The following is a 121896-nucleotide window of genomic DNA, read 5'->3' as shown; positions in this document are numbered from 1 at the left end:
GTCTCACTCTGTCATCCAGACTGGAATGCAGTGGCCTGATCTCGGCTCACTGCAACCTCCACCTCCCGGTTTCAAGCGAATCTCCTGCCTCAGCCTCCTAAGTAGCTGGGACCTACAGGCACACACCACCACGCCCAGCTAATTTTTGCATTTTTAGTACAGACGGGGTTTCACCGTGCTGGGCAGGCTGGTCTTGAACTCCTGACCTCAGGTGATCTGCCCACCTCAGCCTTCCAAATTGTTAGGATTACAGGCATGAGTCACTGCGCCCGGCCTCCTCCCCATTTTATAACAAGGGAAATGGAGGCCCAGAATGGTTAAGTAAACCCACCCAGGGCCAGCTGAGAATTAGCAACAGAGAACTTGGAGTAGAATTTGTTCCCTGGCCCTTTGCTGTTTCTATTATAGAGCCACCCAGTCTTAGATTTTCTGTTACCTTATAATTAATGACTCAAATGCAGTTTCTGAGTGAGAAACACAAGTCCCAAACACTCTTTAAAGAGGCATAAAGATGTATCTTGTTGTTTTCTTTTGTTTGAGACAAGGCCTGGCTCTATTGCCCAGGCTGGAGTGTGGTGACATGATCTTGGCTCACTGCAACATCTGTCTCCTGGGCTCAAGCCATCATCCCACCTCAGCCTCCTGAGTAGCTGGAACTACAGGAGCGTGCCCCCACACCTGGGTAATTTTTCTATTTTTTGTAGAGATGGGGTTTTGCCATGTTGCCCAGGCTGGTCTCGAACTCCTGAGCTCAAGTGATCCACCCATCTTGGCCTCCCAAAGTGCTGGGATTACAGGCATGAGCCACTGTGCCCAGCCTCTTGTTGACTGTAGGACCACAATTCGGCGGCTAACTTAGAGCAATGTTTGGCACATAGGAAGCACTCATTAAATATTGACATTATTGTAGTTATTTTAATAGCCCAGCATTGCACTTTTAGGTCTTTCAGCTTTCAGTGATGATCAGTTGATAATTGATGATCTGGTGGAGTGGTTCTTAATGGTAGAGTTGGGGGCAATTTTACACTCCCTTACACCCCACTAATCTTCCCCCCAACCCAATGGTAAAGCTATTGCACAGTACTTGGCAATGCCTAGAGACAATTTTGGTTGTCACAGCCTGGGGGGAAGGTGCTACTGGCATCTAGTGGGTAGAGGCTAAGGATGCTGCTTAATTTTTTTTTTTTTTTTTGAGACAAGAGTTTCACTCTAGTTGCCCAGGCACAGAACAGCTTCACAGAAGCTGTTAATGCACAGAACAGCTTCCTACAAAAAAGCATTACCTGGCCCAAAATGTCATTAGCTACCAGGCTGAGAAACCTGCCCTCCTAGGCCGGGCGCTGTGGCTCACGCCTGTAATCTCAGCATATTGGGAGGCCGAGGTGGGCAGATCCTGAGGTCAGGAGTTCGAGACCACCTGGACCAACACGGAGAAACCCAGTCTCTACTAAAAATACAAAATTAGCCGGGCATGGTGGCACATGCTTGTAATCCCAGCTACTCGGGAGGCTGAGGCAGGAGAACTGCTTGAACCCAGAGGCAGAGATTGTGGTGAGCCGAGATCACACCATTGCACTCCAGCCTGGGCAACTAGAGCGAAACTCTTGTCTCAAAAAAAAAAAAAAAAAAAAAAAAAAAAAAACAGGGAAAGAAAAGAAAGGAAACCTGCCCTCCTATCATAGGATAATCCCATTAATCCCATTTCCTCCTGTCTAAAGAGACGCCTACTTAGTCATCCTGGGTGACTGCATCAGGGAGGTAGGTTTTGGAGTCTGAAAGGCTGGGTTCTGTCACTTTGTTACAGTGCCTCTGGTGCAAAGAAGGCATTCAAAAAACCCTGTACAATTGAAAAATTGAATTTAATTACTTTGTGTAACTTTGAATAATTCACAGAAGTCTGAACTTCTTTATCCTGTCCTGTAAAATGGAGGTAAAAAGCCCTTGGCCGAGAGCTCTTTTGAGGAAAAACTGAAATAACATTGGTAAACTGTCGCCCAGTACTTGGCACACAGCAGCCCCTCGACAAACATTAGCTTTCTTTCCCTTTCTTGTCAGTTTCTTCCTCTCCAAACCCGCGTGTTGCTTTTCTTTTTAATTATTTTCCTGTAGCCCTCCTTTGCGGTCACAAACTCGCTTTCTAACCCAGGTTCAGCCCTTTTATTGGCTGAGTGACCTTGTGCAAGTCACTTTTCCCCTGTAGGCCTCGGTTTATCCTCCGTAAAATCAGAAAGTTGGCCTCAGATCTCCAAGCACGCTTTTCACGACGAAGTGGGACTGTTAAGTTTACAGAGCTGCTTTCCTCCCCCGGGACTGATGGTACGGTCCCCGGGCGGCTCCCCACCCATCTGTCGCAGACCTTGGTACAGGCCCAGGGGGCCCTCGGCGGCCTCTCCGGGCTGCCCTTGCCCCCTGCCGAGTTCCGGGCCCGTGTCTGCGCAAGCTGATTGGCTGGAGCGGTGCCCGGGCTGCGCGGCTATAGGTGAGCCCAGGAGGGGACGGGCGGGGCGGGCCGGAGGCCCGCCCCCTCCCCCCTGGGTCGGACGCTGAGCGGAGCCGCGGGCGGGAGGGCGGACGGACCGACTGACGGTAGGGACGGGAGGCGAGCAAGATGGCGCAGACGCAGGGCACTCGGAGGAAAGTCTGTTACTACTACGACGGTGAGCACCGTCCTCGCGGCGGGGGCGGGGCCAGGCCGGGCCGGACCGGGAACCTGGAGGCTGAGGCTGGAGCGCCGATGGGAGGCTGCGGGAGGCTGAGGCGCTGGGGAGAGGCTCGGAGAGGAGGCTGCGAGGGGGAAGTCGAGGCTGAGGGAGGAGGCTGCGAGGAAGGGAGATCGAGGCTGAGACCAAGAGGGGATCGCGTGGGGGAAGCGTGAGGTAATCTTGGTGGGAAGATTCTGAGGAAGTCTGATGTGGAGAGTTTGAGTGGGACTCCTAGAGGGGAGGGTGCGTCGGAGCGGGGAGGCTGAATCTGATGGAGACGGCTGCAAGGATACATTTTCTTGCCGAGAACCCAAAGCTCTTCCCTGCCCCGTCCCTTCCTCATCTTTTCTGGGGGAAGAGTCCTGCACGACTGGTCGCCCGCCTCCCCTCCCCCAGCCTCTGAGCGGGGCCTGCGGTTGCTACTGCGACGTGGGGCGCCAGGGGTTGCAAGGAGAAAGATGCAACCTGTTAAAACAGACTTCTCACTTAATCTCTCAAGCAGGTTACTGTGTTCGAGGAAGTGTTGAGGGGCTGGGGCCGTGGGGTTGATGGGGTCACCCTTCCCAGTGACCGAAGTTCTCTCCGTGTCAGAGCCCAGAGTGTTAGGGGAGCACAGAGAAGAGGCACCGAACTCCACCTGAGGAGTCAGCGAAGAAGGGGACGTCTTAGGACCTGAAGAACAGGAGTTCTTAGCCAGGCACAGGGAAGGCAAAGATAACAGCAAGTTTCAGAGGCAAGAGAGAGGACAGGACCTTTGAAAAACAGGCATTTGGCCGGGCGCGGTGGCTCACACCTGTAATCCCAGCACTTTGGGAGGCCGCGGCTGGTGGATCACCTGAGGTCAGGAGTTCGAGACCAGCCTGGCCAACATGGTGAAACCCCGTCTCTACTAAAAATACAAAATTAGCCGTGCATGGTGGCGTGCGCCTGTAATCCCAGCTACTCTGGAGCCTAAGGCAGGAGAATCCCTTAGAGCCCGGGAGGCAGAGGTTGCAGTGAGCTGAGATCGTGCCACTGCACTCCAGCTTGGACAACAGAGCAAGGCTCTGTCTTAAAAAAAAAAAAAAAAAAAAAGATGTAAATAGGGACCGGACCATGAAGGGCTGGGCATGCTGTCCCAAGGAAGTTGGACTTTATTGAGGGCACTTGTGAGTGATTCAAGTTTTATGCAGGTTAGTGACATCATCAGGTTTCTACCTTAGAAATTAAAGTCATGGGGGCCAGGTGCAGTGGCTCACACCTCTCTAATCCCAGTACTTTGGGAGGCTGAGGCAGGCAGATCACTCGGGGCCAGGAGTTCAGGACCAGCCTGGCCAATACGGTGAAACCCCATCTCTACTAAAAATACAAAATTTAGGCTGGGCACGGTGGCTCACGCCTGTAATCCCAGCACTTTGGGAGGCTAAGGCGGGCGGATCATGAGGTCAGGAGTTCAAGACCAGCCTGACCAACATGGTGAAACCCCGTCTCTACTAAAAATACAAAAATTACCCGGGCGTGGTGGGCGCACCTGTAATCCCAGCTACTCAGGAGGCTGAGGCAGGAGAGTCGCTTGAACCCAGGAGGCAGAGGTTGCAGTGAGCCAAGATTGTGCCGCTGCACTCCAGCCTGGGCAACAGGGTGAGACTCCATCTCAAAAAAAAAAAAAAAAAAAAAATTAGCGAGGTGTGGTGGCACGTGCCTGTAGTCCCAGCTACTCAGGAGGCTGAGGTGCGAGAATTGTTTGAACCTGGGAGGCAGAGGTTGCAGTGGGCTGAGATCTCACCACTGCATTCCGTCCTGGGCAACAGAGCGAGACTTCGTCTCAAAAAAAAACAAACAAAAAAATTCAGATTGTAGGGATAAGGAAGAAGGCATGGATCCCAAGTTCCTGGTGTGGGCAGTATTTTTTATTTTTTGAGACGATGTCTAGCTCTGTCACCCAGGCTGGAGTGCAGTGGCTTGATCTCGGCTCACTACAACTGCAACCTCCACCTCCCAGATTCAAGGGATTCTCCTGCCTCAGCCTCCTGAGTAGCTGGGATTACACGTGTGCGCCACCATGTCTGGCTAATTTTTGTATTTTTATTAGAGATGGGGTTTCACGATGTTGGCCAGGCTGGTCTCAAACTGACCTCCAGTGCTCCGTCTGCCTCAGCCTCCCAAAGTGCTGGGATTATAGGCATGAGCCACACTTCCTGGCCTCTGATGTGGGCAATTTGATGGTGAGTGTTTGGAGGTTTGGAGAATGCCATGTCAGTTGATAACTTTTTTTTTTTTTTTTTTTTTTTGAGATGGAGTCTTGCTCTGTCACCCAGGCTGGAGTGCAGTGGCGCAATCTCGGCTCACTGCTGCAAGCTCCACCTCCCGGGTCCACGCCATTCTCCTGCCTCAGCCTCTCCAGTAGCTGGGACTACAGGCGCCCGCCACCACACTGGGCTAATTTTTTGTATTTTTAGTAGAGACAGGGTTTCACCGTGTTAGCCAGGATGGTCTGGATCTCCTGACCTCATGATCCGCCCGCCTCGGCCTCCCAAAGTGCTGGGATTACAGGTGTGAGCCACCGCACCCGGCCCCAACTTTTTTTTTTTTTTTAACTTCTAGAGATGGGGTCTCAATATGTTGCCCAGGCTTGTCTTGAACTCCTGGGCCTGGCCTCAAGCAATCCTGCCACCTTGGCCTCCCAAAGTGCTGGGATTACAGGCCTAAGCCACTGTTTTTTTGTTGTTGTTGTTTGTTTGTTTAGAAATAACTACTGGTAACTGTTAAGATGTTTAGGGGACATCCAAGTAGAGGCATCCAGTAGGCAGTTTAGAAGATAGAAATTTTTTGGTAGTCATCAGTATCTTAGTCTGCTATAACAGAACACTGTTTATAAAGAACAGAAATTGCTGAATGTGGTGGCTCACGCCTATAATCCCAGTACTTTGGTAGGCTGGGGCGGATGGTTCTCTTGAGCCCAGGAGTTTGAGACCAGCCTGGGCAACTTAGGGAGACTCTGTCTCTACAAAAAGCAAAAAAATTAGCTGGGCATGATGGCATGTGCCTGTAGAGAGGCTGAAGTGGGAGGATCACTTGATCCTGGGAGGTCGACTCTGCAGTGAGCCGTGATCGCACCACTGCACTCCAGCCTGGGGGACAGAGTGAGACCTTGTGTCAAAAAAACAAAACAAAACAAAACAAAAACATGTATTTCTCATAGTTCTGGAGGCTGAGAAGTCCAAGGCTAGAAAGTCCAAGATCAGGGTTCCAGCATTTGGTGTCTGGTGAGGGTCTGGTCTCTACTTCCAATATGGTGCTTTGAATTCAGTGTCTTCATATGACGGAAGGTGGAAAGGCAAAAAAGGATAAACTCTGTTTTTTTATATGGCCATTAATGTATTAGTGAGGATGGTAGAGCCCTTGAGACCTAAACACCTCCCAAAAGGCTCCACTTCCAAACACTGTTGGCATTGGAGAATATGTTTCCAACACATGAATTTTGGGGGACACATTCAGACCATAGCAATCAGCATATGGATAGTTATTTTATTTGTTTGTTTGTTTGTTGTAGAGATGTTGTCTTGCCATGTTGTCCAGGCTGGCCTTGAAGTCCTGGGCTCAGCCTCCCAAAGTGTTGGGATTATAGGCATGAGCCACCATTCCTGGCTGCTAGCAATTTTAATTGTAGTAAATTTAGTCATAAAGGATGCAGTCACCCAAGAAGTTATATAGAATTCCAGGGTGGAATTCTAAGGAAGTGGATTGAGGAAAAGTTTAGTGCCCCTCATGCTGTGTACTCCCCCGTGATAGTATTTGTCACTGTGTAGAGGAATTGCCCATTTACTTGGTCATATTTCTTGTAGACAGGAGGCTCTTTAGGGAAAGGGGCCGTGCCTTGTCTACCTCTGTATCCCCAGCACCAAAAACAATGCCTAGCTCATGGTAGGTTCTCAATAAATATTTGTTGATTAAATGTATAATGATATAGAGTGAGGGGCCGGAGAGGTAGGTGAACCAGAAAGTACTGGGTTGCAGAAGCTAAAGAAGGGAGGGATTGGGCAAGTGTTGGCAGCAACTGGGGCAGAAGCTAGATTGTGGTAGATTGCAGTACATGGATGGCTAGCTGAAGAGGAGACATCAGGTTGAACCCTTTTTTTGGAGACAGGGCCTCACTCTGTCACTCAGGCTGGAGTGCAGTGGCACGATCCTGGCTCACTACCACCTCTGCCTCCCAGGCTCAAGCAGTCCTCCCACCTCACCCTTCCAAGTAGCTGGAACCACAGGTGTGCACCCTTTTTGTATTTTTTGTTTAGAAGACAAACGGTTGTCTTTTGTTTAGAGACAGGATTTCGCCATGTTGCCCAGGCTGGTCTCAAACTCCTGAGCTCAAGTGATCTTCCCGCCTCGGCCTCCCAAAGTGCTGGGTTTACAGGCGTGAGCCATCATGCCCAGCTGGTTGAACCTTTTTAAAGGGAAGCTTGTGTGAGGTAGGGAGAGAGATTGTTGATAAGAGAGATGGAGATGTAGTGGCTAAAAGTTGAGCATATTGAAATAATTCTTATGGAAAACAGCCAGAAGAGAGGGAGAGGCTGAAGATACAGGAAAGGGACTAGTAGTGATGGAGCTTCCTGAGGAGACCAGGGGAGATGGAAACCGGAGCCCAGCTAGAGACACTACCTTCAACAAATTCCTTTGTGATGCGAGGGTAAATGTCAAGGAAAAGTTCAAATGGAGGTAAGTTTGAAGAGGAGAAGATAAGGAGAAAGTTGAGGGAGTTCTCAAGATCAGGAAAGAGAATATTCCTTTTCCTGAGGGTGGGGTAGGGCAGTTGATAGAGCAGGAATCTTGAAGACAGGAGATTTAAATAGCTTTTGCAAAAGTGGGGGGCTAGGGAAAGAAATTTGGAAGGATTGCTGGCAGTGATGAGAATTATTTTGAGGCTGGAACCTGTGATTTTTGTAGTCATATCATTTTGCACAGTTTTATGATAACATTTTATGATAACATTGTCAGTTTAAAAGAAGAAAAAAATGGGCTGGGCATGGTGGTTCACGCCTGTAATCCCAGTAGTTTGGGAGGCCAAGGCGGAAGGATCACTTGAGACCAGGCGTTCAAGACCAGCCTGGGCAACAAAATGAGACCTCCCCCAGCTCTACAAAACAACACAAAAAAATAAGCTGGGTGTGGTGGCACTTGCCTGTAATCGCAGCTACTTGGGAGGTTGAGGTGGGAGACTGAGGCAGGTGGATGGTTTGAGCCCAGGTGGAGCCTGCAGTGACCCATAATGGCACCACTGCACTCAGCCTGAGTGACAAAGCAAGACCCTGCCTCAAAAAAAAGAAAAAGAAAAAGTACAAAGACCTCAGTCTTTAGATAAGGGAATAGACTTCTTTTTTTGCGGGGGGGACGGAGTCTTGCTCTGTCGCCCACGCTGGAGTGCAGTGGCGCGATCTCGGCTCACTGCAAGCTCTGCCTCCAGGGTTCATGCCATTCTCCTGCCTCAGCCTCCCGAGGAGCTGGGACTGGAGGCGCATGACACTACGCCTGGCTAATTTTTTTTTTTTTTTTTTTTTTTGAGATGGAGTCTTGCTCTTTCACCCAGGCTGGAGTGCAGTGGCGCGATCTCGGCTCACTGCAACCTCCACCTCCCAGGTTCACGCCATTCTCCTGCCTCAGCCTCCCGAGTAACGGGTACTACAGGCGCCTACTACCACGCCTGGCCCATTTTTTGTATTTTTAGTAGAGACGGGGTTTCACCGTGTTAGCCAGGATGGTCTCCATCTCCTGACCTTGTGATTCGCCTGCCTCGGCCTCCCAAAGTGGTGGGATTACAGGCGTGAGCCACCGCGCCCGGCCTTTTTTTTTTTTTTGAGACCAAGTTTTGCTCTTGTTGCCCAGGCTGGAGCGCAGTGGCGCAATCTCAACTCACTGCAACCTCCGCCTCCCAGGTTCAAGCGATTCTCCTGCCTCAGCCTTCCTGAGTAGCTGGGATCACAGGCATGTGCTACCATGCCTGGCTAATTTTTGTATTTTTAGTAGAGACGGGGTTTCTCCATGTTGGTCAGGCTGGTCTTGAACTCTCGACCTCAGATGATCGCCTGCCTTGGCCTCCCAAAGTGTTGGGATTACAGGCGTGAGCCACTGCGCCCGGCCATTTTTTGTGTTTTTAGTAGAGACGGGTTTCACCGTGTTAGCCAGGATGTTCTTGATCTCCTTACCTCATGATCCACCCGCCTCGGCCTCCCAAAGTGCTGGGATTACAGGCGTGAGCCACTAGGCCCAGCCGGGAATAGACTTCTTACTTGAGAAACTGAGTTTTGCAGTGAGGTCATTACTTTGGGATTCAGATTTGGCTCTGCCATTGAGAAGCTTTGTAATATCAGGCAAGTCACCTTACATTTCAGATTTCTTTCCTATAAAATCAAAATGATAGGAGTTCCTATTATGAGAACAATGATGGGAAAGCTCTTTAAGAGTTTAAAGTATGGCTGGCGCCATGGCTCACGTCTGTAATCCCAGCACTTTGAGAGGCCGAGGTGGGCGGATCACTTGAGGTCAGGAGTTCAAGACAAGCCTGGCCAACATGGTGAAACCCTGACTCTACTAAAAATACAAAACTTAGCCAGGCGTGGTGGCACATGTCTGTAATCCCAGCTACTCAGGAGGCTGAGGCAGGAGAATTGTTTGAACCCGGGAGGCAGAGGTTGCAGTGAGCCTGAGATCGCACCACTGCACTCCAGCCTGGGTGACAGAGTGAGACTCTGTCTCCAAAAATAAAAATTAAAATTAAGTAGTACCTAAATAAAAAGGACCATTTCTTTTAAAGTCTCTCAGCAACCTGATTAAGATATAGAGATATATCTTTATTTTAATTATAGTAAATTTAATCATAAAGGATGCAGTCACCCAAGAAGTTATATAGAAGAGGATCCAGGGTGGAATTCTAAGGAAGTGGACAGTGCCCCTCATGCTGTGTGCTCCCCTGTCATAGCATTTGTCAATGTGTATAGGAATACACACAGCATGGGTTGGCAAACTAATTAAAAACTGTTAAGAAAAGGGTGGTTGGCCTGCACTGTTGGAGGCTCACATCTGTAATCCCAGCACTTTAGAAGGCTGATCAGGAGTTTGAAACCAGCCTGGGCAACAAAGCAAGATGCCATCTCTACAAACAAACAAACAAAAACATCAAACAAAAAAAAACATAAAAAGAAAAGGATGCTGTCTCAGAGCTCCACCCTCACTACCCTCACCTCAGATACTCCCTTAACCTTCTGGATAAGATATCTTAGTCCCCCAGGTCTGAGCCTTGGCTGGATCCAGGCTTGATAGGCAAGGGAGTTGCTAGGGATCAAGGCTCATGCCTTTTTTTCACTGGGTGCCTAGAGCTCTGCCTCATCCTAATAAATCTCTAAGGAGAGATCTTTGGGTGTGTAGTTCACTTGATTTTGCAACATTGTTCAAGGAACTTTCAATCAGGTAGACTTATAGAGCCCTCTAGATTAAGTGCAAACTGAAGTAGGTACCTGAGAAGCCCAATGTAGGGCCTGGCGCGGTGGCTCACACCTGTAATCCCAGCACTTTGGGAGGCCGAGGTGGACGGATCACGAGGTCAGGAGATCAAGACCATCCTGGCTAACACGGTGAAACCCCGTCTTTACTAAAAGTACAAAAAAAATTAGCCGGGCTTGATGGCAGGCATCTGTAGTCCCAGCTGCTTGGGAGGCTGAGGCAGGAGAATGGCGTGAACCCTGGAGGCAGAGCTTGCAGTGAGCCGAGATCGCACCACCGCACTCCAGCCAGGGCGACAGAGCGAGACTCTGTCTCAAAAAAAAGAAAAAGGGAAAATCCAATGTAGCTTTTAGCATATTGGATTTGGAGTCCGAAGAGTGGACTCCAGATCAGTCATTAGCTGTGTGATCTTGAGCAGGCACTTAACTTCTCTGAGTCTCAATTCAATTCAATGAATCTTTATTGAGCCTCTGTGATATACAAGGCATATTAATCCTTGCCTTCAAGGGGTACCCAGTCTTGTGGATATAGTCATGTAAATAATTCAGATATAAAACAATCCTAGCACTTTGGGAGGCTGAGGTGGGCATATCACTTGAGGTGAGGAGTTCCAGACCAACCGGGCCAACATAGTGAAACCCCACCTCTACTAAATATGAAAATTAGCTGGGTTTGGTGGCACGCACCTGTAATCCCAGCAATTTAGGAGGCTGAGGCAGGAGAACTGCTTGAACCTGGGAGGCAGAGGTTGCAGTGAGCCACCGAGATAGCACCATTGCACTCCAGCCTGGGCGACAGAGTGAGACTCCGTCTCAAGAAATAAAAAAAAAAAGAAAAGAAAACTAATGAAGTGCTGTATACAAATTGCATGTAGAGGAAAAGACCATTTATTTTGATCAAGAAAGGGTTTGGAGCTTGAGGTGGGCTTTGCAGTATGAGCATCATCAGAGAAAGGAGGACATTTCAGGTCAAAGGAATAGTCTGCACAGAGGATACTGTGGTGTGAAGGTGAATGTCATGTTCAGGATACTGATCATAATCAGGTGTGTCTGGAGCGCAGGTTGGCAAACTTTTTCTATATAGGGCCAGATAGTAAATATTTTAGGCTTTATTTTGCCATATGCTTGGGTGTCTGTGGCAACTAAACTGCTCAGCTCTGCCACTGTAGTGTGAAAACAGCCATAGAGGAACTGTAAACGGATGGGCATGGCTGTGTTCCAATAAAATTTTATTTACCAAAACAGGCAACTAGTTGTATTTGTCCCAAGGGCCATAGTTTGCCTACTCCAGTCTAGAGCAAAGAGAGAGAGAGAGTGAGTGTGTGTGTGTTGTGGGAAAGGGTGGTAGCAGGAGATGAACCTGGAAAGGCAAGTTAAGAAAGCCCTTGGATGAAGCTGGAAAGGCAGATTAAGAAAGTCCTTGGCCGGGCGCGGTGGCTCATGCCTGTAATCCCAGCACTTTGGGAGGCCGAGGCGGGCGGATCACAAGGTCAGGAGATCAAGACCATCCTGGCTAACACAGTGAAACCCCGTCTGTACTAAAAATACAAAAAATTAGCTGGGCATGGTGGCAGGCGCCTGTAGTCCCAGCTACTTGGGAGGCTGAGGCAGGAGAATGGCGTGAACCCTGGAGGCGGAGCTTGCAGTGAGCTGAGATCGCGCCACTGCACTCCAGCCTGGGCAACACAGCGAGACTCTGTCTCAAAAAAATAAATAAATAAAGTAAAAGAAAGTCCTTGAATGCTGGCCAGGCGCGGTGGCTCACACCTGTAATCCCAGCACTTTGGGAGGCCGAGGTGAGTGGATCAACTGAGGTTAGGAGTTTGAGACCAGCCTGACCAACAAGGTGAAACCCCTTCTCTACTAAAAATACAAAAATTAGCCAGGCATGGTTGCACATGCCTGTGATCCCAGCTACTTGAGAGGCTGAGGCAGGAGAATTGTTTGAACCCAGGAGGCGAAGGTTGCAGTGAGCTGAGATTGCACCACTGCACTCCAGCTTGGGCAACAGATCGAGACTTGTCTCAAAAAAAAGAAAGTCCTTGAATGCCAGTCTTCTGAAGTTATTATTATTAAATGTTGAGACCCAGGCTGGTCTTGAACTCCTGGGCTCAAGTGATTTTCCTGCCTCAGCCTCCAGAGTAACTGGAATTACAGGCTCATGCCACCATGCCTATCTCTATTAAAGTTATTCTTTACTCTTTATCCTGTAGGGGATGGGTAGCCATAAGGATTTTTTGAGCGAAGGAGTGATGTTATCAGAATTGTGGATTAGGAAAATAACTCTGGTGACAGTGTGGCAGGTAGTGTGAATTGAAGGTAGAGGGACCAATTAGAAGGCTAGTGTTATAGATTAAGCATGTGATAAGTTTTAGTTTTCTTATCTGTAAGGTGAGAATAATAATACCCCCTGTCCTACCCATGTTACTGTGAGGATCCAGTAAGAAAACGAAGTGAATGTGCTTTGACACCATAAGTGTTACAATATGTAGGAGGTGAATTGTGGCTTCTAATAATTCTGAGTAGCGATGGTTATTTTTCTGTTGTGGGAGGGAATTCCTTGGAGGTATAGTGAGGTGAATCATTTCACTGGCTGTTGTTCCCCAGTAGCTTTGGAATGAACCCCTCTTGCTATGTAGTGCCTGTGGGTTCCAGGAGAAAGTGAGCTAGACTGAACCTTAAATGTTCACCTCACCAGAGTCCCTGCTTTTTTTTTTTTTTTTTTCTTTTGGAGTTACCCTTCAAAAGGTGGGAGAGAATCTTGGAAACTAGAAATGAGCCAGAAAGAGTTTGACTGGGAGTTCGCTGTAAAAATTCCTGGGTTCTCCTGGTAGTGTATGCCTAACTGTGTTAGTGAAGCTGTTGCTCTCTCTTCTTCAGGGGATGTTGGAAATTACTATTATGGACAAGGCCACCCAATGAAGCCTCACCGAATCCGCATGACTCATAATTTGCTGCTCAACTATGGTCTCTACCGAAAAATGGAAATCTATGTGAGTTACCAGAAGTGCTACCGCTCCCTAACCTCATCTGCTCTGGTTCCCCATATGCCATTCATTATCTCATTTTCTCCACCACTCATTCACTCATTCATCAAATGCATGTTGACTGCTGTTACAAGGCAGGTACTGTAAATGATAAAGATTTTTGGCTGGGCATGGTGGCTCACGCCTGTAATCACAGCACTTCAGGAGGTGAAGGCAAGAGGATCACTTGAGCCTAGGAGTTCTAGGCCAGTCTGGGCAACATAGGGAGACCCTGTCTCTACAACAGAATTTAAAAATTAGCTGGCCATGGTGGCATGTGCCTGTGGTCCCAGATACTTGGGAGGCTAAGGTGGGAAGACTGCTAGAGCCTGGGAGGTCGAGGCTGTAGTGAGCTATGATTGTGCCACTGCATTCCAGCTTGGGGGGCAGAGCAAGACTCTGTCTTAAAAAAACAAAGCCAGGTGCGGTGGCTCATGCCTGTCATCCTAGCACTTTGGGAGGCTGAGATGGGCAGATTGCTTGAGCCCAGGAGTTCGAGACCATCCTGGTCAACATGGCAGGACCTCATCTCTACAAAAAATTAGCCAGGCATGGTGGCACATGCCTGTAGTCCCGGCTACTTAGGAGGCTAAGGTGGGAAGACTGCTAGAGCCTGGGAGGTCGAGGCTGTAGTGAGCTATGATTGTGCCACTGCATTCCAGCTTGGGGGGCAGAGCAAGACTCTGTCTTAAAAAAACAAAGCCAGGTGCGGTGGCTCATGCCTGTCATCCTAGCACTTTGGGAGGCTGAGATGGGCAGATTGCTTGAGCCCAGGAGTTCGAGACCATCCTGGTCAACATGGCAGGACCTCATCTCTACAAAAAATTAGCCAGGCATGGTGGCACATGCCTGTAGTCCCGGCTACTTAGGAGCCTAAGGTAGGAGGATCATTTTGAGTCTGGGAAGCAGAGGTTACAGTGAGCCGTGATTGCACCACTGTGCTCCAGCCTGAGCAACAGAGTGAGACCCTGTCTCAAAAAAACAAAACAAAACAAAAAAACCAAAAATTTAATGCCTAAATAAGAGTGATTGGGACCATGTTGAAGCAGATGCCAAATCTCTAGTTATTAGAGAGTATAGACGGTCTAACCTGTAGATTCAGCTACAGGTGATTTGTCACTGATCTTTGAGTTTTTAAAGAGAAGCTGGAAATCCAGATTATTATGTAAAATCTCCTAGGTTTAAAATGTTATCCCAAGAAACCTTGTCTGTACAAAAAATACGAAAAAAATTAGCTGGTATCCTGGCCTGCACCTGTAGTCCCAGCTATCTGGAAGGCTGAGGTAGGAGGATCACTTGAGCCTGGGAGGTCAAGGCTGCGGTGAGCCGTGATTGCACCACTGCACTCCAGCCTAGATGACAGAATGAGATTTTGTCTCAAAAAAAAAGTTAACCCAGAGTTTTTGCTTTTTATTTTAAGCATGTATACAAACCAAACACATTACTACATCTGTAGACCAAATAGGTCCAATGGTTCCCAGTTTTAACCTCTCTGGAGACAGTGAGGAGGAACAAGTGAAGGGTTTTAAATGAAAGAGAGATAGGAACAGGCATGCATTTTAGAAGCAGGGAGGCTAGGTAAGTGGCTGTTACAAGAGTCCAAATGAGAAAATAAAGAGGGGCTGGAGGTGATGTTGCCTTACTACATAAGAATCTGTGGTTAAAGTCTGTTTCTACAGCTTGAGTAACCTACCAACAGTGGTATTTTTGTCACCATTCCAGAGACTGAAAGGAGATGAGTGTTCTTTCCTAGATGGCCTTGTCATGTCTCTGGAGCCAGTGGAGGCAACTGGGGAAGCAAGGAAGGAAAGTAGAGGAGTAGACAGACCTTGGGACTACGGAGCTTTTTTAGGTGTGAAGGCAGCTGGGAATGAAAAACAGAAAAGGCAGAAGATATTTTTAGGTACTCTAGGGAGCAGACTATCTCTGCTCCCTAGAGCTCTGCTCCCTGCAGGCTGGAGTGCAGTGGTGTGATCATAGCTCACTACAGCCTTGAACTCCTGGGCTCAAGTTATCTTCCCACATCAACCTCCCAAGTAGCTAGGACTACAGGCAGGCACCACCATGCCTGGCTTTATTTTATTTTTTTCTTTTTTTTGAGACAGGGTCTCACTCTGTCACCCAGACTAGAGTGCAGTGGTGCAATCTTGGCTCACTGCAACCTCTGCTTTCTGGGCTCAAGTGATTCTCCAGCCTCAGCCTGCCAAGTAGCTGGGATTAAAGGTGTAAGCCACCATGCCTGGCTAATTTTTTGGTAGAAATGGGGTTTCACCATTTTGCCCAGGCTGGTCTTAAATTCCTGAGCTCAAAGCAATCCGCCTGCCACGGCCTCCCAAAGTGCTGGGATTACAGGCATGAGCCACCATACCCAGCCTCTCTTGGCTAATTCAGAAAAATTTTTTTGTAGAAACAGGGTCTTGCTGTTTTGTCCAGGCTGGTGTCAAACCCCTGGCCTCAAGAGATCTTCTTACTTTGGTCTCCCAAAGTGCTGAGATTATAAGCATCAGCCACCATGCCTGTATTCTTCTTAAAAAATTATAAAAATGATTTTTATTTTTTACCTGCAGTTCCAAGCACAGTATGTTTTAGTTTTACATGTTTGATTGTTATATAGATGGAGCCATACAGTATTTATTATGTGACTGACTTTTTTTGCTAAACATGTTCTTGAGACTCACCCATGTTGATACATGTAGCTGTATTTATTTTTACTGTATTTCATTGAAATAAATGTATTCTACTCTGTTATCTCTTTGATGAGCATTTGATTTGCTTCTGGGGTTTGACTATTGCAAATACTGCTGCTATGAACTTTCTTGAACATGTCTCATGATGCATATATGCTAAAGTTTCACTAAAGGATATACTAGGATTAGAATTGGGTCAGGACATATGCACATATTCACCTGTGTTAGATAAAGCCAAAATGGTTTCCAATTGCCAGCTGTGTAGGAGAATTGCAGTTGCTCTGAGTCCTTGCCAACACTTGATTTTGTCAGATTTCAATTTTGTTGCTAATTTAGGTAGACATGAAATGGTATCTTACTATTATTTTAATTTATATTCCCCTACTGAAATTCCTATTCAACCTTTTTGCCCATTTTCCCATTTGGTTGTCTTTTTTATTTTTTTTTATTTTTTTATCCTGAGACAATGTCTCACTCTGGCACTCAGGCTGCAGTGCACTGGTGCGATCTCGGCTCACTGCAACCTCTGCCTCCCAGGCTCAAGCCATCTTTCCACCTCAGCCTCCTGAGTAGCTGGGACCACAGGTGCATGTCACCACACTCGGCTAATTTTTATATTTTTGGAGAGATGGGGTTTTGCTGTGTTAACCAGGCTGGTCTGAAACTCCTAGGCTCAAGTGATCTGTCCACCTTGGCCTCCCTAAGTGCTGAGATTACAGGCATGAGCCACAGTGCCTGACCCATTTCTTTTATATATTAAATGTCCATTTTTATTCATTCATTGCATATATACTCATCAAGCACCTACTTTGTGCCAGGCAATATGTGTGTGTCTGGTTTTGGGCTCTCTGTTCGGTTGACTTGGTCTGTTTATTGACCCATATGCCAATACCACAGTGGCTTAATTACGGTAGCTTTATATTATAGTAAGTCTTGTTATCTGGTAGCACAGTCCTCCCACTTTGTTCTTCTGAAAAAGTGATTTGGCTATTTGCCCTTTCACTTTTTTTTCTTTTTCTTTTCTTTTTTTTTTTTTAGACAGAGTTTTGCTCTTGTTGCCCAGGCTGGAGTGCAATGGCGCGATCTTGGCTCACCGCAATCTCCGCCTCCCTAGTAGCTGGGATTGCAGGCATGCGCCACCACGGCCAGCTAATTTTGTATTTTTAGTAGAGATGGGGTTTCTCCACATTGGTCAGGCTGGTCTCGAACTCCCAACCTCAGGTGATCCGCCTGCCTTGGCCTCGCAAAGTCCTGGGATTACATGTGTGAGCCATGGCGCCTGGCCTCTTTTTCTCTCTTTTAGAGACAGGGTTTTACTCTGTTGCCTGGGCTAGAGTGCAGTGGCACAGTCAAAGCTCATTGCAGCCTCAAGCTCCTGGACTCAAGTAATCCTCCCTCCTCAGCCTCCTGAGTAGCACTTCTTTTTAATTTAATTACGATTTTGATATACATTTCACTAATTCACCAAGGTCTATGTAGATCTGATTCTGTTGTTTGTTGTTGTTTCTGTAGGATCCTGGACTGTGTTTCCTGTGTATTTTGTGATTTTTGACTGTGGGATAATGCAGTAGCCCACTCTTATCTGAGGGGGGATACTTTCTAGTATGCCCAGTAGATTCCTGAAACCATGGATAGTACTGTATCCTATATATGTTATATTTTTTCTAATACATACATACCTCTGATAAAGCTTAATTTATAAATTAGGTACAGTAAGAAATTAACAAAAATAAACTAGGACAATTATAGCAATAAGCCGTTTACAGTTTCATGCATAGAAGATTCATTCCTGGCCGGGCGTGGTGGCTCATGTCTGTAATCCCAGCACTTTGGGAGGCCAAAGCCGGTGGATCATCTGAGGTCAGGAGTTCGAGACCACCTTGATTAACATGGTGATACACCATCTCTACTAAAAATACAAAATTAGCCGGACGTGGTGGCACATACCTGTAATCCCAGCTACTCAGGAGGCTGAGACAGGAGAATCATTTGAACCTGGGAGGCAGAGGTTGCAGTGAGCTGAGATCTCACCATTGCACTCTAGCCTGGGCAACAAGAGTGAAACTCCTTCCCAAAAATAAAAAAAAAGAAGATTCATTCCTACTGTAGATCTTAGCTCTTAGCGACTTCAGCACAGGATTTTTTTCTTTCCTTATATTGAGAACTTCAACCTTTTCATGTAAAGGAAGCACAGCACAGCTTCTCTTTGGCATATCAAAATTGCCAGCATCACTACTCGTGGACTTTGGGGCCATTATTAAGTAAAACAAGGGCTTCTTGAATACAAACAGTGTGATACCTTGATAATTGATCTGATTACTGAGAGGGCTACTAAGTGACTCACAGGTGGGTAGTATACAGTGTGGATATGCCAGATAAAGGGATGATTCACACCCAGGGGACAGAGCTGGATGTTACAAAATTTCATAACAAATGGTTCACAATTTGAAACTTATGAATTGCTTGTTTCTGGCATTTTTCATGTAATATTTTTGGACAGTGATTGTGTGTAACTGGAACTGTAGAAACCAAAACTGAGGATAAGAGGGCACTGCTGTATTCTTTGGAACTTTGAGTCCTGGGATGAAGATGGATTGTTAGAAGGTGATTTGCTTTTACTTTGTAAAAGAGGTGGCATTTGAGATGAGCCCTTTCCTTCAGAGATTTGGGATAAGGGATGAATTTCAAATAATAGGAAGAACATGAGCACGGACACTGTTGAAAAGCTCTATACATCTCTAGATCTTAAGGAAGAGTTGTTTGGAGTATAATATTTGTGAAAGAGAGCAGGGGCAATTAAATTGGGAAAGGAACCTTGTGAAGTTTCTTGATTGCTATATCAAAGAGCTTAGAGTCCTTACTTCGGGCCGGGCACAGTGGCTCACGCCTGTAATCCCAGCACTTTGGGAGGCCAAGGTGGGCGGATCACCTGAGGTCGGGAGTTTGAGACCAGCCTGACCAACATGGAGAAACCCCATCTCTACTAAGAATACAAAATTAGCTGGGCATGGTGGCACATGCCTGTAATCCCAGCTACTAGGGAGGCTGAGGCAGAAGAATAGCTTGAACCTGGGAGGCAGAGGTTGCAGTGAGCCGAGATCGTGCCATTGCACTCCAGCCTGGGCAACAAGAGTGAAACTCCGTCTCAAAAAAAAAGAATATTTACTTCGTCAACAGGGTGTCATTGAATGAGAGCAGTACTTTAACGTTTTAAGATTTTTGTGATACCAATATGGAAGATGGAAGATGATAAGGCTGGATAGAAATAGGACCAATTAGGAGGCCAAAAATACTCCAAGTGAGATTTAATTTGTGTATGGGTTTTGTTTTGTTTTATTTTTTTAATTTTTATTTATTTATTTTCTGAGACGGAGTCTTGATCTGTCACCCAGGCTGGAGTGCAGTGGCGCAATCTCGGCCCACTGCAAGCTCCGCCTCTTGGGTTCATGCCATTCTCCTGCCTCAGCCTCCCGAGTAGCTGGGACTACAGGCACCTGCCACCACGCCTGGCTAATTTTTTGTATTTTTAGTAGAGACGGGGTTTCCCCGTGTTAGTCAGGATGGTCTCGATCTCCTGACCTCGTGATCTGCCTGCCTCAGCCTCCCAAAGTGCTGGGATTACAGGCGTGAGCCACGGCGCCTGGCCCGTTTTATTTTTTTAGATAGGGTGTTGCTCTGTCATCCAGGCTGGAGTGCAGTGATGTGATCACAGCTCACTGCAGCCTCACCCTCCTGGGCTCAAGTGATCCTCCCACCTCAGCTTCCTGAGTAGCTGGAACTACACTGTGTGCTACTATACCTGGCTAATTTTTGTATTTTTTATAGAGATGGGGTTTCACCTTGTTGCCCAAGCTGGTCTCAAAGTGCTGGGCCCAAACAGTCTGCCCCCCTTGGCCTCCCAAAGTGTTAGGATTATAGGCATGAGCCACCACGCCCAGCCAAGAGTTCATTTGTTAGGTCAACAGTTATTCATTGAGCAGGTGCTATATGTCAGGCACCATGCTTGTTGCTTCAAATAAAGGTAGAACCTGCTCCTGGCCTCCCAGAGTAGACCAAGCAAACATGCAATTTATATGCAGTTTGGTGAGTGTAATGATAAGGGAAGTACAGGCTTCTCAGGGTAGCATTTCAGAGAGTTACTCAACTGAGATTCTGAGAGGTCAAGGACAGCTTTTTGGGGGAATTGGCTTTTCTTCTCTTTCTCTCTCTCTCTCTTTTTTAAGAGACAGCCTTGGCCGGGTGCGGTGGCTCACGCCTGCAATCCCAGCACTTTGGGAGGCCGAGGCAGGTGGATCACCTGAGATCAGGAGTTCAAGACAAACCTGGCCAACATGGTGAAACCCTCTCTCTACTAAAAATACAAAAATTAGCCGGGCATGGTGGTGGATGCCTGTAATCCCAACTACTCGGGAGGCTGAGGCAGGAAAATCGCTTGAACCTGGGTGGCGGAGATTGCAGTGAGCTGAGGTCGTGCCACTGTACTCCAGCCTGGGCAACAGAACGAGTCTCAAAAAAAAAAAAAAGCCTTGCTCTGTTGCCCAGGATGGAATGCAGTGGCTATTCCTAGGTGAGATTATAATGCACTATAGCCTCAAACTCCTGTCTGTGCTCAAGTGATTCTCCTGCCTCAGCCTCCCAAGTAGTTGAGACTACAAGTGTGTGCCTGGGTTGACTTTTCATTTGCAACCTAAAGGTTGAGTAGAGGGTGTGAAGAGAACAGTGTTGTAGGTCATAGCATGTATAAAGGCCTAAATGTGAGAGAGATGGCCCTTGGGGAAGTGCAAGCAAAATGGTGCTTGGCAGATTGGCACAGTGAATGAGATCAATTCAGTCTCTCAAACATGTTTTATTTAACTTAAAGTATTTTAAGGGCTTTAGGTTAGTGGCCAACCTTTAAAAAATGAAATTGTCCAGAAAGGATCTGGCAGTTGGGCCCAAATTCCCTCATGGCAGCCATCAGCTAGAGCTATGTAAATAAAGATTGTCCTCTGCTCACCAGTGTTTTGTTTACGTTTGTTTTAAGCTAGCTAAACTGACTGGCGCTTATGAGTGATTTGAGTTTGGTGTTCCCTGGCATACAGCACAAAATATTTAGGTGAGTGTAAGGGGGTGAGCAGGGATCAGATTATTCTGGTTTTCCAAGCCAGGTTAAAGAGTTTGAACTTGATATTTTGAGTAATGATGCCTTTGAAGTGTTTTTAGAGGGCAGTGACATGATTCAGTTTGCATTTTAAGACTGATAACTCTATAACAGGCACAGTGACACACGCTTGTAATCCCAGCTACTAGCAAGGCTGAGGCAAGAAGATCACTTGAGCCCAGGAGTTCGAGACCAGCCTGGGCAACACAGGGAGATTCTGTCTCTAAATAAAAAAGAAAAAGACAGGCCGGGCGCAGTGGCTCACGCTTGTAGTCCCAGCACTGTGGGAGGCTGAGGCGGATGGATCACCTGAGGTCAGCAGTTTGAGACCAGCCTGGCCAACATGGTGAAACCCCGTCTCTACTAAAAATACAAAAATTAGCCGGGAGTGGTGGTGGGCGCCTGTAATCCCAGCTACTCGGGAGGCTGGGGCAAGAGAATTGCTTGAACCTGGGAGGCGGAGGTTGCAGTGAGCCAAGATTGTGCCATTGCACTGCAGCTGGGTGACAAGAGTGAAACTCGGTGAAAAAAAGAAAAAAAAATAGAGAGACAGAGAGAGAGAGAAAGAAACAGGGACAGGGAGGGAGAGAGAGAAAGACAAAGAAGGAAGGAAGGAAGAAAGGAAGGAAAGAAGAGAGAAAAGAAAAAAAAAAGAAAGACAGAAAACTCTGCCTGTAGTATTCAGCATAAATTAACAATGGTTAAGAAGGAGGCTAGGATACCAGTTAGGAGATTATTGCCAGAATCCAAGTCAAAAAAAGTGGTAGCCCAGGATGGAAGTGGACAGATTTGACAGATAATACATTGGTGGTAGTTTCAAGAGAAGTTGAATGTAGCGGATGAAAAAAGAAGAATCAAAGATGATTCTTGCCTGGTGTGGTGGCTCATGCCTGTAACCCTGGCGCTTTGGGAAGCCAAGGCCAGCAGATCACCTGAGGTCAGGAGTTTGAGACTAGCCTGGCCAACATGGTGAAACCCTATCTCTACTAAAAATACAAAAATTAGCCGGGCGTGGTCGCGGGTGCCTGTAATCCCAGCTACTCAGGAGTCTGAGATGGGAGAATCGCTGAACTTGGGCAGCAGAAGTTGCAATGAGCCGAGATCGTGCCATTACACTCCAGCCTGGGCGACAGAGTGAGACTCTGTCTCGAAAAAAAAACAAAGATGATACCCTGGCTTCGATCTTGAACAACTAGGTGGTTGGTGCTGAGAATAGGAAACCCGGGAAAGAAGGACATAGGAAAAATAGGGAAGTAGATGCAATCAAGATTATGGAGGCATAATGAGAGAGATTGGCAATGGATTGAAACAGGAAGGCAAAAAAGGACAGAACTTAGGTTTTCAGCCTGAGTGGATGTTGGTATCATTAACAAAAATAATGAAAGAGAACTTCTGGAAGTTAAGTGGAATTTGAGTGCTTCTAGGCTCTCAACAACAAATTGTTGAGTCCAGTTGAATTTGAAGTGCCTTTAGGATTTGTGGGTGGAGCAGACTGAGAAGCTATTTGAACTGTGAATCTGGAGCTCAGAACTAAGATCAAAATGGACTTTGTGCAGTCATCTGTGTAGAAGGGATAGCCAGACCAAAGTTTTGATGACATTAGGAAGAGAGTAAAGGGCTTAGTATAGTAAAAAAAAAACTTGGTATTTGGAGCTAAGTCTTTTTTCTTTCACTGTGGGTGTTTTGGTTTGCCTTTTTAGAGACAGGGTCTCACTATGTTTGCCCAGGCTGGCCTTGAACTCCTGGGCTCAAGTGATCCTTACATCTTAGATTCCTGAGCAGCTGGGACTACGGTGCATGCCACTGCATCTGGCTCCTGGGCTCAAGTGATCCTTACATCTTAGATTCCTGAGCAGCTGGGACTACGGTGCATGCCACTGCATCTGGCTTCACTATGGCTGTTTTTGATAAAACAGTATCTGTCGTTCAGTCTTATTATGCCTCATTAAATTAAGTGAGGATTAAATGAGAGTCAAAGTACCCAGAGCCAGATCTCTGGATTCCTTCCAGTTTACCAGCTGTGTAACCCCAGGCAAATTACTTAACCTCTCTCTTCTATAGTTTCCTCCCTGTGAAATAAGGATAATAATAGTATGAAATTTTTTTTTTATTTTTTCTTTGTGATGGAGTTTCACTCTGTTGCCCAGGCTGGAGTGCAGTGGCATGATCTAAGCTTACTGCAACCTCTGCCTCCTGGATTCAAGCGATTCTCTGCCTCAGCCTCCCGAGTAGCTGGGTTTACAGGCGCTCGCCACCACACTCAGCTAATTTTTTATATTTTTAGTAGAGATGGGGTTTTACCATGTTAGCCAGACTGGTCTCGAACTCCTGACCTCAAGTGATCTGCCCCGCTCAGCCTCTCAAAGTGCTGGGATTACAGGCATGAGCCACTGTGCCTGGCTATGAACTTTTTTTTGTTTATTTGCTTGTTTTTTGAGACAGAGTCTCGCTCTGTTGCCCAGGCTGGAGTGCAGTGGCACGATCTGGGCTCACTGCAATCTCTGCCTCCTAAGTTCAAGTGATTCTCATGCTGCAGCCTCCTGAGTAGCTGGGATTACAGGAGCCTGCCACCACGCCCAGCTAATTTTTGTATTTTTTGCAGAGATGGGATTTCGCCATGTTGGCCAGACTGGTTTGAAACTCCTGGCCTCAAGCAATCCTCCCACCTCGGCCTCCCAAAATGCTGGGATTATAGGCGTGAGCCACCGCACCTGGCCATGAACTTTAAAAGGTGTTTTTTTGTTTTGTTTTGTTTTTCAGAGATGGGGGTCTTAGGAATCTGAACATATTCTGGCCTGGAGAGATTGCCCAATAACTTATTTTATTTTATTTATTTATTTATTTATTTGAGATGGAGTCTGCTTTGTTGCCCAGGCTGGAACGCAGTGGCATGATCTCAGCTCACTGCAGCCTCTGCCTCCGAGTTCAAGCAATTCTCTTGCCTCAGCCTCCTGAGTAGCTGGGATTCCAGGCACCTGCCATGACGCCCGGCTAATTTTTGTATTTTTATTGGAGATGGGGTTTCGCTATGTTGGCCAGGGTGGTCTTGAACTCCTGGCCTCAGGTGAGCCACCCGCCTCGGCCTCCCAAAGTGCTGAGATTACAGGTGTGAGCCACTGCGCCTGGCCCTGATAATTATTTTAAAAAAGAGAAAAAGACAGGGTCTCACTATGTTGTCCAGGCTAGCCTTGAAGTCCTAGGCTCAAGCGATCCTCCAGGGCTTAGATCTTTAAAAGGTTGTTGTAAGAATCATATGAGATAGCGTTTAAAGTGCCTGAAAGAGTGACTGTCACAGAGGAAACAATAAATGTTGGCTGTGTATTGAAAATGCTTTATAAACTGCAGAAAATACGGCAGGTTCTCGAATAACATCACTTCACTCAGCATCATTTAGTTATAACGTTGAGGAGAAAAATAACTGATTCCTGGCATGGCCACTATCTGTATGGTGTTTGCATATTCTCCCCATGTCTGTGTAGGTTTTCTCCGGGTACTCCATTTTTCTCCCACATCCCAAAGATGTGCATGTGAGGTGAGTTGGCATGTTTCCATGGTCCTAGTCTGAGCAAGTATGGATATGGGTGTGAGTGCACCCTGTGATGGAATGGCGTCCTGTCCAAGGTTGGTTCCTTGTGCTGAGCTGCGAGACAGGCTCTGGCCACCCTTGGAAATGAATGATTGAATTCAAATTATTGTCAAATAAAAATTCATAAAGTAGACAATAATCATACAGATGCACAACAATAAAAGATGTGATACAGAAACACTCAGCGAGCCTGCCATATTTGTTATTGTTCGTTTTTGAACTGCATGATGGTAGAAGGTTCTCCTTGCAATTTTAACTTTGCATACATTTATTATTTGATTTAACCCACCATCACAACAACCGCCATCACTCACTGATTCACCAAAAATTGGGTAAATAATAATGTATATATTTTTTGAGACGGGGTCTTGCTGTGTTGCCCAGACTGTAGTGCAGTGGCAAGATCACAGCTCACTGCAGCCTGGACTTCCCTGGGCTCAGGTGATCCTCCCACCTTAGCCTCTTGAGTAGTTGGGACTATAGGCAAGTGCCACCACAGCCAGCTAATTTTTTATATTTTTGTAGAGACAGGGTTTCACCATGTTGCCCAGGCTGGTCTCAAACTCCTGGGTTCAAGTGATCCACCTGCCTCAGCCTCCCAAAGTACTGGGATTTTAGGCATGAGCCACTGCACCCAGCCAAATAATGATCTTCCTTATTTTTATAAATATTTCTTAAATATAGGGATATTTCGCCGGGCAAGGTGGCTCATGCCTGTAATCCCAGCACTTTGGGAGGCCGAGGCGGGTGGATCACGAGATCAGGAGATTGAGACCATCCTGGCTAACATGGTGAAACCCCGTCTCTACTAAATGTACAAAAAATTAGCCAGGTGTGATGGCGGGTGCCTGTAGTCCCAGCTACTTGGGAGGCTGAGGCAGGAGAATGGTGTGAACCTGGGAGACAGAGCTTGCAGTGAGCCGAGATCGCGCCGCTGCACTCCAGCCTGGATGACAGAGCGAGACTCCGTCTCAAAAAAAAAAAAAAAAGGGATATTTCACATTTATTTCAGCATTTGATGTTTGAAGTGTTTTGGGTCTTTATTTAGAATTTTAGTGATGTTTTTGTGACAGAAATATGCTGTAGGAGCTTAAGTTCTTGTTTATATCAATTAGCCTATGGTAAAATTGGTTTCTTTATACATTGTTTTGCCTACAGTCACAATTTCCAAGAACCTGTGGATGGCATTAAGTGAGGACTTTTGTTGTATTGGTAATTAGAGAGGCAGAGGGTCATGTTTGAAGAAGACCTACCTTTAAGGGATGGGAGGAAAAGGAAAGAATTTTAAAAAGGGAAGGAGGAGTCAGAATGTTGGGATAACCAGGAAATTAGCTGGTCAAGGAAGTGTTAGTGGGGAGGATGTGATCAAAATTGTTGATGTGATGACTTATAAAGGATTTCCCATCTGTTTCAGTTTTCATTAGATACCCTTTTTTCGTGAACTCTTGGAGCCATTTTGTCCATAATTTTATAATACATATATATACATATATATTTTTTTAATTTATTTTTTTGAGAGGAAGTTTCACTCTTGTTGCCCAGGATGGAGTGCAGTGGCACAATCTCAGCTCACTGCAACCTCCACCTCCCAGGTTCAAGCGATTCTCCTGTCTCAGCCTCCCGAGTAGTTGGGATTACAGGTGCATGCCACCACGTCCAGCTAATTTTTGTATTTTTAGTAGAGACCAGGTTTCATCATATTGGTCAGGATGGTCTTGAACTTCTAACCTCAGGTGATCCACCTGCCTCGCCTCCCAAAGTGCTGGGATTACAGATGTGAGCCACTGCACTCAGCCAGTTTTATATAATAATAAGTAATAATTTTGTAGGCCGGGCGCAGTGGCTCACGCCTGTAATCCAGCACTTTGGGAGGCCGAGGAGGGCGGATCACCTGAGGTCAGGAGTTCGAGACCATCCTGACCAATATGGTAAAACCTCATCTCTACTAAAAATACAAAAATCAGCCAGCGTAGTGCTGGGCGCCTGTAATCCCAACTACTCGGGAGGCTGAGGCAGGAGAATCACTTGAACCCGGGAGGCAAAGGTTGCAGTGAGCCGAGATCGTGCCATTGCACTCCAGCCTGGGTGACAGAGTGAGACTCCGCCTCAAAACAAACAAACAAAAAAACGAAAAAAAAGGTCGGGCGCGGTGGCTCATGCCTGTAATCTCAGCACTTTGGGAGGCCGAGGCGGGCGGATCACGAGGTCAGGAGATCAAGACCATCCTAGCTAACACGGTGAAACCCTGTCTCTACTAAAAATACAAAAAAAATTAGCCGGGCGTGGTGGTGGGCGTCTGTAGTCCCAGCTACTTGGAAGGCTGAGGCAGGAGAATGGCGTGAACCCGGCAGGCGGAGCTTGCAGTGAGCCGAGATTGCGCCACTGCACTCTAGCCTGGGAGATAGAGCGAGACTCCGTCTCAAAAAAAAAAAAAAAAAAAAAGTAATAATTTTGTAAAGCACCTTACAGTTTACAAAGAGATTTAACAACCTCTTCCAATTCTCTCAACTTCCCCGTGTGGTCCATGTTGTCCCTGTTTAGTAAATGAGGAAATGGAGGTTCAAGAGACAGTAACTTGCCTAAGCAACAGAGCTTGAGCTGCTGTAGGTCTTCTGATACTCTGTCTCCTTTGATAATCTTGTTTGCCTAGTTAGATTGTAAATTTCTTGAAGCCTGAATCTAACCAGTTATTTCTTTTTATTCTTTATAGCACCTAGCTCCATGCTGCGCAGGAAATACAAATATTCAAACTAGATTGAGTGGACTGGCCGTGGTCAAAAATAACTTGCCCTTTCTCCCTTCTGCCCTCTAGCGCCCTCACAAAGCCAATGCTGAGGAGATGACCAAGTACCACAGCGATGACTACATTAAATTCTTGCGCTCCATCCGTCCAGATAACATGTCGGAGTACAGCAAGCAGATGCAGAGATGTAAGTCCATTCTGTTCCCTCACACTCTGAAGCCCCCAGTTGCATCTCCCTTTCCACTGTAGAGGCCCCTTCTGCTGTCCTTGCATCTCCCATTCAGTGGACACCTGATTTCCCCTACCTCCTAAAGGTGCCAGAGTGCTTTTTCCCCTCAAGTCGGATTTTTCATGTTTCCTGATTTGTAAACGATAGAGGTAGTACTTTTTCTGGTTATGTTCACAACACTGTCCCAAGAGTACTGTAATTATTGTAGTGGAAAAAGCACTGACCTGGGACGGGGAGACAATAGATACAGTAAAATTTAACTCTAACTCTCAGCTGAGTGGGCAAGTCACTTCCCCTCAGATTCTTCTTTTGTAAAGTGGGCTGGGCCACATGATCTCTGATTTCTGCCCAACTGTAACTGTTTTGACTTAGTGGGTATTAATTGAGAATTTAGAGGCCACTCAGGACAGATTCTAGATGGTGTAATCTTTGAGATGAGGTGATGCTGCCCCTGATCCCTTGGACTTGAACTTCAGAGCAGGTCCCATCTTGGAAGCCACGCTTAGTTTGTAGGAATCATGGGAACTATTTTAGCTGTGGGGGGGGAAAAAAAGTATTCAAATTTGGGACAAAACTATCATACCTGACTTCCCCCTTGTGTTATTTTAGAAATTATCTCTTAGCACCTAAGACTTCATATAGTGTAACAGCACTGTCCAGAAGAAGTTTTGATTAACTTATGACAGCTTATATGGAAGTGTCAGAAAATATGCGGCACTTGTTTGTTGCTGCTGACCACAAGGTAGTCTTACTCCCAAGGAAGAAAGTTATTTATAACTATTATTACAACTAATAATAACTGTACAGTGGTATTGATGGCAGAACCACAGAGACCTTCCTTGAAGCATTAAGCTTCTTTGCTACCGACAACTCCAGGAGCTGCCAGCTGCTGTGAGTGAGGTGTTTGCTCTCTGAATTGCAGGGTCTTATTTCCCTCCAAGATGAGGCAAATTCATGCCTTTCCTGTAGATGGCTTTAGAGGTTTCCATAACCCATTTAGGCCAAGGATCAGGCTCTACTCTCAGCAGAGTGGGCTCTCACTAGAGGAGCAACTTGCTATTAAAGTAAGAAAATAAGCTTTCATGTCTTAGTTTGAATCCTTGGTTTCCTAGCCCCTCTGGTGTTATTTCCCGCCCCTGCCACTTTTTTTTGAGACAGAGTTTCGCTCTTGTTGCCCAGGCTGGAGTGCAATGGGGCGATCTCTACTCACCACAACCTCCGTCTCTGGGCTTCAAGCGATTATCCTGCCTCAGCCTCCTGAGTAGCTGGGATTACAGGGATGTGCCACCACGCCCGGCTAATTTTGTATTTTTAGGTTTCTCCATGTTAGTCAGGCTGGTCTCAAACTCCCGACCTCAGGTGATCCGCCAGCCTCGGCTTCCCCAAGTGCTGGGATTATAGGCCTGAGCCACTGTGCCCAACCTGTTTTCCCTCTTTAAGAGGAAGACAGGACAGGCACAGCGGTTCAAGCCTGTAATCCTAGCACTTTGGGAGCCTAAGGTGGGAGGATTGCTTGAGCCCAGCCAGGAGTTTGAGACCAGCCTGGGCAACATAGTGAGACCCTCATCTCTACAAAAAAATTTAAAAATTAGCTGGGCATGGTGGTGCACACCTGTGGTCCCAGCTACTCAGGAGGTTGAGGAGGGAGGATCTTTTGAGCCTGGAAGGTCGAGGCTGCAGTGAGCCATGATTGTACTACTGCACTCCAGCCTGGGCAACAGAGCGAGACCAAAAAAAAAAAAAAAGACATTAGTGCCTATTTCATAGTCAAGGATGGGGGAATAAGTGAAGATAATATATTTAAATATATATAATATATCTACCCTCAATGAATTGCTTTTGCTATTTTTGCTATTGCATAATCACTTTTGCTATTATGACTTACTATTTTTATTATTTACAAACTTATCAAGGCAGACAAAATACTATGCCCTGAGGAGTGTGCAGGTTCTGCTCTGGTGCGCCAATTTTTCCGAATCCAGCATTCTAAAGTTGTACATTAAAAAATTCAGTCTGGCTGGGTGTGGTGGCTTACGCCTGTAATCCCAGCAGTTTGGGAGGCCGAGGCAAGCAGATCACCTGGGGTCGGGAGTTTGAGACCAGCCTGGCCAACATAGTGAAACCCCGTCTCTACTAAAAATACAAAAATTAGCTTGGTTTGGTGGTACATGCCTGTAATCCCAGCTACTCAGGAGGCTGAGGCAGGAGAATTGCTTGAACCCAGGAGGCAGAGGTTGCAGTGAGCCGAGATCGCGCCACTGCACTCCAGCCTGGGTGACAGAGCGAGACTCCGTCTCAAAAAAAAAAAATTCAGTCTGGGCGCCTATAGTCCCACCTACTTAGGAGGCTGAAGCAGGAAGATTTCTTGAGCCCAGGAATTCAAGGCCAGTCTGGGTAATATAGTGAGACCTGGTCTCTAAAAAAAATTTTTCTAATTAAAATAATTAGGTCTTGGATTTTTCTGTCATCAGAAATGGGGGCAGGAAGAATAAGCCTCTCTAAGAACTTCAGAGTACCTCACTGAGTTGATTCGTAGGGTTATGGAGGGTCAGAGTAGACAGAGACTTTAGATGTCACTTAACACAGTGCTTTATAACCTGGGGTATCTACCAAGACAGTAATGAGCCCTTTTTAAAAAAAGAATTATTTTTATTTTTATTGTTTTTAGAGATGGGGTCTTGCTTTGTCATCCAGGGTACAGTACAGTGGCAAGATCATAGCTCACTGCAGCCTCAAATTCCTTAATCCTTAACTTGCCCTTTTAGAATATGTACCAATATCTAACCTAGGCGCTGGACATGGTAGCATGCACCTGTAATGCCAGTGCTTTGAAGGGCAAGGCAGGAGGGATAGCTTGAGGCCAGGAGTTCAAGACCAGCCTGGGCAGCATAGTGAGACCCCATCTCTTATTTTATCTTAAAAAAATAAAAATAAAAAATTAGTTGTGTATGGTGGCACATGCCTGTGATTCTGGCTACTCAGGAGCCTGAGGCAGGAGGATCCCTTGAGCCCAGTTCAGGGCTGCATTGAGGTATGGTCTCATTTCGCCACCACACTCCAGCCTGGGCAACATAGCAAGAACTCGTCTCAATAAAAAAAAACACACATGGCCAGGCGTGGTGGCTCATGCCTGTAATCCCAGCACTTTGGGAGGCCGAGGTGGGCGGATCACGAGGTCAGTACATCGAGACACCATCCTGGCTAACACGGTGAAACCCCGTCTCCACTAAAAATTTACAAAAAATTAGCCGGACGTGGTGGCAGGCGCTTGTGGTCCCAGCTACTCGGGAGGCTGAGGCACCAGAATGGTGTGAACCCGACAGGCGGAGCTTGCAGTGAGCCGAGATCACGCCACTGTACTCCAGCTTGGGCGACAGAGCGAGACTCCTTCTCAAAAAGAAAAAAAAAAAAAACCACACACACACAAAAACATCCCACACACCTCATCTAGGAAGTTATGCTTATGATAAGATTGAGTAAATCAGGTTTCCTTGCCTGTGGCTGAAATGTAATAAACCCTTTCTGGTCACTTTGAGAGCCTTGACCAGAAGTTCTGACCTAATATTTAGCAAGTGAAAATGGGAACACAAATAAATGCATTTAGGGGGCTTTTGGTGAAAACATGATAAAAGGGATTGGTAAAAAATCGGGAGACATTCTCATCCATTTTACAGACATGTAAACTTTCCCAGTCACACAGCAAGGTGATGGTAGAATGCAGAATGGAACTCTAGTCCCCCAATTCTGTAGTTTTAAAAAATATAGTGTATATAAAATATTTTAGATACACAGGCCAGGCAGGGTAGCTCATGCCTGTAATCCCAGCACTTTGGGAGGCTGAGGCAGGTGGATCACTTGAGGCCAGGAGTTTGAGACCAGCCTGGCCAGCGTGGTGAAACCCTGTCTCCACCAAAAGTACAAAAATTAGCCATGTGTGGTGGCATATGCCTGTAATCCCAGCTACTCGGGAGGCTGAGGCATGAGAATTGTTTGAACCTGGAGGGCAGAGGTTGCAGTGAGCCAAGATCGTGCCACTGCACTCCAGCCTGGGCAACAGAGCAAGACTCCATCTCAAAAAAAAAAAAAAAAAAAAAAACAAAAAGAAAAAAACATATTTTAGACACACACAAAAAGCATCAAAAAATAATATAATGCACTTTGGGAGGCCGAGGCAGGCAGATCACGAGGTCAGGTGATCAAGACCATCCTGGCTAACACAGTGAAACCCCATCTCTACTAAAAATACAAAAAATTAGCCGGGTGTGGTGGTGGGTGCCTGTAGTCCCAGCTACTTGGGAGGCTGAGGCAGGAGAATGGTGTGAACCCAGGAGGCGGAGCTTGCAGTGAGCTGAGATTGCGCCACTGCACTCCAGGCTGGGCAACAGAGCAAGACTCTGTCTCAAAAAAAAAATAATAATATAATGAACATCCATGTGTGCCCAATACCCAGCCTGAGAAAGAAAACATTATCAATACAGTTGACGCCCCCTTGGGCATCTTTCCTTGATCACATACCCTTTCTCTCCCACTCCCCCAGCCCCCCACCCCATTACCAGCACTGCCAAGGTATAAGCACTATCCTGAGGTTAGTGTTTAATCTTCCCATCTCTTTGCAATGAGCATTTGACTGCCTTCTCTGCCTACGTCTGCTTCCACCTCTCACCCAGTATTGCTTCCCTTTAGTCTAAAGCTAGTGTGAGAATGAGAAAAGCATTTATAGCAGAAAGAGAGAAAACCCATGGAAAAGTCTTCCCTAGCCTCACAGATTAGCTGACATGAGTATCTGCTCTTCCGTTTGCCCCCTTTCCATCTCTAATCACATAGCTTATTGACTAGGAATAAAAGGGCTGGTCATTTGAGCTACATGTTGGTTTGGTGCCTGAAGAAAAATATTTTTTTTTTTCTCACGTCCAAAATACCCATTCCTTCCCATGGAGGCTCCATATCCCAAATAAGAGTATAAACAAAGCTTTGGAAACGCAGGCAGGCCGAACCCTGTGCAGGAGGAAGTGGCCAGAGAGGGAAATCAGTTGCCAATGGATAAACAGCCGGGGCCAGGGACCAAAGTTCTTATTTACACAGCCTCCCAGTGTTTACCCAGGAAGTGAGGAAGAGACCCACCCGCTGCACACTCCCTCATGCAGCCATGCTTCTTCCTCAGAGCACCGGATCTTGGCACCCTCCAAGTTTAGTGCAGAACCAGAGCTGGTAACTCTTGTGGTTATTGTAGATCTTGAGCTTCAACTGTGTCTTGAGATTTTACCAGCACAATCCAAACTGAGCTCTTCTGCTGTCACCCCAGGGCTGCTCCTTCCTCTACTTTTGGAAATCTTGTTGATAACAGTGGGTACAATAGAAGGCTGGGCAAGAGAATAAGTATGCAGCCCCACACCTTCTGCCTCTGACTTCCTGTAGCTCATTGATGTCTCAGCAGTTACTTTTTTTTTTTTTTTTTTTTTCCTGAGATGGAGTCTCGCCCTGTCACCCAGGCTGGAATGCAGGGGTGCAATCTCGGCTCACTGCAACCTCCACGTTTTGGGTTCAAGTGATTCTCCTGCCTCAGCCTCCCGAGTAGTTGGGATTACAGGCACATGCCTGGCTAATTTTTGTATTTTTAGTAGAGACGGGGTTTCTCCATGTTGGCCAGGCTAGTCTCGAACTCGTGACCTCAAGTGATCCACCTGCCTTAGGCCTCCCAAAGTGCTGGGATTACAGGTGTGAGCCACCGCGCCTGGCCAGTAGTTACCTTTTCTGTAAGAGGAGATTTGGAGCTATAAGGTTCCTCTAGGTCTGTGAGTCTACAGCCTCCAGGTGTGCTTTCCTTCCTGTTTTCATTTCATTTGCCTTATTGTTTGCATATGTTTCCACATTATGTACTACTTGGTACTTTTACCCCATTAGGCCCGAAATAACTTTACTCCACTTGTCACTGTGAATGTAGCAGTAAGACACTGGACTACGGGAGTCAAGACACCGGGACCCTGATTCTGATTCTGCTACTGCCTGGTTTTATAACCTTGGGCAAATCACTTAACTTCTCGGTATCTGTTTGTTCCTCCGCACAGTGGGGTTGATACCTGTCTTGTCCAGCTCATAGAGTTGTTGTGAGGATCAAATGAGGTTGTATATGTGAAAGGACTTGGAAAAGGGCCAGGATATATTTTCACATGCTTTTAAGACAGACAGACTGGCTGGGCACGGTGGCTTATGCCTGTAATCCCAGCACTTTGGGAGGCCGAGGCGGGCGGATCACAGGGTCAGGAGTTCGAGACCAGCCTGGCCAACATGGTGAAACCCCGTCTCTGCTAAGAATGCGGAAATCAGCCAGGTGTGGTGGCGGGTACCTGTAATCCCAGCTACTCGGGAGGCTGAGGCAGGAGAATGGCTTGAAACTGGAGGGCGGCGGAGATTACAGTGAGCCAAGATCACTTCACTATACTCCAGCCTGGGCAACAAGAGCAAAACTCCGTCTCAAAAAAAAAACAGACAAACCAAAGCTTGAGGCTTGCATACTGCTTCTGCCATTTACTAACAGCTCACCTCTCTGAACCTGTTTCCCTACTTATTTATTTATTTTTTTGAGACAGGGTCTCACTCTTATCTCGCCCAGGCTGGAGTGCAGTTGCGCGATCTCAGCTCACTGCAACCTCTGCCTCCCGGGTTCAAGTGGTTCTTGTGCCTCAGCCTCCCAAGTAGCCGGGATTACAGGTAGCTGCCACCACACCTGGCTCATTTTTATGTTTTTGGTAGAGATGGGGTTTCTCCATGTTGCTCAGGCTGGTCTTGAACTCCTGGCCTCAAGTGATCCTCCTGCCTTAGCCTCCCGAAGTGCTGGGATTACAGGTGTGAGCCACTGTGCCAGGCCCTGTTTCCCTACTTATAAGATGGGACCAAATCTTACCTCAGAAGCTTGTGTGAAGATGAATGATCTCGGGTATTTAACGCATGTAGCGCAGTGTCTGGCGTGTTGTAAGTGCACAGTGAACGATAGTTCTCTGGGTCTCTGTTCTTGCCCCTTGTTTGTCAGCTGGCGTGAGGGCCAGAGGATAAGTTTTTCTCCCTCAAGAAATGAACCAACATTTTCCAAGTTGCTAACTGCTTCTCCATATTAGATTTTTGTTAATTTTCTGACCAGTGGGTGAGGTGGGATATTAGTTTTGCTTGTTATAGATAATGGGCTAAGACCAGGTGTGATGGCACATGCCTATTGGGAGGCCAAGGCAAGAAGACTGCATGAGGCCTAGGGAACATAGTGAGGCTCTGTCTCTAAAAAAAAAAAAAAGAAAAAAAATTAGCTGGGTATAGTGGCATGCACCTGTAGTCCAAAGTACTTGGGAGACTGAGGTGGAAGGATTGCTTGAGCCCAGGAGGTGAGGGTCAAAGCTGCTGCACATGAGCCATGTTTGTGCCACTGCACTCCAGCGTGGGCAACAGAGCAAGCCCCTGGCTCTAAAAAATAAAAAAATAATAATGGGCTAAAGCTCAAAGATGTTAAACGACTTGATGCAGTCATACAGCCAGGAAGTAGTAGAGCCTGGACTAGAACCCACACCTCCTGAATTTAAATTCTGTGTTTTTTTCCATCAGCTCATAAATATGTAAACTAAAGGAAATTGTGGAAACTAACATTTTGCTTATTTCTTTCAAGTCAACGTTGGTGAGGACTGTCCAGTATTCGATGGCCTGTTTGAGTTCTGTCAGTTGTCTACTGGTGGTTCTGTGGGTAAGGAATATTCATCTTCTCCCCAGGGGTAGACTGGGTTGTTCTAGTGAGGTCTGCCTTTTAGGCTGCTATCCTAGTTGGCTGATCTGAAACCATGTAGAATGGTCCTGTGGTTTTTACTTAAGTCTCTAAAATGGCTGGTGTAGTGTCTCACATCTGTAATCCCAGCACTCTGAGAGGCTGAGGAGGAGGATTGCTTGAGGTCAGGAGTTCAAGACCAGCCCAGGCAACATAGACCCTCCTGTCTATAAAAAAATAAAATAAGTAAAAACAATTAGCCGGGCATGGTGACTCGTGCCTGTAGTCCCAGCTACTCAGGAGGCTGAGGCTTAAACCCAGTAGGTTGAGGCTGCAGTGAGTCGTGGTCACACCACTACACTCTAGCCTGGGCAACAAAGCAAGACCCTGCCTCCAAAAAAACTAAAGTTTAAAAAGCCTCTAAAATGTCCTTCTGGTTCAGTCCCAGCCCAGGTTCAATCTCTGACATGGTACTGACAGGTGTCCTTGACTGTCCTTTCCTACTAAGAGATCTTATGTACAGGCGTTCCCCGCAGACCTCCTGGGGTTGTTAAGATGCTGTACGTAAAAGCAATTTGTGAACTGCAAAGTGCTATAAAAATGGAAGTGTCATCATCTGTGAATCTGTCCTATGAAAAAGTATGGTAATTACCTTTAGAGGTCAGAAATACTCCTCATGTATCTCCCACTTCCATTTGCAACTTTTGGGTTATCTCCAGGATTACTCTAAACGCTTTCTTAACAAATATTTATTTTCCTGTGATCCCCCACCAATATAATCATTGTGTCCATCCCCGCTGCCCCACCAATATAATCACAGAAAACAAAGAAGTGCACAGAAAAAAACACAATCACCCACAGTCACAGGGTTGGTGGATAACCTCTGTTACCATGTTGGTGTTTGTATGGCCATTCTTTTGTGTGTGTATTTATATCTGTATCACACATATACAACATCTATATTTTACAAAAGTGGGTTATATACATATCACATATATATGGTTTTATGCCTGCATTTCCTACTTAACGAAATTGTCTGTAGTTTTCTACAGCTTGCTTTCTTGTGGCTCTATGATTATTCCATGTTGTGGATTTATTTGAGTTGATATAATCTGTCCCTCTTCTTGACAATTTGGATCAATCTATGCTTTTATTGCTGTTAAAATCAACACTGCAGCCGGACACGGTGGCGCACGCCTGTAATCTCAGCACTTTGGGAGGCTGAAGAGGGTGGATCACTTGAGGTCAGGAGTTTGAGACCAGCCTGACCAACATGGTGAAACCCCATCTATACTAAAAAATACAAAAATTAGCCGGGCGTGGTGGTGTGTGCCTGTAATCCCAGCTACTTGGGAGGCTGAGGCAGGAGAATTGCTTGAACCTGGGAGGCAGAGGTTGCAGTGAGCCGAGATCGCGCCACTGCACTTCAGCCTGGGTGACAGAGTGAGACTCCATCTCAAAAAACAACAACAATAAATTAACACTGCCACAAATGCACTTGCACACATGGGTGTGTATTTATCTTTTACTTCTTCTGGGACCTATTCGTGCTAGTGCTTTTTGACCTAGTGTATCAGCACTATCTTTGGTGATTTTTCTTTTTCTTTTTTTTTGAAATAGAGTCTCCCTCCATCACCCAGGCTGGAGTGCAGTGGCGTGATCTTGGCTCACTGCAACCTCCGCCTCCTGGGTTCAAGCGATTCTCCTGCCTCAGCCTCCCCAGGTAGCTGGGACTACAAGTGTATGTCACCACGCCCAGCTAAATTTTTTAGTATTTTTAGTAGAGATGAGGTTTAACCATGTTGGCCAGGCTGGTATCGAACTCTTGACCTCAGGTGATCTGCCCGCCTTGGCCTCCCAAAGTTCTGGGATTACAGGCGTGAGCCACCACGCATGGCCTATCTTTGGTATTTTTTCAAAGTTCCTTGACCATGAGCCATAGTAAGAAATAAATTTACACATGCAATCCAGGATACATATAACATGCATGCATGCACACACTCACTCACTCTGAAGCCAGAGTTTTACAAAAGAGCAGTTACCCTTACTGTTACTCTGATATTTTTTTCTATGCTATTTCATTAAAAAAATATATATGTATACACACACACACACACACACACACACACACTAATCATGATGCACTAAATCAATTTTAAGGCCTGCTAATGGGTTACTACCCTCAGTTTGGAAAATCGTTTTTTAAGAGTAGACAGTATCATGTATTCCCTGCTGGAGTAGGGTGGGAGGGAGGGGACTGGTCTATGAATTGTACAATACAGCTGTTGAATAGGCAGGTCTTAACCTCTCACTAGGTTCCCTGGGCTTCTTGGAGGAAGGGGAGAGTGGCTTAGTAACAGGCTTATGTTCTCTTTTCTCATGCCCAGCAAGTGCTGTGAAACTTAATAAGCAGCAGACGGACATCGCTGTGAATTGGGCTGGGGGCCTGCACCATGCAAAGAAGTCCGAGGCATCTGGCTTCTGTTACGTCAATGATATCGTCTTGGCCATCCTGGAACTGCTAAAGTATGCCTGCCTGGCCTTGTCTCTTGGAAGAGCACGTTAGGCCAGGTTCCCATTTCCCTCTCCCCCTGGGCTTGCCTCCCTAGTTTGCTTTTCCTACCGATGTGCTGGCTAGGATGTGCTCGGTGAGTGTCTCTGGCCATCATCTCCTTGATGGGGTCTTGGTTTGATCTGAGCCACGGCATGATCAGGGGCAGATGCTGCTCAGATCCTGCCTCCAGAGTGTCCCTGTGTGGCTGGAGTTGACCCTGGCTGTAGAGTAGGAAGATCGGACTTGGTCGGCTTGGTCAGGCCTCTGGAGACACCCGGCCGCTCTTCCACCTTCCTTCAGCCAGTTTCCACGTCTCTGGTGCTTAGAGATACCTGAGGGAGGCAGCCAGCCCGGTAAGCTGGGAGCTAGCGCCCTTGGCGCGTCCCATCCCCAAAGAGCCCCCAGACCCCTGACCCCCTTCTGATCCTAGGTATCACCAGAGGGTGCTGTATATTGACATTGATATTCACCATGGTGACGGCGTGGAAGAGGCCTTCTATACCACGGACCGGGTCATGACTGTGTCCTTTCATAAGTATGGAGAGTACTTCCCAGGAACTGGGGACCTACGGGTGAGAACGCCCTTTAGGAGCCAACCAGCTTACCCTCAGCTGGCAGCTCTACTTCTCTCTCCTATCTCATGCCACTAAAAATTGCTTCCTGCCTCTTCTGCCAATCAGAATACCACATCCCAATCTGAAGCACTTGCCCTGATCTCTTTCCCTTCCTTATTCTGGAGGAAGGGAATGATGGGACATAAAGGGCCAGAGAAAGAAGAGGGGTCTCCTGACTCACTGTACTTTCCTCCTGGCCACAGCTGGGTTGCATCACACTATTCTTATGTCTCATAAGCCTTGAGTTTGGGGGTAGGAATTGGGACTCTGAAGGACATCTCAAGTGTTCTTCATGTTTTTGGGTCACTTTCCCCTTTAGCCTTTTGACTGAAAACTATGGACTGTCTCTCCAGAAAAGTACATGAGATTTTACATCTGATATAGAATAGTTAATAGACAAGTCCCCTTACTGAAGTCCATCCATGAACCTTAGGATAAGAATCCTTGGAAGCTACTTCGTTGAACTGTTCCATCTGCTTCTATTAGCATGAATGTGGTGAAATCAGCTGCTTTGCCATGCCTGGTAGCCCTTGGGTAAAAAAGTGGCACTAATTCAGTTGTTTGCCATGGCAAGCGTTAGAATAAATGAGCATTCACTTTTTTTTTTTTTTTTTTTGAGACAGTCTCTCTCTGTCACCCAGCCTGGAGTGCAGTGGCGTGATCTCGGTTCACTGCAGCCTCTGCCTCCCGCCTCCAGGCGATCTTGTGCCTCAGCCTCCGAATAGCTGGGATTTAGCTGGGATTATAAGTGCGTGCAACTATGCCCGGCTAATTTTTGTATTTTTAAAAGAGATGGGGTTTTGCCATGTTGGCCAGGCTGGTCTCGAACTCCTGACCTCAAGATTCACCCGCCTCAGCCTCCCAAAGTGCTGGACTTAAATAGGCGCACTCACTATTTTGAGGTTACTGGGAAGGACTTTCTTAACCTCTCTCCTTCCCTCCACAACACCCTAGAGAGGGAGCATGGGGGAAGAGGAGTGAGCATTAGAGCTCTCTGGAGTGGAAAGGGTTGTCAAGGGTGGCTGTCACTTCTGTGACCCACCTGCCAGCCAGCTCTAACCCAATCCCAAGGTAGAAATCTTGTGCTATAGGGTAGGCTATTCAATCTCTGGTCCCATCAATAGCTCTCAGCCTGGGGGTAGGCTTAATGCTATGTCCAGAGATGATTTGCCAGTGAAGCTAGATTTGCCAGTGAAGAGAATGGTACTAACAAGGTACCTCTGTTCTGTCCTGGCCCACATCATGGGCCTAGCTTGTCTCTCTTGAACCTCTTCCTTTATCCCTCCAGCCCCTATCCTTGACCTTCCTTCAAGCTTCATCCTTCAGTTTTACTTTAATGGCCTTTTTAATTAGGATATCGGGGCTGGCAAAGGCAAGTATTATGCTGTTAACTACCCGCTCCGAGACGGGATTGATGACGAGTCCTATGAGGCCATTTTCAAGCCGGTAAGTGGCTTTATCCACCCCTTGGGCTACAAACAGGGGATTGGTTGGCGGTGGAGGGGAGCAAAGCACCCCCACCATACCTCAGGAATCTCTCCTTACTAAAGCTGGTGGGGAGATAGAAGTGTTTGAACCCTGGATTGCTGTGTGGTCAGTTAGGGGAACAAACACCCATACTTATTGGTTCCTTCTATGGGTCAGGTCTTCTGCTGGATACAAAAATGTCTAAGACATGATCTTTGTCCTCACGGACTATGGTGGGGAAGGCAGGCACATACCCAGTAGTCTATGATTAGTACTGTTTTTGTATCTCCATTTCTTTGGGCTGCTGGGAGATTATTGTGTTCTTTGGTAGTGGTATGTCTCCTTGGTTTTTTGTGTTCCTCATTGCCTTACATTGATGTCTGCACATTAGAAGAAGTAGGGACTTACTCCAGTCTTTGCAGACTGGCTTTGTCTGGGAAAGCCCTTCGCCAGTCAGCCCATCCAGAGATTCTGGAAAGGCTGTGTGGCATGTTCCATGGGTAGGCTGGCCTAGTGCCTGTGTTTTTGAGGGATGATCAGAGGAATGAGAGACAAACTACTGCCTGGGCTGGCAGGAGGGTAGCCAGGGATGCTTTCACAGAGGTGCTGATGTTTAAGCTGGACTTTGGAAAACAAGGAGGTGCCCATGTGAAGAAGGAGGTGACGGCAGTAAGGGTGGCATTTAGTAGAAGGAATGGCACTAGCAGAAGTGCAGAGGTGCCAGTGTGGCAGCATGTAGGCCAGTGTGGTGTATGGGAGGAGTGCTGAAGGAGGCGGTGGGAAGTGTATGCTGGGCTCAGTATTTCAAAGGGAGCCTTGAATGCCATGCCAAGGAGTTAAATCTTCACTTATAAACGGTAAGAAACTGCTTAACCTAATAAGGTCAGGTAGTCATTCAGCAAACACTGACTGCCCACTATGTGCCTAGTATTTAATAAGGGCTACAGAAGTGGGAGTTGTGAATCGGTCTCAGTAACGTTAGACTCTGCTTGTGAGAATAAGATAAACTAAAAGTGCTTGCTCTTAATGTAAGGCTTCAAGTCTGTAAGACCAAATGAGTAGAGTAGATGCAGCTAAAGGTCAGGAAGGCTTCCTGGAGGAAGTGGCACTAGAGCTCGGGCAACAGAAGAGACTTAGGGAGTTGACAGGCCATTCTAGGTTCAGTGTTACTAGAGTGTTAGAGGGGTCTTAGAGAACTTTTTAAATTGGAAAATTGAAATCCTAAGTGGGCAAGCAAGGGCTCCAGCCTAGCACTCCCTTTTCTCTCCCACATAGCATGAGGGAGAGTGGAAAGGTAGGAGTGGGTGGGAAAGTGTTGCACCCAGCCTTTCCACCCCAAACCTCGTATTGCTTTCTTGAGGTTGGTGGTGACCAGGATGTATCATTTTAGGTCATGTCCAAAGTAATGGAGATGTTCCAGCCTAGTGCGGTGGTCTTACAGTGTGGCTCAGACTCCCTATCTGGGGATCGGTTAGGTTGCTTCAATCTAACTATCAAAGGTGAGACCAGGTAGCACAAGGATGGGTGGGCGGGGTCCTGCTTGGTGCTCCTGTAACTCAGCACCCCTTCTCCCACCAAAGGACACGCCAAGTGTGTGGAATTTGTCAAGAGCTTTAACCTGCCTATGCTGATGCTGGGAGGCGGTGGTTACACCATTCGTAACGTTGCCCGGTGCTGGACATACGAGACAGCTGTGGCCCTGGATACGGAGATCCCTAATGGTAATAGCTGCAGGGCCAGGTTCGGCTGGGCTGGGTGGGAGCTGGAACTCATCTGTCCTTAAGTTTATAACCCCTTCCCCGTTGGTCATATGACCGCTCCTCTTCTGATACTAGTCACTGAGTCTCCTGCCTGTCCTCTTGCGATCAGCAGACCATAACCATCACTTTTCCCCTAGTCCTTTTTAGCTCTCTCCCCTCTCCCTCCTGCTTTTGGTCTGGACAAAGTTCTCATTGGTAATTTACAGCTTTGGAATTTCTACTCTGTAGAGTAACTGGAGTAGCGAGTGAAGGGAGCGGAGCGCTCATAATGAGCATGGCCTCAAGTGTCCTAAACCAGGGACATGGGCCTTCTCCTAGCGACATATACACCACTGGTACAGACATAGGAGAGTGATGTTAAAAAGATGGAAATCCCATAGGTACCCGTGTCTCACAGTGTCTTGGAGGCATTCTCCTCTGTTTGGATAAATAGGCCTAGAGAAACCTACAAATGCTTTAGGGTGCTTACGTGCAAATGGTTAGGGTGCGGTGGCCAGGTCTCTTGACGGTCTTCTCTCCTGCCCCAATCAGAGCTTCCATACAACGACTACTTTGAATACTTTGGACCAGATTTCAAGCTCCACATCAGTCCTTCCAATATGACTAACCAGAACACGAATGAGTACCTGGAGAAGATCAAGTGAGTATATCCTCCGGCCACCCCTTGGTTGAACATTCCTGACTTTGGTTTGTCCCTGACAAGAGCCCTGCTACTCTCTCCCATTGGCCACAGACAGCGACTGTTTGAGAACCTTAGAATGCTGCCGCACGCACCCGGGGTCCAAATGCAGGCGATTCCTGAGGACGCCATCCCTGAGGAGAGTGGCGATGAGGACGAAGAAGACCCTGACAAGCGCATCTCGAGTGAGACCCAGACCTAGAGCCCTATGCCTTCCATTCAATAGGCAGCTCCCACTTCCACCACCATTCCTGGCTGCACACTCCCTCCAAGCTCCCCACCTGTAGAGAAATCTGTTTTCGAGTTCCAGTGCCTGTAGGAACAGGTTAGGGAGCCCGAGTTCCTCCCTCTTCTGGTTCCCTTTCCCTTGGTGTCTCTTGGAGGACACGCAGGGAAGCACTGGGCATAGATGCTGAGCTAAATCAGCACCCGCCTGCCCTCTCACCCATGCTTCCCACTCCCTCCCAGTCTGCTCCTCTGACAAACGAATTGCCTGTGAGGAAGAGTTCTCCGATTCTGAAGAGGAGGGAGAGGGGGGCCGCAAGAACTCTTCCAACTTCAAAAAAGCCAAGAGAGTCAAAACAGAGGATGAAAAAGAGAAAGACCCAGAGGAGAAGAAAGGTGGGTTTGGGTTCAGCTGGGACTTGGGTCTCGAGCCTGAGAGGATGAATTTGTGTAGGGCAGTGGGAGGAGGGAGTGACTCAGGCCCTGCCAGCTTCTGTGGGGCTCTTCCTCAGTTCCTTGAGCCTTTCAGTGGCTCCCAGAAGTGGCAGAGCCCACAAAACAATGAACCTCTACTGCCCGAGCACGGCTCTCACATACCACCCAAGCCCTTTTCCCAGCACTGCACCCCAGTTTCCCAGGGGGCTGCCTCCGCCCACCAGGTTCTGGCTGTAGCAGGCTGGGAAACCGGTCCAACCTGTTCTCAACAGGGCTCACTGGGAGGACCAGGGATGGGCTTTTCTCTCTTGTATGTCCAGTGAGCTGTAGTGTTGGGGAAGGGGTTTCAGGGTAAATGAAGACCTCATGGGTCTTCCCAGAGGTGCTGCCCTTGGCCATCCCTGTACTCTTGTGTTCTAGAAGTTACCGAAGAGGAGAAAACCAAGGAGGAGAAGCCAGAAGCCAAAGGGTGAGGAAGGAGCTGCCTGTGGCCATCTCCCTGGCATTGGAGCACCAGCCCCTTTGTCCCACCACTCTGAGGAAAGGCACAGGGACAGCTGGTCCAGCTTACAAAGGCCTCTTTCAGGGACCAGTCTGTCCAGCTCTGCAGTTCTAGGCAGAGCTAGGAGCCCCAGCCCCCAGTAGTCACCTAGGATCCTGTGGAAGTCACTGTCTGCACTTTTGCCCCGAGGCTCTGGGCTGGGTCATCTCATGCCAGTCTCTGCTCTCTCCACAGGGTCAAGGAGGAGGTCAAGTTGGCCTGAACGGACCTCTCCAGCTCTGGCTTCCTGCTGAGTCCCTCACGTTTCTTCCCCAACCCCTCAGATTTTATATTTTCTATTTCTCTGTGTATTTATATAAAAATTTATTAAATATAAATATCCCCAGGGACAGAAACCAAGGCCCCGAGCCCAGGGCAGCTGTGCTGGGTGAGCTCTTCCAGGAGCCACCTTGCCACCCATTCTTCCCGTTCTTAACTTTGAACCATAAAGGGTGCCAGGTCTGGGTGAAAGGGATACTTTTATGCAACCATAAGACAAAATCCTGAAATGCCAAGTGCCTGCTTAGTAGCTTTGGAAAGGTGCCCTCATTGAACATTCTAGAAGGGGTGGCTGGGTCTTCAAGGATCTCCTGTTCTTTTCAGGCTCCTAAAGTAACATCAGCCATTTTTAGATTGGTTCTGTTTTCGTACCTTCCCACTGGCCTCAAGTGAGCCAAGAAACACTGCCTGCCCTCTGTCTTCTCCTAATTCTGCAGGTGGAGGTTGCTAGTCTAGTTTCCTTTTTGAGATACTATTTTCATTTTTGTGAGCCTCTTTGTAATAAAATGGTACATTTCTATATCCTCCTGAGCTTGTTTCCTATGTGTCCCTGGGTTGGTTTCAACTCTACTTCCCTGCCCTTCTGGTGTCCATGAGTATTGGGGCAACCCCCTGAACAAGAAAACCCCATAAACTTACCTGCCTGCCTTAACTCCTCGAGGTTTGAGGTAAACTACTTTCCACCAATCTTCTCACCCTACCCCCAGAAGACCACTCATTAAAGCACCACTAAAGGGACGACATTTATTCCTTTTCCAAATGTTACAGTAAAACCAGGTGGAAGAGAATGGTTTTAGCAGTTAGAAAAAAAAAAAAAGTACAAATCTGGGGTTTGGCCATTAAAAGTTATTTACAACAGTGGGAGAAAACAAGACAACAAGAAGTTGTTTCACATTACAGACCTCCCCCCACCCCAAAGCCTAATACTTGCTTACCAAGTCAAAAAAGAGACACAGTTGATTCACAAGCTGGAGGTTTGAACTTGAGTAAGACATTTATAAAAACCTAGATGGGGCAGTGTCCTCCCCAGCCCAGGTGCCACTAGGCACAGCACAAGAGACTAAAAACAACAGGGGAAGGCTGGACACTCAAGGTTTGGGAGTATAAGCACCCCACTTCTGGCTCAGGGATTTGGGGAGTAGGGTAAACAAAACCTACTTGGAAAAGAATTGGGGAAGAAAACCAACAACTGCCTTATGCAGGGGTGGGGACAGGGAAGGAGGTAGGGCCAGGGACAGGAGCATTTCACATCACTAACCTAACTTGGGAAGCTGTAAGGGACCATCTTCAACTGGCCTTAAGAGGAGAACCAGATGGCTGATGGGAGAATCCACAGGAGGGAGAGGAGGAAAGGGAACGTGGCTGGGAGGAGGCAATAGCCCCTTCCTTTCTGGGCACAGGAAGGCAGCCAGGGCACCAGGTCCAGGCAGTGACCTCACAAGGACAGCACAGTTTTTGCAGCTTAGAGATCACCCACCTGCCCCTACCTAGCTACTCATTCTGCTCAGCGCTGGCTGGTGTAGGGCCACTCTCCGGCCCCGAGGGAGAGGATGGCTCTGTAGCCTGGGGCCCTGCCTCTTCTTCTGAGGCTGCACTAGCCTCTGCCCCCTTGGCCTGGGGTTCCTGGCTCTCAGGGGTGGCTGCGGCCTTCCCTTCCTGAGCAGTGCCCTCGTCGCTGCAGGCACCGATCTCCCCCTGCTCCTGCTCTTCCTCTGTGGGTGAGGAGGCAGAAGAATCACCCCCACCCTCCTTCCGATTTCTCTTGAAGGACAGGCCGCTCAATTTGAAAGGCTTCTTGAAAGAGAATTTCTTCTTCTTCTTGGGGGTCTCCTTGGGGGGGACCTCCCCCTTGGCCTCAGCACCCTGGCTAGGGGGTGCTGGCTCGATGGCATCGCCAGTGGCCCCGGCTGCCTCATCTGTTCCGTTCACAGGGGGCGACTCCCCTTCACCCTTGGGGGATAAGTCTCCATTGCTTTTCACGTGGCCATTCTCCTGCAGGGCAGAGGGGATAGCAATGAGGGCAGGGGCTCCCCCTCCCCCAGCCCGCTTCTGATCCCTTCTAGACGAAGGGGTCCTCGATTCGATTCTACTGCAACCCGAAAGTCTGGCTTCAGCCTCACCCACACCCAGGATCCCGTCAAACACCTCCCTCTCGCCCCTCACGGGCGCGCGGGGAGCGAGCGCGCAGAGGGCGCGACCGGCAGGAGGCGCTGGGGTCCCGTGGCCCCCACCCCCGTCCCCCGGGGCGCGCTCTCTATTCCGCGCGGAACCACTCCGGATCTGCTGTGCGGATCCCGGGCAGGCGGGCGAGCTGCTCTAGGCGACATTGGGCGGGAAGCCGCCCCGGGGCGCTGTCTCTCTGCACCTGGACGGCCTATTTTCCCAGCCTCCCGCTTTGTGTAAGTGGCCCCCACCCACCCCAGGCTCTCCCGCATCTCGGCTTCCCCTTAAAAAAAAAAAGACCGTGGGCCACCGAGGTCGGGTCGGCGGGTGGAGTGCGCTCCCCGCCGGGCCCCAGCTCCGCGGCCCCTGGGCGCCCCCTTGGCGTGGCCCAGCAGCGCCTTTGTTCCCCGCGCGGCACTCGGGGCGGCCGGGGGGCAGCGCCGGGGGCCGGGGCCGCGAACAAAGAAGGCGGCAGGGCCCGGCCGGCGCCCCCTCCCCGCCCCTCCCCTCGCTTCGCCCGCGGGGGCTGCGGCGCCGAGAACAAAGGGACCGGGCGGGGGAGGGGGCGCCGCGTGTCCCGGGCCGGACAAAGCGCGCGGCCCCGGCCCCGGGCCCTAGAAGGGGCGAGGTGCGAGAGGAGGGGCTGGGGCCGGCCGGGCCAAGCGTACCCACCTGGCCGTTGGCCTTCGCGGGGGAAGCGCCTGCTGCCTCCTCGGCGGTCACGTCGCCCCGGGGAGCCTTGGAGCTCTGGCTGCCCATGACGGGGGTCTGCTGGGGGGCGCTTGGAGCCGCCCCGGGCTCGCGCCGCAGGGGATAGTACGGCGGGGTCGGCCCGGCCGGCGGAGGGGTGGGGCTGGCGCCCGAGGGGGAGGGGTGCCGGGGGAAGCCGAGCTGCACCTCCGCTCCGCGGCCGACCCGCTAGCTGCGCCCGCCGCCGCTCCGCTCCGCGCCAGAATGCCGCCCGCCGCCCGCCGAGCTGCCTATATATAAGCGCCCGGAGCTCGGGGCGGGGCCGGACATTTAAATGCGCGCCCAATCGAGGGGCGGAGGCGGGGTTGGCTCGCAGGCCCCACTTGCGCAGCAGGCGACGCTGGCGGTCGGGTACCCCCCACCCCACCCGAATCCCAGGGGCAGGTAGAGTCCGGTGTGGGCAGGAGCGAGGCCAGTCCTCCCGCGAGCTGGGCGGGGCGGGGCGGGGCGGGGGGCCTGGAGGAAGGAGACGGGCAGTCATTCCATCCTCTCCGCTCCACCTCTCCGGTGGGCGCCCCCGCAGCCTGGAGCGGCCCCCAATGCCTTGGTCCTGCAGCCGCTGGCAGTCTCCCGCTTGAACCCTTCGAAGGGCTCACACGACCAGGCTCGTCAGATGGCTGGTCCTGAATTATACTCTAGAAATGTGGTCATAGAAGCTGCAGGGCCCCTGCGCTGGGCTCGGCACCCGCTCCGGCCTGGAGAGCGGTCAGAGGTCCCACCCACGTCCCTGCCTGCCTGCCATGGCCAGCCGGGGAGCGGAGGACTCTGACTTGCCTCGGGGTCACTCTGGTCGGACTAGTGAGGCCTTTCCCTCATTCCTCCTTTCAGTCCCTTGGTGGCCAGTCATTCTGAGTGGGGACAGACAGATTCGCCTTGAGCCCCTCCTGCCCTCAGCCTGGACCCACTGCAAAGTCCCACGTGGGGGACTTTGTGACCTTGAAGGGCATCTCCATCCCCATTGAAAGGCCAAGGCTCAGAGGCATTGACAACCTGTCTGACTTGGCTCTGGTCCTTCCTCTTTACCTCCACACACAACTCTGCTCCCCTACATCAGGGTGCCCCAGGCTGGCAGAGGAACCCCAGCTGGGGACTCAACAAGCCTCAAAACACCCCAGTTTCTGAAGGGGAGGGATAGGATGCTACCAAGGGTCCCTCCAAGGGACAGCCCCTTGAGGACAGCCCTCAAAGCTGCCCAGCCCAGCTTCCCACCCTGCCTGAGAGCAAGGGAGCCCGGAGGTGCTCCGGGCTGGAGACTCCCTAGCTCTGGTCCTCTGCCACCTCTCCTTCTGCTGGCCTGGATAGGCTGGTGGGAACCCCAGAGTCCTGGCCGGCCCCGGATGTCTGTGTCCGGCTGCCAGCCCTTAGCCCCCAGGAGGAAAGGGATGGGGGCTGGAAGGAAGCAAAGTGTTGCAAATGCAAGGCTGTGTCCCAGCCAGCTCAGCAAGTCCCTCCCCTCCCTCCTACGGTGAAGCCTCCTGGGAGGCCTGAGGCTGTGAAGTGTGGAGACACCCCAGGGCCTGAGAAATTGGGAACTCCCCAGAGATCTGACCACAGAGGGGCGGGGAGGGCTGAGGTGGCTTCTACATTCTGCACTCACTCCTGTATTCTCCATCCCCACCCCCACCCTGAGACTACAGAATACCCTCAGCTATCTCAGCTTCACTTGCTCCCCACCCCCGCCCCATTTCACAGACTGGGACCCTGAGGTTCAGGAAGAGAAAGTGACATGCCCAAGGGCACACAGCAGCTACCAGTAGCTGAGGGTGAGAAAAGGCTTGGAGAGGTTTGATAACATGGGCCAAGGGCTGTAAGGAATCCCCTGGCAGAATTTTCTGTTGAGATCTGGGGCTGCCTGGTCAGAGTGGGAGGCAAGGGCTAGCTTTGGGACGGGGAGAGGCACTGTGCCCCCACTGCAGCTCACTGAAAGTACCGTGACTTCTCCACAGCTTGCCACTAAGGGAAGGATGTCATGACCTGCTCTCTGTCTCAGCCACAATAGGGAACCCACAATGCTGCCAGGCGCTGCCCGCACCAGCTGGCTGGGCTCAGAGGGACGGAGGGTGTGTGAGTCTTGCACGGGTTGGGGTCAGAGGTTAAGAGCAGAACCTAAGGCTTCTGATCCCCAGGCACTGCCTGGCGGGGATGAGAGGCAAATCTTCCCAAGGATCCCAGGAGGAGCATCGAAGAGCATCAGGGTGAAAGACCCCAAGTCCCCAGAGCCCCAGAGGGAGCCTGGTCCCCAGGGGATGCCCTGTATCCCCACCAGACATCCCAGGAGGCTGGGGAGGGGGTGCCTAGGAGCCTGATCCCTCAGCAAATCCAGGTCCCAGCAGAATCTGACTTCTGGAAGAGGCAAGAGGTTTAGGATGCTTCAGGGTGGGGGTGGGAGGTTACAGCAGCCCCACGGCCTCCTCGGTCCACACTGCAGCTCCTTCCTCCCCAGCTGCTGCCAACCCAGACAATGCGCCCATTGTTCTGCGTCTCCGGGAGCCTGTGTGCAACTGCGTGTATCTGTTTCTCTCTGTGTGTGACTGTGTGTATTGCTCTGTGTCTGTGTGTGTGAGACTTTCTGGCTGTGTGTGTGTGTGTGCGCGTGTGCCCAGGTGTGCACGTTTGTGGTTGCGTGCGTCTGGATCTTTGTTTGGCCCTGTATATTCAAGGGTGAAGGAGAGAGCCTGGTGATCTGGTAACTGAGACTTGCTGGGTTTGTGCCTGCCCTTCCTTGAGACTGTTAGTGACTGTGTCTGACTGGGTGTGAAACTGAGTGTGTGGCTGTATGAGAGAATATCGATGGGCCGGGCGTGGTGGCTCTCGCCTGTCATCCCGGTGCTTTGAGAGGCTGGGGCGGGAAGATTGCTTAAGCCCAGAGTTCGGGAATATCTGAATGTGTGGAGCAAAGAGCGGCTCCTTTATGTCTGGGTGAGTGTTCCTGTGGCGGGGGGGAGCTGTGTGTGCCTCAGTGTGTCACTGAGGCTGTGGCTGTGGTGGTCAGAACCTTTGAGATGTGGGCGTTTGCCAGGATGGAGTGACAGGGAAAGGAGGAATGAGAAGGACAGGGTGACGCTGGGATGGATGGGGGAATGGAAGGTGCAGAAACCAGAGACCCCACGTTCATACAACTCCTCATCTGTCCCAGTTCTCCTAGTAAGGGCTCTGGCCCTGGCCCTGGCCTGAGATGCTCCCGGTCCCACCATGAATCAGGCACGGACAGCAGGGGATGAATTTCCCTGGCAGGCAACCTGGGGCCTCTGGAGAGATGCAGGGCAGGGGTGAAGATGGGAGGGGGCAGCAGAAACCAATGCCCCATGAAGGAGGTTGGGGGATACTTTAAGGCCTGTCAGGCCCCGGAGCCTTGTGTTGAGGACTGGATTAGATGCCAGGGGACGTGTGAATGGGCAATATGTAGTCAGAGATGGAGGCGTGGGCCTTCCTAGCGGAGGGACTGGCATATGTAAAGGCCTTGAGATGGGAAGACGCATCATCAGAGGTCCCAACGGAGGCCCTAGGGAATGGCGACTTGGCACAGCCCCAGTCCCCATCTCCTTCTGGGGAGCATCAGCTGGACCTGGAGACCTCGGTTCTTGCCCCAGGTTGGGCACTTCTTGCTGTCACCATCAGCCAGTCCTCTCTCCTCTTTGGCCTCAGTTGGCTCATCTGTACAGTGAGAGGTTGGGCTCTGTGATTCATAGTTGCAGATACTGACTGGAGTTCCTCTTTCTGCTCACACTTAGACGTCTAAGAGTAAGTAGTGAGTCAGGCAGGGTCCCAGCCCTCAGGGGTTTCCCATGAGGGGAGGGAGAAAAGAGACAGGCCATATCTTAGGGAGAAGAAAGCCAGACCTAGCATTAGATGAAGGACCTGTGGGCTGCCTGGAGGAAGAAGAACATGGAGAAGAGCTCAGAGCAGGACAAAGTGGGAACAGGAATGGTAGGTGTGAGGGTGCAGAGGGAGGCAGAGGCCTTTTCTGGAGCAAGGTTTGGGAGGTGGGATCTCTAGGATTTGGTAACTGGCTGCGTGCAGGGACCAGATACTGATGCTGCCCACCTTTCTGTTTGGGGTGACAGTGGGTGAAGTGGACCTGTCAACTGAGATAGGCCATCAAAGGGAAAAAGAACATGGGAGGGAGTTGCTGAATCTAGCCCTGTTGCGTTTGCGATGTCCAAGGAAGATTCAGGGGAATGCGCAGAAGGCAGCCTGAAGTCTGTATACTTCACATAGACATGCGATCACATTTCCTGAGCCAAAGGCTGTTCCTAAAGGCTGGCTAGTGACTTTACAGGGACAACGGACAGAAGGTTTTAAGTCAGGACTGACCCCTGGAAATCTAGGCCTCTGATTGTTGCCAATAAGAGGGTAACGGCAGCCAAGTCGTGCATCGGACGCCCAGGAGGTGCCTGGGTGGCAGGAGCACTGCATTGGTGGGCAGCAGCAGGAGAGGGCTCTGGGAAGAAGCCAGCAGCTGACTAGGGGCAGGAGAAAGCGCAGAGTGCAGACCAATGGGAAGAATCTTTAAAAGGCAGAAAGGGAGCAGGGCGCATCCCAGCACTTTGGGAGGCCGAGGTGGGCAGGTTGCTTGAGGCCAGGAGTTCGAGACCAGCCTGCCCAACATGGTGAAATCCCACCTCTATCAAAAAATACAAAAATTAGCTGAGTGTGGTGGCGCATGCCTGTAGTCCTAGCTACTCGGGAGGCTGAGGCTGGAGAATCGCTTGAAACCGGGAGGCAGAGGTTGCAGTGAGCAGAGATTGCGCCATTGCACTCTAGCCTGGGTGACAGAATGAGAATCTGTCTTAAAAAAGAAAAATAGGCAAAAGGCAGGAATAGGGGCAGGGTGCGGTGGCTCACACCTGTAATTCCAGCACTTTGGGAGGCTGAGGCAGAAGGATTGCTTGAGCCCAGAAGTCTTAAGACTAGCCTGGGTTGTAACATAGCAAGGCCCCATCTCTACAAAAAATAAGATAGGCCGGGTACAGTGGCTCATGTCTGTAATCCCAGCACTTTGGGAGGCCGAGGCAGGCTGATCACTTGAGGCCAGGAGTTCAAGACCAGCCATGGCCAACATGGTAAATCCCCATCTCTACTAAAAATACAAAAATTAGCTGGGTGTGGTGGTGTGTGCCTGTAGTCCCAGCTACTTGGGAGGCTGGGGGATGGCGGGGTGGTGGGGGTTGCAGTGAGCCGAGGTTGCACCACTGCACTCCAGTGTGGGCAACAGAGTGAGACTGTCTCAAAAATAAGTAAGTAAATAAATAAATAAATAAATGTTTTTAAAGGCAGGAAGAACAGAGAGTAATCACCGTCATTGCTGCCGGTGTTGGTTGCGTGCCTGTTGTATGGCAAGCCTTGTGCCGCCTGCTTTCCATATGTTCCCTCTGGCCCTGTGAGATGTGTACCACCATTGTCCCCATTTCCAGAGAAGGAAACAAGGCCAGGACTGGGGGAAGGTGGTTTTCAAGAGCTCTGAGGCGTGTGTGGTGCTAGGGTCAGCTGGAGGCATCCAGAGAGGGTTCTGAGCTCCAGGCTGAGAGGAGCTGCCAGAGGTGCTGGCAAGGAGAGCTGAGGCAGCTGCAGCGCCTGCCCCAGGGGCTGGATGCTGCAGAACCAGCACTGCTTCTCATGCACCTGGGCTCCCTGGCTCCCGGCTTGGTTGTCAGCAAGACCCAGGTGTGCTGCGTCCCTGCCAGTGACAGGCCTTGAACCCTGCTCTGGATACGGGGGCACCTCAGGGGCCCTTCACTGGGACCTGCCATCCAGACAGTGACCAAATCATAAGGACAGGGGTTCGAAAGTTCCCTTTCAGAATTCTAGGCCACCCAGACCTTTCATTTCTCCCTTCCCCTCCCCCTTCCCCGGTTGTGTGTGTGTATGCACTTGTGCACAGGTGCACACGCATGTGTATGTGTGGTGGTTGAATAGACTGGATGAGGCCCAGCCACTATCTGATAGAGCTGTCTCTCTGGGGCTCAGTTTCCCCAATAGCAAAGAAGCCTGTAATTCCAGCTCGCCTGCTGACCTCCCCCAGGCTTGATGAGGTCACCAGAAATTCAACCCAGTTTATCTGGGCTGCCCGGAGCCTACCCTCTCCCACTTCTCACCTCTTCCTGACTTTCAGTTTCTTTACAGATCCTGGGTACCTTTGGGAAAGGAGTGGCCAAACCAGTGGAATGTGGGTTGCTTACAACTTTCCAACCAAAATCCCCACTTAGGGGAAGTCCCTTCAAAAGAGAAACTGGGCCGGGCATGGTGGCTCATGCTTGTAATCCCAGCATTTTGGGAGGCTGAGGCAGGCGGATCACCTGAGGTCAGGAGCTTGAGACCAGCCTGGCCAACATGGCGAAACCTCGTCTCTGCTAAAAATACAAAATTAGCTGGGCATGGTGGCGTGTTCCTGTAATCCCAGCTACTCGGGAGGCTAAGGCAGGAGAATTGCTTGAACCCGGGAGGCGGAGGTTGCAGTGAGCCAAGATCGCTCCATTGCACTCCAGCCTGGGTGACAAAAGCAAAACTCTGTCTCAAAACAACAACAACACAAAGAGAAACTGAAACTCCCTCCTAGCTAGTCCCCAATCCCACCCCTTTCTACATCACTCCAACCCCACCCCACCACCTCTCCTATTCCGCCTCTTCCCCCAGATGATCCGAGCCCACGCTACTACTGCCTTCCAGCTTTGCAGCCCTAGACAGGTCCCTTCCCCTTGCTAGCCCCACTCGCCCACTCTAAAATGAAGACACTGGGAACCCCTTCAGGTGGTTGTGAGGATTGGGTGAGGTGTCGTTGTGTTGAGGTGGTGTTCGTGGTGAAGAGGTGGCTCCATCACCACTGTGTGACTTTAGGGCCTCTCTGAGTGAGCCTCAGTATCCTCATCTATAAAATGGGAATGATAATAGTACTCATTCTGTGGGGTTATTGTGAAATAAATGAGTTGGAAGCATCAAGGAAAGCCCTTAAAACAGAGCATCCTGGCTGGGCGCGGTCGCTCACGCCTGTAATCCCAGCACTTTGGGAGGCCGAGGCAGACGGATCACCTGAAGTCAAGAGACCGAGACCATCCTGTCCAACATGGTGAAACACCATCTCTACTAAAAATACAAAAATTAGCTGGGCGTGGTGGCGTATACCTGTAATCTCAGCTACTTCGGAGGCTGAGGCAGGAGAATCCCTTGAACCCGGAAGGCAGAGGTTGCAGTCAGCTGAGATCACGCCACTGTACTCCAGCCTGGTGACAGAGGGAGATTCTGTCTCAAAAAACAAAACAAAACACACACACACACACACACACACAGACACACACACACACACCAAAAAACCCGTGCATTTAAGGTGCAGACCACACTGGAGGATTTCAATAATGTTCCTCAGGGCTGTTACATAAAATTCCGGGGCAGGCGCCAGACACAAACTTGGTGCTCAACAGTTTCCCATTCTTGTCCTCTCTCTCTCTCTCCTCTCTTTCTGACCTGGGGAGGGGAGCTGGGAGCCTAGGATTGCCCTGAGTCAGCCCTGTGGCCCCTTCATCATCTTTCATCTGGGGCAGGTAGTGAAGGCACTGACTGGGCTGTTCCAAGGATGGGAATTGTTCAGGGGGGAATTTATTTGGCTTCAATAAATTTCCTTATTTCCTTCCTTCTCTTCTATTTTTCTTTCTTTTTCTTTTCTTTCTTTTTTTTTTTTTTTTTTTAACAGGGTCTTGCTCTGTCACCCAGGCTGGAGTGCAATGGTGCAATCACAGCTCATTGCAGCCTCGACCTCCCTGGGCTCAGGTGATCCTCTCACCTCAGCCTCCCAAGTAGCTGGGACTACAGGTGCACACCATCATGGCCAGCTTTTTTTTTTTTCCACAGAGACAATGTCTCGCCATGTTGCCCAAGCTGGCCTTAGAACTCCTGGACTTAAGTGATCCTCCCACTTCGGCCTCCCAAAGTGTTGGGATTACAGGCGTGAGCCACTGGCCTCAATTAATTTCTTATATGAGAAAGGAATGTGCCTCTTCCTCAGAATCCTGAAGATTCTCTCCCTTTCCTCTTGCAACCCATAAGTGTCCTCCTGGGACCTTTTAGTGCCTTTTTCCAGAAAAATATACTCTGGAGTGGCCCCCCACCCGCACCCAAACACATCATCTTTCTGTCCCCTCCCAGCCCCTCCTTAAATTCTCCTTCTCTTTTTTTTTTTTTTTTTTTTTTTGAGACAGAGTCTCGCTCTGTCGCCCAGGCTGGAGTGCAATGGCGTGATCTCAGCTCACTGCAACCTCTGCCTCCCAGGTTCAAGTGATTCTCCAGCCTCAGCTTCTCAAGTAGCTGTGATTACAGGTGCCTGCCACCACGCTCAGCTAATTGTTGTATTTTTAGTAGAGACAGGGTTTCACCATGCTGGCCTGGCTGGTCTCGAACTCCTGACCTCAGGCTATCTGCCTGCCTCAGCCTCCCAAAGTGTTGGGATTACAGGCATGAGCCACTGCACCAGGCCTAAATTCCCCTTCTCTTCTACTTGTTCAGGGAGGTCTCATATCCCTAGCGACCCTTCCCTAGTGCCTCACCTCTCACCACTGTTGCATTGGGGAATACATATACTTTTGGGGGGACACATTCAAGCCATAGCATTCCAGTTGGCCTGCTGAGCTTCAACTCGACTGGCTTCTCAGTTCCTCTGAGTGCTGAGCTCCGTCCTGCCTCAGGGCCTTTGAACATGCTGTTTCCTCTGCCCAGCATTCCTCTCTACTTGCTAAATTTCTACTCTTCTCTTTTTTTTTTTTTTTTCTTTTGAGACGGAGTCTCACTCTGTCGCCCAGGCTAGAGTGCAGTGGCACCATCTCGGCTCACTGCAACCTCCACCTCCCGAGTTTAAGCAATTCTCCTGCCTCAACCTCCCGAGTAGCTGGGATTACAGGTGCCCACCACTATGCTCAGCTAATTTTTGTATTTTTAGTAGAGATGGGGTTTCACCATGTTGGCCAGGCTGGTCTCAAACTGCTGACCTCAGATGATCTGCCCGCCTCGGCCTCCCAAAGTGCTGGGATTACAGGGGTGAACCACTGCGCCCGGCCTACTCTTCTTTTAAAACCCAGATCAAGCCACTCCCGAGGAGCTTTCCAGAGTCCCCAGGAGGAAGGACTGGCTCTTCCCACCATAGACTCCATCGCTCTGAGCTTTGGGCTCGGCACCTCTCACACCTTACTTACCTCCTCCACTGCCCAAGCCAGGAACCTGGACTGATCTCAGCTCATTGCTCCTCTCCATGCCCATCGCCCTGTGGAAGACCCTTCAGTCACCTGGGCTGGGCTACGTCATCAGCTTCTCACTGACCTCTCTGCCAACCAGTTCTGCCCCTCCAGACATTCTCCACTGTCTCAGGGTCACTTTCTAATAGAGGGTGCTCAGCAGCTATTTGTTGACAGACAAAGTAAACGAGGGGAGGAATGAACGAAGGCGTGACAGAAGTGTAAAAACAAATGTGCTCCCCTTGGATTTTAACCTTTCAGTGGCTCCCTATTGCTCTCAGGACCAAGCCCAAGCCTTACATTTAAGGTATTTGCTATCGGAGCCCCACAACACACTCTGGGCTTCTGGCCAAGCCATAACCTTGCTCTCCTTCCTGCCTTTGCACAGGCAGGCCCCTCTGCCTGGCTGTCTTTCCCTGCTATTGCAGTAATCGAGGTCAGAGATGATGGGGCCTGAACTCAAGTGGAAGGGAGAGTTGGCCAGCACCCACGTGTCTTGAGCTCATGGTTCGCCCTGCTCTCAGTGCCAGGGCTTAAGAGGGTAGCCTTGGAGTTGAAGTTCCAGGTGCCTGTTAGAATCCCCATGGAGCCATCAGGCTGGCAGTTAATGGATATATGAGTCTGGACTACAGAGGAGAAGCCCCATGTCCAGGTAATACTTCAGGGGTGATCCCAAATTTAAAGCCAAAGGGCTCAACGGGATCCACTAGAGAGAAAGAGTGGCTCAAGAAGGGAAGGCAGAGCCAGGCCTGGTGCGGTGGCTCATGCCTGTAATCCCAGCACTTTGGGAGGCTGAGGCGGGAGGATTGCTTGAGCCCAGGAGTTCAAGACCAGCCTGGGCAATGTAGTGAGACCCCCATCTCTAAAAGAAAAAAAAAAAAAGAAGGCAGAAGACATTTAGACTCCCATCAGGGGATCAGCTGATGGCCAGTGAGCCAGGAGCAGGGGTGTCCTCAAGGCTGGGGGAAGAAACAGCTTCCAGAAGGAGTGAGTGATCCACCATGTTAAATGCCACTGAAAGGCAGAGGAAAGGAGAGGGAAGGAGCACAGGGGACATTCAGGAGCAGCAGCCACAGGACTCAGGGAAGGACTCAACGTGGGAGTGGGGAGGTCGGAGGGCTGAGAGGGACCGAAGGTCTGGCTTGGGAAAATGGGCAGAAGGGCGTGTCAAGCACCACGGAGGAAGCCTGGGGAAGAGCAGCGGTGTGTGCATAGAAAAAGAGGGGTCGGTTTGGGCAGGCTAAACCAAGGTGGCTTTGGGATGTCATTAGATCTATGGCCTGGAGAGAAATCTGTGTTGGAGAGAGAAAAAATGAGACCATCGACCACCCCTCTCTCTCTCTTTTCTCTCTCCTATATCTATGAGCTTATCTATATGCTACTCTGAAGTCTCTATCTCCAGCCTAGATCTCTGTCCAGAACTCCCGGTGACCTTGGAGGTCACCCTGGATGTCCCATAGGGACCTGTAAAACAGACAAACAGGCCCCAGTGGACACAGATCAGAGAGGACAGAGTTGGAGGCAGGAAACCCAGGGAAAAGTCAATTGGACTCGTCCAGACAAAGGCAATGGCCTGAACTAGGTGAGGGAACAGGGTAGAGGAGGAGAGGATGAAGTCTAGAGACATTCCAGGAGCAGAGAGCCCCAGAGATGGGGACTAGGTTCTGCGCGAAGGGAGAGGGGCTGGAGGAGGGAGGGACATGGCTGCTGCTCCGGAGAGCTGGGTATGGGGCTGCCCTGAGCTGGCCTCATTTGAGGTGGAGCCTACCTGGCTGCCAGTCTCACCTGTTTCTTTGACTGAGAGCCCCGTAAAGGGCAGGGGATGGATCATAGGGTTTTTTTGTTTCTTTTGTTTTGTTTTGACAGAGTTTTGCTCTTGTTGCCCAGGCTGGATTGCAGTAGTGTGATCTCGGCTCACTGCAACCTCCGCCTCCTGGGTTCAAGTGATTCTGCCTCAGCCTCCCAAGTAGCTGGGATTACAGGTGCCCAACACCACTAATTTTTGTATTTTTAGTAAAGACAGGGTTTTGCCATATTGGCCAGTCTGGTCTCAAACTCCTGACCTCAGGCGATCTGCCTGCCTCAGTCTCGCAAACTGCTGGGATTATAGGCGTCAGCCACCGTGCCTGGCCCATAGGGGGGTCTTACGTGGGTGAGGGAGGGGGGCTCCTGTTGAGCAGTGAGTGGATGAGTCAGGGCAGCTCTTTCCTCTAGCCATCAGCAACCTCTGCCAGACCTTTGCACAGAGGCTTGGGGGAAACCCCTCCAGGCCACAGTCCTGGACAGGACCTGGGAGAGTGGGTAAGAGAGGGTGCAAGGACAGGTGCCTGAGGCCTCAGACCTAGCTGATGGCCAGGGACCAATCGCCAGACCGCACCCCTCCCCTGCTTTATTTATTTATTTATTTATTATCATTATTTTTTGAGACAGAGTCTCGCTCTGTCCCCCAGGCTGGAATGCAGTGGCGTGATCTTGGCTCACTGCAAGGTCCACCTCCTGGGTTCAAGTGATTCTCCTGCCTCAGCTTCCTGAGTAGCTGGAATTACAGGTGCATGCCACCACGCCCAGCTATTTTGAATTTTTAGTAGAGACGGGGTTTCACTGTGTTGGCCAGGCTGGTCTCAAACTCCTTAACTCAAGAGATCCACCCACCTCGGCCTCTCAAAGTGCTGGGATTACAGGCGTGAGCCACCGCACCCAGCCCCTCCCCTGCTTTAAACCTGTTCATGACTCCCTGTTTCTGCCTGGATAACCCCTTGTACTGGCTTTCAAGGTCTTTGAAGCTATGCCCTGGCTGGCCTCATTTTAGGGAGAGCCCGCTTGGCTGCCAGTCTTACAAATCCCCAAACCTTTCTCCACACTGTGCCCTCTGCCTGGAATATAGCTCCCCGGGCATGTGCACCCCAGTGCCTGCCCACCTGTCAAGATCCAGCTCCAGGGACCCCTCCAGAAGACTTTCCTGACCCACCAGATGACCCACTGTGCTCCAAACTAATGTCACCCTCCTGTGACACTGTACTCAGCTGGTGCATGTCTCCTCCTTCTGTGGCACTTTGAGAGTCAGGAGAGGAGGAACCAGGCCTTTTTCATCCAGTATCCCCCCAAGGAGCTCATGGGTGGGGTGGGCATGGTGGGAAGGTCAAGAGGTGATGGCAGAAGCTCTTCCAGCCCCGTAGGTTTGGTCAACTCAGTGTGTGTCAATGGGAAAAACCGAGATCATCCCCTCAAAGTAGAGATAGCCAGAGTGAGGCCACAGCGATTTTATTTGGAGAATGAAAGGCAGAACCACAGAGATCTCAGGAGGGAGGGCAAAGGTAACTCATCGTCATCCACAGAGAGGGGACTCAGGATTATGCTGTGCGTCCAGGCCATCTTCCCTCTCAGCCCAGCCTTGGCACAAGTCGGCCCCAGGATCATCATGTGATAGAGCCTGAAGCCTGTCTCCCCAAGTCCCTGGAAAGTAGACATCTGTGACAATCCTCCCGAATCCCAGGGCACAGGGAGCATGGCTCAGCACGCCAGACTGCCTGGGCTCAAATTCTGTCCTGCCATGAACTGCCTGGGTGTCTTTGGACAAGTCATTTGACAGCTCTGAGCCTCTGCCTTCTCATCTGAGGACAACAGGAATAATGAGGGTACCCACCTCATGGGGATGTGATGAGGCTTAAAGAAGAAAATGCATGCAAAGTTTTAGCACAGTACCTGGCAGTGAGTAAATGTGCAATAATATTAATTATTACTATTTTATCAAGAGGCCTGGATTCTGGTCCCAGTTCTACCACTGTTTTCCCTCCCTGGGCCTGCTTGAGTTTCCGTCTATAAAGTAGGTGTTAATTGATTAAATGAGATAATGGATGCCAAAGAAGCTTCTGAGATGAGTGATTATTTCTGCCCTTTGAAGTTCACTTCCCCAAGGCTGCAGGGTGTTGTCACCCCCACTCTGTCAGGTCTTTACTGGGTTCTCCGTCTAGGCCAGGACCCGTTGCTGAAGGGTCAGCCCATCTCCTCCCTTCTGCCCACAAGGCAGAATGAGAGGAAAAGGCTGGGGTTGCCTCAGCGGGGTCTGTGGTTAGACAGGACGAAGAACTTCCTTCCGGACTGCAGGATGCTGCCCTGGGAAGGAGCCAGAGGTCGTGGGACTGATGCTGTTGTGGGGAGGAGTTGCTTCCAGGGGAATGGCCAGGCCCAGCCAGTTAAGCCAGAGTTAGCCAGTGGGGTGAATCTGCTGGGCAGTGACCTCACTTCCAAAGACCCTGATGGGGCCCTGTTTAAACTGGCCCCAGGGCTCCCAGGATCACAGAGACTACAGACAAAAAAGACACAGAAACACTATTCTCCAGGCACAGAGAGCCAGAGGCAAGTGGTTACCAACAAGACTACATTGTTCCGTCCACCAAGAACACTCTTCCCAAGCTCTGGAAGCGGCTGACCATCCTTGCTAGCCTCGTTTAAGACTTGCCTCCTCAGAAGTGACCTCCCGACAACACATGCATTCTCTCAGCATTTACTGTGCCCCAGCTATGTGTTAGGCACTGTTCTAGACCTGTGAACAAGAGCAAGTCCCAGCCTGGCGCGGTGGCTCACGCCTGTAATCCCAGCACTTTGGGAGGCCAAGGCGGGCGGATCACGAGGTCAGGAGATCGAGACCATCCTGGCTAACATGGTGAAACCCCATCTCTACTAAAAATACAAAAAATTAGCCGGGCGTGGTGGCAGACTGAGGCAGGAGAATGGCGTGAACCTGGGAGGCGGAGCTTGCAGTGAGCCGAGATTGCGCCACTGCACTCCAGCCTGGGTGACAGAGCGAGACTCCGTCCCCCTGCCCCCTCAAAAAAAGACCAAGTCCCTGCCCATCCCATATCAAGTAGCACCTGACCCAGCCCTGTTCTTCTCAAACATAACACACTGTTTCTCTCTCCAGTTTATGGCCTGTCTCCCCACCAGAATGTATGTTCCATGAGGGCAGGGACCTCAACTGTTTGCTTCACCAGTGTAAACCCAGTGATTAAGTCAGTGTATAAACCTGTCACAAATCACTAAAATATGCCCTTGATAAATAATTGTTTTGTTTTTGTTTTTTTTGAGACAAGGTCTGCTGTATTGCCCAGGCTGAAGTGCAGTGGTGCGATCTTGGCTCACTGCAACCTCTGCCTCCTGGGCTCAAGTGATTCTCCCACCTAAGCCTCCTGAGTAGCTGGGACTACAGGTGCACGCCACCACACCTAGCTAATTTTTCGTATTTTTAGTAGAGACGGGGTTTCGCCACGTTGCCCAGGCTGGTCTAGAACTCCTGGCCTCAAGCAATCTGCCCCCCTAAGCCTCCCAAAGTGCTGGGATTACAGGCGTGAGCCACCACACCTGGCCAAGCCCTTGATAAATATTCGTTGACTAAATAGACACATAGATCAGAGATAGAACACACAGAAACAGAACCACACTCAGAGGTGGTACAGACTTTCAGAGATGCACCGAAATGTGAACACAGACACACAGGATGATCACCACGACAGGGCCCTTCAAACTGACCCCGAGCTTCCCTTCCCTTGGTCATTCAGCTTCGCCTCTGGGCCCAGGGCTGGAGTCACCTTTGCTCTGGGGCTGACCCAGTTGGTGCCCACCCAAGTGCACCGCTTTCCTAGTCCCCGACTCCCTGCACCGGGCACAGAGCTGGTATTATGTTTGAGGAGTCCTGTTTGGGGCTCCTCTACTTTTTTGGGGATGTCTTCTGGCAAACAGAAATTTCAACATAGTCAAATTTGTCAATCTTTTTAAAAGTATGTTTGTGTCAGCCCAAGAAGAGCGGGGAAAAATAACCCTGCAAAGACCACGCCCTGCACTCGGGGCCCCTCTGACTGCGGCTCATCTGCACAGGGTCCTGGAGCCTCGCAGCAGGCCAACCTCGTGCTCGGGCCTCGCCCCTCCCTCACGCCTCTAGCTAAGACCCGCCCCTCCGCGAGCCCCCGCCCACCTACAGCGCCCCCTGTGGCCACGCCCCTCACCGGCTCTCACGGGAGCAAGGGAACTAGATGTCGCTTCCTTTTGCCCAGAAAATAATAGTTAATATTCTGCCACCGGTGCCTCCACCTGGAGGGAAGGGAAATCGGGAAGACGGGATTGGGGCAAGTCTCCCTTCCCTCCGGGTCTGCGCCCACTCCGCCTAGCCCCGCCCCTTCCTTCCGCTCCCGGTCGCCCTCAGACCCCGCCCTTCCCACCCAGTTCCGCCCCCTCCCCTCGCCCCCAGGCCCGGATCCTCGGCTCTGGATCCGCCCCTTCCTTAGACCTCGCCCCTTCGCATAGGCCCCCGTCATCCCGTCTACTCCCCGGGCCCTCGCCCCGCCCCTCCCGGCGCACTCACGTGAGTCTCGGGCGCGCGCCGTAGCAGCTGGGCCAGCGCGCCGAGGGTACGTCGGCCAGGCCGGTGGCCGGGGGCAGCAGTAACAGGTTGCGTGCGGGCCAGCGCCAGGCGGCACCCGGAGGGTGGCGGCGCTGCGGGCTCAGCCAGTAGTCGCCCAGGCTGCGGCGGGCGGCGGGCGCCGGCAAGACCGGGCCCCGGCTGCCCCAGAAACACAACTCCTGGTCCAGGCGGTGCGGGGCCGTGGCCTGGGGCCGCCTGCGGGGGAGATGGGACAGCGGTCACCCCAGGAGAACACGACAGGCGGGGAGGAGGAAGTTGCCTCCGATCGGACGAGGCAGGGCACGGGCCGGGGTCACTCCTGGTCGATTTAGAGGGACGTGGAAAGGGACTGGAGGCCCCCACTGGCGCCTTCCCAAGGACCTGAGTGCCTCCTTCCCCAGCTGCCAGACCAGGGCGCTTTATCCAGCTGGCGCCCTCCCTCGGGCCCCCTCACCGGGACAGAAGAAAATTCACCACGAAGTGAGCAGTCTCGGTGAATAGCATGGTGTCCAGCCGGTCTGGCCCGACTTCGGCCTCTTTAATACCTGCCTGGGCGAGGAGGGGGAGGCCTGAAAACCCATATTCCCCCCGGGCCCGGCTGTTTTTAGCAGAAGGCCAGGAGGCGTCAGCTGGCAGAGGGGTTGGGGGCAGAGCTGGTCTCTCTCGTGAGGCCTAGTCTAGTCTGCCCCCACTAGCCGCTTCAGTGGGAGGGGGCTGGTCACCAGATCTCCAGGTTCCCCAGAGACACTCCTCCCCAGGGTCAAGGACAGAAGTGCAAGGACAAACAGAGGCAGCAGGAGGGGGCCAGGGACAGGAAGGTCAGCTGCCCATTGGAGAAACCCGCCCTCATTCCCACCCAGGGCTTCCAGCCCCTGCTCACACACTTTTTTTTTGAGACAGGATCTCACTTTGTCATCCAGGCTGGAGTGCAGTGGGGCGATCATAGCTCACTGCAGCCTCAACCTCCTAGGCTCTAACGATCCTCCTGTCTCAGCCCCCCAAGTAACTGGGACTATAGGCACTCACCACCACACCTGGCTAATTTTTTGTATTTTTTTGTAGATACAGGGTTTCACTATGTAGCCAAGGCTAGTCTTGAATTCGTGAGCTCAAGTGAATCACCGGCCTTGGCCTCTCAAGTCTAGGATTACAGGTGAGCCACCATGCCCAACCTTTTTTTATTTTCTTTTTTCTTTTTTTTTGAGACAGGGTCTCAACTCTGGCACCCAGGCTGGAGTGCAGTGGCACAATCACTGCTCACTGCATCCTCGACCTCCTAGGGCCCTAGCAGTCCTCCTGCATTAGCTGGAGGATTGCTGGGATTGCAGCAGCTGGAACCACAGGCCTGCACCACCAAGTACAGCTAATTTGTGTGTGTGTGTGTGTGTGTGTGTGTGTTTGCTTTGTTTTGTAGAGACTTTTGCCATGTTGTCTAGGCTGGTCTCAAACTCCTGGGATCAAGCAATCTGCCCCCCTCCCAGTCAGCTTCCCAAAAGTGCTGGGATTACAGGCATGAGCCACCACTCCTGGCTGGCCTCCCACACTCCTGATGGCCTCCCACACTCCCATAAATCACGCCTCAAAGGGCCTCCTCTTCTCCCAGGCTTAGGCGCACCCTGACCTGCTCCCCATGGCTTTCATGGGAGCCTTTTCCCTAATTCTATGCATGCTTAAATGGCAGCTCCTCAGCCAACTCTAGTTCAGGAGGCTGCTGGGGCTCCAGGACTCCCTAAACTGTCAGCAAAGTCCTGACACTTTCCTTCCCCAAAACTGAAAAGCCCTTGATCTGTTTAACCCTCTCTTTTTGCAGAAGAGGAAACTGAGGTTCACAATCGGGCAGTGAAAAGCCAAAAGTAAAACCTAGGCTTTCTACAACTCTGCCTGCTCCAACAAAAGGTGAGACAACCCTTCTGTGTGTCCTTGTCCAGCTCGGCATGGGGTTCAGGGCTCAGAGCCCAGGCTGGGCCCTGCTCCTCCCTGACCCCTGGGGATCCTAAGGAACATGCTGGCCCAGCTCCCCTTCCCAACTGCCAGTTTGGGCTATTTCCCCCCCAGTGACTCACACTGGCTGCCGGGGAGAGTGGGCAGCTGTTCTGAGCCCCCAGAGCCCAGTACAGGCCCTGACTTGCCCCCCAAGTTCTGCAGCCATATTTGGGAATTTAATCTGTTTTTCCTCCTTGGGGACTCTCCTTCCCTTAATCCCTTCCTTTTTTCCCTGTCTTCAACCATTTTTCCTTATCTTCAGCCTCACCCTCCCTGATGGCTTCTTCCCATAGGCAGACAAACAGGCTCTAGTCTTTCATATCTTTGAAAAAAAGAAAGCCCTCCCTCAACTCCACATCCTTCGCCAGCTCCCCTCTGCAGCCAACATTCTTGAAGGAGTTGTATACACACGTTGTTTCTACTTCCTCACTCAGCCCCTGCAATCTGGCTTCCTCCCCCACCATTCCACAGGAACAGCCTGCCAAGGTCACTGCTGACCTCCTTGTTGCTAAATCCAAGGGATGCTTAAAAGTCTTTATCTGCCTTGACCCCTTAGCAGTGGCCAGCTTTGACACAAATACTCCTTCCTCTTTCAGATACTTTTAGGCCCTTGTATTTCTGGACACTGTGCACTTTTGATTTTCTTGCTATCTTATGGGTTGCTGCCACATGGCAAATTTCTTATCCTTTGCTCACTGCCTAATCATGGTTGTTCCCAGGCCTGCTACAGTCTGTCCCCAGGGAGTCTCATCAGCTCCCATGCCTTCAGTGTCCAGCCCATGTCAGAAACTCATGTCTCTTTCTCAGTCCAGCCCTCTCCCCAACCCCACACCTGCCTCCTGGACCCCTCCTGCTGGATGTCCCACCTCTCAGGAAACAGGCTGCATACCTGCCCTCCCTCCATGTTCCCCAGCTTAGCCATCTCCCAGTTGTCTGAACCTGAAATCTGGACTTGGTTCTAGATTCTGCCCTCTCTCGCCTTTTTTTTTTTTTTTTTTTTTTTGAGACAGAGTCTTGCTGTGTCGCCCAGGCTGGAGTGCAGTGGTGCAATCTCGGCTCTCTGCAACCTCTGCCTCCCGGGTTCAAGCAATTCTCCTGCCTCAGCTTCCTGAGTAGCTGGGACTATAGGTGTGCACCACCATGCCCGGCTAATTTTTATATTTTTAGTAGAGATGGGGTTTCACCATGTTGGCCATGCTGGTCTTGAACTCCTGACCTCATGATCCACCCTCCTCGGCCTCCCAGTGCTGGGATTACAGGTGTGAGCCACCGTGCCCAGCTTCTCTCACCCTTTTCATCCTCAAGCAGCTATGAAAACCTGTCCTTTCAGGACGTACCTAAAATCCCATAGCTTCTCTCCATTTCCGCCACCAACACTTGAGCCAAGGGCCCATCACCTTTCACCTCCTGCAGCAGCCTCCTGACCTGTCTCCCTGCTGCCACTCTCAATCCCCTATGTGGTCTGTTCCTATAGGGCAGCTGGGTGTGTCTTTCCAAAATAGGAATATGTCTCTCTGCACCATGTCTTTAGCATCAAGTTCACCCAACCCATGCCCCTGCCAACCCCAGTGTTGGGGCATTCCTCAGTCTTTGCCTGGGTAACAGCTTCTCATCCTTCAGTTCAAGCGTCTGTTCCTCATGAGAGCCATTTCCAAACTCCCAGCCAGGCAGGTGGCTCTGCTATTTCTTCTCCTCACAGCACCAAGGCCTCTCCTCTGTGGACATCGCAAGCAGTCATTCACAAACTAGTCTAATCTGCAGATTCCTGAGCCCTCCTGTTCTAGATCCTGGGGATGTCAGGAGGAGGACAGTCCAGCCCCTGGCCCCTGTCATGTAATGGGGAAGACAGGCATTAAGCTGAGATCAGGAATAGATATGGACACTGAAGGCAACACAGTGGCCATGCAGGCCCTAAGGATGGTGGTCAGGGGAACCGTCTTTGAGGGTGATCTGTGGGGTCAGGGGAAGCTATTCTAGGCAGAAGGGATGGTGTACTTAAGGTGGGAGGAATGTTTTGTGATGATTTGAAAGGTGTCCAGTGTGGCTGCACAAGTGATGTGAAGAAGCCATTGATGAGGTTTAAATAGGAGACTGACCCAGCTGCGTTTGTGGTCTTTATAAAATAATTCTGGATTGGAGGAATCAAGCGAGGAAGGAAGGAGGGAAACCTGGCAGGGAGCTGCCGGAATAATTGGGTGAGTAGTAAGGGGGGCCTGACTCAGGGCAGTGGCAGTGGATTTGGGGCAGACTGAACTGTGGTTGCCTGTACTGGAGTCAGGGAAGAGGGAGGGAATGAGAATGATTCTGGTCTTCCTACCCTAACGGTGGGTGGGAGAGGGCAGTGGGAGCTGGACCACCCATATCCCCGTGGTGACCGTACCTACAGTCCCTCATCCATCCTTTGTCTTTTTTCTTTTTTTTTTTTTTTTGAGACAGAGTCTCGCTTTGTCACCCAGGCTGGAGTGCAGTGGCACGATCTCAGCTCACTGCAACGTCCACCTCCCGGGTACAAGCGATTCTCCTGCCTCAGCCTCCTGAGTAGCTGGGATTACAAGCACACGCCACCATGTCTGGCTCATTTTTGTATTTTTAGTAGAGACGGGGTTTCACCATTTTGGTCAGGCTGGTCTTGAACTCCTGACCTTGTGATCTGCCTGCCTCAGCCTCCCAAAGTGCTGGGATTACAGGTGTGAACCACTGCGCCTGGCCATCTTTTTTTCTTTTATTCATGCAGTGACATGATCTCAGCTCACTGTAGCCTTGACCTTCCAGGCTCAAGCGAGCCTCCTAGCTCAGCCTCCTGAGTAGCTGGGACTACAAGCACACGCTACCACACCCGGCTAATATTTTTTAATTTGTAGAGACGCCATGTTGTCCAGGCTGGTCTTGAACTCCTGTGTTCAAAAGATATACCTGCCTCAGCCTCCCAGAGTGCTGGGATTGCAGGTGTGAGCCACTGCACTGGCCTCATCCTTTTTCTTTTCTTTCTTTCCTTCCTTTCCCTTTCCTTTTTCCTTCCCTCCTTTCCTCCCTTCCTCCCTTCCTTACTTTCCTTTTTCTTTCTCTCTCTTTACTTGCTTCCTTCCTTTTCTTCTTTCTTTCTTTTTTTCTTTCTTCCTTCCTTTCTTTCTTTCTCTATCTCTCTTTTCTTTCTTTCTCTCTCTCTTTCCCTTTCTTTTTTATTTTTGAGACAGAGTCTCACTCTGTTGCCCAGCCAGGAGTGCAGTGGCATGATCTTGGCTCATGGCAACCTCAACCTCCTGAACTCAGGTGATCCTCCCGCCTCAGCCTCCCAAATAGTTGGGACTACAGGCATGTGCCACCACGCCTGGCTATTTTTTTTTTTTTGTAGAGACAGGGTTTTGCCATGTTGCCCAGGCTGGTCTCAAACTCCTGGCCTCAAGAGGTCTGCCCACCTCAGCCTCCCAAAGTGCTGGGATTACAGGCATAAGCCACCATGCCTGGGCACCCATCCTTTTTCTTAGAGGAGCAGATGGAGGCCCCTAAGAGGTAGAAGGCTGCTAATAAGGCCTAGGACAAGGCAGAGGGGAGGAGAAGGGAAAGTTGGGTCCGAGTCCGGATGTGATGAGGTTTCAGGGAAAGTGGCATCTGGGGTTTCCTCAGAGCCTGGAAATTCCACTGTTTCCGGGACCACTCTGAGATCCCCAAATCCTGAGATGCTCAAACCCTGAGGCCCAGTCCTTGTAAGTCCTGGGGGCCCTCTAGGGGGTGTGAGTCTGTATCTGGAGGTCCACAATCCCCTGACAAGTTTCAAGGTGGTGAGTAGGATTCTTGACCGTCCCTAATGCCAATGTACAGTTCGGGTGAGGCACACCCCACGCCTGTTACCTGCATGATCCCATGTCATCCTCATGTAATCCTTGGAGGCACATAGCTTATTTATTCCCATGGCACCTATGAGACTTCAAAGGGTTAAAGAACTTGCTCAAATTCACACGGCTAGGATGAGGCAGAGTGAGGATTTGAACCAAGGTTTGACTGACATCAGAGTCTGTGCTTTTAACTCTTGTGCTAAATTAAGTCTGGCGACCCCCCTGGTTGATTGGCTCAGTAAGAGGAGGAGGATTTGTGGGGGATTTGCTTGTGGTTGGGGTGGCTGTCCCCCTCTCATATCAAGCGATGGGAAAGGGTAGCGCTGACGTCAATTATTGCCATGGTGATACAGCAACCCTTTCCCTGCTGTCTCCATGGTAACCTGGGGGGTCCATCTGTACTTCGCCCCCTCCTTCTAAAAGGGGGTCCCTTAGGGAGGGGCTGGCTAATAAGGTGTCTGGGAAATAAGTCAGGGAAGGCAGTGATTTGAGCATCCCCCTTTGCCTGGCCCCTCCCCATTCCTCAGGCCCAGAGAGTAAGGCTGGGATCTGCATTGGGTCCTGCACTGGGGTCCGGGGACAGATGTACCCTTTAGGGTGAGGGAGGCAGCTCTGTCTTTTCCACCTGGGGATTCCCCTGGAAATTCCCCTGCCCCCAATCCCCCCACCAAGTTCTTAGGCTCCTGAACAGAACTGCTAGGAAGTTGGCAGAGAGAGGCAAGAGGGTTTCCTCAGCCCTCTTCAGGGCTGGACATCACCCAACCCCTGGGGACAGTGTCTTTGGCTGTCTGGCTCTCTGCTGTCCCTTGAAGCCAAAGGTAGGAGCAGCAGCCGTAGCAGTCTCTCTTGCTTATCAAGTGGTAGCTGTGGCAGTGATTCCTGCATGGTGCTATACATACAGGTCCTTACTGAAACTTTCTACCAGGTGTCAATTAGCCCTACTTAACAGATTTGAAGATGGAGGCTCAGAGGGGCTAAGTAACTAGCTCAAGACTGCACAGTTAGAAAAACAGCAGAGTCAGGACTTGAACTCAGCACTAGTTTCGGCCAGTGGCTCTTCCAGTGGAAAGGAGTAAGAAGAAACAGAGAACAGGATGGAAGAGAAGAGAAACAGGAGAATGAAGTGACCCAGGTAGGAGCCTGTCGTGCTCTGCCTGCCTGCAGAACAAAGTTCAAACTCCTTCACCTGGTACGCAAAGGTCTCCTTGATCCAGCTTCTCTTCTGTTAACCCATTCCTGGATCCCCTGCATTCTATGCTCTGAAAGGGAAAATGATGTCAGATTCAGGCCTGGGTTCTTAGTACCAGGCATGGCCCAGGAAGGTGTTGATGAAAATTGATGAACTGAGTTTCTTGAAATTGTCCTTCACTTTCCTGCCTCCAGGCCTTTACCCACAATGCTTCCTCCCCAAAGGGAATGCCCTTTCTCTTGCTCATGGACATTCTAGAGCTAACTAGCCCCATTGGCAAGGACTGCATCTAGAATCTTTGTATCCCTCACAAATCAGGTACGTGGGACGTGGCAGTAACTGGTTTCTAAATTTTTTTTTTTTTTTTTTTTTTTTTTTGAGATGGAATCTCACTCTGTCACCCAGGCTGGAGTGCGGTGGTGCGATCTCAGCTCACTGCAAGCTCCACCTCCTGGGTTCACACCATTCTCCTGCCTCAGCCTCCCGAGTAGCTGGGACTACAGGTTCCCGCCACCACGCCTGGCTAATTTTTTTGTATTTTTAGTAGAGACGGGGTTTCACCGTGTTAGCCAGGATGGTCTTCATCTCCTGACCTCATGATCCACCTGCCTCGGCCTCCCAAAGTGCTGGGATTATAGGTGTGATCCATCGTGCCCAGCCTAATTTTTTTTAGAGACAGGATCTCACTCTGTTGCTCAGGCTGGAGTGCAGTGGTGTGACCTTGGCTCATTGCAGCCTCAAACTCCTGGGCTCAAGCAATCCTCCTGCCTCAGGCTCCCCAGTAGCTAGGACTACAGGCACACGCCACCATACCTGGTTTTTTTGTTTTGTTTTGTTTTTAGAGATGGGATCTTGCTGTTTTCCATGCTGGTCTTGAACTCCTGGGCTCAAGTGATCCTCCTGCCTCAGCCTCCCAAAGTGCTGGGATTACAGGCCTGAGCCACCATGCCTGGCCTATTTTTTTTTTTTTTTTTTTTTTTTAAGGAAAGGAGGGTTGAGAAGAGAGGAGAAGGAAGTGGGAGAGATGGAAAAAAAGGAAGAATGAGAAGGATTCACTATTTGGGGGCTGGCAGAGTCCAAAGAGACCAGCTGATGCCTTTTTTTTTTTTTTAACCAGTGAGGAAATAGGCCCTTTTAGTAAGCCTCCTACATGGGGACTGCCTGGGAGAGCATTTTATGTGGAAACTGAGAAGGGTATCCCTTTTGGGTGACATGGAATTTTAAGGTGCTCTAGGGAAAGCTTGGACTTCTCTACCCTATGAGGATTAGAGGAGGGTGTTGAATCAATTGTCCTTAGATCTCAGGGGACAGGAGACTGAACCTGACCTTTAGGTTACACTCCCCCCGTAACAAAATTGGAAAGTAGAATATACGGGCTCATTAAAGCCAAATTGGAAAGTAGGAAATAGTTGTTTAGCTTAAATACTAGCACTTCCAGGCAGGCTTCCTGTCATGGGCCCCTCCAAGGGCAGATCTTAGGGCATGTGGTCTCAGGATGCTGAGGAGTGTGCTAGACTCTCATTGGGGGACCTTGGGTAAGTCTCAAAGGCTCAGTTCACTCTTCTGTAAAATAGGAAGTTAAACCAATGTCTTTCTTTCTCTTTTGTTTTTTTTTTGGATAGAGTCTTGCTCTGTTGCCCAGGCTGGAGTGCAGTGGCATGATCTCAGCTCACTGCAACCTCTGCCTCCTAGGTTCAAGGAATTCTCCTGCCTCAGCCTCCCGAGTGGCTGGGATTACAGGTGCGTACCACCACACCCAGCTAATTTTTGTATTTTTAGTAGAGACGGGGTTTCGCCATGTTGGCCAGGCTGGTCTCGAACTCCTGACCTTGTGATCCACCTGCCTCGGTCTCCCAAAGTGCTAGGATTACAGGCGTGAGCCACCGCCTGGCAAGCCACCATTTTTCAAATGGCCTCTTCCCCAATCTTTTTATGATCACTTCAGTCCTGGGAGAAACCAAGGCTCAGAATGGACTGGGGCAGCTCCAAACCCTTCCAATAAGGAAGGTCCCAGGCACCTAGGGCCACAAAGAGCAAGTCGCAGAACTTTGTCGCAGAACTTCTCGCTCGAGAGGATTAAAATGGGTCTGGTCGGGTGCCTGTAGTCCCAGCTACTTGGGAGGCTGAGGCAGGAGAATTGTTTGAACCTGGGAGGCAGAGGTTGCAGTGAACAGAGATCATGCCACTGCAGTCCAGCCTGGGAAACAGAGCGAGACTCCATCTCATAGATAGATAGATAGATAGATGATAGATAAGATAGATAAGATAGATAGATAGATAGCCTGGTGTGGGTGGCCAATGGCTGTATTCTATGTTACTTGTCGGTCCACCTCTTCCTCCTGTTCCCCGCTTCTGTGGGTTGCCAGGGTCCAGCACAGTGATGTGAATTTCACCGGAGAATCACGAGAGGGTTAGAGAGATGGACCAGGGCAGGGCCCAAGGGAAAGGCTGCCCAGGAGGGGTCAGGACCAGCAAGATATGAGAGGAGTGAAGTGGCGTAGGTTGAAAGGCGGAAGGGCGGGCCCCTAAGGCTGGGTCCAAACGAGGAGGCCGCGGAAGGGAAAGTGTTATTGGACTGGGCAGAGCAGCTGGTGGGCCCGACGGATAGACATACACTGCCAGCCCGGAGTGGAAAGAACAGTTTATGCTGTGCTTTATTAAAATGTGCATCATTCTTTTATTTTAAAATGTGCATCATTGTCTCGTGCTCGGCGCATGCGACCTCAGCGTGGTGGCCCGCGGGGGGCCTCGTTCCCGCCCAGCTCCCGCGGAGCCGCAGGGAGCAGGCGCACTCACGTGGCGCGGGCCCGGGGGCTCCCGCCCATGGCGAGGTAGACGTCGATGGGTACGTGCAGCAGCGTCAGGCAGTGGCATCCAGGGCAGCGACGAAGCGGCCTGGGGAAAGCGGCGCGCGACAGGGGCCGCTGAGGCAGGGGCTTGGCCCATCCTGTGGGGCGAACCCAGGGAGTGCACCTGGGGTCCCCGGGGGTCCGGACGTGGATGCGGGGTCCTGACTGCTGGGGGCGCCAAGTGGGACGGAGGGCGGGGCCGCGGGACGGGCGGAGGCGGGGGTGGGGCGCGGGCCTTACCTGACCGGGTTGTGCTCCGTCGCTACCGCCTCTGGGCTGTCCTGGGACTCGGGGGCGGCGGCAAGGCCACGGGAGTCTCCGGCCTCAATGGGGAATCTCCGACCCTGCGGGGGCTCCTGGGCGCTCATGTCCAAGCCCCGGGGCGCTCTGCGCGGGGAGTGGCGGTCAGGCCTCTCCCGGGTCGCCGGGCGCTGCCGCCTCGCGCCCGCCCCCTGGGCCGTCGCTCACCTCCCGGCGGCTGAGACCGGTCCCAGGCTAGAAGCAGCTGCCCGAGCCCTTGCCGCGGGAGAACGCTCCGGTCCAGGCGGAGCCGGGCAGGTCTCTGTGGCGTGCCCGGCCCGGGCGTCGAGGAGGGCAGCATTGTGACCCGGGCCGCGGCGCGCTGACCTCACAGAGCACGTTCCTCCCACTGGAGAACCCCCAACGGTGCCCCCTGCCGCCCCTGGCACTCAGCGAGGGCCAGAATCGGGGACTGGAGGGCTCTGGCCATGGCGCCTGGAGACGGGGTCGCGCAGACCCCGGACACCCGAGGGGGGCGCAGCAGGCCAGGGCAACCCGCCGCGAGGCGGCGTCCACGCCGAGGAGCCGCGCATTCCCGGCCCACACAGACGCGGCGGAGCGCCCTCCCAGGCGGGACTACGACTCAGTGCCTGGCGCGGGCGCGGGCTCGGCGGTGACTTAATCCGGGCTGGGTTTGGTGGTGGTAGTGAAGGCAGGTAGGGGCACTGCCCATTTTGGCCAAGGGTCACACAGCATCTACATCACAATTGCACCGGAGCTTAAAAATGTCTGACCCTGTCCCTCCCCACCACCCGCCGCTGTGTCCAGACAGAGAATGTTCTAACGCTGGGGGCGGCTGCGGATGAAGTCCTTGGGGAGAAAAGGAGCAGGCCAAGGGCGATGGTGGAGTAGAGCTGCCTCTCAGAGGCAGCATGAGCTGAGAGGGTGATAGGAAGGCGGCGCTAGACAGCATGGAGGACTTTCTGCTCTCCAATGGGTACCAGCTGGGCAAGACCATTGGGGAAGGGACCTACTCAAAAGTCAAAGAAGCATTTTCCAAAAAACACCAAAGAAAAGTGGCAATTAAAGTTATAGACAAGATGGGAGGGCCAGAAGGTGAGCCGGGGCCCCTTTGGAGGGAAGGAGGGAGGGCTGGCTGAGGTGGGTGGGTGCTTCCTCCTGTTTGTTAGAAAGATCATTCGATCATTCCCTGCTCCCGCTGGCCTGGAACCAAGCAAGCCCGATGGCAGCTCTGGAGTGGGTCAGTGGGGAACATAGGGGTTCTGGGAGTCCAGGAACATTACACCCCCACAGAATGCAAGATGAAAGTGGTATGAGGTGAAGGATCCTCAGAGGCAAAACCTGAGCCAGGCTTTCCTTTCCGGCAGGGGAACAGAGACTGGCAGAGGCCACAACCAGGGCTAGTAGAGAACAGGGGCTGGTGCCAAGGCCCGTGGAGATGGGAAAAAGGAAGACAGGGCTCATGGAAAGAATTGTGGGGTCAGGGGACAGCGGCGGGAGGAGCTGGCTCACCACCCTGTGGACAAATCAGGCCTTATAATTTGTGATTCTGTGGCTTTCTCTAAAAGTCCCTCACCCTGTGGACAAATCAGGCCTTATAATTTGTGATTCTGTGGCTTTCTCTAAAAGTCCCTAAAGCACCTTGATATCCAGTCTCACAGACTGCTCACAACAGTCCACAAGGCTGGTGGGGAGTGCTTCTTTTGAATGATATACTAATGACAAAAATAACAGAAGTGAACATTCTTTGCAATGTCCAAGCAGCTAGACACATTTAAGACCATTAAGAAAGCCAAGAAATAAGACCCAGACAAGGTGGGCAGAAGTTGGAAGGCAGGAGACAGGTGTGAGGAGGTGGGCCTTTCTGATCTGCCAGCCCATCTCTCCTCCCCTTACTTCCTCAGAGTTTATCCAGAGATTCCTCCCTCGGGAGCTCCAAATCGTCCGTACCCTGGACCACAAGAACATCATCCAGGTGTATGAGATGCTGGAGTCTGCCGACGGGAAAATCTGCCTGGTAATGGAGCTGGCTGAGGGAGGGGATGTCTTTGACTGCGTGCTGAATGGGGGGCCACTGCCTGAAAGCCGGGCCAAGGCCCTCTTCCGTCAGATGGTTGAGGCCATCCGCTACTGCCATGGCTTTGGTGTGGCCCACCGGGACCTCAAATGTGAGAACGCCTTGTTGCAGGGCTTCAACCTGAAGCTGACTGACTTTGGCTTTGCCAAGGTGTTGCCCAAGTCACACCGGGAGCTGAGCCAGACCTTCTGCGGCAGTACAGCCTATGCTGCCCCCGAGGTGCTGCAGGGCATTCCCCACGATAGCAAAAAAGGTGATGTCTGGAGCATGGGTGTGGTCCTGTATGTCATGCTCTGTGCCAGCCTACCTTTTGACGACACAGACATCCCCAAGATGCTGTGGCAGCAGCAGAAGGGGGTGTCCTTCCCCACTCATCTGAGCATCTCGGCCGATTGCCAGGACCTGCTCAAGAGGCTCCTGGAACCCGATATGATCCTCCGGCCTTCAATTGAAGAAGTTAGTTGGCATCCATGGCTAGCAAGCACTTGATAAAAGCAATGGCAAGTGCTCTCCAATAAAGTAGGGGGAGAAAGCAAACCCAAAAACCCGCTTCTAAAATGGTGATATATATTTTATGCTTTAAGTTTACTTATCCTAAAACTTACCTACATCTACCCCAGCCTTACGACTACTCTTTCCTTTTAGAGATCTTCATGGAATCAAAGGGCCTCATTCAGATTTCCTTTTTTTTTTTAAGAGTCTTGCTCTGTCGCCCAGGCTGGAATGCAGTGGCACGATTCCAGCTCACTGCAACTCTGCTTCCCAGGTTCAAGCGATTCTCCTGCCTCAGCCTCCCCAGTAGCTGGGATTACAGGCACCTCCCACCACGCCTGGCTATTTCTGCTATTTTTAGTAGAGATGGGGTTTCACCATGTTGGCCAGGCTGGTCTGGAACTCCTGACCTTAAGTGATCCACCCACCTTGGCCTCCCAAAATGTTGGGATTACAGGCATGAGCCACTGCGCCTGGCCTGACAAGTGATTTTCATACTAAAGTTAATTAAAATAGACCCAAGAATCATATACAAACAGGGGGAAGAGAGGAGAAAAATGACCAAGAGCAACTGAAGCCATTCTTGTTGCAACTTCCTTTCCAAAGGAAAGCAGAGGCATTGGGAGTGCAGAGATGGCCTCCCGACTCCTTGTCCCAGTGAGAGGCCTGTTGGGAGCCCTGACCCTTTCTCATCCCAAAGGCAAAGCTGAATCTGGGATGAGGACAAGGTACGTCCTCTGGACCTAGGCTATCCCCCTACCCTGTCTCTGGCTCCAAGTGGGAAGCCAGTCCTGCCCTGGCCCAGTGCGGCTGCCAAGGGGACAAAAACAGACCCCCAGACACCTTTCAGCTTTGGGTGAATCACTTTAATGCTGTTAACGGCAAGTCTGTAAAAGGTTCAGGACAAAGTTCTTTTTTCTTTCTTTTTTAATTATAAAACTAACAGCTGTTAGAATCTTTTTTTCTTTTTTTCCTTTTTTCTTTTCCCAGCTACAAAATACTCTGGGGAGATGCATTATAATTTAAAATATATAATATTGCACAAACAACCAAAAGGTTAATTAAACTAAAGAAATAATTACAAAGAGAAAAACCCCATCCCGTCAAAAAAAAGATTCAGCATTCTCTCCATCCCACCCCCTCACTGAAGGTTTGAAGTGGAAGTGACCTCACTCTCTTGGTGTCCCTGACCCACGATCCCTTTCACTCATTGGTGAGCACACCAGATTAGGTACAAGAATCACCAGAGCAGCATCGTGAAGCACCAGGCTCTCCAGAGATTCCTGCAGCCCCTCATTCCCCCAGAGGTGCAGCTTTACCAGAGTGGAGGGTGAGAGCACAAAGGCTGGTTCTGTCTTCAGGAAGAAGAGCTTTTGCAGAAGCCTGATGAGAGTTTCAAGTTCACCCCCAGGATAGCCCTTCTAGAAGCAGAAGGGCTGAGGCGGAGAAGCTAGGCTTACCAGAGTTGTAAGTACTCGGCTTTGATCACCGCTCTGTACCGCTGGTAGCTGTTTTGTGTCCTAAGCTACAGGGGAGTTGAGGTGGGTAGCTGGTTGGACAAGGTATCCTGCCAGGCAACACACAGAAGGGCCTGAAGTGGCCCCCTCCCTTCTTGGGGAGGGGAAGAAACGCAAGAGCGAACTCCTGCAGGTGGCACAGTTGGGCTAAGGACTTGGGTGCATCTGACATGAAGCAGCCCTGGGAAGGCATGGGGACAGACCAGCGTGGGCTGGAGGAAAGGAAGGAGGTGGGTCAGGGTTTGGTCTCTGGATTCTGAACCCCAAAGGAGCCTTTCCAGGAATGGAAAATGCCTGGGAGGGGGAGATTCCCAAGAGAGGCAAATTTCCCAGCGATAAGTGCCTCTTACCCACTGGGATAGGAACCAAAATGTGTTCGCTGTCCCTGTTTAGCCAAGGGTAGGTGGCATGGCCCTCCCTGCCTGCTTATGTATGGACAGAGTATGTTGTCTCAGGTTCCTCCGAGAAACTGGTGGTTTAGCTTCTGTCTACACAGGCAGAAGGGCTAGAACTATCCCTTGGGACTTCCCAGCAGGAGTCCTCAGGAACAGTGGGTGTTCAGCAGAAAAACACAGGCTCTTCTGGTGAGGAGGATAGGTTTCCTCTCCCTTGGGTCATCCTATTGTTGGCACAAGTCAGAGTTTCTGGCCGGGATTTAGAGAGCCCCTTCCCAGGCGTGAGCAGAGGCCCAAGAGGGCCAGCAGGGAGCCACCAGAATCTGTGCCCAGAGCTCTGGTTGGCAGAGGAGATTTGGGGGAACATTCTCAGTCTTCCAGGGCTGGGCTGAGACGAGCGAGGGAGGCGAGAGATGCCATGGGTGGGGGAGCTGCTCCCTCTGGCTCCCTCACTCCCAGTCCTCCCACTCTACATCTTCCAGCTGCAAATGGGAGGGGGTAATGGAAATCACAAACACATAGTTACTCCTGAGTCAGGCCCAGACCTAACCTCCCCTTGCTGAGCAGAGCCACCTCCCATCCCCTACCCTAGGCCATACTCTGAGGTCCCACTGAGAGTGAACCCCTAGTCTTAAGGAATGTGTCTGAGGGGCAGAGCTGCCCTCTGCCTGAGGGGTGGGCCTGCTGCTCTGATTACCTCAGACCTAAAGGAAACACTTCCCCCAACCAACACCAGACACCACAAGGTGATGGCTGCCTACATGAACCAAGTCAGCCTCAGTCCTTTAAGAAGAACTTGCCTCCTGCTGAGCAGATAATGCCATGGCTCTGAGAAGCAGAGAACTCAGGAGGCCTGAGCAGATACTTGGCCCTGGACACAAAAGACCAGTGTAATCAAGGGCAAGTTACTTAGTCTTTGGGTGAATGGAGGCCACTGCCTGAGTGGCACTGTGGCCAAAAGCAGAGGTGGCAGTGGCCTACAGATGCCCACTAGGTCTTCACTAGGGGCACCAACACCCTAATTCCCAGCTCAAGTCTCCCCACGGAACCTTTTCTTGCTTTATTCCTACTCTTGGCCTGCTGTCGGCTAAGCCCTGGTATAGCAGGTTCTAGAATGCTCACGTGTACTGCACGTCAGGTTTTAAAGGGGGCTGCAAAGACACAAAAAGCCAGCAAGCCCCTGTGGCCTGACAGGGCACTATGGGCTTTCTCTGTCCTGGGTATAGTGAGGTAGTCACAAGTGCAAAATACTCCTGAGTAGGTAAAATACTCCCCCAAGGCTTCAGTTTCCCATCATGAAAAAGGAGGCCCTTCACATGTCTCTCTAATCTGTCCACCTCTTTCTAACTGGCTCATGAGTTACATGATGGAAGGACTCATGTGGTTCTTATGTGACAGTGGAACTAACGCTGACATGAATCAGATGTCTGGGTTGCAGCCTCAGTCCTGTCACTTATTAGCTGGGAGAGCTTTGGACTGTTCCAGCCTCTCAATCTAAATGAGCCACTTTTGATTCTGAGAGGTAGTGAAGAATAACAGTACTAAGGCCTCTTTGAGCTTAATAACTGGAATGGGTTTTGTGGGGTTTATCACTGATGTCTCCTGAGTGCTGGTCACCATGTCTCAGGCAATAGCCCTAAGGTGTCTACATGGATCACCTCATTACAGCTTATAAGCCAGGTCTTATAATGATCAATTCCATGTTTTAGATGAGGAACCAGGGGCTCAGGTTAAGTAACTTGCCCTTGATCACACTGGTCTTTTGTCTCCAAGGCCAAGTATATACTCAGGCCTCATACCTGAGGACCACAACTCAGAAGGTCAGGCAGGGTTTGATGTCTGTTTTCTTTTTCTTTTCTTTTTTTTTTTCAAAAATAGAAATGGGGTCTCACTATATTGGCCAGGCTGGTCTTGAACTCCTTGCCTCAAGCAATCCTCCCACCTTGGCCTCCCAAAGTGTTGGGATTACAGGTGTGAGCCACCGCGCTCAGCATGACATCTGTTTTCTTAAGCAGTTTCTCAGGCAATTTTGATACAGAGCTAAGGTCAAGAACTCGACCCTCTATCCACCCTGGAACTGAGGGAAAGTGCAGCCTGCTGATGACCACTGTTGTGGGTCTGAGCAGGAAGCTCCAGCTCCTTTCCCACCACCTGTCACCTCGGACAGGAGCAGGGACCCTCCTGAGGGGACAGCTGGGCTGGCTGGGGAGAGCTCTCACACCCAGGACCATTAGGCTCGCTTCCCTCTGACCCACCAGGCCCACTCACCTCCCCGGAGGCATCCACTTTGGAAAGTGCCATCTGCACCTCCTCTTCAGTCATGTCCAAGTCAAAGTCTTTCTCCCAGTCCTCACTGATGTCCGTGCTTGAGCCTGGAACCACGAGCCACAGTGTGAAAAGCAGGAGGAGGCAGGGAAGGGGCACCTGAAGAGGGTGTAGCTGGGGAGATAGCATGCTTCAAAAGGGTCTCACAAATACACAAGTCTTTACATTTTGTGTTCACTCTGGTGCACCAATCCTACTTTGTTTTTTTTGTTTGTTTGTTTTCTTAGATGGAGTCTTGCTGTCACCCAGGCTGGAGTGCAGTGGTGTGATCCTGGCCCACTGCAACCTCTGCTTCCCAGGTTCAAGCGATTCTCCTGCATCAGCCTCCCAAGTAGCTGGGACTACAGGCGCACGCCCCACACACCTGGCTAATTTTTATATTTTTAGTAGAGACGGGGTTTCACCACGTTGGCCAAGCTGGTTTCAAACTCCTGACCTCAATGATCTGGCCACCTCGGCCTCCCAAGGTGCTGGGATTATAGGTGTGAGCCACCGCACCTGGCCCCCACTTTTAAGAATCTATTCTAAGGAAAAATCTTGGATTCAGTCAGAAATTTAGCAAAGAGTGTTCACTGCAGTGCTGTCATAGTGATGGAAACCTAGAAACAATCTGAAAGCCCACTGACAGGGAATTAGACAAGTAAACAGTGAGTTACATGGTGGAACACTGTAGGCTGTTAGAGGTTAGGCTGGAGAAGAACTTCACATCCATGCCAAACAGCCTTAAACTATTACCTCGGAAAAGGCAGGTTACTAAAGAGTGGAGAAGCACTTTGGCCCAGAGGCTCCAAGAGAGTCACAGAAATCTTCCAGAGGAAATCAACAGTGAACTGAGACCTTGTCTCTAGAAAAAAATTTAAAAATTAGCCAGGCATGGTAGTACACACCTAAGGAGTCCCAGCTACTCAGGAGGCTGAGGTGTGGTGATCACTTGAGCCCAGGAGTTCAAGGCTGCAGTGAGCTATGATCATGCCACTGCAGTCCAGCCTGTAGACAGTGCAAAACCCTGTCTCTAAAGAAAACAAAAACCTCCCCTCGAACCCCCAAACAGTAGACCTCTTCTTCCTCACTCCATTCTGCCCACACTAATCTTGTTCCTCCAGAAACATACCAGGCGCATTCCGAACTTAGGGCTTTTGCATGGGCTGTTCCCTGCACCTGGAACTCGTATCCTCAGATATCTACAAGACCAACTTTTCACCTCCTTCATGCCATTGCCCAAATCGTACCTTCTAGATGTGGCCTACACTGACCATCCTAGTTTAAAGAGCAACCCATCATCACCCTCACTCTGCTCTAGTTGTTCTTTTTTTTCTGAGACAGAGTCTCGCTCTGTCACCCAGGCTGGAGTGCAGTGGCACAATCTCAGCTCCCTGCAACCTCCGCCTCCTGGATTCTCTTGCCTCAGCCTCCTGAGTAGCTGGGATTACAGGCACCTGCCACCACATCCAGCTAATTTTTGTATTTTTACTTATATATTTTTTGAGACAGAGTCTTGCTCTGTTGCCCAGGCTGGAGTGCAGTGGCGCGATCCTAGCTCACTGCAACCTCTGCCTCGCAGGTTCAAGTGATTCTCCTGCCTCAGCCTCCTGAGTAGCTGAGATTACAGGGGCATGCCACCATGCCTGGCTAATTTTTGTATTTTTAGTAGAAATGGGGTTTCACTATGTTGGCCAGGCTGGTCTCAAACTCCTGACCTTAGGTGATCCGCCTGCTTTGACCTCCCAAGGTACTGGGATTATAGGTGTGAGCCACCGCGCCTGGCTCTGGATTGTTCTTTTTCCCATTGTAGTGATCACTTTCTAACATATTACATAATCAGACTTAATATGTTTATTGTATATTAATAGAGGAGTTAGAATATAAGCCCTGTGAGTGCCGGGATCTTTTGTTTTGTTCTCTTATGTATTTCAAGTTTTTAGAACACATAGTTGGCACTCAATAGTCACAGACCCTTTCTGTAAACCAGGGGTTGGCAAACTATGGCCCAGGGATCAAATGTAGCCATGTCGCCGGGCGTGGTGGCTCACGCTTGTAATCCCAGCACTTTGGGAGGCCGAGACAGGCAGATCATGAGGTCAGAAGATCGAGACCATCCTGGCTAATGTGGTGAAACCCCGTCTCTACTAAAAATACAAAAAATTAGCTGGGGGTGGTGGCGAGCGCCTGTTAGTCCCAGCTACTCGGGAGGCTGAGGCAGAAGAATCGCTTGAACCCGGGAGGCAGAGCTTGCAGTGAGCCAAGATCCCGCCATTGCACTCCAGCCTGGGTGATAGAGCGAGACTCCGTCTCAAAAAAAAAAAAAAAAAAAAAAAATTCTAGCCATGTCACATCATTTGTTTACATACTGTCTATGGCTGCTTTCATGCTGCAAGAGCGGAGATGAGTGATTTCGACTGCATGGCCCAAAAAGCCTAAAATATTTATGGTCTGGTCCTATACAGAAAAAGCTTACCACCCTCTGCTCTAGATGATTCTGATGCCTGTCTGTACTATTTGATGATCATTGCTCTAAACATTCATATTTGGCTATGACTTCTTACAGGTAATATTAAAAAGATATATATAAAAGTTATTACTAAGAAGTAAACTACACAAATAGTTCCTTTCAATAAAGCATGTACAGTATGATTCCAGCTTTAAAATGTGCCCATAGATGCATGCACACATGCAGAAGAGATGAGCAAGATATCCAAATACACTAGCAAAGTTATCTCTAGGTGATGAGTTCATGAGGTGATTTTCCTTAATTTTTTTCCTAAAATGAACACATACTACTTTGTAATCTTTTTTTTTTTTTTTTTTTTTTTTTTAATTTGAGATGGAGTCTCACTCTCGCCCAGGCTGGAGTGCAGTGGCACAATCTCGGCTCACTGCAAGCTCTGCCTCCTGGGTTCACACCATTCTCCCGCCTCAGCCTCCCGAGTAGCTGGGACTACAGGCACCCGCCACCACGCCCGGCTAATTTTTTATATTTTTAGTAGAGATGGGGTTTCACCATGTTAGCCAGGATGGTCTCGATCTCCTGACCTCGTGATCTGCCCGCCTCGGCTTCCCAAAGTGCTGAGATTACAAGCGTGAGCCACCGCACCCAGCCTGTAGTCTTTTTTTTTCAGTACCTTTAAAAAGAGTGGGTCCCTGATCCTCCAACGGCATGACCAGTAAACATCTCCGTTTCTTCTTCTCCGACCTACTCCTCACCAGATGCCTCCGCACTGAGACCTACCCCTCAGCCCCGCTCCCACATTCCTTCTATGGTATCCTGCATCATCCTCTCTTCTAGCCAGAGCATGGTCTCTGGGGCCAGGCAGACCTGGGTTGAATACCTACTCCTTTACTGTGTAGTCTTGGGCAAATTATTGTTGGCTTCAGTCTATTTATAAAATATGGATAAAAGCAACCTCTGCAAAGAACCACTGGAGAAGCGTATTAAAATACAGACTCCTACCCTGCCCACCCCCAGTCCCAACTAAGACTCAGCAGGTTTAGCTGGTGGCTGGGAAGGCTGCATTATAAGCAGGTACCTGTGTGTTCTGTGTAGACCTGGCCCTGCCGATTGAGAAACAATGGTGTTAGAATTAGAGGTATGAATGTAAAGTGCCTATTACATATATACACATGGCTATGTAATGAATGGTGCTGCCTTTCTTCTAAGGGCCTTGTCTCAGAGTTATGTCATTCTGTACACGGTACCTCAGGAAGTCAGGGCAGCCAAGACCCAGTTCTTCTGACTCTGCACCTACATCCCTCTGTGCCTTCAGGACACTTAGGTGACATTCATCTGGCTGTCACCACAGGCTTCCTGTGGGTTAGCCAGACTCTTCGCTGCTTCCTCACTTCAGGGCTTTGGTTGTGGCCATGACAGCTTTCCCTAACCTCAGGTTGCCCTCTAGGGACTTGAAACCGTCTCTTCAGGCTTAAATGCTATGGCAGACCCTTTCAGGGGTAGAGAACAGAGTATCCACTAACATTTCTGGAATATTCCACATCTAGCTCTTGGGTGGGTATTAACAGTCCCAGTATACGGATGAGGAAATGAAGGCTTCAGGTGGCGCAGGGAGCTGTGAAGCTGGGCTCTCTCTGCCATCTGCCTCCTTCCACCATCCTACCCTGTCACACAAGGAGAGCACTAAGATCTCCATTACAATGTGCATGTGGCAGAGAGGTGGCCTATGCTACAATTTAAGACTTCAGAATGGAGTTCTACTGGTTTGGTTTTGAAAATGGAAGTTTTCAGGTGATTGCTAACTTTGTAGTGCTGTCACTCACAGCTCATTTTATCCTGTTTAATCGGCTCTCTGCTTCCCCAGTTAAGAAATAGAGGTAAAACTGCTCTTAGGTCACACAGTCATGAAGTGAGGTCTTAACCTCCAGGCTCCTTCCAGGCCACAGGCCTGCCCCAATCTCTCCTCCCCTCCTCTGCAGAAAGAAGTCCAGTCTCTCAGAACAGACGAATGCTGTGACAAAACATAGGTGGAAAGCAGCTCTGCTATGACAGGGATCACCCTGGGAACCAGTAAAACCCTTTGGCTAGGGTACCCCAAGAGACTCTGCTATACCCAGAGACCAAGCCTTATGTCACCCTAGGACGTGGGCCCAACAGGAAAAAGGAGTCACTTTGTCTCCAAGCCCCCATTCTTCCTTTTATTTCTTCTACTCTGTTCCCACTGTTCCAGCCTAGTCCAAGACTCTGGCTTCCTCCCACCTGACTACAGTTGTTTCTTGTGAGTCTTCTATAGCACATCCTCAGCCTCTCCTTTCACAGGCCCCGAGGGCAGCAGAGGCAGCATAGCAGAGTGGTTAAGAGCTTATGTTTACCTCTCCTGTAATTTCAATTCCATCCAGTCTCCAACCACTACTGATTTTTTCTGATCACCCTTTGTAGCCCAATTCCAAATGAAACCTATAATTTGTAACCCTCCAACTGTTTCACTATCCCTCATTCTCTCCCGTACTCAGCTCAGATTCCATGAGGCATCATTCTTATCACTTCTTGCATATACTTTCTTTTCTTTCCTTTTTATTTTTTTGAGACAGGGTCTCAGCTCTGTTACCCAGGCTGGAGGGCAGTGCAGCAATCTCAACTTACTGCAGCCTCAACCTCCCCACTCAGGTGATCCTCCCACCTCAGCCTCCCGAGTAGCTGGGACTACAGGCACGTGCCACCACATCTGGCTAATTTTTTGTATTTTCTGTAGAGATGGGGTTTCATCACAATGCCAGGGCTGGTCTTAAACTCCTGGGCTCAAGCGATCCACCTGCCTCAGCCTTCCTTAAGTACTGCAATTATAGGTGTGAGCCACTGTGCCCAGCAGACTTTCTTCTTTTCATCAACTGATTTTACCTGGCTAAACTTGAACCTAATTAGATCCAACTCCCCATCTGCTCTGTTCCTGCACCTGAGCAACTGAATGTGGCTGAACAAAAATACAACATGTTGATGGTCTCACTTAAAACCTACAATCACAACCTCAGTGGGCCCTGGGACCATCCACCCAGCAACCCTATTACACCTGTCAGGCCCACCACCTACTCCTCCCTCTTCTACAGGACTATTTCACACTGAAATATTTACTGGGTGGGTCACTGATCTCAGGTTCCTACCACCAGAAATATGAGAAAAAGTACACAGATCTCACAGGGCTTTTGTAAGGATTGAGTAATATGCATATTACTGTGCATATGCATCTGTACTTAGCACAGATCTAGACACACAGAAAGTGCTCAGAGAATGTTACCTCTATTATCATTTCCCCAAAGCAGGGGTCTACTTAATTCTGCTCTGACTGAGGATCTATCATGAAACAATTATCCCGTTTATGGAGGAGCAAACAAAGGCTTAGAGAAGATTAGTAATCTTTCTGAAGTCACATGACTTATGAACAAAGTTGGGATTTGAACCCAGAACTGTCTGAACTCCAGAACCCACAGCCTTAGCATCCATGCTCTGCTGCTTTATGGCCCCAAGGCCAACCTTCTGAATCCAGCTTAAGGTTTTAAATTCTGAAGTTCTATTTCTGAGTCAACCCACTCACCCTTCTTGTACCTCCTTCTCCTGGGAGAGAATACAGAAGAGTGGGTTTAGGTCACCGCCCCTTAAACATGCCCCATGCCCTTTGCTAGCTGGTCTTTGTAGGCCTCCTCAGCTTAGACTACCACTCCCCTGCACCTGCCCCAAACTCGCCAACTCTCCTATACGAGGCTTGTCTCCTCAGTGAAGCACCACAGATGTCCAGAGATTCCTTCTTTCTCTGAACTCCTCCAGTACCAGACTGGCCCACCCTGCTTTATGCTTCCTCACAAAGGCTGCGGCTTCTGCCCCTCTCCCACTCAGTGTCTCATAAAGAACAGGTAGGAGCTCAGGCCGGGCACGGTGGCTCATGCCTGTAATCACAGCTCTTTGGGAGGCCGAGGCAGGCAGATCACAAGGTCAGGAGATCGAGACCATTCTGGCTAACACAGTGAAACCCCATCTCTACTAAAAATACAAAAAATTAGCCGGGCGTGATAGCATGCGCCTGTAGTCCCAGCTACTCGGGAGGCTGAGGCAGAAGAATGGCGCGAACCTGGGAAGCGGAGGTTGCAGTGAGCCGAGATCGCGCCACTGCACTCCAGCCTAGGCGACAGTGAGACTCCGCCTCAAAAAAAAACAATAAAAACCAGGTAGGAGCCCAATGGATGACCTCATTGATCAGAGTCAGAAGGGAGACACTGGGTTGGAGACTGGAAACTCTATGGTTTCCATCAGGGAATAGGTTAGGGGTGGGGTGGGGTCCATTTCCCATCCACTGTGGCAAACCAGTCCCTTACTACACCAGCAGGCCAGGCCTTACCTGCTGGGCAAGCTTTGTGGCTGTGCTGGTGCTGAGTGTTAGCAAAGACAGGAGGATGTGTGTGTGAAGTGTACAGGTGGTGGGGGGACTGGAGGGGGGGTTCTTAGTGATAATCAGCCGTCCCTGAAGTGGTATTTTGGATGTGGCAAAAAGGCTGACTGACACCAAGGCTCTCCTTGTCCTTTAATTCCTGCAGTTACAGAGGTTGCTCTTTGACATAAACTCAGAGTCTCCAGTCTAAAATTCCATTATACAGATAAGAAACTGAAGCTCCATTACTCAAGCTGGGTCGCTGTAAATTCATGGGTGTTCATTATTTCTTCTTTAAACTGTAGGTATGAGTTTTGTTTATATATTTCATAATAACGAAGGCTTGGGGAAGCTAAATGACTTTCCTAAGGTTACACAGGAAGAAGACCCGTAACATCAATGTCACTGGGATTCCCAAGCCAGGGTAAGGTTAAATTGTCCAAAAAGATAGAAATTGGCACAGTGTGCTAGTTAAGGGCATGGGCTTGGAGTCAGACAGCCCTGGGTCTGAATCTGGGCCTCCTGGCCATGTGAACTTGGGCAAGTTACCTAATATTTTTGGGCCTCACTTTTTTTCATTTGTAAAATGAGGACAATAATACTGAGAAATTAGGTGCCATATAACACATTTAGCATGGGATCTGGCATCAAACTTGTTTTGTTGACTCTTAAGATGCCAACAATTGAAGATGCATTCTTATTTCAGAGATGATGTGCAACTTAGAATGAAATATGTTAGCAAATAGTCAATATATAGCAGCTGTCATCATTATCAGAAACGAAAAAAAATCTGCTCATAGTATCCTAACAAGGGACAAGGAGACAAATCTGCCTCAGGAGGTGGCCCTGACCCCACACAACCCTCTGGGCTTGGACCTCCAGACCTACCTTTCTTTCCATTGTTGGAGGGTGTAGACTTCCCACTGTCCGAGTTCAGCTCAAACACCCGTAAGTCTGTGGGCGCCTCCTCCCTCAGAGTCTCTACTCTGGCTGGAGGCCTGGGCTCTGGGCCGCCGGTGTGGCCAGCAGGCGTTAGGGGCTTGGAGTGAATAGGGGGTGGGGGTCCAGTCTCACCCACATCCACAGCCAAGCTCTGTTCCTCCAAAGATGCCTCTAGCAGCTTTTGGGACAGGTCCTTGGGTAGCACTCGTGCCTCAGGTGCAGTGGCCGGGTTGGCGATCTGTGTCACGAGGGAGACGCTCTCACTGCTCTCTGATGGAGTCACCTCTGCTGGGGGCTCAACTGAAGTCACCAGATACTCTTCACAGGGGCTCTGGGGGCCAGGTTCTCCTTCAGGGAATGTAGAAATTTTGGCCACAGGAACCTTTGCCTCTTTTGGAGATATGGGTGAAATGCCCATGAGCTCCTCTGTAGAGAGAGAAAGGGAGGGGCAAGAGGGAAATGTAACCTGGCCAGCCATAAGACAACCTTGGAGCTCTCAAGTTCCTGCCAAAGTGTACTCTGATCAAGACTCAAGCCGGGCATGGTGGCTCACACCTGTAATCCCAGCACTTTGGGAGGATGAGGCGGGTGGATCACCTGAGGTCAGGAGTTTTTGAGACCAGCCTGGCCAACACAGTGAAACCCCATCTCTACTAAAAATACAAAAAATATTAGCTGGGTGTGGTGGCACGTGCCTGTAATCCCAGCTACTTGGGAGGCTGAGGCAGGAGAATCGCTTGAACCCGGGAGGCGGTGGTTGCAGTGGGCGGAGATTGCGCCACTGCACTCCAGCCTGGATGACAGAGTGAGACTGCCTCAAAACGAAAAAAAAAAGACTCAATAGTGTCATTCAGCTCACCCCTTTGCCATCACAACGCTTCTGCAGACAGTCCCTGCTAGTCAAAGTCCTGTTTAGCCCTGGGGCCTAATGCCTGGTGGGCTTCCAGCAATGCAGTCCAAGGGGCTGTTATGGATTAGAAAGCCAAGGCTCAGAAGTGAGTCAGTTTTGGGTTCAGGTTGGGCTCTGCTACATCCTAGGTGTATGATTGGGCAAGCCACCTAACTTTTAACTTACTCTTAACTTACTTTTATCCTTAAGAGGGGTAATGGGGTTGTGGTAAGGACTCTGTGTAGAGCTCTTAGGGCAGCCTGGACATATGGTGTAAACAAGAAATGCGTTAATATCATATCATCCAGAAGGCTTCAACATGCTGTTCTAAGCTGAGCTACAGGTAGAAGATGCTCAGCTCCCTCCCTAACTCGGTGGTTCCCAAACCAGCCTGGGCATTAATATTACCAGGGAGCTTGTTTAAAATACATGTCTGGCCGCATCTTTACAGTCTTCTTTAGAAGGTGGGGAAAGGAATCTGGATTTTCAAGAAGCTCCCCAGTGACTAAGCGGCAGCTGGTTTATGGGCTGGCAGGGGAATCTACACCAACTGACACATGTGATTTCTGTAGCTAAATCGGAATTCCACTAGCCTTGTTCAATATCCCCTTGTTAGCTCCGCCTATCCTCACACATACAATGTGCTCCCTACTCTTCCCTGATGGGCACCAAGTCTCTCCAGGCTTCAGAGAGCATGGCCCAGCCCAGAGTGTCCCGCACAGATGTGTCACTTGCCCCTCACCTCTCAACGCCTCTTACCTTCCTCCTCCTCCCAGCCGGGCTCTTCAGAGATGCTCTGTTCCGCCCGCTGCTTCAGGGCGTCCCTCCGGGCCTGCTCCTGAATGTGGGGGAGCAGATGGCCACAGGCAGTCAGGGCACCCTCTTCCTAGACCCTGTTCCTGATCCCACAACTCTTGGCACCCTGTATCCCTTTCTTCTCTCAATAAATCCAGCCTGCTTCCCCCAGGGTTGAGTGGGGACCTCCCCATGCTAGACCAGCATACCTGCTCTAACTGATGGACTTTATAGAAATACCGATGCCAGAATTCTGAATGGGAAACAGCTGCTGGAACCTGGAGGGAGGGGAAAATGGAGGTGAGACTTTGGGAGTGTTTGTGTGGGGTCTGTGTCCCCAGCCTTATCAGTCTATTCCCAGCCAGTCTGGATTTCAGACCCAGTAAGTGGCTTAGCAGTGATAGTCAGAGCACTTCCACCCCCACCAAAGTTTCAGCCAGACCCACCTTCCTAGTCCGGGTTGGCCAAGGAGGGAGAAAAGAACTCCCATCAGGCTTTGCTGGCCCTTCCATTTCTCACCATTCTCTGATTGCCAGAAGCCTGGCAAACCAGCTTCTCCCATGTGGGGTCTTGGCTCAGGACACGGCTCGTCTGGCTCTATGGAGCCTCCCAGTGCTCTCCGGGCCAGATGACTCTGCAGTGACTCTGAACATGTCCCTCCCACCTCCCAACACCTCAAGCCTGGAGCTGGCTGAGGCCCTGCAGGCTGGGCCCTCACCATCTTGGTGTAGAGGGCCCGGATGGAGGGGCTGCCTACAAGGAGCTCTGAGATCTCCCCCTTCTTCTCCTCCAAGCAGAACTGGGAAAGCCAGGCGTCAAACAATTCTGGGGGCCCTGCAGAGGGACAGATGCTGACGGTCAGTTGCCTTGGTCTGGGAAAAGAACACTGGGCTTACAGAACATATCTAAGGCTGGACATGGAAAATGAAGAAAGCTTGTGTATTCAAAGCCACTTAGCCAAGGGTAGGGGGTCAGGCAGGGTGAAGGGGCGGGTGCTGCACCTGAGTGATCTCCAGAAGGGGCTGCAGTCTCCATTTTCTCATATCCCTGCTGGCTTTTTAGCCCATGGCACCTGGCTGCTGAATCTCCTCATCTCTGAAACAGCTGTTCTCAGGTCACATGACCCCAGCTGCCAAAGCCAACATCTATTTCTCTGTCTTCCCTCGTGTGACCATCTCTGACTTTGGTGGCCATTGCCTTTCTCCTGAAGCCCTCGTCTCTCCTGGTTTCTCACTCCTTTGTTATTTTCCTCCACTTCTCTGGTTGGTCCATCTGAGTCTCTGTGGGCTTCTCGTTTTCCTTTCCTTTCCATATCTCTCTGGCTTTTTATTTTTTTTCCCAAAATAACTGCCACTAAACCACAAGTTTCAACCTCATCCTCCCACTGATAATTCCTGTGTCTCTTTGCAGCCCAGGCTACTCTCTTGGCCCCACATCCAGAGGTCCAGGTACCCCCGATACTTCCACCTGCAAACACACCGTGTGCTCATTTTCCTTCCCATCTGGTTATCTGACAGGGTTATCCAACCTGGGGGCCATCCTATCTCCTCCCTTATCCAATCACTCTGGATCACACTTCCTCAGTGCCTCCTTTTTATTTTTGAGAGATAGAGGCTTGCTCTGTCACCAGGCTGGAGTGCAGTGGCACAACCGTGGCTCACTGCAACCTTGAACTTCTGGGCCCAAGTGATCCTCCTGCCTCAACCTTCTGAATAGCTGAGGCTACGGGCACGCCATCATGCCTGGCTAACTTGTGTCTTTTATATGTGCACTGTCCTCTTCATGCCAACTGACTCTTCCTAGGTTCTGGCCTTACCTCTGACACGGGATTCCTACCTAGCCTCCTAACTGGTCTTCCTGTCTTCTGTCTTTCTCTCTATTTCATTCTTCACAATGCTGCCCCAAGGGCTGCTTTACAAAATGCAAACTCTGATCACCCCAGGCCTCAAAACCTTTCATTGGCTCTCTATGGGAGGGCTTTTTAAGCTGGAGTCCAAGATGGGCTTCAAAGGGTCAAAGAATTCTCATATTGCACAAAAAGTTTGGTGGAGAGCGGGCTTGTCATTTTCAATAGATTTTTAAAGGCCTTTGTGACTAAAGAGAGGTCTAGAGCTACTACTGTGAGCCTTTTAGGCCAAAATTCCAACTGCCTGGTCTGGCACACAAAGCTCTTCACAATCTGGCTCCCACGAGCTGCTCTCACTGCCTTCACTTCCTCATACGCACCCTTTAACCCGGCGTTACTAAAAGGCGGGTGCTCCCTGCTCTCTCTGCCCACTCTCTTTGCCTGAATGCTCTTCCCGACTTCTCATAGTGAAACTAGCTGACTTCTAATTTAACCTTAAAACCCCAACTCCGTCCAGGCACGGTGGCTCATGCCTGTAATCCCTGCATTTTTGGGAGGCTGAGACGGGTGGATCACCTGAGGTCAGGAGTTTGAGACCAGCCTGACCAACATGGTGAAACCCTGTCTCTACTAAAAATACAAAAATTAGCCAGATGTAGTGGCGGGCGCCTGTAAGCCCAGCTACTCGGGAGGCTGAGGCAAGAGAATTGCTAGAACCCGGGAGGCGGAGGTTGCAGTGAGCCGAGATCGTGCCATTGCACTCCATCCTGGGAGACAGGGTGAGACTCCATCTCAAAAACAAACAAACAAACAAACAAACAAAACCCAACTCCAGCATCACTTGCTTGGTTCCCAGGCCAGGAAGGGTGCCATTCCTCTGACTCCTGCTGCCCCGCTGCTCTGCAGAAGCAGTCATGCTGCTCTCTAGTATTTCTACTTTATTGACTGTTTCTGCTTTCCCCCTCTTAACTGCCAGTTCCTGGAGGGTTGGACTAGGTGGAGGGTTTGGCTCATTTCTGATCTCCAGTTCCCATAATGGGGTTTGCTGCATGGCAGGGGCTTAGCTAACAGGAGCTGAAGAGAAGGCAAGGGGGGCAGCAGGGCTGGGAGGGAGGCTGAGCTGAGGATGAGGGATGAGAGGGGCCAAGTCCCTGCAGGGTGGGCAGGACAGCTCAAGTTCAGGAAAGAAAAGAGAACATCCACCCACCCCACAAAGTATAAGGTACACACTAGTCTCACTCTGGTCCCCCTACATAGAGGGTGCCCGGCCTCTGCTACCTGAGACAAACAGGGTCTACAACCCAGCCCCCTTAGTCTACTTGCCCTACAAGCCCATCCGCTCAATGCTACCCTCTCACCATCTGGTTCATTGCAGTAGGTTGCTGGGTCCGACTGCAGGCTATAGAGGCGAGCCTGTAAGAAACGGAGAAGAGGAAAACAGAAATTCTGAGATACTGGGCATAGAAAGCACCCTTTCTCTGCCAGGATACTCAGTCAACCACAATCCAGCTTCTCCCTTGTTGGCTGGGATACCCCCAGGGCATTTGTTAATTAGCACTGTGGCACAAGAGAGTGGGGCACTAGGCTAGGCATCCAAAACTGGGGTTCCCAGAAAAATGGCCTTTCACCCAGTATTCTACCCCAGGAACTAAGAAAATACAGCATAAGCAGGCTACAAAATTATTTTTATAAAATGCTTTGTAGTAAGTAAAATTTGAAAAATGTTAGTGCCAATATGTTAATAAAGTCAAAATTTAGGGACAAATTTTAAAATAACACAATTTCCCTCAAATTAAAACCATTCAAGAATTTATTAATTGTACAGCCAGTCTCTACCAAGTTACGTTCCCACTAGGATCACAGGGTGGCAAACTTAGCTGGCAAAGACAAAGTCCACCTTTCTTCCTCAGTATTGCAGGAAGCATGGGCTGTCTGTAAGCGGTCTGGTGATAATTCACTGTCGTTATAGCTCAAAATCTTATCAAACATTTTCACAGTTCCACTCACATGTTCACTAAGTGGTGGCGCTAATGCTAGTGCTAAAACACATACTTGAAAAATCAGTACTTTTGGAACAGAAGTTCAATGTGGGCCGGGTGCGGTGGCTCACGCCTGTAATCCCAGCACTCTGGGAGGCCGAGGTAGGTGGATCTCTGGAGGTCTGGAGTTCAAAACCAGCCTGGCCAACATGGTGAAACCCCATCTCTACTAAAAATACAAAAATTAGCCGGGCATGGTGATGCGCGCCTGTAATCCCAGCTACTCAGGATGCTGAGGCAGGAGAATCGCTTGAACCCAGGAGGTGGAGGTTGCAGTGAGCCGAGATTGCTCCACTGCACTCCAGTCTGGGCGACAGAGAGAGACTCCATCTCAAAAAAAAAAAAACAGAAGTCAATGTGATAAAATGCTACAAAGCCAGCCTAGGCAACATGGGGAAACCCTATTTCTACAAGCATAAAAATTAGCTGGGCGTGGTGATGTGTGCCTATAGTCCCAGCTGCTCAGGAGGCTGAGGTGGGAGGAGCACCTTAGGAGATCGAGGCTGCCGTGAGCTGTGATCGCACCACTGCACTCCAGCCTGGGGGACAGAGGGAGACCCTATTTCAAAAAAAAAACAAAAAACAAACAAACAAAAAAACTACGAAGAGGGCCCAACTGCCATGACATTATATTGTGAATTTAGAAGAAAACACTCCATGAAATAGAAAATACAACGTGGCCAGGCGCGGTGGCTTACGCCTGTAATCTCAGCACTTTAGGGGGCTGAGGTAGGAGAATCACTTGAGCCCAGGGGTTTGAGACCAGCCTAGGCAGAATAGGGAGACCTCATCGCTACAAAAAAAAAAAAAAAGGCCAGGTGTGGTGGTGCACGCCTGTGGTCCCCGCTACTAGGGATACTAGGGAGGTTGAGGTGGGAGGAACACTTGAGCCCAGGAAGTTGAAGCTGCAGTGAGCTGGGATCATGCCACCGCACTCCAGCCTGGGTGACAGAGTGAGACCCTGTCTCAAAAAAAAAAAAAAAAAAGAAGAAGAAGAAAAGAAAATGCAGCAAAAATACGCTACTGTGGCTGTTGCTTTAAGTGCTCTGAAGACACCTCTCTCCCCTTACCTATACGTGTATTACTAGAAATTAGTCTAAATAACCCAAATGTGGAGATTATGCCTCTAAAAATGCTCTCCACAGCGTTCCTTATCATGCTTGAAAGCTGAAAGGAATCCAAATATGCAACATGAAGGAAATAATGGAATAAATAATGCTATATTCACTTGTAAGAATTTAAAGACATTAAAAATTATGGCTGGCTGGGCACAGTGGCTCACTCCTGTAATCCTAGCACTTTGGGAGACCAAGCTGGGAGTCACTTGAGCCTAGGCATTTGAGACCAGCCTGGGCAACACAGTGAGACTCCGTTTCTACCAGAATAATTTTTTTAAATTAGTTGAGTGTGATGGTTCATGCCGGTGGTCCCAGCTACTCAGGAGACTGAGGTGGAAGGACCCTTGAGCCTGGAAAGTCGGGGCTGCAATGAGCCGTGATTGTGCCAATGAGCCCCAGAGAGAGCTTGGGTGACAGAGTGAGACCCTGTCTCATTTAAAAAAAAAAAAAAAAAAAAAAGATGATTAGGAAAGATGCTATGTTTGTTGATTTTTTAAAAGTAGGTTACAAAACTGCATGTATAAAATGTCTTTTTTGTTCAGAAGAAAAAACCAAACTATCTTTACCTATGTTTATAAACAAAAACAAATGTAAGGTTATATACCAATAAGAAATCAGGGGTTCTCTTTGGGTGATGCAATTGTGAGTTTAAAAATAATTATCCTGTCCTTGCTTACTGGTATTTTCTGATTTACTATTAATAATATACCCATATTTATTTTTTGGCCTGAACATGGGCTGCTTTTGTGAGTACAGGATGGAAGTTAAAGCCCAGGTTACAGATGTTAGGCATCTGCAGGGGAGACTGTCAGTGAATACCTTGGTGCCATCATAGGGCTCAGCTGTGCCAGACGGTGTGCCCATCAGGGTGATGACATCGCAGTCGATGGTTTTGTCTGGCGAAGGGGCAAAGGTGTCTGAGATCACCCCTAGGAAGTCAGATAACCCTTTCTTCATCTTCTCTGTTGCTCCTGAGGAGCCTTCCGTCTGTATAGAGAATGGGCAGAGGAAGCAAGCGCCCCGGGAACAGGCTGCAATCTGGGGTATGGGGGTAAAACATTGGGGCAAAGGTGTACCGTGTGTTGGGGGACCAGGGAAGCGCTCACGACCCTTCACCCGTCTCTGGGGCTGCAGGAGAGGGAGGAGGCAAGGGTCCTCCATCCCCCAAGTGGGGCTGCAGAACACGGCCATGGTAGGCCTGTGTAGATCAGAGATCTTTGATTGGCTGTTTCATCAAAATTTCAAGGTCAGTCAGGCTGGTCAAAACTTGGCCAGAGAAGGTCTATGCCATAGACATATCAACAGGGAAGAGGGCCTATGGGTAGAGTGGTGGAAAGGGTACTAGCTTCGGAGTTAGACAAAGCTAGTTTGAATCCTTGCTCTACCACTTGTTGGTCATGAGACCGAAACCCTTTCTGAACCTCAGTTTCCTTATTATAAAATGGGGTTAAGTATACATCCTTCATAGGGTTACCATGAAGATTAAAAGATAGGGTATGGACAATGCCTGGCACACAGCATACGCTTAATAAACTGCAGCATTGTAATACTGCAATTTCATCATCATCATTGCTCAGTAAGTAGAATACTTTGTACAAAAGGTTGGAAACATATGGGCAGGATTAGAACAGATAGCCTTGCCTTGCCTGGGACCAACTGAGGGTCACTATACAGACCACACTGGTCAGAATGCCTTCCAGCAGACAGGGATAGGGTGCTGAGAAAAGGGTCTAAAAACCTCATGGAAAATTTTATTTACTCTAGATTAAGCTGCTGAAGCATTTTAAACCTAGAACCTATCATAGTGCCTGGCACATATTGTTACAGGTAACAATATTTGTTGAATGAAAAAAAAAAGAATAAATGAATGAAATAAACAAGTGATATCTCTGCTATTGACTAGACTTATAGCAGTTTAGCAGGGTTACAACTTGTCATTCATGCTCATCAGTAGCTGTGGTTAGCAAGTGGACGGTATTTTACAAGAGGATTCAGCAAAATAAGCTTGACTAAAAAAATTCCAAAACTCATTTTTTGTAACATGAGTAATTAATTACAAGATAATTGATTCAGCTGGTGATCAAATTAAGAAGCTGCAATCTGTTCCAATGCTAAAGGAAAAATTGTAATATAAAAAACAGTATGCTTTACCTCACTGGAAACTTCAGAACTTTGCGGGGATATCTTTGACCACAATTTTTCCTTCTCACACTGAGTTTAGAATCTAACTTCCATCTTATAAGAGGTTTCCACTGTACATTTCTGATTAATAAAAACAGTATTGGGGGAGGGGGACAAGGATTGAAAAACTACCTATGGGGTACTAGTCGGTGATGGGTTCATTAAAAGCCCAAACCTCAGCATATACACAATATACCCATGTAACAAACCTGTGCATGTATCCCCTGAATCTAAAATTAGAAAACAACAAACAAGCCAGGCACGGTGGCTCATGCCTGTAATCCCAGCACTTCGGGAGGCCGAAGCAGGTGGATCCCTTAAGCTCAGGAGTTTGAGACCAGCCTGGGCAACAGAGTGAAACCCTATCTCTACAAAAAATACAAAAATTAGCTGGGTGTGGTGGCATGCACCTGTGGTCCCAGCTATTTGGGAGGCTGAGGTGGGGGAATCACTTGAGCCCAGGAGGCAAAGGTTGCAATGAGCTGAGATCATGCCACTGCACTCCAGCCTGGGTGACAGAGAGAGACCCCGTCTCAAAACAATAACCACCACCACCAAAGAACAGGACCAGTAAGAAAATAAGTTGGTACAACATTTCTGGAGGGCAGTTTTGAGTAGATAGTAAAAGGCTTAACCTAACCACTCTGTGATACCTTCCACAATTTTATTATAAAGCAAATATTATGGCACTGGGTAAAGGTTTAGTAGAATGTTTACTGTAGCTCAGTGTACAATACTGGAAAAAACTGAAATAGGAAAGCAGCAACTGGTTAAATCCACATAGTGGAATACCATGCCACTTACTACACTCTAGAACAAGGTTTGCAGTTTAAGTAAAAAAATAAGGACTGGGCGCGGTGGCTCACGCCTGTAATCCCAGCACTTTGGGAGATTGAGGTGGGCAGATCACAAGGTCAGGAGATCGAGACCATCCTGGCTAACACGGTGAAACCCCGTCTCTACTAAAAAATACAAAAAACTAGCCAGGTGTGGTGGCGGGCGCCTGTAGTCCCAGCTACTTGGGAGGCTGAGGCAGGAGAATAGCATGAACCCGGGAGGCGGAGCTTGCAGTGAGCCAAGATGGCGCCACTGCACTCCAGCCTGGGCGACAAATGGAGACTCCAACTCAAAAAAAAAAAAAAAAAAAATAGGTTACAAAACATGGTGTTCAATTGACCCCAGTTTTGAAAAAGAAGTGTACATAAGCGATACACCCCCAAAATATTAACAGTAGCTATCTTTGGAAGATGGAATTATGGATGTCTCTAGGTCTCTCTCTCTCTCTTCCTTTTCTCATTCTTTCTCTTTTCTTTCACTTGTCTGTGTTTTCTGAATTGTCAACATGAATGACTTTGCTAATGGAAAACATTTGCTAAAACAATACAGAAGTGGGAAAACTAATTATTACTTAAAATATGCAGCTTGTTTGGTTGCCAGACACAATTCTTTCAAAATGGGAGGAAAAGTAATCCACATATTTTTCCCCATATGGAAAAATAATCACTTAATGGTAGAAAGGTTGGGAGCCCAGGACAGGACAGGTTGCGAGGGGCAGTTACTTGGGAGGGTTTGGGTGGTACTCACAGCCAGCTTCTCCTTGACCACGCTGGCCGTGGCTGCGATGGTACAAGCCGTGTCATGCTGCACCACCTGGGTAAACTCCGTCAGGTCCCGCTTCATAAACTCCAAGGCTTCAGAGGACTGTGGGAAGACAGAGAGGGATGCCAGGGCCAGCTGGCCCCACCACCCCTTGTTGCTGTTCCCTGTGTTTCTTCAGTACCAGACAGACAAATGGAAATCTCCAGTGGCAGGGGAGCTTGGGCTCAGAAACAATGCTCATTTGTCCCAATTCCATGATCTGGGATTACCTGACACAGCAGAGAGTGCAGGGGAATTTCCTGCTACTCTGAGCATGAGGACTGAGTCTCAGCCTAGGCACTCGCAAGCTATGTGGCCATGAGTAAGTCTCATCTAGTTCTCAGTTTTCTCCTGTAAAATGAGGTGATCTAGATCAGAGATTCTCAAGAGCAAACAGGAAAAGAGGGGGTATAGTCTGAAAACAATACTGACTTTGATGAATTGCTTTGATATGCTTTAAATCACGATATTCATACCAAGTTTCAAATAACATGAAAAAAAGGTATGTGATTTTTTTTTTTTTCTTGAGACAGAGTCTCGCTCTTGTTGCCCAGGCTGGAGTGCAATGGCACGATCTCGGCTCACCGCAACCTCCGCCTCCCGGGTTCAAGCGATTTTCGTGCCTCAGCCTCCCGAGTAGCTGGGATTACAGGCATGCACCACCACGCCCAGCTAATTTTGTATTTTTAGTAGAGATGGGGTTTCTCCATGTTGGTCAGGCTGGTCTCGAACTCCCAACCTCAGGTGATCCGCCCACCTTGGCCTCCCAAAGTGTTGGGATTATAGGCGTGAGCCACCCAGCCTAAGGCATGTGATTTTTTTATCAAAGGAAAGTGTTTCTATTTTTACTTTTTTTGTTACAGAGAAATTGAGTTGAAATATGAGGCAGTATGTGAAGTTATTTGCCTTTGGGTTTAAGAATTAGTAATTACTAATTGTATTAGTAACAGCAATAGCTTGGAAAGCTATTTTATGAGTAATTCTTAACAATTTAATATCAGTAAAAAGGCACGTGATTTTTACATTCAACAAAGGAGGAAGCGGTCAAGAGAAAGACTAGATCAGATTCTCCTGGAGGCCTTCTTGGTTCTACCATCCCGAGGTTCTATTCATATACAAAGCTCCTTCGGGCAGAATGCATATTTGCTCCTGCTAAACCAATCTGTTTCTTAGCCTGCACCCAGACCTCACTTGAGAAAGCAGACCCTCAGCTCACTTCTAGGTCTTGCCCTGTCTTGCTTCAGACTCACCAACTCTAGGATGCTTCCTGGAGTATCTCAGTGGCCACTCCCCCTGCAAGCCCTTTCATCTTACACGGGGATAATCACCTGCATTTTTTAAAGCATGTTTTTGAGCGCTCCTGTGGTTTGTTCTTCTGGGAAGGGCCTGCCCACTTTTCATTAGCTTGGGAAGTTTCTGAATGGCACAGTCTATCAGCTACAGGCTTCTCTAGGGGTGGTAATCATGCCTCCACATCAACTGAGGACTCCTTAATTGGGGGTGGAGGAGGTCATTTACTTATTTACTTTTATTAAAATTTTAAAAAATATTTCACAGCACCATGAAATTGTGCCCCGGGTCATTTACCGATTCACTCTTTCTATCCACACTGCCACCACCTTAGTCCAGGCCAACTTATTCTTTCACCTGGATTCCTCCCAGGTTGTCTCAGCCACCTTTACTTCATTCTCCTTATGACACCCAGTGGGTGCTTTGTCTGTCAGGGCAGACCGTGCTGCTTTACACTCTTTAAGTTTACACACTATCCTAAAAGCAAATTGAAAATCCACCTTTACTTACAAAGCCTATATAACTTGGCCTCTGGCAGACTGGTATCCCCTACCACTGTGCCGTTCACTGAGCTCCAGCTGACCTTCCTCAAGTTTCTAAAATGCCTAGCATCTGTCCTGCCTCAGGGTATCTGAACACATTGTTTCCTCTCCCTGATACAGAGTTCTAACTCTTCAAAAAAACCAAGTCTGTAAACACAATGAAGGAACCCTCTTATCTGGAAAACTCCTGTTCATCCTCAACGTCTATGCTTCATTTCCCTAGAGGGGCTTCCTGCAGCCTCTTCAGGCTCAGCTGGCTCTCCCTGCTTTATCTCTTCTTCTTTTTTTTTGAGATGGAGTTTCGCTCTGTTACCCAGGCTGGAGTGCAGTGGCGCGATCTCTGCTCGCTGCAACCTCTGCCTCCCGGGTTCATGCCATTCTCCTGCCTCAGCCTCCTGAGTAGCGGGGACTACAGGTGCCCGCCACCACGCCCAGCTAATTTTTTGTATTTTTAGTAGAGACGGGGTTTCACTGTGTTAGCCAGGATGGTCTCGATCTCCTGACCTCATGATTCGCCCACTTCGGCCTCCCAATTTATCTCTTTTTTAACACTGAACATAGTTTAGACTTCAGATGACCTGTTCAATGTCTGTCTTCCTGGATAAACTGTGAGTTGTGTGAACACAGGTCCTATGTGTTTTGTTCCCTGATGGTTCCCCAGTATCTGACACAGAGCATACAGTAGGTACTCAAAAAATGTTTGCTTGTTAAATTTACATGGACCATTGAAATTTCAATTATGAAACCACTTGTGTGACTAAACAGTTGTCTTCCCGCTAGACTGTGAGCTCTGAGCAGACAAACATGAACATATGTTGCCCTCAAGCAGGTCACAGTCTACTGGGGAAAATGGTCCCATGATAGTGCTGATGTGCAAGGGCAGAGCAGTAGCTGCTGTACTATGGGGAGGTTGGGAAGATGTGGTGACCAGAAGCCTAGAATGGGCCCTTAAAGAATGAACAGGAGTTGGTTAAGAAGTATTGATGTGGGCCAGGTGCGGTGGCTGATGCCTGTAATCCCAGCACTTTGGGAAGCCGAGGCAGGAGGATTGCTTGAGCCCAGGAATTTGAGACCAGTTTGGACACTATGGCAAAACCGTCTCCACACACACACACACACACACACACACACACACACACACACAAATACAAAAAATTAGCCAGAAGTGGTGGCACACGCCTATAGTCCCAGCTACCCAGGAGGCTGAGGTGGGAGAATCACCTGAGCCCGGGTGGTTGAGGCTGCAGTGGGCTGTGATCATGCCACTGCACTCCAGTCTGGGTAACAGAGTGAGACCCTGTCTCATTAAAAAAAAAAAAAAAAAGAACAGGAGTCAGCTAAGAAGTGTTGACATGGGTTTAGTGATGTCTACAAGCATTACAGTCCTGATGGACATAAAATGTGAAGCAAGAGTGGTGAGGGATAAAGCTGGAGAGGTTGCCAAGGGCAACCAGGGAGAGCCTGGTCAGCCCTATGGATGATGGGGAGCCACCAAAGGTTTGAAGTGGGTGGGACATGAGATTTGCCTTTTCACTAAATTACTCCAGTGACTGGAATGGAGGAAAGGTCCAGAGGCGAGAAGATTAGAAGAGGAAGAAGGAAGACCAGTCAGGAGGCTGCTGCAATAATCCAGGAAAGAAAATAGAAAAATGTGAGTAAGGACAATGTTAGTAAAGATGGAGAGGATGAGACTGGTTCAAGATATAGGAGATGGAAGAAGGTGGATTTGGTGACTGAACAGGTATGTTGACTGAGGGCTAGAAAAGAATCATGGAAGCACCACAGGCTGCTAAAATAGGTGACTGGGTAGATGCAGTACTGCCAGCTAAGTGACAAAATCCTGGAGGAGGAGCAGTCCTAGAGACAAGGTGGTAACAATGACTTTGGGCACGCAGAACTTGAGATGACTGTGGGCTGTCTAGGATAGCTGTCCAGCAATAGCTATCCTCAAACGCTAAAGCTGGCCGGGCATGGTGGCTCATGCCTGTAGTCCCAGCACTTTGGGAGACCAAGGTGGGCAGATTGCTTGAGCCCAGGGGTTTGAGACCAGCCTGGGCAACATGGCGAGATCTCATCTCTACAAAAAATACAAAAATTAGTTGGGCGTGATGGTACACGCCTATAAGTCCCAGCTACTTGGGGGCCTGAGGTGGGAGGATTGCTTGAATCCAGGAAGTGGAGGTTGCAGAGAACCATGTTTGCATCACTGCACTTCAGCTTGGGTGACAAAGCGAGAGCCCATCTCAAAACAAAGCAAAACACAACACTAAAGTTCAGGCAAAAGGTCTAAGAGTCGCCCTAACAGGAAAGTGGAGAAGGTGACCCAGGAAGAGTTTGGAAAGTGGACAGAGCAATGGGCTGAGGACAAGTGTCCTCAGACACTACCTGTAGGGGGCAAGCAGAGGAAGAGGAACTCATGAGACAGTTACAAAAGCAACGTCTGGAGAAGTATGTGGAGACTTAAGAATCATGTCACAAAAGCCAAGAGAGTAGCGTTTCAAGAGAGGGAGTGATCACTAGTGTCAAATGCAGCAGAATGGTCCAGGAAGATAAGGGCTGAAAACCACCCACTGGATTTGGCAAGCGGTAGGTAAAGCTGACTGTGAGTAAAGATAAGTTTATAGGTGGTGGCTTTGAGGGTGGGGAGAGAGTTAAAGATCCTGTTTGTTCACCTGAAGTTTCAAAAAGTAGATGAGGTTGTCTCCTGGAAGTGAAAGGGATAAAGTGGCTGAATAGGGGACCCGAGGGAAGAGTTAGGTTTTGGGAAAGTTTCTGAAGTTAAGGGGAGGAGAAGCAAATTGGAGACTGAAGAGTATGTGGGCCCAGATGAGGTTGGGGAATCTGTGATGGAACCAAAAAGCATTTGGTGCCTTTCTCTTTTTAATTTCTTCTTTCTGGTAAGTATGTAGAGCAATGATATGCCTTTCTCTATCAACGTGTATGCACACGTATTTGTGTCAGTCATATTGCCCTTGACAACACACAGGAAGACAGGACAGGAGGAGGTAAGGAGCAGAGGAAAGCAGATGATAGCACCATCTCATAGCTGTGGTCTTCAGGACAATGTGTTCTAAGGAGTGCTGAGAAGTGAGTGGTCCAGATGGAGCCAGAATGAGACATAAAGATAGGAAAGCACCAAAAGACCAAGAAAAAAAATGGAAGGAAAAACGAACTGGGGGTGGTATCTAAGAGGTTTTCCCATCAGCCTCAGCACTTAATAACAGCTAATGCTTATATAGCACTTATGTATGCTAGGTACTGTTCTTAGTGTTTTACATATATTAACATTTAACCATCACCACAATCTCATCAAGTAGGTATTCTTAGTATTCCCATTTTATAGATGAGGAACTGAGGCCTAGAGAGGTTAAAAACTTGCCCAAGAGGCCAGGCGTGGTGGCTCACGCCTGTAATCCTAGCACTTTGAGAGGCCGAGGCAGGCGGATCACCTGAGGTCAGGAGTTTGAGACCAGCCTGGCCAACATGGTGAAACCCTGTCTCTATTGAAAATACAAAAATTAGCTGGGCGTGGTGGCACATGCCTGTAATCCCAGCTACTCAGGAGGCCGAGGCAGGAGAATCACTTGAACTCAGGAGGCGGAAGTTGCAGAGCCGAGACTGAGCCACTGCACTCCAGCCTGGTAACAGAGCCAGACTTGGTCTCAAAAACAAACAAACAAAAAACAAAAAACACTTGCCTAAGTACATATAAGAGTAAGAAAGTAAAAAAAGGGAAATTACGTCTTTTCTTTCCAAAAAGGCATAAACAACTCCCACCTCCACCCCCACCCCAGCTTTTAACTGGGAATTCCAAGAATGAAGACGGAAGGTTGGCCAACTATCTATTTTTCATAAGTTATGATAAGACCAACCTTGAGACAAACACAGGAGGCCCTCATGCAACATCTGCTGAATGAATGTCAGACTTTCCTGCCAGGAAATTACCCAACAGGAAACATGCTACTTTCGGGTCTCTTCTATCAAATGTTAGGGTGCAAGCCTCTCAGTCCTCATCAACAACATAAACAGCTCAGGGCATTCTCAGATTTGCTGGGCTATTGCTGAGAGGCTGTCCAGGAGTACCCAGGATAAGGGAGGAATAAAAACGCTCCCAGATGTCTGGGTGTGGTGGCTCACGCCTATAATCCCAGCACTTTGGGAAGCTGAGGCAGGTGGCTCACCTGAGGTGAGGAGTTTGAGACCAGTCTGGCCAACATGGTGAAACCCTGTCTCTACTAAAAATACAAAAATTAGCCAGGAGTAGTGGCACATGCCTGTAATCCCAGCTACTTGGGAGGCTGCGGCACAAGAATCACTTCAATCTGGGAGGCAGAGGTTGCAGTGAGCTGAGACCGCACCTGTGCACTCCAGCCTAGGTGACAGAGTGAGACTCTGTCTCAAAACAAAACAAAAATACTCCCAGAGTAGAGGACTTATTTAGGTGAGGTCAGAAGCTTCCTGGAGTCGGCCCTGAAGCAGGACTCATCCCAATTGCTTGAGGTAAATAGTAATCAACTTTTCCCACAATTCAGTTGGGCTGATTTTGACAAATAAGCATGAAATGAAACAGGAATACACATTGGCAAATTACCCACTGGCACAGCCAAATATCACTCATCCCACAGAGATTGTTCAGCAAGAAGGCCTTCCACTCTCTGGTGATTAATCTCTCTCTCTCTACTGCCCGTTGCATAGCCCCTACTTAGAACTCATCAGGCACCAGTGTGTATGGCTCATGCTCATCTCTGGCTTGGGTTCTTGCTTTTCATCCTGTCTAGGCAGGGTTGGCCTTGATGAGGTTCCTTCTCCACAGGGGCCTTCCCTGGTGAGTTACTGACTAACCAGAATAGACAAGGTGCCCCTGTACTTTCCTTTCACAGAACTTACCACAACGGTAACTAAACAACTATTTGTTTGGCTACTCGGTTAATGGCTGTCTCCCCACTAGACTGTGAGCTTTGTAAGGCCCAGGATTACATCTGTTTGGCTGAAGTCTGTATCCTCAAGACCTATCAGAGTGCTGGTTGTCGCATATACTCTAATATTTGAATGACTATACGAGTAAGTTTTTTTATTGCTAGAATCTTTTCCTTCAAGACCTGTATCAAATGCTCTTTCACGAAGAAACTGAATTTCCTGAGCTGGAATAAATTGCTCCTTCCTATGGATTCCTACAAAACGTTCGTTAACTCCAGCCTTTAAAACCACCTTTATTTCACTGTGGCTAGTATCACACTGGTTTGCGTCGAGGTCTGTCTTCCCGTGGACCGGTAGAGGCTAAAAGAAAGGCCCAGGTCAGCCTCATCCTTGAGACTTAGCGCCCGCAAAAGTTGGGCGGGGCTGGTTGGACCAGGTTGCATTGAGGCGGCGCAGGGCCCTGCTGAGGGAAGAAGGGCACGGGCCCGGCTTACCTTCTCTTTGACTGCTTGGTAGCTCTGCTGCAGCCAGCTCCGCCACCATCCCACGTCCTCCCTGTGGAAGACAGACACATCTGGCAGCACCGCGGTGCGATTCCTGCCCGCCCAAGGATCCGGTTTGTTCCCCCCTCAGATGTACCCTGCGGGCCGAGGCTTCGCAGACCGCTTGCCCACCCCCTCACAATGCGACTCCACTCTGCCCTTTCAGATCAGTCCACGCCCCCGCTGATCTCATGTTCCCCACCGGGACTCTCGCCCAGCACCCCAACCCTGGGAGAATTCAGGCCCCAACGCCTAGGAGCAAAACGACAAGCTCACCCTTCCGCCATCTTGCCTGCATGACATCACCACTATTTACTGACCTTTGACTTCCGACACGGCACCGCCCCCTCAAGGACCGCCCCCGAGGCGCTCGGCCCAATCCTCGCGCCGGCACCGCCCTCAGCCCAATCCCCTCCCTGCGCCATCATTAGGCCCCGCCTCCCTGAACTCTATCCAGTCTCTGTCCCGAGTTCGCCCTCAAACTCCGCCCCTGAACTCTCAGTTCAATCTTCATTCAGTCCTGCCCTCAGGCTCCACCTTCACCAAGCTTGACTCTTTGTCACTGTCCGCAAACGTCGGGTACGGTGGCCTCTATGGACGATGATCAGCCGACAAGCTGGACTGCGGAGAGCTGGGAGCAGAGGGGAGGAGGAGAGATAGCTCCAACGTCAGGATCCCAGAGCGCAGGGTTAGGACCGCCCCCCTTTGTGAAACCAGCTGCGTAGAGGCTGCTTTGTGTCTCTTTGGGCTAATTCAATAAGCCCATATTGCGGGGCTGTGGCCCAGAGTTTGGAGGAATGTGAAGAATTCAGAGGCGACTTAGATGCAGCCTTTGGAGGGCTTACGGGTTAATGGGAGACACACACATTCAGTAATCTCAACTTTCGGTGGCCCAGCTCAGAACAACGCCAGGTGGAGGTGGTCTGGAGAAATCCGGAGACCGCCTGGATTGAGTTCTACTGCGATTGGAAGGGAGATTCCACAGCCCACATACTTTGGACTTTAATTAAGGTCAGCCCCTCCACGTGTGCGGTAGATCCCATCGCCTCTTGTTTGCTTAAGGACATAGATCTAGTAATCCCCCCTTCATCTCTTTTCCCTCTGATGACTGCATTATCCTTGTCATCATCCGTACTGCTGTTTCTCCCATCTCAAAGGCAAACAAAAACCAGCCCTCTCTATATCCCTCACCGTTTCCCTACTCCCCTTTACAGCAAAAGCGTTGCCTACTCACAGTCTGCAACTCCCCTCTCCTCCCATTCTCTCTTGAACTCACTGCAGTTAGGTTTTTGCCTCTCAGACAATCCTTTGAAATAACTTTATTTATTTATTTATTTATTTTATTTATTTTATATTTATTTGTAGCTCTGCTGCAGCCAGCTCCGCCACCATCCCACGTCCTCCCTGTGGAAGACGGACACATCTATTTTATTTATTTATTTATTTTTGGTCCTCCCTGTGGAAGACGGAAACATCTATTTTATTTATTTATTTATTTTGAGTCAGAGTCTTGCTCTGTCGCCCGGGCTGGAGTGTAGTGGTGCAATCTCGGCTCGCTGCAACCTCTGCCTCCCGGGTTCAAGCGATTCTCCTGCCTCAGCCTCCCGAGTATCTGGGATTACAGTTGTGCACCACCACGCCCGACTAATTTTTGTATGTTTAGTAGAGATGGGGTTTCACTATGTTGGCCAGGCTTGTCTCGAACTCCTGACTTCAGGTGATCTGCCCGCCTTGGCCTCCCAAAGTGCTGGGATTACAGGCATGAACCACTGCACCCAGCCTGACATAACTTTCTTAAGGTCGCCAAGAGGAATGGCCACTTTTCAGTTCTTGTTTTACATCCGCATCTTATTTGACACAGTTGACCACTTTCTTCATTTGGCTTCCAGGACATCATGCCCTCTTGACTTTCTTCCCCGTTCATTGGCATCTCAGTATTCTTTGCTGTCTTCTCACTGCCTTCTTGTTGCTGGAATGGGATATTCCCTGGGAGAAGGCTCAGCCCTTGGTGTCCTCCTCCTTTTTGATGTTTATAGTCATTCCCCAGATATTCTCATAAAGTCTCATGATTTTATTTATTATTATTTTTTAAGATGGAGTCTCACTCTATTGCCCAGGCTGGAGTGCAGTGGCATGATCTTGGCTCACTGCAACCTCTGCCTCCTGGGTTCAAATGACTCTCCTGCCTCAGCCTCCAGAATAGCTGGGATTACAGGTGCCCACCACCACACCCAGCTAATTTTGTATTTTTAGTAGAGATGGGGTTTCACCATGTTGGCCAGGCTGGTCTTGAACTCCTGGCCTCAGGTGATCCACCCACCTCGGCCTCTGAAAGTGCTGGGAGTACAGGCGTGAGCCACTGCTCCTGGCCCATTTTATTTTATTTTTAAGACAGGATCTTATTCTGTCGCCATATTAGTCCATTTTCACACTGCTAATAAAGACATACCTGAGACTGGGCAATTTACAAAAGAAAGAGTTTTACTGGACTCACGGTTCCACATGGCCAGGGAGACCTCACAATGATGGAGGAAGGTGAAAGGCACATCTCACGTGGTGGCAGACAAGAGAGCTTGTGCAGGGAAACTCCCGATTTTAAAACCATCAGATCTCATGAGAACCATTCACTATTATGAGAAAAGCACGGGAAAAACCCGCCCCCACCATGATTCAGTCATCTCTCACCAGGTCCCTTCTACAACACATGGGAATTATGGAGCTACAAGATGAGATTTGGGTGGGAACACAGAGCCAAACTGTATCAGTTGCCCAGGCTGGAGTGCAGTGGCACGATCATGGCTCACTGCAGCCTTGACTTCCTGAACTCAAGCAATCCTCCTGCCTCAGTCTCCTGAGTAGCTGGGACTACAGGCATGCACCATGAAGCCCAGCTATTATTATTTTTTTAAATAGAGATGAGGTCTCCCTGTGTTGCCTTACTTTTAATTTTTCTTTAGCAATGCTTCACTATGTTGCCCAGGCTGGTCTCAAACTCCTGACCTCTAGTGATCCACCCACCTTGGCTTCCCAAAGTGCTGAGATTACAGGTGTGAGCCATCTTACAAATCTCATACTTTTAAATGCCATGTATATGCTGATGGCTCTCAAATTTCCTCTCCAACCCATACATTTTCTCTGAACATCAGGTTCATTTTGTCTATTTGCATGTGTAATAGGTGTATTATTTTTAACATGTCCCAAAACAAACTCTTGATTTATCCACCTCATCTTCCTGCAAACTTTCCCACATTTGTAAATGGAACCTCATTATTCCAGTTGCTCAAGCCAAAAACCTAGGAGTCATCCTTGCTTTCTCACTTTCTTTCATACTCCCAAACTAATCCCATCAGCAAATCCAGTTGGCTCTGCCTTTCAAACAAAACCAGAATCTAGTGACTTCTCACCACCTCCACTGTTATTATGTAGATACAAGCTACCATAATCAATCTCATGGTTAATTACAAGAGCCTCTTAACAAATATTTCTGCATCCACTCTTGCCTTCCTTAAGTCTAGTCTTCATTTGCCTGAAAGTAATCTTTTAAAAGACATACGTCACTGGGAATGCAATTGGTATGGAATACAATATGCCATTTCCTCAAAAAAATTAAACAGAAATTACCATATGATCCAGCACTCCACTTCTGAGTATATACCCAAAAGAATAGAAGGCAAGTACTCAAACAGATATTTGGTGTTTTTTTGTTTGTTTGCTTGTTTTGAGATGGAGTTTTGCTCTTGCCACCCAGGCTGGAGTTCAATGGCACGATCCCAGCTCGCTGCAACCTCCGCCTCCCGGGTTCAAGCAGTTCTCCCGCCTTAGCCTTCCTAGTAGCTGAAACTACAGGCGCATGCCACCACGCCCATCTAATTTTTTTTTTTTGAGACAGAGTTTCTTTCTCATCACCCAAGCTGGAGTGACAAGCAATCTTGGCTCACTGCAACCTCTACCTCCCAGGTTCAAGCGATTCTCCTGCCTCAACCTCCCAAGTAGCTGGGATTACAGGTGCCCACCACCACGCTCTGCTAATTTTTGTATTTTTAGTGGAGACAGGTTTTCACCATGTTAGTCAGGCTGGTCTTGAACTCCTGACCTTGGGCGATCCACCCACCTCGTCCTCCCAAAGTGCCAGGATTACAGGTATGAGCCACCATACCCAGCCCTGGCTAATTTTTTGAGGTTGAGGCTGCAGTGAGCTGTGACCATGCCACTACATTACTGCCTGTGCAATGGAGAGACCTTGTCTTTAAAACAAAGAAAAACGTGTGTGTATATATATATATGTATATATATGTGTATATATATGTGTATATATGTATATATATGTATATATGTGTATATATGTATATATGTATATATGTGTATATATATATATATGTATATACATGCCAGATTACAGCCTTCCTCTGCCCAAAGTTCTGCAATGTCCTCTTATTTCACTCAGAGAAAAAGCCAATAAGTCCTCACAGTCTCCTTTAAGGCCCCGTATAGTTGATCTGACCTCACATTACTGGCCCCCTTAGTCACTCTGCTCCAGACACATTGGCTACTTTGATATTCCCTGAAAATTTCTGGGACTCTCCTGACTTGGGGCCTTTCAACTTGCTGTTCCTTTTGTTTAGACTGCACTTACCTCCGGATATTTATGTGCTTCTAACTTTCACCTCATTCAGATCTTTACTTGAATATAATCTTCTTACTCACCATGACCACATTATTTAAAATCACAAGTTGCATAACAAGCACCCCCATTTCTCTTCTCTGACATATTGTATATTATACTTTGTTTAAAAAATTGTTTGCCTCCTTCAGACTAGAAATGCAACCTCAATGAAGGCAGGATTTTTGTCTGTCTTGTTCACCTGTCTACGGCTAGCACCTACAACAGTGTTTGGTACATAATAGACACTCGATATTTGTTCAGTGAATGAAAGAATAAATGCAAGGAGAGTGAGGACAAAGACAGGACTAATTTAGAGCAATCTGGAGTAGCTAAAAAGAAAAAGGAAAAGAGAGGATGGACGTGAGGCTGTAAAGGTCATTAACATCTCGATTCTTGAGAGCCTTGAATGCAGGACTTAAAATTCATGGACAGAGGAGAGTCACCAGAGGTTTGGAATAAGGAAATGATTTGTGTTGTGAAGATGATGTGATCAAATGATTAAATGCTACTGTTAACAGATCTAACGGTGCCATTGGGGTGAGCACTTTATACAGTGTACCTTCCCAAAAGCTCAATGAGGTGGGAACTATTTTTAATCTACATTTTATAAATGAAGAAGGTGACCAGGCACGGTGACTCATGTAATCCCAGCATATTGGGAGGCTGAGATGGAAGGATTGCTTGAGCCCAGAAGTTTGAGACCAGTATGGGCAACATAATGGCACCCTATCTCTATTGTTATTATTATTATTATTTTGAGACAGTTTCACTGTGTCGCCCAGGCTGGAGTGCGGTGGTGCAATCTTGGCTTACTGCGACCTCAGCCTCCCAGGTTCAAGTGATTCTCCTGCCTCAACCTCCTGAGTAGCTGGGATTACAGGTGTGCACCACCACACCCAGCTAATTTTTGTATTTTTAGTAGAGACAGGGTTTCGCCATGTTGGCCTGGCTGGTCTTGAACTGCTGACCTCAGGTGATCCGCCTGCCTCAGCCTCCCAAAGTGCTGGGATTACAGGCATGAGCCACTGTGCCTGGCCTCTATTATTTTTTTTTAAATAAAAGTGAAAAAGCTAAGATTCTGAGATATGGGGTGACTTTCTCAAGGTAACACAGCTAGGAAATGGCAGAACTCGGATTTGAACCCAAGGCTGTCTAATAAAATCAAGCTTCTGTGCATTTCATGCTAGTCTTAACTTCTTCCAACTTTATGTCCTGCCTCCCCACCCAGATGATAGCTGCAGGCATCCTGTCCTTCGTTATCTTCACCTTGTCTCATTCCTCACCCCCAGGCCCAGCAGAGTGCTCGCCCATGATGTCCCTAGTGACTGTGGATTCAGTGGGACCCTTTGCTTGGGTTTCTTTGGTCTTCCTTATCTGTTCACCCCAGTACCTTGACCGTTGGCTCCTTTCACTGCCATAACCTCTGGCATCAAACATATTCATCCTTTTTTTTTTTTTCTTTTCTTTTTTTGAGGCAGGTCTCACTCTGTCACCCCAGCTGGACGGCACTGGCATGATCATGGCTCACTGCAGCCTCAACCTTCTAGGCTCAAGTGATCCTCCTGCCTCAGCCTCCTGAGTAGCTGGGACCACAGGCATGTGCCACCATGCCTAATTTAATTTTTTTTTTTTTTTGTAGAGATGGAGTCTTGCTATGTTGCCTAGGCTGGTCTACGAACCCCTGGGATCTAGCGATCCACCTGCTTTGGCCTTCCAAAGTGTTGGGATTACAGGCATAAACCACTGTGCCCAGCCAATGTCTTCATCCTTAACATTGGGATACTAATTCCAGTTGTTGTAATGACTAAAGAAAATAAATAAAACACCTAGCACATTGCAAGGCATAAAGTCCTCATGTAGTGATTATGATTGTCTTACCTCCTTACCCCTGTCCTCAGAGCCTAATACAATGCTAGGCGCTGGTAGAGGGCTAATGGACATCTGTTGAGTTAAACAGTATGTTGAAAGAACACTGGTTTGGGAGTCAGCAGAGCTAGATTTTAATACTGGTTTATGGGCAGTTGTCACTTTTTCTCTCTGAAATTCAGTTTTTTCACTGTCCTTGGGGCCTCTACAGTCTCCTGCAGCTCTTAGGCAAAGTATGAATGCAGGTAAATCCCGCACCCTCAGACCCTCCTTTGACTAAAATCCCCCCTCTGACACTGCTGGACCCCTTTTGGCAGATGATTTTTTTCCTACTCCCCCTACCCACCCCATTAGAATTGGCAGGTGATTCTTATCCCAGGATCCTGGCTTTTGCTCCCAGGGAGCCCTGACACCCAGGTGCCACCAGATGGTGCTGTGGACTCATTCTTCACGGGAAGCTGGCTCCCGGGCTCCCCGGCTCCCTATCTCCCCGGCTCCTAGGAGAGGCCTTCTGGCTCCTCTGGACTAGGGTGGGGTTCCTCCGTGGAAGGCTGCTAGGCCTGGGATAATCCTGGGAGGTGACTCAAGCCTTTCAGAAATTTCCAAGGCCCAAGGCCGCCCTCAGTTTGGCTGTGGAGATTCCAGCATAGAGTTGGCAGGGAGGACTGGCTGCGTAATTTGTAGAACCCAGTGTAAGACCAAAATGCCTAAGTTGCTGATGCAGGCAGCACAGGGAATGCCTAAAAGCCCATGGAATGGTTCTAGTTCAGCCCTCTAGAGCTGATTGTTAACATTTCAGGAATTTTGGCTGGGTGTGGTGGCTCACGCCTGTAGTCTCAGCTACCTGGGAGGCTGAGGCAGCAGAATCACTTCAGCCTGAGAGGCAGAGGTTGCAGTGAGCAGGGATCGAGCCACTGCACTCCACCCTGGGTGACAGAGGGAGACCCTGTCTCAAAAAAAAAAAAAAAAAAAGAAAAAGAAAAAAAGGAATTTTAAAAGCTGGTTGTTGAACACGGACATTATTTAATTAAATTTTATAAACTTACCATTAAATAAGTTATAGAGCTGGGTGTGGTGGCTCACACCTATAATCGCAACTTTTCAGGCAGCTGAAGCAGGATGATCGCTTGAGCCCAGGAGTTCAAGGTTACAGCGAGGTATGATTACTCTATTGTACTCCAGCCTGGGTGACAGAGCAAGAGCTCATTTCTAAAAAATAAATAAATAAAATAAAAACAAAGGTAATAAATAACCCAAACTCATCACTATGTAATTACTTTTATATATTTCACTATCATTTATGCTCACTTTACTTTTTTTGGCTGGGTACAGGGGACTTTATTGATGGTACATGACAAAGTGCGGTCTCATAGTCCCCTCCCGTTCTTCAGGGAGCCTGGCATGGAAACAGTGTTCAGGAGGGGGAGATTCTCAGTGTGGTGGGGGACTGAGTTTGGCAGGGACTCCCCAGCAGCTGAGGGCCTCTCTTCCTCTCGTGCTGTCACTGGGGCTGGTGGTTCAGAGGGCTCTTACTCCTAGGAGGCCATGTAGACCATAAGGTATATCGTTCTGTTGCTGTAGCCAAATTCATTGTCATATCAGGAAATGAGCTTGACAAAGTGGTCTTTGAGGGCAATGCCATTCCCAGCATTGAAGGTGGAAAAGGTGGGTGTCTCTGTTAAAGTTGGAGGAGGCAACCTGGTGCTCTGTGTAGCTCAGGAGGCCCTTGAGGGTGGCCTCCGATGCCAGTTTCACCACCTTCTTGATGTCATCATATTTGGGCAGCTCTCTCCAGATGGCAGATCAGGTCTACAACCCACATGTTGGCAGTGGAGACATGGAAGGCCATGCCAGTGGGCTTTCTGTTAAGCTCAGGGATGGCCTTGCCCACAGCCTTGGTAGAGTGGGTAAATGCAGGGATGATGTCCTGGAGAGTCCTGTGGCCATCACGCCACAGTTTCCCAGAGAGGCCATCCACAGTCTTCTGGGTGGCAATATTGGCACCAACTGTGGCCATGAGTCCCTCCATGATGCCAAAGTTGTCATGGATGACCTTGGGCAGGGCAGCTAAACAATTGGCAGTACAGGAAGCATTGCTGACAATCACAAGGTTGTTTTCATACTTCTCAAAGTTCACGGCCATCACAAACATGGGGGCATCAACAGAGAGAGCAGATATGACCCTTTTGGTTGCACCCTCTAAGTGAGCCCCAGCCTTCTCCAAGGCAGTGAAGATGCCAGTGGACTTCATAACATAATCAGCGTCAGGACCAGCCCATTTGATTTTGATGGGATTTTGTTCCTGGAAGATGGTGATGGGATTTCCATTGGTGACAAACTTTTTGTTCTTAGCCTTGATGGTGCCTTGGAACTTGTCATGGGTGGAGTCATACTAGAACATGTAGACCATGGAGTTGACCTGAATGAAGTGGTCATAGATGGTGACACTATCCACTTTGCTAGAGTTAAAAGCAGCCCTGGTAAACAGGCTTCCAATATGGTCCCATCTATTTACTCTGGCCTTCACTCACACCATGATGTCTCAAGGCTGCTGCTGGTGCTACACGAGATGTGTCTGTATGTTGTATGGCAAGAGCAGAGAGCTCATCTGTGTTCTTGAAGTAACTTACATTTATTGTATCTATATGGTGGAAATACTATATAATAGTGTACTTTTTTTTTTTTTTTTGAGACGGAGTTTCACTTTTGTTGCCCAGGCTGGAGGGCAGTGGCACTATCTCGGTTCACTGCAACCTCTGCCTCCCGGGTTCAAGCGATTCTTTTGCCTCCCCCTCCCGAGTAGCTGGGCTTACAGGTGCGTGCCACCATGCCTGGCTAATTTTTTTGTATTTTTAGTAGAGACAGAGTTTCACCATGTTGATCAGGCTGGTCTTGAACTCCTGACCTCAGGTGATCCACCTGCCTCGGCCTCCCAAAGTGCTGGGATTACAGGCATGAGCCAGCATGCCCGGCCTAATAGGAGATATCTCTCCTCAACTCTGCATTCAGTGATTGATGTCACATTGGCACCTTAAAATTGATGAAGGTGGGAGTGTTTAATCATTAAAATCCACAAACAATACAAATCATGCCCCTTCTTCCACCAAGCCAATTGTTAAACTTTTACCAGAATACACGGGTCCTGATTGTACTCCTAATGTCCTATGTGATTTTGAGCAAAGCCCTGTTCTCCCCAGACTCCCATATATTTATGTATCACTTTATAATTGACAAAAGGGGAGCATCCTTTGTGTGCTAGGCACTGTTGTCTCATAGAATTCTTAGAACCACCAAAGGGGTGGAATATTGTAGCCCAAAGAGCAAAGAAGAACTTTGTCTCCAGGGTGGCTCTGTTACCAGAGTTCCCAAAAGATGGCACTGTGGACTGGCTCAGAGGAAATATAGCAAAATATGTAATATATATTATATAGATTATATATATATATATTTTGAGATGGAGTTTTGCCCTTGTTGCCCAGGCTGGAGTGCAATGGCGCGATCTAGGCTCACTGCAAACTCTGCCTCCTGGGTTCAAGCGATTCTCCTGCCTCAGCCTCCTGAGTGGCTGGGATTACTCATCACATGCATCACATGGCATGTGCCATCACACCTGGCAATATATATATATTTTAAGACAGGGTCTCACTCTGTCTCCCAGGCTGAAGTGTAGTGGCACGATCTCGGCTCAATGCAACCTCTGCCTCCTGGGCTCAAGCCACCCTCCCACTTCAGCCTCCCAAGTAGCTGGGACCACAGGCACACGCCACCATCTGGCTAATTTTTGTATTTTTATAGATACAGGGTTTTGCCATGTTGCCTAGGCTGATCTTGAACTCCTGGGCTTAAGCAGTCCACCCGCCTCAGCCTCCCAAAGTGCTAAACTTACAGGCGTGAGCCACCGCATTCAGTCAATAATAATATTCTTTTGGGCACCTCCAGCATTGTTTTTGGGACTCACACACCATAAGCCTCCTTCTTGGCTGTTTCTGGGAGTGGGGAAAGATCTAGCTCCCTCTGGCTTCTGTATAAGGGAGGTGGGAGGCAGGAAGTGGAATATTCTTACTACAACAGTGAGGGTTTTTTCCCAAAAGGGAGACTGGGCTTGGATGCAGATAGCCCGAACATCAACTGTCCTGTTCCCCATTTGCTGCCAAACACATATACTCTGTGTTTTGAACTTAGACTTGCTTCCCAATTAGCATAAAGTAGCTACCACTTCTGTAATTAAAAACACTGTTTTAATTACTCTCCAAAGAAGGCATCCAAAGCCTTGACGACAGTCCTCCGGCTCTCAGAATTCCTGCTTAGGAATCTGCAATCCATCACTGAATGGTGAAGTTAATCTCCCTATAAAACCACCTAGAGACGATAGTGGCAGAAAGGGAGAAGAAAGAGAAGCAAAAGTATTTGAAATATGTAAATATCTACATCAAGGAAAGAAATTCAAGTAGAGACTATAATCCGCCCCCCCCCCCCATATAAAGCAGTCTAAGGCTGATCTTGTATTTATGACTTTCCTTCTTTACTATCTATTCTAGGTTCCATCTGCCTTCAGTCAGCAACAGATGTTCAAGTTATTTAGCCACCGGAGAGACCCACCCCTTCATTCCTGAGCTATCTGTGGCCTAGAAGATCCTTTTGTATAGAATTGCAGTAGTTTTGCAGTGACTTTGATCACAGAATATTGCAGTAGTTGTAGGATCCTTAGGAAATATAGCAAAGTCTATCACTAAACCTCCCTGCCTCCACTCAGTGGTAACAACCTATTTCCACTTGGTAACTAGAGTTTAAAATTCTAGAAAATATCTTGTTTTTTTTTTTTTTTTTGGCCTGTCTGTTCAGTGGCAGGAGATACTCAAAAAGGTTGAGTGGCAATTTCAACTTCCAATTTGTTGAAAATTTGTGTCACGTGATGGAGGCATTTCTCTCTTAGACACTAAAAGCTTTTAACATACCTCCCCTCCCTACAGTCATAGAGTCAAGAAGCAAATAACTTATGAGTGAGTCAAAAAGTTTCACTGTGGGCTGGGCTCAGTGGCTTACACCTGTAATCGCAGCACTTTGGGAGGCTGAAGCAGATGGATCGCTTGAGGCCAGGAGTTCGAGACTAGCCTGGGCAACATGGCAAAACCTTGTCTCTAAAAAATACTAAAAAAAAGTTAGCCAGGCATAGTGGCTCACACCTGTGGTGCTAGCTGAGGCAGGAGAATCAGTTGAGCCCGGGAAGTGAAGGTTGCAGTGAGCCAAGATTGCACCACTGCACTCTACCCTGGGTGACAGAGGGAGACCCTGTCTCCAAAAAAAAAAAAAAGTCTAAGTGTGAAAGAAACCACTCCTACACACAGCCCTTGGTTTCTGAACTATGTATCTGGCTAAGGAAGAAATGGTACACTGGTTCAGAGCATATACTGCATCCTTTTAACAGTGCTGTATCTCACAGGGTGCTATCTAACAGCTGGTAGATTACCTGGACCTTCAGTGGGTTTTGCCACCACTCTAGAAGGCTGGATGATGGAGCGCAGGTCAGTGAATCCTCTGGTGTCTGCTCACTCTCACTTCTTTTCTTGTGAAGTGAATTTCATGGTCAGAAACAATATTGTGTGGGACACTAAGACTGTGTATTAAGTCCATAGATGGAGGTTCTGAGAGAAGAATGAGAAGCAGGGAAAGGAAATTCAAACCCAGAGTAAGCACTGTCGCCGGTGAGACAAATTTTTCCTTCTTCACAAGGGACATGGTCCTATGTAATTGATCTGCCACCAGATAGTTGGTTTTTTCCCTCAAGGTATGACGTCACATCAAGAGTCCAGGACTGTTTGCTCCTGTAGGCAAACTGGGCATCAGTAGGTCAGTAGTGGTGGTTGCCAGGATGGCCTTGGACAGGGATGTCCCTGTTCTTGGGCCTAGGCATAATTTCCACTCCTGTCACTATCGTCCTTTGTCCATGAACCCATTGAACAAGAACTGGACTGGCTGGTGGAAAAGGCCATCTAGTTAATATCCACAGAACAGATCTGCTGATTAGTGAAAGCTTCCTGCACAGCGGGGGCCCATGGTGAGCAATCATTTGGCACACCTGCTGTCTCATGATCTGTGACCATTCCAGGAAATCCACCTTTCCCAAACCTCTTTGTCATTAACTTGCAATCTTTTAAGATGCTGAGCTGCTCACACTATTTGTCATTGGCTCGTGAACTGGTATAGATCCTGACCTCAGGCCATTTTTCCTACCAGGCAAAGTGGACAATGAAATGCACTGCTTACAGTTCTGCCTACTGAGGAATTTCCTTCTCCAGTATCCTTTGGGGCCATATAACCATTTCCATAAAACTGTTTCTTGCTCTTTCAGAATCTGCCATCTGAAAACCAGGCTCTCATATTTTTTTTTCTTTACAGTGGAGCCTTGTCACAATCATTTACATAGTCATGAATATTCTAATGGCTGGGTCTATTTCAGCGGGTCTATCCTTGTTTCTCTCTCCCAAACTTTTTTTATTGTTATTGAGACAGGGTCTCACTCTGTTGCCCAGGCTGGAGTGCAGAGGTGTCATCTCTGCTCACTGCAACCTCCACCTCCCAGGTTCAAGTGATTTTTGTGCTCCCACATCCTGAGTAGCTGGAATTACAGGTGTGGCCACCAAGCCTGGCTAATTTTTGTGTTTTTTGGTAGACACAAAGGTTTCGCCATGTTGGCCAGGCTGGTCTAGAATTCCTGACCTCAAGTGATCTGCCTGCCTCGGCCTCCCAAAATGCTGGGATTACAGGCATGAGCCACCGTGCCCATCCTCTCCTAAACTTTTTATTCTCTCATCTTGCTTCCTTCAGTAACCATGGCCTGTGATTCAATGTTGATTCTGATTTCAAGACATCTCTGCCTCGAGACAGTGGAAAACCACATGCCTTGCTCCAACTGCCACCAAGAAGAGTTCCTTTCTCTGCTATCCTTCAGAGTGACCTTGCTCAGGCCATGACAGTCCATTTCTGGCTCATACCAGCACATTGTATAGAGCCATGCATAACAGTTCACACTCGTTTCCTCCCGTGTCGCCTGGGTTGGAGTCTCTGGAGCAGTGCGCAGGAATGGGTACTGGGAGTAAGAACAGCCTGCTCATTGCACCTTCACGGCTGTTTAGGCCACATTCTCTATGGGCCACTTTCACTTGAGAATTACTGAGTATTGGCGATCAGAAAACACCCAATTCATGATGGGCAGCTCAGGTTGCAACGTCACCTGGTGCTCTATGGTCAAGCATTCAGCCTACTAGAACTATTAGGAAAATCCTAGTAGCTACTACTAGGGCAAGGATGTCATCGAAGAGTACTTCAAATGCGATAATGAACAAATAAAACTTTGGTTCATGTTCTTTTAAAAAAAAAAAAGTAGCTACTAGCTACGAGTAGCTACTACTACTAAAACTCAGGAGCTATTTCTCAAAAGAAAAATACTCAGTATGAATGAGGAACGGCTAACAGCTTTGCCTCCAAACTTTGAGGGCCTCTATGGTGATCCCTCTACCAATGTTTGCAATAGGCTCAGTATGGCATCATTTCCCTCAGACGCTTTTTTTTTTTTTTTTTTTTTTTGAGGCAGAGTTTCACTCTTAGTTGCCCAGGCTGGAGTGCAATGGCACGATCTCGGCTCACTGCACCTTCCGCCTCCCAGGTTCAAGCAATTCTCCTGCCTCAGCCTCCTGAGTAGCTGGGATTACAGGCACCCGCCACCATGCCCAGCTAATTTTGTATTTTTAATAGAGACGGGGTTTCTCCATCTTGGTCAGGCTGGTCTTGAATTCCTGACCTCAGGTGATCCATCTGCCTTGGCCTCCTAAAGTGCTGGGATTACAGGTGTAAGCCACCGCACCTGGCCTTCCCTCAGACACTTTGACTGTGGATCTGTTCAGCTGTCAGGGCCAAATTGCTGAGCCTGGACCAGTTGGAGAGGCATCCTCTCTAACTCTGTGCCTTACTCAAACCTGGAGACTGGCAAATAGTTAGAAGGAGTTGGCTGGGTGCGGTGGCTCATGCCTATAATTCCAGCACTTTGGGAAGCCACGGCGGGCTGATTGCTTGAGGCCAAGAGTTCAAGACCAGCCTGGCCAACATGGCAAAACCATGTCTTTGCTAAAAATAAAAGTAAAAAAATTATTAAAAAAAAAAAAGAAGTAGTGTACCTAGTAATGTTTGTATGTTGCCCGCAAAATCCAAAGAGACCTATCAAGCACTGGGGTTCCTTCTTAGAGGAAGGAAGACTAAAGTGCAGCAACCTGTCCTTTGCTCTGGAGGGAATGTCCTGGTGTGTCTCAGACTGTGTGACTTCCAAAATTTTAATGAAATGGCAGGCTGCTATATTTTTGTTGGATTTATCTCCCACCCTTTTATACCCAATGTTTTCTACTTTTGGGGTTCTGTCAGCACGATGCCACCAAAATAGTGGAACAGCATGACAGCCTGTAGGATGGAATGACAAATACTTGGATTGACTCTTGACCTCTATGCCACCTTCCTTCTATTGGATGCATTGTAAAGTGAAATACATTTCCCAGAGTCCCTTGCAGCTAAGGTTCTGCTTGTGAACTAGGTTCCTTCAAGTAGGCACATCCATGTGAGATTCAGGAAAGCAGACATGAGGCAGAAGTCACCTTTCTGCAGAAGTGGCTGCTGGCAGGAAATGCCTGTTTTGAATACATTGAGTTGTTTGTTTTCTGCACTGAACTGACTGATACAGATAATGGCAGAGCCAAAATTTCTACAGACCAAATTGGGGCACAGAGCAGAAGGGTTGGATTTTCTTCTAGTAAAGATTATAAAGCAAATTGCTTTTTTTTTTTTTTTTTTGAGAGGGAGTCTCACTCTGTCACCCAAGCTGGAGTGGAGTGGCACGCATGATCTTGGCTCACTGCAACTTCTGCCAGCCTCAGCCTCCCAAAGTGCTAGGATTACAGGTGTGAGCCACCATGCCTGGCCATAAAGCAAATTGCTGCTGCTTCTTTTTTTTTTTTTCTCCATTGAGATGGAGTTTCGGTCTGTCATTCAGGCTGGAGTGCAATGGCGCGATCTTGGATCACTGCAACCTCCACCTCCAGGGTTCAAGCAATTCCCCTGCCTCAGCCTCCCAAGTAGATGGGATTACAGGCACCCGCCACCATGCCTGGCTAATTTTTTGTATTTTTAGTAGAAACAAGATTTCACCATGTTGGCCAGGCTGGTCTCGAACTACTGGCCTCAAATGATCCACCTGCCTTAGCCTCCCAAAGTGCTGGGATTACAAGCATGAGGCACCATGCCTGGCCACAAATTGCTTCTTATATCCTCTGTTATATTGGAGAAAAATGCATTTGCTTGATCAAATTCTGGGAGTCGTACTGATATACTCCCCCAAAAGCCACATCTGAAATAGCAGTGGCAACTGAGGGTGCCATTTGATTCAGTTTTCAATATTCCTCCACCTTCTTGAAGACTATCTGTCTCTTTATCTAAACTGAAGACATGGATATGGATGTGACAGAAGTCACCGCCTCTGCATATCTGAGGTCTTTGATGGTGGCATTAAACTTTGCAATGCTTTCAGGATTTTTTATTTTATTTTTATTTAAAAAATTCTTTTAGTTGCTCTCAGCATACCAGAATTTTTTATTTTAATTTACATTTTGGTGGGAATGAAAAACTTTGATGAGTTCTACTTTGTTTTTCTTTTTTGAGATAGAGTCTCACTCTGTCGCCCAGGCTGGAGTGCAGTGGCATGATCTCAGCTTAACTGCAACCTCTGCCTCCCAGGTTCAAGCGATTCTCCTGCTTCGGCCTCCTGAGTAGCTGGGATTACAGGCGTGTACCACCATGCCCAGCTAATTTTTGTATTTTTAGTAGAGACAGGGTTTTACCATGCTGCCCATGCTGGTTTCAAATTCCTGGCCTCAAGTGATCTGCCAGCCTCAGCCTCTTAAAGTGTTGAGAGTTTACAGGCATGAGCCACTACATCCAGCTTGTTTTATTTATTTATTTATTTATTTATTTAGAGGCAGAGTTTCACTCTCTCACTCAGGCTGAAGTACAGTGGTGTGATCTCAGCTCACTGCAATCTCTGCCCCTGGGTTCAAGCAATTCTCCTGCCTCAGCCTCCCGAGCAGCTTGGATTATGGGCACCTGCCACTTGGCTAATATTTGTATTTTTAGTAGAGATGGGGTTGCCCCATGTTGGCCAGGCTGGTCTCGAACTCCTGACCTCAGGTGATCTGCCTGCTTCAGCCTCCCAAAGTGCTAAGATTACAGGCATGAGCCACCACGCCCAGCCTGTTCTTCTTATAATAAAAGCTATTAACCTATTCTTATAATAAACCTATTCTATTTAACCTATGTTAAGTTATATAATAACCTATTCTTATAATAAAAGCTATTAACCTATGGTCAGTAGGCTAATGCAGGTTTCTGCCAGTATTTTAGGAAAT

At 49.1% G+C, this 121896-nt stretch overlaps 6 protein-coding genes, 1 long non-coding RNA gene and 1 pseudogene across 22 annotated transcripts; 3 read left to right on the top strand and 5 right to left on the bottom strand.

Moving 5' to 3' along the window:
- Positions 1-2498: 2498 nt before the first annotated feature.
- On the top strand, positions 2499-44402 carry HDAC1 (histone deacetylase 1). 5 transcript variants are annotated; one of them, XM_519834.8, is made up of 14 exons: positions 2499-2657; positions 13055-13167; positions 27426-27543; positions 35234-35308; positions 37714-37852; positions 38311-38452; positions 39848-39940; positions 41352-41460; positions 41542-41682; positions 42253-42361; positions 42455-42585; positions 42869-43021; positions 43481-43529; positions 43797-44402. In XM_519834.8, exons 1-14 carry the CDS (start codon positions 2609-2611, stop codon positions 43822-43824), a joined length of 1449 nt encoding a protein of 482 aa, XP_519834.3. In that variant the 5' UTR covers positions 2499-2608; the 3' UTR covers positions 43825-44402. The 5 variants fall into 5 exon arrangements, with proteins under 5 accessions (XP_519834.3, XP_016813821.1, XP_009451191.2 ...); XM_001162233.7 differs by lacking the exon at positions 2499-2657 and adding an exon at positions 2667-2876; XM_016958332.2 differs by lacking the exon at positions 39848-39940.
- Positions 44403-44610: 208 nt separating this feature from the next.
- MARCKSL1 (MARCKS like 1) lies at positions 44611-48199 on the bottom strand. Its single transcript, XM_016958338.4, has 2 exons — positions 46716-48199; positions 44611-45872 (listed from the first exon to the last, which is right to left on the bottom strand). The coding sequence occupies exons 1-2, from the start codon at positions 46800-46802 to the stop codon at positions 45372-45374; spliced, it is 588 nt and encodes a 195-aa protein (XP_016813827.2). The 5' UTR covers positions 46803-48199; the 3' UTR covers positions 44611-45371.
- Positions 48200-53912: 5713 nt separating this feature from the next.
- FAM229A (family with sequence similarity 229 member A) lies at positions 53913-63470 on the bottom strand. 3 transcript variants are annotated; one of them, XM_024357635.3, is made up of 4 exons: positions 62857-63470; positions 62364-62618; positions 62008-62092; positions 59374-59461 (listed from the first exon to the last, which is right to left on the bottom strand). In XM_024357635.3, the coding sequence occupies exons 1-3, from the start codon at positions 62904-62906 to the stop codon at positions 62014-62016; spliced, it is 384 nt and encodes a 127-aa protein (XP_024213403.3). In that variant the 5' UTR covers positions 62907-63470; the 3' UTR covers positions 59374-59461; positions 62008-62013. The 3 variants fall into 3 exon arrangements, 2 of the variants coding, with proteins under 2 accessions (XP_063639491.1, XP_024213403.3); XR_010147311.1 differs by lacking the exons at positions 59374-59461; positions 62008-62092 and adding an exon at positions 53913-54010 and having other exon boundaries at positions 62857-63104; XM_063783421.1 differs by lacking the exon at positions 62008-62092 and having other exon boundaries at positions 59254-59461.
- Positions 62335-64298, top strand: LOC134807277 (uncharacterized). Its single transcript, XR_010147312.1, has 3 exons — positions 62335-62409; positions 63465-63555; positions 64213-64298. It is a non-coding gene; the product is annotated as an uncharacterized LOC134807277 (long non-coding RNA).
- A 7762-nt stretch (positions 64299-72060) lies between these two features.
- On the bottom strand, positions 72061-72984 carry LOC134806944 (family with sequence similarity 229 member A). Its single transcript, XM_063783414.1, is given in 4 exon segments — positions 72061-72302; positions 72497-72643; positions 72725-72830; positions 72833-72984. Coding segments are annotated over 4 exon segments (381 nt in total). The 5' UTR covers positions 72858-72984; the 3' UTR covers positions 72061-72199.
- Positions 72922-75139, top strand: TSSK3 (testis specific serine kinase 3). The gene is made up of 2 exons (XM_054665258.2): positions 72922-73612; positions 74422-75139. The coding sequence occupies exons 1-2, from the start codon at positions 73468-73470 to the stop codon at positions 75081-75083; spliced, it is 807 nt and encodes a 268-aa protein (XP_054521233.1). The 5' UTR covers positions 72922-73467; the 3' UTR covers positions 75084-75139.
- Positions 75140-75930: 791 nt separating this feature from the next.
- BSDC1 (BSD domain containing 1) lies at positions 75931-105616 on the bottom strand. Of its 10 annotated transcripts, none has more exons than XR_010158077.1 (12): positions 105202-105249; positions 104878-104938; positions 97581-97697; positions 94635-94853; positions 92017-92071; positions 89531-89646; positions 89022-89090; positions 88777-88855; positions 87075-87554; positions 80059-80167; positions 79267-79370; positions 75931-77480 (listed from the first exon to the last, which is right to left on the bottom strand). XR_010158077.1 is itself a non-coding variant. In XM_063813280.1 (11 exons), exons 3-11 carry the CDS (start codon positions 97674-97676, stop codon positions 77448-77450), a joined length of 1200 nt encoding a protein of 399 aa, XP_063669350.1. In that variant the 5' UTR covers positions 97677-97697; positions 104878-104938; positions 105463-105616; the 3' UTR covers positions 75931-77447.
- A 7299-nt stretch (positions 105617-112915) lies between these two features.
- LOC129136820 (glyceraldehyde-3-phosphate dehydrogenase-like) lies at positions 112916-113990 on the bottom strand (annotated as a pseudogene).
- Positions 113991-121896: the final 7906 nt, after the last annotated feature.

Source organism: Pan troglodytes, chromosome 1, assembly GCF_028858775.2.
Source record: "Pan troglodytes isolate AG18354 chromosome 1, NHGRI_mPanTro3-v2.0_pri, whole genome shotgun sequence".
Classification (NCBI taxonomy): Eukaryota; Metazoa; Chordata; class Mammalia; order Primates; family Hominidae; genus Pan; species Pan troglodytes.
Note: the sequence above shows the minus strand (reverse complement) of the source record. Positions and strands in the feature narration are given on the sequence as shown.

Bases quoted from the DNA above. Each gene is read 5' to 3' on its own strand.
- HDAC1 (XM_519834.8), top strand. From the start codon at position 2,609: ATGGCGCAGACGCAGGGCACTCGGAGGAAAGTCTGTTACTACTACGAC. The intron at 2,658-13,054 runs GTGAGCACCGTC...TCTCTTCTTCAG, and splicing joins AGTCTGTTACTACTACGACG to GGGATGTTGGAAATTACTAT. The intron at 27,544-35,233 runs GTAAGTCCATTC...ATTTCTTTCAAG, and splicing joins CAGCAAGCAGATGCAGAGAT to TCAACGTTGGTGAGGACTGT.
- MARCKSL1 (XM_016958338.4), bottom strand. From the start codon at position 46,802: ATGGGCAGCCAGAGCTCCAAGGCTCCCCGGGGCGACGTGACCGCCGAG. The intron at 45,873-46,715 runs GTGGGTACGCTT...TCTGCCCTGCAG, and splicing joins CCGCGAAGGCCAACGGCCAG to GAGAATGGCCACGTGAAAAG.
- FAM229A (XM_024357635.3), bottom strand. From the start codon at position 62,906: ATGCTATTCACCGAGACTGCTCACTTCGTGGTGAATTTTCTTCTGTCC. The intron at 62,619-62,856 runs GTGAGGGGGCCC...TCTCCCCCGCAG, and splicing joins GTGAATTTTCTTCTGTCCCG to GCGGCCCCAGGCCACGGCCC. The intron at 62,093-62,363 runs GTGAGTGCGCCG...CCTTCCCTCCAG, and splicing joins GGCGCGCGCCCGAGACTCAC to GTGGAGGCACCGGTGGCAGA.
- TSSK3 (XM_054665258.2), top strand. From the start codon at position 73,468: ATGGAGGACTTTCTGCTCTCCAATGGGTACCAGCTGGGCAAGACCATT. The intron at 73,613-74,421 runs GTGAGCCGGGGC...TTACTTCCTCAG, and splicing joins CAAGATGGGAGGGCCAGAAG to AGTTTATCCAGAGATTCCTC.
- BSDC1 (XM_024346919.3), bottom strand. The intron at 89,091-89,530 runs GTGAGGGCCCAG...CCCTCCCTCCAG, and splicing joins GGGCCCTCTACACCAAGATG to GTTCCAGCAGCTGTTTCCCA. The intron at 87,555-88,776 runs GTAAGAGGCGTT...CTCTCTCTACAG, and splicing joins CGGCTGGGAGGAGGAGGAAG to AGGAGCTCATGGGCATTTCA.